At 44.1% G+C, this 143,571-nt stretch overlaps 5 protein-coding genes, 2 non-coding genes and 4 pseudogenes across 10 annotated transcripts; 4 read left to right on the forward strand and 7 right to left on the reverse strand.

The window, feature by feature from the left end:
- Positions 1 to 7,814: 7,814 nt before the first annotated feature.
- LOC116895554 lies at positions 7,815 to 8,523 on the reverse strand (annotated as a pseudogene).
- A 14,026-nt stretch (positions 8,524 to 22,549) lies between these two features.
- Positions 22,550 to 25,687, reverse strand: Actrt3 (actin related protein T3). Its single transcript, XM_032896792.1, has 2 exons — positions 25,425 to 25,687; positions 22,550 to 23,509 (listed from the first exon to the last, which is right to left on the reverse strand). Exons 1-2 carry the CDS (start codon positions 25,622 to 25,624, stop codon positions 22,594 to 22,596), a joined length of 1,116 nt encoding a protein of 371 aa, XP_032752683.1. The 5' UTR covers positions 25,625 to 25,687; the 3' UTR covers positions 22,550 to 22,593.
- Positions 24,207 to 24,313, forward strand: LOC116897387. The gene has a single exon (XR_004387431.1). It is a non-coding gene; the product is annotated as a U6 spliceosomal RNA (small nuclear RNA).
- A 1,085-nt stretch (positions 25,688 to 26,772) lies between the features above and the next one.
- On the forward strand, positions 26,773 to 26,845 carry Trnav-aac. Its single transcript has one exon. It is a non-coding gene; the product is annotated as a tRNA-Val (tRNA).
- Positions 26,846 to 27,496: 651 nt separating this feature from the next.
- Mynn (myoneurin) lies at positions 27,497 to 43,634 on the forward strand. 4 transcript variants are annotated; one of them, XM_032898552.1, is made up of 8 exons: positions 27,497 to 28,356; positions 29,143 to 29,439; positions 32,802 to 33,595; positions 34,620 to 34,779; positions 38,050 to 38,228; positions 39,051 to 39,134; positions 40,114 to 40,200; positions 42,756 to 43,634. In XM_032898552.1, exons 2-8 carry the CDS (start codon positions 29,174 to 29,176, stop codon positions 43,016 to 43,018), a joined length of 1,833 nt encoding a protein of 610 aa, XP_032754443.1. In that variant the 5' UTR covers positions 27,497 to 28,356; positions 29,143 to 29,173; the 3' UTR covers positions 43,019 to 43,634. The 4 variants fall into 4 exon arrangements, with proteins under 4 accessions (XP_032754443.1, XP_032754445.1, XP_032754444.1 ...); XM_032898554.1 differs by having other exon boundaries at positions 29,143 to 29,309; XM_032898553.1 differs by lacking the exon at positions 39,051 to 39,134.
- Positions 43,635 to 49,785: 6,151 nt separating this feature from the next.
- Positions 49,786 to 69,425, reverse strand: Lrrc34 (leucine rich repeat containing 34). The gene is made up of 11 exons (XM_032898556.1): positions 69,276 to 69,425; positions 66,358 to 66,478; positions 64,741 to 64,862; positions 64,577 to 64,641; positions 64,039 to 64,122; positions 57,505 to 57,633; positions 56,992 to 57,087; positions 54,221 to 54,375; positions 53,720 to 53,875; positions 53,005 to 53,131; positions 49,786 to 50,420 (listed from the first exon to the last, which is right to left on the reverse strand). The coding sequence occupies exons 2-11, from the start codon at positions 66,465 to 66,467 to the stop codon at positions 50,217 to 50,219; spliced, it is 1,248 nt and encodes a 415-aa protein (XP_032754447.1). The 5' UTR covers positions 66,468 to 66,478; positions 69,276 to 69,425; the 3' UTR covers positions 49,786 to 50,216.
- Lrriq4 (leucine rich repeats and IQ motif containing 4) lies at positions 69,128 to 91,282 on the forward strand. The gene is given in 8 exon segments (XM_032897000.1): positions 69,128 to 69,547; positions 69,827 to 69,867; positions 71,471 to 71,997; positions 72,000 to 72,517; positions 77,551 to 77,724; positions 80,400 to 80,538; positions 82,283 to 82,479; positions 90,989 to 91,282. Coding segments are annotated over 8 exon segments (2,169 nt in total). The 3' UTR covers positions 91,142 to 91,282.
- A 4,972-nt stretch (positions 91,283 to 96,254) lies between these two features.
- On the reverse strand, positions 96,255 to 120,338 carry Lrrc31 (leucine rich repeat containing 31). Its single transcript, XM_032898557.1, has 9 exons — positions 120,132 to 120,338; positions 112,738 to 112,863; positions 111,639 to 111,806; positions 110,392 to 110,559; positions 109,689 to 109,856; positions 108,403 to 108,570; positions 103,703 to 103,870; positions 98,578 to 98,745; positions 96,255 to 97,202 (listed from the first exon to the last, which is right to left on the reverse strand). Exons 2-9 carry the CDS (start codon positions 112,859 to 112,861, stop codon positions 96,871 to 96,873), a joined length of 1,464 nt encoding a protein of 487 aa, XP_032754448.1. The 5' UTR covers positions 112,862 to 112,863; positions 120,132 to 120,338; the 3' UTR covers positions 96,255 to 96,870.
- Positions 115,358 to 116,626, reverse strand: LOC116895927 (annotated as a pseudogene).
- On the reverse strand, positions 116,625 to 121,328 carry LOC116895928 (annotated as a pseudogene).
- Positions 121,329 to 136,275: 14,947 nt separating this feature from the next.
- LOC116895556 lies at positions 136,276 to 137,060 on the reverse strand (annotated as a pseudogene).
- Between the last annotated feature and the right edge of the window lie 6,511 nt (positions 137,061 to 143,571).

Here is a 143,571-nt window from a genome sequence, read left to right on the forward strand (position 1 = left end):
TTCTATTAGAGGCCTGAGGTATACTAGGTGTCTTCCTTCCTCAATTGCTCTCTATCTTCTTTTTTTTTTTTTTTTTTTTTTTTTTGAGACATTTCTAACTAGAATGAACTGATTTAGCTGTATTGGCTGACCAGAAAGCCCAAGGATCACCTTTGTCTCCCCAACCCTGGGACTACAGTGCACACCACTTTGTTCTTCTCCTACATGGGCACTGGGCATTGAACTCGGGTCCTCAGGCTTGCACAAGCGCCTTGCCCTCTGATCCATCTCCTCCATAATTATGTTTTTTAATACCTCTGCTATAGACTAGTAAGAATAGCTTATATCATCAATATAGTTGATGATAAATAATTGTGTATCATGTAAATATACTAGATATCAATATAGATTGCTGTCATCTATCAATATTTATTAATATATCATATACATACATCCATATGTATATATCAATACAATTAGCCTTCAAGACAAAATAGGCTAGTCGAATATCTAAAGCATCAGTTTTATTGATATTCACCAAGTTCATGATTTATGTTACATAAGAAAGTTCACACACTGGCATGACTTCTACCTCTCTCCACATTCCCATTACCTACACGCCCACCATAAAGGAAGCACACATCCTCGTAACCCAGCACTGCTGAAAATCCTTAACTGTGACGTATAGAATGCAAGACCCCTCCCCCTGCATGATGCCATTGTTCTTATATACCCATGCTTTGCCTGCTCCACCCTTCAAGGGAAGTCAGGGTTATGCATTGGATACCCGTGTGATCTAGAGTTGAGTCACTCACCCCGTGGACCACAGTGGTGCCCTTATGACCACTTCTCCTGTTCCCCATCATCCCAAGGAAGAAACAACACTTGGACACTTTCCCAGAAACAAACAGGTATGGGGAAGTGGCCTTATTTCCTCACAATGATGGGAGCTGTCCCTTCACAGCTCAAGACAGACCTGTCTTTCAGGTAGAACCACTGAACAAATGTCCTAGGTCCCATATGTGGGCAAGGAGTGCTGCTATTTTCAAACATCTGTCCTGAGGCCCCAGAGGCCTATAAAAACTACCAAGAACCATAGCTTCCTCTCAAACACCTTTACACTGGGCTTGGTAGGGTCCCTCCTGTCTGTGGAAAGCATTCATGACTGCATTGCCAAGGCCAGAGGTCATGAGTTTGTAACATCATTCTTTCAAGGGGTTTTCGTTTTTTTCACATGTATTTATTTTATGTGTATGGGCATTTTGACTACATGCATGCCTGTGCACCATTTGTATGTCTAGTGCTGGAAGGTCAGAAGAGGGTGGGCATCCTAAAAATGGAGCTACAGTCAGTTTAAACGCACTGTGTTGGCGCTGAGGCTCAAACCCAGATCTTCTGCAAGAGCAACCTGCCCCTCAGTGGGTTGGGGTTTGTTGTTGTTTTGGGTGCTTTGTTTTGTTTTTGATGGTCCAACTGCAGTAACATTAGACACCAGCAATGGGAGGCTGGTGGGAAAAATCTTTGGCAAGACCCTTGCTTCAGACACCATCCCCAGGGTACGGATTCTCTCAAGCACCCTCACTCTGACCTACACATCCAGAAGTTCCATTACCACCTCCTTGTTACCTATGGCTGGAAGGTAACAAGGTCTGGACTGGAAGTTACCAGGTACTTGTCCTCTCGAAAGAGAAGCACACGAAGCAAAGGGTTTTATCAGAGGCACCCGAAATTAATGTGCTGCAAGGCATTATCAGACCTGAGCAGAATTGCTCAGGAGACGTGTGCTACCCTCGGAGCTTCCTTCTGTGGGTCCAGGAGGAAGAGGGGAGGAAGTTGGCTGCTAGGGGCAGGGTCTGAGTGATTTGTTTTGTTTTGTTTTGATTGATAGTTCTGGGCCATGTAAGCCACTGGAAACTAACTGCCTATGTCCTTTCCCATGTACCTATGATCATCTGTGTGCTTAATCATGTGCAGGCATAGGATGATGATTATGGGAATTTTTTTTAAGCATTCATCTTAAGGACACACCTAGCCTTATTGTGTACATGCACCTAAAACCAAGCCGGGCCGATTCAGCACTGCATCTAGTCAGGACAATATGTTGGATCACAAAAGCAGTGTTAGGAGGGAGTTTCTGAAAAACTATTGTAAGGGTCCATTATTCACTGAAGAATGAAACCCCAGACTCAAACCGTATGTTAATGCAGAGTGTTTTATTCTGCAGAAGTCCAGCATGCTGAAGTCTCCCATTACCAAGATAGGCAACCATGTGAGCTTGCAGGCCTGATTTAAAGCACATTAGGGGATTCTGGGGGTAGGTGACCCCTATCTTAATCTGTTGGGTCCATCTCTACGGACATACCATTATCAGGACATGTTGCTATCAGGAACTGTTGCTGGGGAAGTCTGGAAACTGCTGCTGACCCATTGTCCTTGCCTCAGGCCAGGTGACAGGGCAGCTTCTGACTGGCTTCCTGGAATCTGGGTGTATTGTTGTTGTTGTTGTTGTTGTTGCTGTTGTTGTTCTGACTTGCCTGGGCTTGCCTGGAATTGCCCAGTTCTTGGAAACAGAAATTTCAGGGCCCACCTCCTTAACTGCCAATTTGAAGCCTGTCATGGAATCAGCCTGTCTTACTATTAGAGTTGTTGGGGTCAAGTGACTGGTTGCTTTGTTTGGAGAGGGGCATGCGTAGCTCCATGCAGTGGAAGGGTCCTGAGTGGCTAAGTTCTCTTCACAAACTTCCTTCCTCACCCTTAGGCTTGACAATTCATTGTAACTCACAGAGTTCAGAAAAGTGCTATACTTAGAAGTTTAGAAGTGCAGCATTTGCTTTAATTAGTCTTTATGTATGTGGTTCATGAGTGCTTGGGTGTGTGTGTGTGTGTGTGTGTGTGTGTGTGTGTGTGTGTGTGTGCGCGTGCATGCGAGCATGTGTGGGAGTGTAACCATGGCACACAGATGAAGATGAGAGAACAATTTCCGAAGTGGCATTTTTGTGCCATGTGTACTCTAAGAGACCAGACTCAGGTCATCAGGCTCGGCAGCAGGTCCTCAGTGAGTCGTCTCAGTGGAGCAGTAATCACAGCTTCATTAGAACAGAAAGGGTCATATCAGAAGCAGACACAGGGTTAGGTAAGAAAATATCTCAAAGCAAAGTCGCTGTTCCTCTATTCATACACAACACAGAGTGTGCCAAACAAGGAAGTTCATCCAAGCTTTAGGGTGTCTAGCTTTTACTGACAGCTCATTATGGGCCCAATTAGTCGAATCACTAACAGTGTGACTCCATCTCTGATGTGCCTACCCTCCAGAAAAGCTGAATAGAAAGCACTAGCCACGTGGTTTAAGACCAGTCTTTGTTCTGAGGCATTTCATTAGCATAAGCCATTGGGTGTGTTTCAAAGGTCCAGCATGAGGAAGACATTCCCAACACTCCAAAAAGATGGAAGAGAGACTCTCAGGCACTGACAATAGAAGAAATAAATACAATGGTCAAAGAAAACGTTAAATCTAAGTAACTCCTGACAGAAAACATCCAGGAAATCTGGAACAGTATTAAAAGACCAAACCTAAGAATAATAGGATTATAGGAAGAAGCCCAGCTAAGAGGCCCAGAAAATATTTTCCACAAAACAATAAAAGAAAATTGTCCTAACCTAAAGGAGATACATATAAAGGAACAAGAAGCTTACAGAACACCGAATAGATTGGACCAGAAAAGAAAGTCCCCTCAACACATAATAATCAAAACACGAAACATACAGCACAAAGAAACAATATTAAAAGAAGTAAGAGAAAAAGATCAAATAACATATGAAGGCAGACCTATTACACCTGACTTCTCAGTGGAGACTCTAAAAGTCAGAAGAGCATGGATAGATGTCTTACAGACCTGTAAGAAACCAAAAATGCCAGTTCAGATAACTATACCCAGCAAAGTTTTCAATCACCATAGATAGAGAAATAAGAGATCCCACAATAAAGTCAAACATGTAGTCTTACAGCCCTATAGAAGGTGCTAAAAGAAAAAACGTTTAAAAAAAAGAGGTTAACTACACCAGTGACAAAACAGGAAATATCTCACACTTTGAAGCCAAAAGAAGAGAAACATACAACATCACCACCAACAACAAAATAACATGAATTAACAATCATTGGTCATTGATATCTTTCACTATCAATGCTCTCAATTCCCCAGTAAAAAGGCACAGGCTCACGGGATGGATGCAAAGGCAGGATCCGTCTCCCTGCTACATATAAGAACCACACCTCAATATCAATAATAGGCATTACCACATGGTAAATAGTTGGAAAAAGATTTTCCGAGCAAGCTGGTGCTGCCGGGTTAATAGCTAAACAAAATTCTAAAATAACTAATAAAACTCTAAACCAAAATTAATTAAAAGAGATGGGGAAGGACACTTCACACTCATATCAAAGGGAAAAAACTCACCAAAATGTCATTTCAACTCTTAACATCTATGCCCTGATCAGAGAGACTCACAAGTTTGTGAAAGAAACATTACTATAATTTAACTCAAATATTTGCCCTCACATACTGATCAACAGAATTTAATTGACGACCCAGACAAAAATCCACACATATATGGACACCTGATTTTTTTTTTAAGAGAAGCCAGAAATGCACACTGGAAAAAAGAAAGCATTTTCAACAAATGGTGCTGGTTAAATTAGATGTCTGCATGTAAAAGAATGCAAACAGATCCATATTTATCCCTCTGTACAAAACTCAAATCCAAGTGGATCAAAATTCTCAACATAAAACTGGACACACTGAATCTGATAGAAGCAAACATGGGCAACAGCCTTGAATGTAGTAGCACAGAAGGTAACTTTCTGAACACAACACCCATAGCATAGGCACTAAGGTCAACAATTAATAAATGGGATCTCATGAAACTGAATAACCTCTATAAGACAAAGGATACCATCAACTGAACAAAGTAACAGTCTAAAAAATGGGGAGAGATTTTTTTTACCAACCTCGTATCTGATAGAAGTCTAACATCTAAAAATATATATTTAAAAACTCAAGAAACTAGATATCAAAAAAACCCAAATAATCCAATTAAAATATGAGGTACAGATCTAAACAGAGAAATCTCAATAAAGGAATCGATTAAATGACTGAGAAATACATAAAGAAATGTTCAATATTCTTAGGCATCAGGGAAATGCAAATCAAAACTAGCTTGAAATCCTATCTTACATCTGTCGGAATGGCTAAGATCAATAACACAAGTTGTCACTTGTACTCCTGCTGGGGAGGATGTGGAGCAAAGGGAAGTCCTCTCCCATTGCTGGGGAAAGTGCAAACTTGCACAGTCACTATGGAAATCAATATGGTCAAGACCACTCTTGGTCATACACCTAAAGGATGCTCCATCCTACCACAGGGACACTTGTTCAACTATGTTTGTAGCAGCTTTATTCATAATAGCCAGAAGCCGGAAAAAACCTACATGCACCTCAACAGAAGAATGGATAAAGAACGAAAACGAGGAAATTTACAGTTACTCAGCTGCATTTGTTGTTGTTGTTGTTGTTTTTAAAAGGCATCATAAACTTTGCACCTAAAATCACATTAGGTAACACAGAAAGAAAAATATAGAATATATTCACTTTTAAGTGGATATAAGCTGTTAGGTAAATGGTAAGGAAGCTACAAGGCAGAGACCCTGATAGGCTAAGCAACAAGGAGGGCTCTAGGGGAAACACATGGATCTCCCTGAGAAGGAGAAATATAATACATTCTGAGGATAGACTGGGGTGGGTGGGGATGGGAGTGGTAGGGATCAGGTGAGAAGCAGGGAATGGAGGGAGAGGGTACTGGGGGGACAGCTGGAATTGGAGGTCATTTGGAGAGTCATGTGGAATCTTCCTGGAATTTATGAAGGAGTCCCTAGAGAGGACTCCTAATAATGGAGGATATGGAGTCTGAGCTGCCCATCTTCTGTAGTGAGGCAAGGCTCCCAGGGGTGGGACTCGGTTGCCTTTGTTTGAGTTGTTGGCCTAGGAGGTCTGGAGGGGATTCCTAAACAACCCAGATGGATGCTAGGACAGTTGCTCTCTGAAAACTGACAGCGGGACCCCACTGCCAAGGACAATATCCACACAGCTCAGTGAATGTACAGAGGTCGAGCCGGTGCCTTCATGGAGCCCTCACCCCTATGTTCTAGTCTCTTTGGCGTGGGAAGGTGCTCTGCAGGATATGGAAAGATAAACCTGGACACCAACCCAGCCGCTGAACCTCTGACCAACATCTATCCTGCCAGCAAGATCTGCTGGGTGGTGGACTAACAAATGTCTGGTTTAACTTGAGGTTAACACCACAAGAGGGAACTCATGCCCCACACTACCTGGAATGACCAGGCACCTGAGACTGGATCTCACCAAGAAGTAGAGTAGAATCAAACACAACTGACCAATAAGTAAACAAATTCAATTCAATTAGTCCTAACGATATTCTGCTATAGCTATAGACTAGTGCCTTGCCCAGTCATCAAGAGAGGCTTCCTCCAGCAACAGATGGGAGGGAGTGTGAAGACCCACAATCAGACATATTCCAAGAATGTCTAAATTGGACATCTCCACCAGGGCTCCTGGAGTTTGAAGAACCCCACAAAGAGCAGGAGGAAAGCTGGTAGGAGTCGGAGGGGATGGAGGACACCAGGAGAACAAGGCCCACAGAATCAACTAAGCAGGGCACACAAGAGCTCACAGAGACTGAAGCAGCAAGCATACAGCCTGCATGGGTCTGCCCCAGATTCTCTGCACACATTAGGGTTGCTACCTTGATGTTCTTGTGGGACTCCTAACAGTGGGGGAATCAGTACCTCTGACTCTTTTGCCTGCTCTTGGGACTCGTTTCCTCCTCCTGGTTTGCCTTGCCCAGACTATGTATGAGGGCTTCTGCTTTGTCCCAATGTATCTTGTTCTATTTGGATGTTGTCTCTTGGAGACCTGCTCTTTTCTGAAGGGAAATGGAGAGGAAGTGGATCTGGGGGGAGAAGGGAGCTTGGAGGGAGCTTGGAGAAGTCGAGGAGGGGGAACATATGGTTAGGATGTATTGTATGAGAGAAGAATCTGTTTTCAATGTTTAAAATCAAAATGAAGATGTTACATTTTTAGGGTTCATGGTTTTACTATGGTGGAATCCGGTGGGTTTTGTTTATCGTCATCATCCGTTTGGCTCTATTTGGAATCACCTAGGAGACGCACCGTTAGAGCACCTTCTGAGAAGTCTTCATGAGGTGGAAGGCCCGCTGTGAATTTGTGCAGCACTACCCCAGTGGGTTGAACTGAACGAAAAGGAGGAGGAGCTGGGGATGTCTCTCGGTTGGTCAAATACTTACCTAGGAAATTCAAAGCTCTGGTTTCAATCCTGAAAATTCATAAAGCTAATTCTTAGTATTTGTAGAATAGCAAAAGTACCCACTAAAACTATGTTTAAGACAGGTCCTATCATATAGCTCAGACTGGCTTTGAACTCTTAATTCTTTTGCCTCAGCCTCCCAAATACTGGGGTTCAGGCATGTAACACATCTAAACACTAAACCTTTTTTGTACCCTCATACTTCAATAACCTGTGGTGCTCTCGTGGTCATTTAGACAGGTACAGGATGGTGAAAACTTTGGTTAGTCCAGAGAGACTGCCAACTAAGGATAAACAAAGTAATTTTGCCTTTTTGTGCCCTATGAAGTGGTATTTTCACATTTTTGTTCCCCCCCATCCCTATTCTTGTTAGAGGTCTTTCTGTTTAAAATGAATATAAACATAATAACTTTTCCCTAATGGGTGAACTTGAGAACTTCAGTTGATTCTTTCTGGGCTTGCACTTCTATGTAGACTTCCTGATAGGGAACGACTTCTTTCAGGAGATGGAGATCTGGATTTTGATCAGCTGCTTCTTGGTCATGAAATAGACCTGGGTCTTGATCTCGACCCTGGGCAGGATGGGAAGTACTTCAATCCTATTATAGAACCAGACCTAGATCTTCTGAGTGGAGCTGATATTGATCTACGAAGAGACACAGACCTTGATTGTTGAGGAGATGGTGAACTTGACCTCCTTCCACTGCTCCTGCTGCATAGTATCTCCTTCCCCTGGATCCAAATGTGATCTAGATCATGACCTGCTTCTCCTTCATTGGCTATAGCAATGACGGTCACAAGCATAATGTCCCCTTTCACCACACTCATAGCGTCTATCATTAGGATCAAAGGGACGATGGGCAGGTGGTCTATCAAAACGAGATCTCCAAGGCATGCCTGTTGATAATTCAACTCTCACTTGAGAACCACAAATCACTTTCCCATCTAATCCTCAAACGGCATCCTCTGCATCTCTAGGGTCTTCAAATTCCACAAAGGCAAATCCTGGAGGATTTCTGGCAATCCATACAGTTCTTAAGGGCCCATAGTAACTAAATGCCCTTTCTAACCCTCCTTAACCAGCACCAGTTCCCAGGTTACCAACATATGCCCTGCTTTCTCCTCCATACCACCTGTAACACGACATGATGGCAGCCCGTGTGCTTGGCTCTAGCTTGCAATGCAATGCTCACAGCAGGAGTAGCACAGAAGCCGCTGCACAACCTCTGCCAGCGATCCCGGCGGCACTGACCTAGTCCTTTTATAACCACCTTTACAAACCGATTTTAGATGCTTAAACCTACGAGTTAAGAGACAGAAAATTAGTGACTCTCGAGTTAATTGTTAGGATGTTTTTAAGATATTTTAATTAGAAATAGCTGAGATTAGTTAAAGAGCAACAGTCCAAATTACTTGACATAGATACTTTTGAAAAACATCAGAAATCCTCAGAATGTGCCTTATGTTATGTACACCTATGTACACCTGTTTAATGTTATGTAATCCCTTGCTGTTGAGACATATCTGCTCCTAACAGCTCCCCATTCTTGGATTCAAAGAAGAAACTGAGCATCTTTACCTCCAGGTGAGGTTGTACATTGTGGCATGATAGCCACTGGGCAGAAACTGCCTATTCATCTACAGACAAATTACTACCCAGAAAAAAAGGACACACGATGCAGGATAGTCGACTGATTATCTCTGCCAAGACAGGGTAGTCAATCCTTCATAATTCTGCATTACAAAGGTCCATCACATGATCCTGGGCCAAACAGACACAATTTGATGCTTCAACGTGTTGAAAAACAGGGGACTATATAGGCAGGCAGCTGTCTCTACGATTTGTTTCCATTTGTAAAGCATTGTTAGACTTCCTATATTTTAGGTAAATTTTATGTCCCAGTGGGATTGAAGACTAACTAACCATAGTCTTTTAGCCAACCCAGGCTATTTAGCATTAAAGAATACACACACACACACACACACACACACACACACACACACACACACACACACACACACACACACACACAAGCTCCCTCAGTCAAACAAGTTCTCCAGGACAGGAGTGAGGATTGAAAAAAAGACAATTAGACAACATGTAACATAACTCCAGCCAGTTCTGAAGCTGAAGCAGATGTTTTATTTTCCAATCTGCTTTTATACCATTTTAATTACATGCAGAATAATAAGATCAGTTCTGGGTCAAGGAACAAGCAAAGTTCCTGTCTAGGAATAATAGCTTGATCTCTTTCCTGGCTTACTCTTATTCTCCCTGGTAAATCCATCCCTTCGCTGGCGTTGGAGCCCACTTCTTCAGGGTTCCAGCTGATACTGAAGACCAGATGAGACACCCAGCCTCGTGGACTGAGCAGCTACTGGTAATTGGGTTATTGGACCTTCCCAGTAGACAAATGCCTTTCTAGGGGCTGGTCAGGATGACTGAGACAAAAGGACTGCCACACATGCTTCCACTGAGCCAGCTCTGAGCTTCGCCTTAACTCAAATGTAAATGTTCTTCTTAATCAGGACCCATTTCCTGAACCCAAGCCTGAAGCCAGATTTTTGCCCCAGGCTTATTTCTTTTGTCCTGATAATGTCAGATTCCCACCAAGTGTCTAGAAGCCAAAGGCCCCAAAAGGCTCTCTACAATATATTTGAGAGGATGTTTTCAGAGATTATACAAGCTAAACCAAGACACAGCAGGTGTAGAATTATAAGCCTTTTTAAGTTAGGATAGATGTCAGAGTGCTTTATTTAGTTGACAAAACGATAGACTGGGTGTTGGGTGTATCTCATACTTTATAAATTACATCTGAGAAAAGAGCCTTTTAATTGGACATAAAGGGGGAAATATACATTGCCTTCTATACGCAGATGAGGGCAGGTGAAAGACAAGGCTAGAGCCCGAGGTTGGGCAGTGGGAAAGGAAGGCGGGCTGAGAGCAAAGACGGACAGACAGAGAGGAGGACAGAGATGAAAAGACAAGGTGGAACTTAAAGGAGAGGAAGATGAACCTGACCCACGAGGCTTGAAAAAGTCACGGGTAGCTATGGATATCGTAGAAGGGCAATAGAATAATATAGGGTAATTTGTCCCATCTGTGAGTGCAGCTTGTGTTTATATCAACTGAGTTTTGAGTTCTTTGTGGGGCATTGTGGGGGTTGAGAATTTACTGATATAAACCCGACTGATAAATTACAAGCCTCTGGAGTTTCCTTTATACAGGGCTCGGGACTTAGAGCAAGTTGTGACAGACTAGCCACAAGGATGACCCGGAAGGTGAGAGTGTGCCCCCAGCTAACAGTGGGAAATGGGGGAGACCACCACTTGGGGTTAGTCACTGGGGCTGAGAGACCACTGCAGCCGGAGAGTAGCTCGTGATATAGTGGATTGTTTATTAATAATTACATGCTGCCTAGGAAGAGGAGGGGGAGGAGGAGAAAGCAAGGAGGACAACAATTCATTTAAACCCCCCCAAGCAGCCTTTTACATTGTAGAACAATAGTAACATTTGAGCATAATTATCACCTGCAATAGATCAACAGGTAATGTGATGGCTATTCTTAATTGTCAACCTGATCATATAAGGCGTTAACTAAAACACCTGTAAGGGGGTTCTTTCTTAATTAAGGATGTTGAACTGGAAAGACCCACTTTTAATCTAGATCTTTTGAGGCGGGAAGATCCATTTTAATCTGGGCCACACCTTCTCCTGGCAGCCTCTATAAAGCACGTGGAAGGAAGCTTGATCTCTTTCCTGGCTTACTCTTAGTCTCCCTGATAAGTCCATTCCTACACTGGCATTGGAACCTACTTCTTCAGGGTTCCAGCTGATACTGAAGACCAGCTGAGACACCCAGCCTCAGGGACTGAACAGCTACTGGTTATTGGACCTTGCCAGGAGAGAGGGAGGGAGGGAGAGGGGGGGAGAGACAGAGAGAGAGACAGAGAGACAGAGAGAGACAGAGAGAGAGAGAGAGAGAGAGAGAGAGACAGAGACAGAGAGAGAGAGAGACAGAGAGAGACACAGAGAGAGAGAGACAGAGAGAGAGACACACAGAGAGAGAGAGAGAGAGAGAGAGAGAGAGAGACTCATTCTATCCCTTCTATTCTTCTAGAGAACCCTCGCTAACACAGGTAACACTTTACTATCTATAAACACTATATATATATATTGTTGGATGAATTCAATAGCCCTTTCTTACTCTGATATTATATAGTAATTTTGCCACAAAAAGTTTGTAATTTTTCTTTGCAGTGCTTGTAAGACATTAATTAAAGTGAAGTTTTCAAACCTAGGAACTAGACTTCAGTGGGCTTCTCTTAAAATTTATTTATTTTTGTCTATAGCGGTCCATTCCTATAACCTCGTACTCTAAAGGCTGAAGCAAGATCACCAGGCACAATAAGCCTAGGTATATACTAAAACTATCTCAGACAACAACTTAAAATGTTTAATTTTTTTTTCCTTCAAGGAAAGCCATTCACAGCGTATGATTATCAAGGCCCAAAACAAGTAGGAATTTTCTAAATGTGGAGGCTCTAAATTACCACTAGATGGAGCAAGAACAAAAGACATTTCTAGCTGCAGTCCAGGAACTAGGCCAAGGTTTGGGGCTAATCTTAAAAGGGCTTAATTTTGGGAGACAGGCCGGAAGAGGAGCTCAAGGTTAGCGTCAGGACTGGGGATGTGGTTCGTTTGAAATGTTTGCTGAGCAAACACTAACCCCAGCACATCAGGAACCTGAGCTTGTACCGTGCACCTTTTAATATGAGCACTCAGGAAGAAGAGACAAAAGATCAAAGTTCAATGCATTCCCTACTACTGATCAGCAAGTTCAAGGCCAGACTGGAGTACACAGGAGGTCCCGTCTTCAAAGGGGGAAGAGGGGTTAGGGACCACCTCAAGTACAGCCAATTAATTGTAATCCTGTTTGAGCTATAAGCATAGTGAGTTCCAGGCAAGCCTTGACTACACTCTGAGACCCTGTGTTTAAAAGTTAAAAAAAGAAAACATAAAGAGTTGTTACACCAAGAACACGTACCAGTAACTGGCTAAGCTAATCCTAGAGCTTCATTCCTTCCATATCCAGTGCTCTTCTCCACAAACACTGGCAAATTCTCAATGACCACTCTAAGGAGCCAGAATTTGTGATGTGTGTGTGTGTGTGTGTGTGTGTGTGTGTGTGTGTGTGTGTGTGTGTGTGTGTGATGTGTGTGTGTGTGTATGTGTAGGGGGGTGAGTGCAGGTGTCTGTTCTCACCTACTACCTTAGGGCAGATTTCTCTGGATCCTTGCTGCGTATGTCAGACTAGCTGTCTGCAAGCTTCCATCGCCTCCATCACAGGTTTATACTACCATGTCCAGCCTCATGTGGGTTCTCAGGACTAGAACTCAGGTCCTCAGACTTAAACAGCAAGTGCTTTACCCACTGAACCATCACGCAAGCCTCAAATTTCACACACACACACCATATATGTGCCTATGTTTGTGTGTGTTGATTCCCTGCTCCCTCCCCCTCTTTTTTCTGATTGGGTACTAAACTCAGACCCCTTAGCATTCTAGGCTAGCGTTCTACCTCCTTAAGCTACAACCCAACTCATTTCCCCAAGTCTTTAGAACAGTAGTACTAAGAAACATTAGCTGCAAAGGGCCTGTTTCAGGTGACTGGGTTGATATATGGCATATAGTTCACAAAAGTGCTGGACATACATACGCCTCTTCATCTCTTCAATGTTTTTATGCACAGACCCTGGCTAGCACCTCACAAAAGTATTGAGGAAGTTAGGGCACTGCATTGGCGCAAGACATTCACAAACATATAGCTACTCCTGGGAGATTGGTGGGCTGCAGACTGATCACTATGGGCTCCTCCTCTTCCTCTCCCCCCTCCTCCTCCCTCTCCCCCTTTCTCCTCTTTGCGTTTGTTTGGTTTTGGTTTTTGACTCAGTCTTGGCTGTCCTTCGGATACCCACTTGCCTGCCTCCCAAGCACTGGGATTAAAGTTGTCTGCCACCCACACACAGACCCTTTCTTCTTTGTTTTTGTTTTGTTTTTTGATACATAGTTTCCTGGTGTCCGCCTGACTGTCCTGAAACTGCTCTGTAGAACCAGGATGGCCTTGAACTAGAAGATCCACCTGCCTCTGCCTCCCAAGTGCCTATCTCATTTTCTTTTCTGCAAAGAAACCAGACTCTGGAGAGATGGCTCAGTGGTTAAGAGCACTGACTGCTCTTCCAGAGGTCCTGAGTTAAAATCCCAGCAACTACATTGGTGGTTCACAACCATCCGTGATGGGATCTGATGTCTTCTGGTGTGTCTGAAGAGAGCAACTGTGTACTTACATACATAAAATAAATCTAAAAACAAAACAAAACAAAAAACAAACAAAAAAAGACTCAATGTGTGAAGTGAAGGTAGGCAGGGGAAGAGGGAATAAAGTATCTCTCTAAACTTCTTTCTCAGCTTCCATTTAATGTTTTGCACCAAAAAGACAAAGAAAAATGTTTTCATTAAAAAAAAAAAAAAACTACTAGATTTTCTAACTTTTACAAAATGTTCAACGACTTCATATACAAAGAAAAAAACATCTCCCATTGATAGTTTAGGAAGTTCTAGGTTCAAGTCCTGGCACTACACAAACCCAGTATGAAGGTACATGCCTGTAAGGACCCTATGACTGCAAAGGTAGTTCAGGCGGGGCCAGCGAAACTCCTGCAAAATCTGCAGGGCAGAAACATGAATATAATACAAATGGAGGCGGGCCGTGAAGGCAAAACCCGCCCTTTGGCTGGCGACCCTGACTGAACACCCATCCATTTGTGAGCACCGTGGCCTCGTGCACACACCTTGGCCCCATTCCTCCCGGTCGCAGTTCTAGCGCCCCGCCAGGTAGCAAGGCATTTCCCAGCGGAAGTGGGGGTTGTAGGAACTGAGTTCCAGGTGCACTTCCCACATCTCAGGGAAGCCACCGAACTCAGGGACCAGTTCCGTTACTGTCCTTGCGGCGCTCTCCGGGCCTGACCCCAGCCCCCGGTGCCCCGTAGCTAACAGAGACTAGCTCTTCACGGCGGCAGCGGAGTTCTAAGACCCCAGGCCGTCCGCGGCCTCCAGGCGGGTACCGGGCTGGGCGGCCCAGCGCCGCGGAGCTCCGGCACCAGAGCTCCTACGCTGACATTTTTTGAGGTTCCAGAATGCGCGGTGACCCGCTGCAGGTCTGAACTTTCCAGGCCCGCTGAAAGTCAGCGAGAAAAACAGCGGGCGGAGAACAAAAGAACAGAACCCACAGCTATAACAATAGGGTTAGATGCAGAAGTCGCGCGGCCCTTGTCCCTAAATACCCGACAGCTCGCGCTGATTGGCTGAGCCAGCACTCCCTCACGTGCGCGCACGCACGCGCCCACGCCCACCCCCCAGCCCACCCCCCCACATCTGAGAGCTTATGAAATCGCGAACTAAGGATCTTTCCAATTCCCCCCTTCCATTTAAAAGAAAAAAAATTAAACTTCACCTTCATCTCAGTCCACTCCCACAGGGGAAGTGTCGCAAATCTTTACTCCCAGAATTTGAGAGGCAAAAGGCAGGCAGATCTTTTGTAAATTCATGGCCAACCTGGTGTATGCACCGAGTTCCAGAAAGAAAGACTCAAGGGTAGCTGGCACACGCCTATAATCCCAGCATATAGGAAGGCTGAGGCAGGAGGTAAGCAGTTCAAGGTCACCATTTTTTTTTTTTTTAAATTTCCTTTTTGCTGTTTTGTTTTCTGGCCGAGTTACATACCTCTTCTACCTGCCCATCCTTTCCCCATCTCGGTCCTTTTCCCCTACAGTTCTCTACAGGGTGGGAAGGCTTCTGATCAATGTGGTGTCTACATATCTACTGGCAGAGGACCACCGAAGGCATGGAAGGGGAAAGAGATGGAAAGCAAAACCTCACGGCCCCTTGTAGAGCACCACTACTCACAGAGAAAGACAAACCAGAAGATACTGGTGCATTTACTGTCACAGAGGCTCATAGCTGTAGGAGTCAAAGCCAACTTGGAGTCCAGACAACATTTATGAAAACTGTTCCAGAACACAAAAGCAAGGGCCAGGCGAACCCTGAGGAATCGTGTAGAAGCCACATGGTGGAAGGCAAGAGCTGATTCTTACTAGTAAGTAAACAAACTAACAAATGTTAAAAAATGAGAAAACGAGGAACCCCTGCATACGCCAAGTAGTCAGCCATAGTCCAATATAATGTTCTGGCTAGCACGAAGAGGTCACTTTGATGCTGTAGAGAGTGTCATTTCAACTAGGTGACATAGTTGACATACTACTGCCTTTCTCAAGGCTTGGGTCCTGGAACCCGGTTTAGGGCAGCAAGGGAATGGAGAGAGGACAGACACACAGACAGGGCTACAGAAAGTCAGGGTCAATCAAGATGTGTTCACTCTGATGGAGGGGGCACCTACCAGCGGGCAACTTAGAATCTCAGCCTAACCCCACTGCCTCTGGAAATTATTTATTTTTCAAAAACAAATCCCAATATTTTGTTGTCTTTTCATATGCCTTTAAATACGTTTATCCTGACTGAACTTCACAATGACCTTGAGCGGTCCCACCTTATCAGTGAGGAGCTGTGTGCTCATTAGCTTCGATGGTGTGCTTAAGTGAGATAACTGGTACAGAGTTTAACCTAAATGGGGGCCCAGATGATCTGCAGTTCCTTTCTCAAGCCCAAAGCTTGACCCAAATGTGCCCAAGGACTACAGAAAAATGCACGCGTAGACAGAACCTAGAAAGAATGTCCTCTAGGCCAAACAAGGCCACAGCAAGGTCAGGAAAGTACAGAAGGGAGAACTCACATAAGGAGAGCAGAAGATACTGTTGTTGGGGTCCAGGAATGCGTCACAAACCACACAAGTACCAATCTCAGTCAGTTATGGATAGTTGATTGAGCATACAACCCAGGGCTGGTCAACCAGAGCCACAGTTCAAATTTGGGAACTTAACCACGACCCCAAGGTAAGATCCGACAGGGTTTTAAAGTGCCCCCCCCATCCACAAACATCTGTGCCAAATTATTTCATTAATCAGGATTTAGGGATAGGAGACTTCCTTAGGAACATGTCTGTTTTACATTTATCCTGTTTCTATTGGTTGAGGTTGTCTAACATTCATGTCCTAACTTGTCTACTAGGAATGGACCTGTGTAACATTCATGTCTTAACTTGCCAACCAGAATGTCTGCCAAGTAGGATGTCATTTCCCAGGAAAGTCTTGGGAACTTAAACTTTCCTAGACCACTACTCAAAATGGAAGACTTATTTCAGATAGTTTCCTATATTGGGTACAGCTGTCTCTCTTATGCCTGGGTCTATCCCAGGGGCCGCTTATACCATAAAAGCTAATACGCAGGTGCAGAAAGCGCTGTTGGGTGGTTGGTTCGGGTCCAAGTTTATTGTGGGTAACTATACAAAATAGTTCTACTGGTTTCCAAGGGCATGGAACATAGCAGAATATGTAATCTATCTTGGCATTAGACGTTTTCTAGTATCTGCAGAAACATGTGAGAAAGTTTCCTTACGATAGGCTAACCCAGAAACCTAGGCCTTAACGTTTCACCTAGGCCTTAATATTTTATCGAGGATTTAACACTGTCTGCTCAAGGTCTGCTCAAAGTGCTAACTCTATCAGCTAAAAACAAGGAACATGGGAAAAAAAATAAAAATTGTTCATTCTTAAAGTGAACTCAGTGTCTCATGTGCCTGTCTATATCCCCCTCCTATCCAGATCCCTGTGACACCCATGGCTGTGCTTGCTACATCACCTAAACTCATTGGAAAGGCACACAAACAGCCTGTGTAGCTTTGAGTGACTTAGAACTCACTAAGTAGACCAGCCTGACCTTGAATTTGCTTCAACCCTCCTGCCTCGGCTTCCCTTAAGATTATAAGAAGCTGGGTGGGTAAGCCACCACGCCCAGCTTCTAATAGATCTAAATTCTAACCACCTTTCACACCTAGCCCAAAGCCACACCTCCCAGTGTCTTCCTTAAACTGGATCTGTATTGGACATTTTAGTGTTGCCTGCTGCTTTCTCATGAGACCGGTGCTGTCTGTTGTCTTGACAGTGTCTGCATGTTGTAGGGGGTGGAGGAAGCAGTGTGTGAGTGGCTTGAGTGAAGTTGAGTTTGTATTATTAATGGGGACGCAGCCATGAGAAAGACCAAGACCTTGGACCCCTGACAAATTGACAGAGCTCTTCCCCTGTATGGGTCAGGCTTCTTCTGCGAGACAAAAACAGGAATCATGTGCCTTGCGAATTCATGGGAGACCAAAATAGAAAAAAAATACGCTGCAGGCTAAGGGTTCCGTTTGCAGATAAGGCAGTTAAGAACACCTTCCTGTTTGTCCCGTGTTAAGTCCTTGCATGTTACAGTTTCTATTTATAATTTAGAGTGCCTGTTTCTTAGATCTGATGTAAACTGCTTGCAAGCCCGTTCATAGGATTCATTGTACCCAAACAATGTACAATGGCCAACTCTCTTGCCCTTGTGAACATCTTACCTCTCATAGAAAGGGACTTCAAGAAGCCAGCAGGGGCTGGGGGTTGGTGATTTAGCTCAGTGGTAGAGCGCTTGCCTAGCAAGCGCAAGGCCCTGGGTTCGGTCCCCAGCTCCGAAAAGAAAAAAAAAAAGAAAAGAAAGAAGCCAGCAGGGGCTGCTTTCTCAAATCCTGACTTATGGTGAGGCACTGGCTGGCCAGTCCCAAGTGCAGCCCAAAATATAGCTTGCTTTAATTGGACAATCGTGGACTTAGTCTTTTCTCCTCTTTATTCTCAGTTTTAACATTTCTTCCTCTGGTCCAAGTGGAAGCTTTTATAAAAACTAACAACTGCATCTTCCTTTCCCTCCTGGATTTGTACAGCCAGACGCTGCTCCTCTGCAGAGACTTCCTACTGCCGGGGTTCAGGAATTGCCACACAAACCATATAGACACCGATCTCAGTTAAGCAAGAAGAGTTTATTGAACACATACCCTCATATTGGTTAGTCCAGGGACATAGTTCAGAATTATCTGAACTATGACAACACGTATCTTTTTCTGTCAGTTTGTAAAGAAAAAAAAAAAACCCACAAAAACCACAAAGAGTTCATATGCACGTAGGTGCAGGAAGTGCTGCCCAGTGATCAGCTCTGACTCAAGGTATTTTAGACGAAATAAAGGACCCTAGTTCTTACTGAAGCGTAAGAGCTATTAAGAGGCTTGGTCTGGTAGAAAATAGGTAGGTTATGGAGTTCCTGTGAAGGACCCTAAGGGCCTTCGCCAACGTTATACCCACCACCTCAGGTCAAGATTACCAGCTTCCCACCTCTGGTCAAGGCTAGGCCAAGGAGCAGGGACATTCTTGAAAATCTGCAGAATGTACTGACTGATAGTCACCTGACCCTCTGGTCCCAGATAGAGTTCAAATGTATGTCATATGCTTGCTAGCCAATAGATTCAAAGGTCAATATGCTTAGCCAATCAGTTTAAACTGTAACCTTGCTGATGTAACCTGTACCCCTAAAAAGTATAAACACTGCTTGTTATAGCCATTCGGGGGTCACCTTCCAGTCACTCGCCATAAAGGTCGATTGAAGGTCGACCCCGATGCATCAGAAAATAAACCTCTTGCATTTGCATCGAACTCCGATGTTGTATCTCACTTTGGGGCTCTCCGGGTAGTTAAGATCACTTTGAGCCTTACAATAACAGTTCATATTGACCTTTGATTTGATGGGTCCTATGTAAAGCTTTGTGGAGTTTTTTTTTTTTTTTTTTTTTGTTCTTTTTTGGAGCTGGGGACCGAACCAGGGCCTTTGCTTCCTAGGCAAGCGCCTACCACTGAGCTAAATCCCCAACCCCGCTTTGTGGAATTTCTTAAGATTAGCAAACTTAATATAGAACATACAGAACAAAACAGAGTAGGTGGCCAGCATGTCCTTGCTCTGAGCCAAGTCACTTCTCTGTGTCAATGATGACAGGTATGTTATAGCAACAACATAAAATAGCTGGCAGGCAGGGAACAAAATGGCTACAGCTGTTCTGGGGGTGGGGGGGTGAGACCATAACATCTACCATAGAGACTAAGTTACCCTTCACCCTACGCTGCACCTAATAAACATGCTGGGGTCCTGAATTGCCTGCTAGTAGGTGTTGTTCCATTAAAGTGAGCACATCTCTACTAACCCAGCTTTTCTGTACCCCTTGTCCATGTGTCTGTTCTTTCTCTGTTCCCTAATCAGGGTTCCAGGCAAGTCTTGAGGGAATACATTGTCCAGATCTAATGATACTCCTGAGGACAGGTAACTCCTGGGTTAGCACACATTTCACGGGAAGAGCACATACTAAATATCTTGATTTACACATTTTCATTTCCACCATTGTCTCAGTTACCTAGGTCATCAAAGACACTAATTAGATTTTTTTTTTAAAGATTTATTTTATTTACACCAGAAGAGAACAGTAGATCCCATTTCAGATCCCATTACAGATGGTTGTGAGCCACCGTGTGGTTGCTGAGAATTGAATCAGGACCTCTGGAAGAGCGACCAGTGCTCTTAACCCCTGAGCCATCTCTCCAGCCCTGTAATTTTTTAGATTCCCAATGTTTGTAGTCTTGAGTCCAAGAATATGACTACTTTATGTCGGTATCAATAACTTTCTAAGGATCACCGACGCTCTAGAATCTCCCCAGCCCCGTTTTATTCTGCAAATTAACACTTCAGTTGTCTTAATAAAATCCCTAGTCTCCTGGTGTTGCCCTCCTCTGCCATGAGGGCATTTAACTTGAAAGACCGTGATAGGACAAGACAGTGCAGAGGTTCCTCCATCTTGCATTCCTGCTGAGGCCATTTCAGATTTAACTAGAAACTGATCTCCTTGGTGGAGAATCCCAAGGAAAATTACCCAACTCTGATCTAGGACCTGAGGTTAAGATGCCCCAGCTAATTTATCTTAGCTTCTGCCAAATTTCCTGTTTCTTGCAAACCTCCCCCTCAGCTAACTGCTTATCTTAGCTTCTGATAAATTGTTTGCTTACCCAAAATGCTCCCCTGGAGTTTCCGAGGGATATGCCAGGGCATGTTTTTTTGCTTTCAAAAACTGCATGCTCTGGAGTTGGGGATTTAGCTCAGGGGTAGAGTGGTTGCCTAGCAAGTGCAAGGCCCTGGGTTCGGTCCTTAGCTTCGGGAAAAAAAAAAAACAAAAAAACAAAAAAACAAAAAAACCCTTAATGCTCTTGGCACTTGGTGCTACACTTAGGGACTGAATATCTGAGTGTAGTCATCTGGAATTAAGACTTTATTCCAGCCATCTGAAAGACCGTGATAGGACAAGACATTGCAGAGGCTTAAATTGGCCATCAACCGTGTCTCAGTGGTCATCTTCGATGGGTTCTCTGTACCAGCACTGTCAGTTCTGCCTTAATTTACCTTCACACCCCTCGATCCACTCCATTCTAGGAAACACACTTTATTCACGGACTCTAGTTCAATCCCATGCTGTCAGAATATCTGCTCTCTTCCTGTCATGGACTCATTCCTTCCCACAGCAACCTTCTTCCTTGAACTTCAACAACAACCTTAGATCTGACTCATTTGACACAATGTTTTAAACTAGGCCCAGCAACGGTGTGCTGCGACATCAGCACCCAGGAGGTGGAGGAAGAGAAAAATCACTGCACGTTCAAGAGGAGCTTGAACAACAGGATTGTTAGTACAGCAAGAGCTCCCATACCGAGATACCCTGTCAAAAATAAATGGGGCACTGTCCCTTGCTCTCTTTCCAAGGGAAAAGTGGAGAATACATAGTTTCCCATAAAAGCATTTGACTTATTATTTGGGCAATTAACACTTGTCTCTATGTCTATGAGCTCAAGTTGGACTGTAGAAGGACTTTCTGTGGTTAAATAACAGCTAGCATTCTTCAGGAACTTGGGAAATGGGTTTTCTGTCCCCAGGAGGAGTTGCTCCCCTCAGCTACCAGTCCTCCTCATTATATAAAGTGAGAACATGGCTGCTCCTAGTTATGGTTGAAGGAAAGGTTTTTATTGTACATGTGAGGAAGAGGTATGTCTGGGAAAAGTCCAGAGCAGGGAGAGAGAGAGCAGCAGTGAACTGGGCCATGAGAGGATGGACAGGAAAAGAGCGAAATGTGGGGCAAGAGTGAGGGGATCAAGAGTGGAAGCCCAAGAGAGCACATAGATGAAATTGCGGGGTCATGTAGGAAGGAAGCTGAGACCATGACCGGAGGAGTAGAGGGTAGAGGGCAGAGTGAGAAGAGCTGTAAGGAGCCCCAGGTACTGAGTGAGCCCACAGGCCGGGATATGTTATTAGACACCACAGATGGCCATCTGTCCCGTTTCTTTTGGACCTGACAGAATCTGCAACATCTGCCCAAACCCTGCTCTCTCACACTCTGCCTGTCTTACAGACTGCCCTGCCCACACCCAGCCTACTTCTCTCTCTGCTTCGGACCCCTCCAGATGCCTCTGGACTATTTTTCCCTATATTATTTACAATAAATACTGCTCCCCAGGGTATCTTGGTATGGGAGCTCTTGCTAGACTAACAATCCTGCAGCCCAAGCTGCTCTTGAACATGCAGTGATTTTTCTCTTCCTCCACCTCCTGGGTGCAGATATCACAGTATACCCAACTCTGGCTAGCTTAAAACTGCTGTAGCTAGCTTAAAACTGTTTCAGCAGTTTCTGAGCTGCGCCTCATCTCCTACAACACCCGACCACTTTTATTACATTGTTTCCTGCCCTGTTAGAAGAATTCAAGAAAACCAGGCCCAAAGTTGTTGTAATTCCAGCTATCTGGGAGACTGAAGCACAAGGATTACAAGTTCTCAAGTCCAGCCTAGGCAGGTTAGCAGATCTAATCTCAAAATATCTCAAAAAAGAAGAAGAAGAAGAGGAGGAGGAGGAGGAGGAGGAGGAGGAGGAGGAGGAGGAGGAGGAGGAGGAGGAGGAGGAGGAGACAACTGGGAATATAGTTCCATGGTAGAGCACTTAGCATTCATGAGACTCTAGGGTCAACTCCCAGAACTACCAAAAACATTTTTAAAGAGAAAGTGGCCACTCCAATTACAGAACTTCTTTTCATTCTCCCCAAATAAGAATACCCAAAGCATTTTGTTATGTACATGCAAAGCAATTTTACTCGTCATTCATTCTGCATACATTTCAGAAGCACCTCTGGTGTACAATGTTGGGTCCAACTTCTTCAAATTCTGCAGCCGTGATCCACATGTCTTGGAAGGCAGACAAGGATGCAAGAATAGATCCCCCCATCCACACCGAAATTTTCCTATCAGGAGGAGCTACAACCTGCACGGTGGTATTGGCAGGTGCCAACTTTGCCACATCCTTAATGAGTCGCTTATCTAAACCAGGAAAAGAGGTCGATCCTCCGGAAAGGATGATGTTGGAGAAGAAGGAGTTCCTGAGATCTGCATCACACTTCATTATACTGCTGAAGCATATCCTGTCGATGCCAGGAGCATCCACATTCACAAGATACGGAGAGAAGAGAGCCTCCGGGCAGCGGAATACCTGCTTACGGAGTTTTACAGTCTTCCCGTCAGGGAGGGTATATATTTTCTCTACGTTAGATTCCTTGACCATTTCCTCATCATAGTTCATTGCCACATAGCAAGCATTCTCCTTAATGTCTGTGACAGTTTTTCTGTCCCCAGTTCTAAGCAGCATGACACCATCATCCTTCAGCAACATCATGAGGTAGTTGGTGAGGTCAATTCCTGCCACGTTTAGCTGTTTTACACCATGTGATAGGCAGTAACCCTCAAAGATGGGCACACACTGAGTAATCCCAGCACCTGAGTTCAGCACGAGGCCAGTGGTAAAACCAGCAGCAAACAGAGCCAACACAGCCTGGACAGACATATAGAAGGCAGGGACTCCCAGATTTTCAAAAAACACTTCGGAGATGTGCTGCCGGTCTGCCAATGGGTTGAGAGCCGGTTCTGTAACCAAGACCGGGCCATCGCTGGGGTTCAGGTTCAGGTTGTAGTCATAGATATGTTTCCACATGATCTCCATGTCTCCCCAGGAAGAAATGAGACCCCGTTCCACTGGATAGCTGGAGGGGGAACAAAAAAAATATATAAGTCTTGTGTTTTTATGGTTGTTGTTAGTGGTGGTTTTTAGATTTGGCTTTAAAAGTATTGTGTTGTTGTTGTTGTTATTTTTTTATTGATATTTTTTATTCTTTTATCATCAGGATATTTAAAGGAGATTTTAAAAATTGCAGATGATGTTAGAATATTGATTATGGTAATCATAGTTATAACTTGTCTATCATTCATGAAACTCTTTCGAACTAAATTGCCTTTGATTCAACCTGCATTGAGATATTTATTTGGGGCATCCTCTTTAAAACAAGATGAGGAAAGAAGTGAACATTCAGGTTTGTTTTACTTCTTTTTTTTTTTTATTAACTTGAATATTTCTTATACATTTCGAGTGTTATTCCTTTCCTGGTTTCCGGCAAACATCCCCTCCCCTCCCCTTCCTTATGGGTGTTCCCCTCCCCACCCTCCCCCATTGCCGCCTCCTGTTTACTTTTGATATAGAATAATGCAACATCTTGGTAAGACTTGAACAATGGAGCAAAATTTATCAAGCTTTTTCATGTAGGATGAATCGTATATTTAAGCCTTTGTGATGTACATTGTAGGATATACAGATATATTTATATTAGTTTGTAAGTAGCTGAGATTCTGATTTGGGTCAAGAGTCACACTTTTGAAAGCAAGCTTCTTTAGAATACTTAAGATGTGCTCGCTTCGGCAGCACATATACTAAAATTGGAACGATACAGAGAAGATTAGCATGGCCCCTGCGCAAGGATGACACGCAAATTCGTGAAGCGTTCCATATTTTTTCCTGCTAAGACTGAACCCCTAGTGAACTAGACTGTTGGGGAGAGGGCAATGGGGAGGGTTGGGAGGGGAACACCCATAAGGAAGGGGGGGAGGGGATGTGACCGAAACCGAAAGGAATAACACTAAATGTATATAAGAAATACTCAAGTTAATAAAAAAAAAAAAAAAGAATACTTAAGATGAGCTGTTTATGTCCTAGAAATTTATTTCGTAGTTGTGATGTTTTTAAAGGAGAACTGCAGTTTAGTAGACCAAAATTATTATAGCTCCAGATACTTATGCTAAAAATACGTTTGAGTAATTTTTTTTCCTGGATCTTTTTTTTAATTATTATTAACTTGAGTATTTCTTATTTACATTATTATTATTATTATTATTATTATTATTATTATTATTATTATTATTATTATTATTATAGTTCTTGTTTTGAGACAGAGTCTCTGTACGTTGTCCTCGCTGGCTTAGAACCCATGACACTTGCCTCCAGCACTCAAGAGGCAGAGGCAGGCAGATCTCTGAGTTTGAGACCAGTCTGGTCAACAGAATGAGTTCTAGGGCAGCCAGGGCTACGCAGAGAAATCCTATCAAATAAATAGACAGGCTCAGTATGCAAACCAACTTGGCCTGGAACCCACAGACTCCTCTGTCTTTGCCTTATTAAAGGTGCAGGGTACCATTCCTAGACAGAAGTCGTTAACACGTTCCCTTTCTGCTCTTTTTCATCTAAAGGGAGAGTATTTATCATGGTAACTTCCAGTAAATAGCACAACTACTTTTCTCTGCAGTCATTTTGCTTCGCCATTTTTCTCCTCCTTGGAGAATGTGACTTCAAAAAGTTGGAAACTTCCTACGTTGTTCAAGTATAGTAAATAGTTAAAGGGACCTCACCACAAGACAAATGCCATACATCAAGTCACGTTCTTACGCAGGCACGTCTAGCACGAATGGCCACTGTGTGTTTGAATATATTTGTGCACAGAGAACAGAAGTTTGTGTAACGGGTGGCTGGCTGAGGCCTTGGAGTTCCTTTCCTGGTCCTTTCCCGGAGGCTTTAGCTGTGGGCTCTCCGCCCACTTCCACATAGACCCAGACTTTAGCGTCCTGCAGTACCTGATGGACAGGAAGCTCCTGCGCTCCTGCGCTTGATCACCCACACGCAGCTCCTGCTTGCTGTCCGCCGCAGAGCTGTGGTTCTTGGTCCGGCCCAGAATATTCGGGTAGACGAACTGGGGCTCCCGGGCCCCAGCCAGGCCCGCCTTGATCATTCCCGAGCCGTTGTCGATCACCACTGGTGGCTGGTAGCTGCTCATGCTGCCCGTGCTGCTGCATCTGCGCCTCCTGACCGCTCCTTCGCTGGCTGTGCTGGGGACAGGTGCCCCGCGTCACAGAGGACCGCGCCATCTGCTGGCCCGCGTGACGCGCGGTGCCTCCTGAGACCGCTTCCGTGGGTTGAGATTCTCCCAAGTCCTTGATCTCTGGTTAACAGGAGTGGGAAACAGGAGAAAGGACCCTGAAACCCAGGAAAGGCTTGGGAATATTGTTGTAGGAAGGTTCTGCCTGGCTTCTGTAAGGATCAACTTCAGCAGAGGCTGGGGTGTGAAACGAGTTTATATTCTGCATAGTAAACAATGTTATATCTTTCCTGTGGTTTCTACAAATGAACATAAGATGGTGTTCCGCATCTTAGCACAGGCTAGCTTCGAATTCCCCTCTTCAGGCTCTGAGTTCTGGGATGCTTGGCTCCTCTCCTTCCTCCTTGTCCTTTCTCCTTTCTCTTTCCTTTATTCCTCCCTGCCTCCCTTCTTTTCTTCCTTTATTTTTCCCCTCATTTCCTCCTTCCTTACTTTCCTCCCTTCTTTCCTTCTTTACTTCCCCCCCCCTCATTTCATCGTTTTCGGATTATATCTCTAGATCCTATGACGATAACTTCCATTTCCTGAGGTTGATTGTATTAGGAATAAGAACTGCCACTTGGTAAGAATATAAATGTCTTAGATCATTATGAAGTTTCTTAAAAAAAAAAAAAAAGCTTTTAAAAAAAAAAGCGTCTTGGTGTCTGACATTCATTGCGCTGGGGCAAAAATGGCGTCTTGGTGTCTGATTTCAGCCCGTCCCTTAGGGTTTTTAAAAAGTACACAAATTAGAAGCTTTGGCAGGTATTTCGAAGCAGGATGGGGAAAAGGTAATTTATACGTCCTCCCACCAGAAAACGGCTGAAGCACGGTTCTGCTCCATTTCACAGTCTCTGGCGTGCTGAGGCTTCTCCAGCTGGAGAGAGAGGGAGAGAACAAGTTCAAACTTTTGAAATAGTTTCAGCACTGTTCAGTTAGTTAACTGTGCTCTGTTCAGTTTTTTGTTTTTTCTTTCCTCATTGAAAAATGCATGAATTTTAAAACTTGTGAAGCATGCATAAGAACATCATATAAGAGGAACTATTTCAGCAGGAGGGAGCAGCCAGGTTTCCGTAGTGTAGTGGTTATCACGTTCGCCTAACACGCGAAAGGTCCCCGGTTCGAAACCGGGCGGAAACATCATCTTTTAAACCGATAACAGACAGGAAAACACCAAACAAAAAGAACTGCTGAGGTAGGTTGCTGCTGATCCTAGAAGACTTTCCTTTCATTTTCTCTTACCTCTATGCTCCGGAGCATCTCTGTGTTCAGTTTTTCCCTCTGGAGTTTCCATTTTCCCTTCCATAGCAGGCTAAATTTTTTTTTTTTTTTTTTTTTTTTACTGGATTTTTAAAATTTACATTTCAAATGTTATTCCCTTTCCCGGTTTCCCGTCCATAAGCTCCCTATCCCATCCCTTCCCACTTCTTTTATGAGGGTGGCCCCCCACCCAACCACGCACCCCTTCCTGCCTCACTGCTCAGACATTCCCCTGCACTGGGGCTCCAGCCTTTGCAGGACCAAGGGCTTCCCCTCCCATTGGTGCCCAACAAGGCCATCCTCTGTTACATATGCAGCTGGAGCCATGGGTCTGTCCATGTGTAGTCTTCGGGTAGTGGTAAATTTGATTCTTAATTTATATGTCAAGTTCACTAAATATTTCAGAACTAACACATTATCGAAAATTTGACAAAAAGGTGGAATTAAAAGAAAATTTATACTCAGAAATATAAAAAGTAGCTTCAACATTTTTAAGTCCAGAAATATGACTTTTAACAACAAACGTTTCAGTTGTGCTTTTTAATATTTATGACGTCCGCAGGTTCTAGGGAAGAATCTGCACGAACACATCAAAACTTTTTGACGCTTTTGTATAGCGCAGCGATAACTTTGCTCTTCTCCCTTTACTGCACTAACTCTGATTTCGAGGTAAATAATTGTGCTAAAATTATTCTGGGTCAGAAGCAGGAAAACCTTTTCCGGTAGAAAGCCCACCTTCCTCTCACGTTGCGCATGCCCAGTGTGCCCTGCTGCTTTGCTTTGCTTTCCTGCATCTCAGCCTCTGTCACCAGGTAAGGGCATTCTGGAAGATGAGTTTCGGTGTGCCGGCTCAAACAGAACTCTGGGGGTCCCAAGAGCTTTCGGATATGCAAAAGAGGAAGGACTGATTGGTCTCGACTTAAGCATATCCCTCCCACCCACCACGGTCAAGAACCACGGTGCACAACGCAGTCATCTCCACTGGAGGGGCGCTAATGAAGACAGGATGACAGGCGAGAAAAAGAACTACAACTCCCAGCATGCAGCGCGCAGCGCGGTTCCTGGAGAGGCCGGCTGTGCACTTGAGCCGGGTCTCCGCCCAGATTCTGGGCCGACAGCGGTGGGCTGACAAGGTGAGCGTCTGGCGCAGGATGTAAGTCAGCAGTGAGGTGTGATCCGGAGACCTGGGCATGCCGGGAAGTCAGGGCTCAGAGACCCAGCTCGCCGGCCCTAGTGGACACCTAGAGTCCTATCCCCGGTGTCCCCACTGGACCACACATCCGGACGTGACGCTACCGCGGAGGAGGCAGGGAGAGGAGGAGCGTCGCGGTGACGTCCTCCCAAGATGGCGGTGAGAGAGTGAAGAAACTGTTTCCCTTGGGCGGATACGGGTGAGTGCCGCCCTCCTCCTGGCCTGTCGTCCCTCCGTTCTGGGACCCCGGGGTCTTATGTGGCCTGGTGCCTCGGAGATCGAGCGCGATTCGGGGCGAAGGAGGGTGTCCTGGGAGAGGCAACCTCCGCGGTGGCTGTAGTCATGGCCCGTGCCGTGGGAACTCGCGGGAGTGCGAGCTGGGAGGGCAGGGCAGCGGAGGCTGGGGAAGACTGGCTGGGACTGTCACCCTCCTTTGCTGCCCGACTTGCAGCGGGCAAGGGGTGTGTCCTCCAGATAGATGGAACCTTTGACTTGTCTGGTCCGGGCGTTCCCGCCCCCTTGCAAGTACTTGCCTTGCGCTTGGAACCTCACCATCTCAGCCTACAGGTTTCAGCGATAGGAGAGCAATGAAAACAACTCGTATCATGTTCTTGTCCTCTGTTTCAAGGAGTCATTTCTTAGTTTATTTGTTTAAGCACCTTCAGGTGAAGATGTCTGTTGGAGCTTGAAAGTTTGAGGGGTCAACTCTAAAAGCTTAGAATTTTACCGCCCTCTTTACAACTCGTGACATAGGCTTTGTTCACTGCCGTTTATTGCATTAATGTTCTAGTGCTGTAAAACAAAGAAAAGCATTTAATCGCCACGAGTGTTCTATGGGGCTTATGGACGACGTTGGGGACAAAGTGGGAGCTGTGTTCTTCGCGTTTAGTCTTTTGTCCCTTCTCCACCCTCCCTTACTTCTGCATGGGTGAGTGTTTGATGAGAGCTTATGGTTATCAATTCACTGTTTCTTTTTGTCTTTTAGATCAAGGGTAAAATACCATTCTGATATCAAAATGCAGTATTCACACCACTGTGAGCACCTTTTAGAGAGACTGAATAAACAACGAGAAGCAGGATTTCTTTGTGACTGTACCATAGTGATTGGAGAATTCCAGTTCAAGGCGCATAGGAATGTGCTTGCCTCCTTTAGTGAGTATTTTGGTGCGATCTACAGAAGCACTTCTGAGAACAATGTTTTTCTTGATCAGAGTCAGGTGAAGGCTGACGGATTTCAGAAACTGTTGGAGTTTATATATACAGGAACTTTAAATCTCGACAGGTAAAGTACACGTTTTTATTCAGTTATAAAGTCTAATCAAAATCTTTAGAGCTAAAATAGATTCATATTTTTCCCATTTGCTCTCCATACTAATTCTCAGTGTTGATACACAACACACAAACACACACTATAGCTTGAGTAGCTCTGTTTAGGATGAAAAGATGTTTGGTAAGCACAAAGACAAGAAGACAAAGCAAACAGAAAAACAAATCACATTAAAGCTGTGTGGTGAAAGGCAGAGGCAGGCCCTGTAAATTCGAGGCCAGCCTGAGCAAATGGAACATGTTCCAGGACAGCCAGGGCTACACAGAGAAACCCTGTCTTGAAAACAAACAAGCAAACAAACAAAACACATTAAAGAATTCTGTCTGACAAACTTATTCACTGCCCCCCCCCCAAAAAAACCTCTTTTTTAATTTTACAAATCCTGAACTGTAAGTGGATTTTCCTTTCCCACCACGTTCGGTCTTGGTGTCCCTTAGGCCTTTTCTCACACCTAGGCTCTTCTAAGGTATGCAGAAAGAGCCACCTCTGACCTCATGGCCTAGTGCCTTCTATTGCTCACATGACCTCATGGCCTAGTGCCTTCTATTGCTCAATGAAATGGGGATGTGCAGGACTCTGATACTGAGACGGAACTTCGTGGGACTGTGACTAACAATAAGTCTGTTACTGTTGTTAACCTATCCAAAGTTTAAATGAAGCCAGAAGCATTACTGTGCTTCTCATAAGGCTCTGAATGGCTGGGCTCCAGAGGTGCATTGGTCAAGTGCTTGCCCTGCAAGGATGAGGACCTGATGTCAGATCCTCAGTCACGATATAAAAGCATTTGTGTAAAACCAGTGCTGCCAAGGTGGATACAGGTGGTTCTATGGAGCTCATTAGCCCGCCGGCCAGCCAACCCACCAGCCCGGCCAGCCAGCCCAGCAGAATCTATGAGCTTTAAGCTCAGTGAGAGATCCTGTCTCATATAATGAGGTATGAAGAGCAACATAGGAAGACACGCAGAGCTATCTGTGACTTCCATGCACAAATACACCTGCATCTGCATGCACATGTGCACATGAACATACACATACTACTATGTCAACAGTTGCTTACTGCTGCCCCTTTAATAGTAAGTAGGTTCTTCAGAGTCTTATAATACATCCTATATATAAAAATTAGGCTAATAGTACTATATTCTTAGTTGTAGGAGAAATGGTAGAAAGGACAAAACCAAAAAGAATCCGGTCAAATTATGCTTGCCTTCTTTCCTTTATTTTTAATAGAAGCACAAACACAAGTAGAGTATTGGCTGGTAGAGCAGATTTATAGGCTGGTCGTGGAGGGACATGCCTTTAACCCAGAACTTGGGATTCATCTCTTTGAGTTCCAGGCCAGCAAAACTTATTGAAAGAAAAAAAAATTGACATTGGAATTGTATCCTTCTGACTGACTGATCGTCCTTCTCCTTTGATAAGACCTCTCTGATCCTTAATCTTCTCATAAAAGTGAGATAATAGTAACAATATTTGTACTGTACAGAGTGCATGAAAACTTATTTGAAGCCCCCACTGTGCAACAAACATCTGTTTACTTTATGCTTTATCTTCTTCAGTCTGTTCCCTCTTTAGTTCCACATTTCTTAGAGGAAACTTAGAAAGGAAAAACACCCATGAAATTCTGCCACCTTCTGATTAGGACTATTAATATTTTTCATGCACATCCTTTTCCACACCATCTCTACAGATGTATGCGTGTACACAATTAAGATTCTTTCCTCATGGCTGGCAGCTTATTACGGAAATATACTTCTGATTCATGCTAGAATAAAAACACCCGTTGGTTTTTCTGAGAAGGAACTATTCATGTTTTAGAATTGTCTCATTGGAGTAATGAGCAGAGATAAGTTAATCTCCCACAATTATTAAAATTTGGTAAATAATTGATGAACAGCTTGTCGGGTTGAATGCCTCTGGTTGAAGAATGCAGAGTATTTAATACTAACTGCAGATCAGTCGGTTTGGGGAGAGTTTTTAATTTTTATGTTTCTTTTTTATTTTTGTTTTGAGACAAGATCTCACTGTGTGGGTTTGACCAGAAACTCACTGCGTGGCTGAGGATGGTCTCAATACAGTCCCCAGAGTGCTAGACTGCAAACACAAGCCACCTGCCTTCCACCTGCTCTCTCTTTCTCCATTGACTATTTGTGGAAAAAAAAATCTTAAATTGACTTGAACATACGGGAGCACCTTTCTTAGAAGGGAGTGCATAACTGTTGCAGGCTTCTGGCACTTTCTCATAGATGGCTGAATTTCAGTTTTCATTAACAGGACCCCTCCACAATTCATATTCACAGTAAAGCTTGAGAAACATAGTTAAAGGTACCTCCCAGAGCAGAAGGGAGGATTAGGAAATAGTTCTTATTGAACTCTTTTGTTGCCATCCAGAAAAGTTGATTGGCTTCTGAAAAAGCGTCAGAGAAGATAGGAGGAAGCAGGGTATTGCCAACAAGGTTTAAAAGAAAGAAAAAAATTAGCCAGGCATGGTGTGCCTTTAATCCCAGGGGAGTTTGAGTCCAGCCTGGTCTACATGGGAAGTTTCAGGTTAGTCAAAGCTACATAGTGATACCCTGTCTCAAAAGAAAACAAATGTATGTGTGTGTTCTTGAGTGCAAACATGTGTACTGCACGCATGAAGAAGTCAATGATCAGTTTGGGGGACTCATTTCTCACCTTGTTTCTGCTGCTGTACAGCTCTTTTGGCTAGCTGGCCTGTCTCATCTTGCAGGAGAGTACAGGGATCAGACATGCGCCTTCTGGAGTGGGGTCCTTGGGCCTTAGGCTTTCACACCTAATGCCTTTCCCTGCTGAGCCTGCTTTCTGACCACCCAACACTTGCTTTTAAATTCAACTGTTATTTTTTGTTTGTTATTGTTTCTTTTTTTAAATAAATATTTATTTATTTATTTATTATCTATAAGTACACTGTAGCTGTCTTCAGACACCAGAAGAAGGCATTAGATTCCCTTATAGATGGTTATGAGCCACCATGTAGTTGCTGGAATTTGAACTCAGGACCTCTGAAGAGCCTTCAGTGCTCTTAACTGCTGAGCCATCTCTCCAGCCTTGTTACTGTTTTCTAAGCAGCTAGAAAATACAACATTCTGTTATTCTGCATTCTTTTTATCTTTCCAGTATCATAAAACTGGAGATACCTGCTCAAACATTCTGACTGAGTTACATTTTACACATTTGTTACTTAGTTTAAAACTGTCAGGCATTGTGCTTTATTAGATCTGTAAGAGGCATTTGAGTATGTACAGCTATTTCCAGTTTGTTTTGATCAGAACATTGTCATTTGGTCTTGTGTCCCTCCAGTTGGAATGTTAAGGAAATCCACCAGGCTGCTGACTATCTCAAAGTAGAAGAGGTAGTAACGAAATGTAAAATAAAGATGGAGGATTTCGCCTTCATTGCTAGTCCCTCTTCTACAGAAATATCTAGTATTACGGGGAACATCGAGTTGAATCAACAGACCTGTCTTCTTACTCTTCGAGATTATAACAATCGGGAGAAATCAGAAGTCTCCACAGACTCAGTTCAGGCAAACCCTAAACAACGGGCATTGACAAAGAAATCGTCTCAAAGTAAAAAGAAGAAAAAGGCCTTCAATTCCCAGAACCCAGGGCGAGCTAAAGCACTGCAACACCACAGTAGTGTTTCAGAGAGTGCGTCTGTCGAGTTATTCCTGGATGCGAACAAGTTGTCCCCACCTGCAGTAGAACAAGTCATTCACGGAAATGACACTTCAGAACTTGAGTTGACCTCAGTTGTGGAGAATACTTTTCCTGCACAAGATATTGTGCAAACTGTTACAGTCAAACGGAAACGTCGAAAATCACAGTCACATTGTGCCCTGAAAGAACACTCCATGTCTAACATAGCCAGTGTAAAGAGTCCGTATGAGCTGGAGAACGCCGGGGAAGAGCTGGACCCAAGGTATTCCAAGGCCAAGCCAATGTGTAACACGTGTGGGAAGGTGTTTTCAGAAGCCAGCAGCCTGAGAAGGCACATGAGAATACACAAAGGAGTCAAGCCGTATGTCTGCCACTTGTGTGGAAAGGCGTTTACCCAGTGCAACCAGCTGAAAACTCATGTGAGGACTCACACAGGTAAGGCTGCTCTGCAGGAAGGCGTGCTGTTCTGTTTTCCTGTGGGGGTGGGTTAGTGTTTGTGCTTTCTGTTCTGTTTTGTACTGGGAATTGAAGCCATGGCCTCAAGTGAGCACACATAGTTAGTTCTACTAAGTTGTATCTCTAGCCACATACAGATCACAGTAGCATACAACATGCATTGCTTATGAACAAAGTTTGCCATATTCTTTACCTGTAAAAGGTTTTAACATTGGAATCCTAAAATTGTGTTTGTAATTGTAAGCAAGTATTTAACAGCTTTGTTAAAATTGACATTTTAAGTTCTAGTGCATCAGGTCCTTACATCCTTTTCTCTCCATAATAAGTGTAAACTTGGTCCTAACCCCCACCCCTGCTGGGGATTGAACCTAGGGCCTTGAACATGCTGTGTAAACACTCGACCACTAGGCTAGCCCTTCCCCCTCCCCAATGTGACTTTTTTTATTTTGAGACAGTGTCTTGCTGTGTTGCTGAAAATGACCTTGAATCTGCAATCCCCCTGTCTCAATCTCCAGAGTAGTTAGGCTTACAGAGCTACGCCATTACACCTGCCTTGGTTCTAGTTTTTTAAATGTTTAACAGAGTTAAATACTAAAACTCAGGCCAGTTTTCATATATTACCAACCCTTCCCATTACATGCTCCTAGAGTTCATTGGTTTTTGAACATCATTCTTTCTCAGCTCTTCTGTTTACCTCTGATTTGCATGACTTTCTGCTAGCAAAGTATGAGTGTCCATTGGTGCACTTAGGTTTGTATTTTATACATTTTTCTTGCTGATCACCTTTCCCTGTTTTGATTAATTTCTTTGCTCCTAGTGTTTTCAGTAGTCCTGAAAGACATCCCATTTGCTTTTGATACTTTGAAGTTATATCATTTTCCGAAAATAAAAACCAGTACTGTTGGCACTCTTAAAAGCCTTAAGAGCTTATGACTTTAGGATTGTTTCCTAATATAATATTGTTCCTAATATCTGCCTAATACAAATATTATTGTTCTTTTAGGGGAAAGGCCATATAAATGTGAACTGTGTGATAAAGGATTTGCTCAGAAATGCCAGCTGGTCTTCCATAGTCGCATGCATCATGGTGAGGAAAAACCCTATAAATGTGATGTGTGCAATTTACAGTTTGCAACTTCTAGCAATCTCAAGATTCATGCAAGGTAAAAGGAAATGAGTTCTTTGACCTTTACATTAGTTAATTATACAGTCTAATGAGGAGTGCATTTCTATGAGCACACAGCACGCAGGACAAGCCTCATATGACATGATGATGATCATGGAGTTAGATGCTTGTCCCCCAGGTTTCCACCTGGCTCTCATCCTTGCATTTTCTCACTGCTCACCTTTGGAATGGGAATTGTACTGTGGAATTTGTGTAAATTATGTTCTGATTTTTATAAGAATTGCCCAAATCTCTGAGACTTGAGACTTGGACTTTTTTGTTCTTCTTGTTTCAAGATAGGCTTTCTCTGTGTAGCCCTGGCTGTCCTAGAAGTGACTCTGTATACCAGGCTGGCCTTCACCTCAGAGAGACCCACCTGTCTCTGCCTCTGGAGTTCTGGGGTTAAAGGCCTAGCTTAGACCCAGATTTTGAGAGGTCCTGAAGCTATGCTGGCTGGAGAATCTTAGAAATGGCTGAGTGCATTCATTCACATGTGACGTGTACTTGAACCTCTGCAGCAGTAGACTATAGTTTGGATCTGAGATACATCCCAAATGTCCATTTGTGGAAGGCACACTCCGGTGTAACTGTTCAAAGGTGACTGTGGGGTAGTGGCTCTGACTTAATCAGAGAATTAGAGAAGGTGATATTTTAGGTATTGAGACCTGGTTAAGGAACTGATTCCCGAGACTCTCATTGTTGCGTCTTGGCCCAGCTTTCCTTGCATGGCTCCTCTGTCTTCTCCCTGATTGCTATGATAGGTAGCTCTTCCAGGGGAAGTAGTAGCCCTGCCTCATGAACTGTGGCCACAGTAGACTGAGTGCCTGTGGGACTGACCCTGGACAAAGCACATGGAAGCAGAGTATGTGGGCAAGGAGCTTAGTACGTTTTCTCAAATGAATTTACATCTCACACACTATCACTTGATTAGGATTTGGCTAGTTTTCTACCTTTTTTGTTTGTTTAAGATAGGGTCTTGCTGTGTAGCCCAGGCTGACATACCCCAAAGCCTTCTGCCTCTACTTCCTGAGAGGTTGGATAAAAGGATATACCATTATTTTTTGTTTGGTTTGCTCCATGGAGCCAGGAACTGAACTTAGGGCCTCCGACTGCTGGACAATTGCTCTACCTCTGAGCTGCATTCCCCGCCCTTGGCTCACTTTTCATGTGCTAAATATTCCTCAGCCGTGCCTTCCTTGCTCCCAACTTCACTTGTACTTCTCTTTTAGCCAAACTTCCAGGTCCTTCAGAAATTTCCACTTAGCGTTTGCTCACTGTAAATCTGGCTAAAAGTAGTCAGTAATCTCATAGCATCTGTATACCGTGCAGCCGTGACATTTCTTCCCCTGAGATAGTTAAGTCTTTAAACCCAGCTCAGAGCCTCAGGGCATGGATAAAATATAAACAAGGTATTTGCCAGAATGCAAAAATTGTTCTCAAGTTCAGTTCCCAGTAGCATTGTTTCCTTCTAGAACTCAGGAGCACTGTCTTTACTGACATAGTCTGTTCTCTCTCTCTCTCCTTCTGCGTCTCCCCTTTCTAAACGTTGTAGTCCAGCCGACTTCAAACTTTTAATGCTCTTGCCTTAGTGTCATGAGTGTTGGAATCATTGGTGTTTGCCATCATTCCTATTTCTATCAGAATGATGGTCTTCTGAATGGCCCACCAAGCTCTGCTAGAGTCTTCTAGAACGTCTCTAACCTGCATCTCTAAACTTTATCTAGTTCACACAGTCACAGTGAATCAATCCCTGGCACTCTTCTTTTTTCCATGTCCCCAGCTGTCACTATGAGGCAGTTATCCTAAGAAGGAAGGCCTGTGTTGGCAGGCAGGTCTCAAGGCTTCAGTCCATGCTCTCCTGGCCTCATAGCTCCTGGGCCATTGATAAGGCAAACAAATAAGACAGAGAAGGTATGGTGGAATCCACTGCTCATCTTGTGGCAGTCAAGAAGCAGAGGTTGAAGAGGGGCTGGAGACAAAGGTATAGTCTGTGACCTGCTTCTTTAGGAAGTGAGGTCTAGTTAGAAGCAAGTCAGGCCAAGCCTCCTAAAGTTTCCACCCCTAATACTACCTCTACCTGGGAACCAAGCCATTGGCATTTGGCCTTTAAGCAACATTCTTGATTCAAACCGTTAATACCCGGCGTTAGGGGATTTATTTTTAGTGGAATTGACCCTTCAAGTGACAGAAAAAGAACAAGGCATATAGGTACAGATGCTATAGACAGGGTGCTATGATTTGGAACTTTTCTCTCTTTAAATAATACTTTTGTATACATTTGTATATATCTACACTATGAATGGCGTGCCTGTAGAGGCCTTAGGACAACCCAAGGGAGCTGGTTCTCTCCTTCCACAGTGTGGAACTCAGAGATCAAACTTAGATGGCTGTAGGCACCTTTACGAAGCCAACTTCACTGGCCCAAATTTTTTTACTTTCTCTCAGTGAAATGCAAAGCAACCGTCAGCTGGCCATAAAGGTGGATAAGAAGGTGCTAGTAGTTTGAGGAAGAACTTTTGACAAGGAAGATGGATTAGCAAAATAATTGCTGTATTGGGGGCTCAGTGATAACTACTGTGCTGGTTGTTTTCAGTTTTGACATAAACCTAGACATATCTAGGAAGAGGGAGTCTTGCTTGAGAGAAGACCTCCATTGGGTTGCTGATGGATTAGTGTGAGAGGCCTCGACTCACCGTGGTTGTGCCACCCCGGGCAGGGGGTCCCGGGTGGACACGAAAGCAGACTGAGCAAGCCAGTAGGCAGCAGTTGTCTGTGGCTTCTGCTTCAGTTCCTGTTTCAGGTTCTTGCCCTGACTTCCCTCACGGACGGAAGTGAACGCTGAAATAAGCTCTCCTCCCCAGGTTGCTTTGGTTATGATATTTACCATGGCAACAGAAACCCCAAGACAGCTGTAGAGTGTTGATGGAAAATGTTTTTGAACTCATTTCAGAACTGCTGATATTTTGATACCTTAAAAGTATTTTTTCAGTGGTATTTTACATAGAAACAACTATTGAATTTAAATATGTAGTCTTTGTTTTTGTTTTTCAAGACAGGGTTTCTCTGTGTAGCCCTGGATGTCCTGGATCATAGAGATCCACCCGTCTGGGCATGAGCCACCACTGCCCGGCTAAGTATGTAGTCTTCCCTCGCAGAGATGAAGTAAAATGCTACATGAAGTAGAGCATTTTATGTAAGGAATACTTGCTGTATACATGGCCTCCGGATTGCTTTACTTACTGCTGTGTCACTTTATATTTACTAACAGGAAACACAGTGGAGAAAAGCCATATGTCTGTGATAGGTGTGGGCAGAGATTTGCCCAGGCCAGCACCCTGACCTATCATGTCCGCAGGCACACTGGAGAAAAGCCTTACGTGTGCGACACCTGCGGAAAGGCCTTTGCCGTCTCTAGCTCTCTCATCACTCATTCTCGGAAACACACAGGTGAGAGTTTACTGCTGAGGTTGCCTGTAACAAGGTTGTAGCTAAGAAAGGTAGGAATTGGGCCTTTTCAAAGGGTAGACTGTAGACTTTTTAGATATCTACATTGGTAGTTTTGAAGCTAGTTCAGGATTTTCACATAACCATTAGATTGAGTCTGACATTTTCTAGAATAATACAAGGTAGGTGAAAATTTTATCATTAGCTTATTATTAGCTTATTAAAGTAAGAGAATTCTGAAAGTATATACAAATTGAGCCATATTTTTATGACTGGTTAGCCTTTTTTGAGAATTTGTCTCTTGTGAGTAAGAATGTGAAAGGGGAGTTAAGTGGGAGGTGGCTTAGGCAAGAAACCTGTCTTCTTTTGCATAGACATTCCAAGATCTGGAACTCAGACAGATGTGTCAGATGCAAATTAGAAGTTTTGAAAACAAAGTGTACTGGTTAGAGTCTCTTTTGGAAGTGGGCTGTTGGCTATGGTCTTCTTTTAATGTTTTTATTCTCCTTGAACAATAAAGTAGATAGCAAGATTTGAAATGTCACTTAAATTTGACATTTTTAATCGTAAGAATCAAATTATTTACCCAGGTCATCTCTTTAATGAGAGGAGAGACATTTGCAGAAATAATGTTTTAGTGTGTAAAAAGTACCAATTTAGATAAGTAGAATGAATTAATAGATCATTACTTGGATGCCTCTAAGATACATCGTAGGAAGGCTCTCATATAGATGGTAATTGTAAAAGCTTACTGTAGATCTCTTGTAACTGATAAGTATTACACTGGTATAGTACACCACTCCGCTGTCTTTTATTCCCATCTAGGTGAAAAACCATACATATGTGGTATTTGTGGGAAAAGTTTTATCTCCTCAGGAGAGCTCAACAAACACTTTCGATCCCATACAGGTCTGTGTTTAGGGAGAACGCACCGTTTTTGTTCTCTCTTAATTCCTTTGTACATAAACCTTGACTTTGAAACCATTGTGGAATATCTAGTATCTAGTATAACTTAGTGATAACAAGTTTTTAATGTATAAATATCAGCTTTTTTATTTGTTCATTTCTTTTGTTATTATTTTTTTAGTTGTTTAGAATACAATTTAAATTTGGCTAAGAACTGTGTAGATTTTCTAAGGATTGTGCCAGATATCCATCATTTCCAAATGAAAACATTTGTGTTAGACTGAATAGATATATCAAACAAGGAACCATCAAAATTATAAAATAGGGTTCTTATGTGAAAGTTTTAGGAATGGATTTTGTTATCAACATGTTTGTTATAGCATGTAATATATGTAAATAGTATGAAGAAAATGTTGAATATTAAATTTAAAGAAAACTACATTTTAGAGATACTGTTCACATTTTCTTAATCCATTTCATAATTCTCATCCAAATGTTGTAAATACTAAAAGGGGCCTGGTAAACTCACGGCCAGCTCCGTGTCTTCATGTTTCTTGGTTTTGGGGTAACACATTAAGTGGTTCTTCAGTCATCCCCTGGCCCCATGGTCTGGGGAGTGTGCTCAGCTTTACCTATGCTAGGCATGCAGTCCGCCGCTGAGCTAGGTCCCCGGCCTGAACCATTCTTATTTGAGAATAATTATATTGTGGGCTGTCCTCAGTATTGCTTAGATTTCCTCATCTGTGAGGTAAGAATAGAATATTTTTGAGACTTCCAGATAATGAAAGTCCTTAATTTCACCCCAAATTGGGTTATACTAATTATAAAGTAGTATACCTATATGTATAGGGTTTCTCATCTCACAGTCATAACTAAGTGATTAAAGAATGTTTGCTTTATTTTGATCAACATTTGATAGTTTTGTGTCAGCCAGCAATTCTTTAAACACTTAAGTTTTTAAAGTTCTTACCTTGTTTTTCAGGAGAACGACCATTTATCTGTGAATTATGTGGAAATTCTTACACTGACATTAAAAACTTAAAGAAGCATAAAACAAAGGTCCATTCTGGTAAGAGCACATGTGTGCTAATCATGTCCCTCTCCTTGGTGCTGGTCCTTACAGGCCGAGATACACATTTCAACAGTTTGATTAGATCTATGTTAAAGTAGAGATAGGGAGCTAGAGTGGTACATACTTTGAATCTCAATGCGCAGGGAGCTGTCCCAGAAAGATCCCAAAGGTCAGCGTGGCCCCACAGCTGGTTGCAGGCAAGCCTGAGCCACATGGGGAAGCCCTGTCTCAAAAGACAATCCAAATAATTCCCAGCAAAACAGCGCCAGAAGCTGTGCTCAGGCCTGATGATCTAAATTCTAGTCCCAGATCTCAGGTACCAGAAGAGAACCGTTCCCTGAGAGTTGTCCTCTGACACACTTAAACACACACACAAATAAATAAATAAGCAAGCAAATAAATAACTAAAATGAAGTGGTTTTTAGAAAACAGTAACAAAAACTTAGATATGTACATATAAAAAAGTAGCTTTATAATTTACAGAAGATCCCCTTTTCCACCGATTTTGAAATAATGAACTTCATAAAAATTAAAATAAAATAAATTTAAACTATTCAGGGTCTGGAGAGATGGCTCAGCATTTAAGAGCACTGGCTGCCCTTCCAGAGGACCTGGGTTCGAGTCCCAGCACCCATATGGCAGCTCACAGCTGTCTGTAGCTCTAGCGTCAGGGTTCCAGTGTCCTCCTCTACCAGCTCCCAGGCACCAGGTACACCACACATAAAATAGTAACAAAATACCTTAACTATTTCCTCCTTTAAAAATCTGATTTGCCACAAAGCATGGTGGCACATATCACACACCTGTAATTCTGTAACTTAAGAGACAAGAAAGACAATTGTTATTCAAGGTGAGCTACATAAGTGGTCCGTGTCTCAGCAAACTACAAACAAAAAGCATGACTTCTGAGTAGTTTCAAAAATGAAAGAAGATTTAAGCAGGCAAAAACTAATGTCCATAATGCAGTCTGGGTGAGTGAGGAGGACTACTGTAGTTAGGAAGAAAGAGCGCTCATGAATATCCAAATGTGGAAGGAAATAGAGCCCTGGAAGCTCAGAACCGTTCTGTCAGTGTAAGAAGCCAGACTGCAGACTTATCGGCTGGTGGCTTAACATAGATGCTTGATTTACCGCACTTAGCGTGACGGTCTGCCAGGATGAAAGGAATCACAAGTTACGACGAGACTCCGCGGGTGTGATAGGATGCTCATCCAGCATGCGTGAGGCTCCAGCTACTGTAACCAGCACCAAACTTTATATACATACATACACACGCTTCATTGTGTGTGTGTACGTCTGTCCGTCTGTGTGTGTGTGCGTGTGTGTGTGTGTATGTTTACGTGTGTGTGCGTGTGTCTCTGTGTGTGTGTGTGTGTGTGTGTGAGTTTAGTTGTAAGGGTTAAGGTAGAGACATCTGAAAACTGCAGTGCGTCACTTCAGCAGTTCATTTAATACCTCTGGGATACACATAGCTGCAGGCCATATGAAGTTGAACAGGGTATAGTCCTGATTCTCTTAAGACCTTAAAACCTGGATGTGACGTCAGAGATCTGACTATATTGAAATTGTAGAACATTCATAAATGCAGAGGCACTAAAGAAGGTGTTTCTTCTGAAGCATTAGAGTGGTCTTACGTTAACCTGGACATGGTAGCACATGCCTGTAGTCGCGTACTCAGCACTCTGAGGGGAAGCAGATTGGTAACTTAAACTCCATAATGACAGTCTCTAAAAGGGAGGAGGGCTGTCAGGAGAGAAGATTTATTGTTACAGAAATTGAAGAGAGAAGAGTTCCAGGGGTAGAGATGGACAGGGTGGGGTCATTGCAGCAGAAGACATTTTGATGAGTCACTGAGACAAGACAGCTCAGGTTGTTTCTTGACTGGTTAAACTGCAGACTACAGAGAATTGCAACTTAATGTAAGCAAAGCATGTGCAGTTAGCTGTCTAGTAAGGCTGCTGCAGTCATGTCAGCACCTTGGGGTGGCAGCAACATGTTACAGCCAGTAATGCAGTGAGGGCAAAGTGTATCTCTAGTCTGTGTGCTCATTTCCTTCTCACTTCTGATAAGTTGTGTACTGCAAACTTGAAGGCACTGGCTAGTGTGACCTCCTCGTTAAAGTCAGTGTACTGTGTTGCCCTTCTGCACTTGGAAGGAGTTAGAGAAGTTTGATTTAGCATTCACCGTCAAGGATTTACAGCCCAGTTGAGGAGTGGAGGCCTGTCCGAGTAGAGCCAAACAAGACTGAGAGGACCAAGTGCCACTGGGAGGAGGATGAGGTAGTGAGGGAGCTCTCTAGTGAGGGAGAGGAGAAAAGTTCACCTGTGTTTAGAATGTGTAGACTTTTTGTAGTGGTCTTTGTGATTGACCCTGTTCTTGATACGTGCCATAGTATCAGTACAAAGTTAATCGGGCACATTGGGGAGAGAGAAACAGGTTGCACATGGGTGTGGAGGCTGAGTGTAGTCTCTAGGACCTGTAAGTAGATCAGTACCTCAGACAGTCGTTTGGCTTTACATTGCTAAAGGCAGTGTGCTTTCCTTTCTGTTTCAGGTACAGATAAAAATGCAGATTGCAGTGTAGATGACCATGCTGTAAGTGAACAAGACTCCATACAGAGAAGTCCTTTGTCAGAAACGCTAGATGTGAAGCCTTCTGATATGACTCTACCCTTAGCGCTTCCTCTTGGGACTGAGGACCACCATATGCTTCTACCTGTCACGGATAGTCAGTCTCCTACATCAGACACACTGCTGAGGTCAACTGTGAATGGATATTCGGAACCACAGTTGATTTTTTTACAACAATTATATTGACTTTGAGGACATGGAATTGCTAAGGCATCCTTGGCAGTAAATGTAAACATGTCTGGTAAGGTGCATATTCATATGGACTCCCACTCAGTTGAGCTGTGTGACCACTAGTTTTTATTCACGGAAGTAAAAGCACCGATTCTGATACTGCATCAGTCAGTGCTTGTTCTGGCTTTGACTTCCATTGTAAACAACCAGCCTGTCAAGGAGCGACTTCTACCATGGTGGCCCTGTTTTGGGTGGGTAAGTTTTAGACACTGTTAAAGCTGCCTTAATTCCATCTCTTTTGCATTGTAGACTTACTTGTTCCTTAGGTAGAATCTGCCCTGTGGGTTTTTCGTTGTTCTCTCCTTGCTGTTTAAACAAAGTCTGCAGTAATAACAACTTCAAAGTGTTTGTTTGTGAGGCCTGTGGACCAGTGTGGAAACTTTCGGAGGGATTGGAGTTCATGTTTATGTCTGAACATTTAGATACTAAGGAAGACTTGTGCTATTTATTAATATATTCCTTTAGAGGTAACTTTTCTAATGAGGCCAAACGAAGTATTTCTCTTAAAACCCAGAAAATGTGTGTACATTTTTGTTCATTTAGAGTGAATTCAGTATTCAAGAAAACCAGTACTCAGATCAATTTTTGTTTGAGTTGAAACTATATTTTTTTAAATAGATATTTGGTGTTTTTAAGTGGTCAGAAGACAGTTTTGGAATTTGATTCATTTTATATTTTATTAGATTTGTAGATTATTGGAAGTGAATATATAACAAGTTTTGGAAATTTTTGATAAGCCTATCTTGTATCAGTTATGCACTTTTTAAAATAAATGTTCTAAAAAGAATTTTCTAGCTATAAAGTACATACTAGAAATCACTCGGCTTCTAAATTTGATATATTACTTAGAGAAATCAAGACGCTTGCGCTGCATGCCTAAGGCAGCACACATACACACACATAGAATTAATATCCTAACTTCAATTATAAGCTATACTTTTGGATTATCATTTTGTTTACCATTTTATATTGAGTTTTCTATAAACATGGGATTTCCGATTTTATGAATTAAACTGCAACTTTTGGTTGTTGGCTGTAGCTTTAGAGTGGTCCTTTCCACGCCAGCTGGGTGTAGAGAACTCAGCGTCGCCCCATCCCCCACGCCTGCTTCCTCTCTTCCTGCATATTCATTGATTTCACTTGGCCTTGTAAGTTACAGTTTCCCAGTCAGTTCCTGTGGCCGATGAAGTCATGGTGACTGTTTCTCTTCTCTGCCATCAGTTAGGTCTCACTTGTTTTCAGGATTTACACTGCACTGAAACAGACTCACGGTGTTCACTGATACTGAATTCTTTGATCATAATTCTCCTGTTTGGGTCCAAGTCATAGAACTAGGAAGACATAATCGAACGCTCAGTTCTTACAAACTGCAGGTGTCTTCACATTTCTTAGAGCTATAGCATTTCCACAGTAAATTACAACCAGTGAGCCTGACTGAACTGGCGAGAGAGTATGAAATACCACCTTTGTATAATAAACTTATTTTATTATTCAGCTAAAAAATCTGTGTGTATGTTAAATGAACATACTGAGTTTGAATAAAATTTGTAAGGTATAAAATGTTCAGCTAATCTTTTCTGGTTTAAGATCAATAAAAATTTACTGGAATATAACAAAACTGAAAAAACTAAGACTCAACCCTTTTTAACAAGTTTGCCAAAGTGGAGAGGTTATGTTTAAAATCACAGCTTCATTAATCCAAGCACATAATGAACATTTTTTAAGTGCTGTAGTTAGTTGGGCATGTGCATACCTATAATCACAACATTCTGGAAAGTTAAGGCAAGAAGATTAAAAAAATTCCAAAAGCTGCTATATCATATGTCTGCGATATATGAGGACAAAACTGCCCAGTTCCCTCAAAGGTAATGATAGCCTCTTGTTTGTTTATCCCTTTTCAATTCTGTGGTGCCCTCACCTCATAGCCCTGGCTGGCCTAGGACTTCTGTGTAACCTAAAGTGTCTCCATACTGCATATCCTCCTCCTGCACTCTACAGCGTGCACACCACGCCTAGCCGCACAGCCCGGACCTCGGTACCTAGCGTTGGAAACTCCTGAGTTGTGTGTCTCAGCATTAGTTCATATAGTGGAATATGGAGTGGGTCAGGTTGTCTTAAATTTGTGTTACGTGCATATCTAAAGTTACTTTAGGTTGATACTGGTTTAGTCGTTTGCTCTTCCAGAATTATTTGTGAAGAAAGCTCAAAGGCTGAATGTTGTCATTCTTTAAATAATGGTGCTGTTACTTACTCTAACGTGCATGCCCTTTAGGACTTTCTGGGAATCATTCTAATACAAAGAATCATTGAGGTGAGTTCTTTACCTATTTTGTTACGGTGCAGTGTTTTGGTGAAGATTCTTAATTATTTAAGTGATACAGAAGGTTTTCAAACTCTTTAAAATGCTGAGTACCTTAGAAAGTATTTTTAAATTTTGTTTTGTATTTGTATTTTACTTTAGAGTTAGCTTTTAAAGTTCTTAAAGAGGGAATTATAGATTATATATTAAATAAATTTTACTGTTTGGTAGTGTTCATGTTTAATTCCATAGGATCATTTTAGTGGGCAATTGTAGAAAGCTTTTTCAAGATTGAAGGTCTATCAGTTCATTGCAAAAGTAGTTTACATTTCTCTATATCTTAATCCTGCAGAAACGATACATACCAAAGCAGTTAAATAGCTACTTAGCTATCTACACTGATTATGAAAACACCCTAGGTAGACAGTTTTAACGCCTTATTCCTGTTGGACTGGAGTTTAAGAATTTCTGTACCCACTCAGTTTACTGTGTGAGATGTGCTGGTGCAGGTGGTCGATAGAGAAGCCTTACAGCTGACTTCTGCATGGACAAACATCGAGAGCTGTTTCCCAAGCATTTCTTGGTATTCTATCTTTGAGAAGCACTTAAAATGAAGTTCTAATTTTTTATCACTTACCTGGAGATTTTTAATCTATTATTTGGTTAGAAAAACTACCAAATAAAAGATTAGGTGTGCGTCTTCACTCACTATTTTGAATAACAATGAGATTGAGATATTGGGACATTGATTTCTGTTTCTTTTAGTTTTGAGACTGGTTTTATTACGTATCACTATGTTGATTGAATTTTTTAAATAGCCCAGATTATCGTGGAATTCACAGTAATCCTGCTGCCTCAGACTCCTCTGTCCTGGTGTTATAGCTATGTACCACCACATTCTACATTAATCTCTGGAGACCATCATGTAGTCCTCTTTTGCCTTCTTCAACCTCTGCCCCTGCTTATTGACAAAAGATTTGCCGTGTTTAAAGATTTATCTTGTAAACATAGTGCCTTCCAGGAAATGTACTAAAATAAATGCCCACTTGCAGGGAAGCGAGAAAGCCAAGATCAATAGCTATGAAATAAGCAGAAATGTGGAGTGGTGTTGCCTAGGAAGCTCAGAGAGGAAGTGTGAGCAGTCAGGAGTAGTGGGGAGACAGAATGGGCCATTGTTCACCTGGCAGACAAGTGACTGAGGGGATGTCCCCTGTGGCTGAGTGAGGAGACGCTAGACAGTGCAGACAGTATCTAAGGAGAATGGTAACAGTCAGATGTCTAGCTAGACAGAGTGCAGACAGTATCTAAGGAGAATGGTAACAGTCAGATGTCTAGCCCAGCTGACGCACGGAAACAGTTCTTGCGCAGCATGACTTAGCTAGGTCACATTTCTAGCCTGTGTGGTCACGCCCTACCATAGTTGACTGCTGAGGGCAGAAATTAGACACCCAGGTTTGTAACATGACTCCACACCGTGGCCTCGGCTGACCTAGCGAGAGGCGCGGTTCTTGGGCAGACAGCTAGTCATCTTCAGAACTGGAGCCTGGGATGCTGCAGTGCTAAGTAAGATGTAGATGAGAAGATCCTTTGGAATTGGCCAGGAAGTCGTTGAGGAGTCAAGTACTGGAGAAAGCTGGTGTTTTAAGCAAAGGATCACAACTCAGACCGATAAACACGAAAACACAGTGACACAGTTTCATACGACAGTGTGAAAATGAGTGTGGAGGTCAGCATTGTCAGGGGTTTTATATTTTTCTCCATACATTGTATTCTGGTTGTGCTCTTCCCCTCCCCCACCTCCTCCCAGATCCTCTATGCCTCCCCACCTATCCCAGCTCCAGCCCCCCCCCCCTCTCTTTAAAAAACAAATAAGCAAACAAAATAAAAAACTCACACACAAAGTGAAACCAAAATATACAACAAAAGACCAGTAAGACAGAAAATACTCAAAAAAGCAATTTAAGACAAGTTGTCTACAAAAATGCCATCGAGTTCTTTGTATGTTGGCCATAGGGCCTGAGACCTATCCTGAAGTATGTCTAATATATCCGGCTATACTCCATTGGAGAAACCAGTGTTTCCTTCACAGGCAGATGTCGGTAGCAGATAGCTTCTTGGTTTGGGGTGGGAGCCCGTGCCTACTTCCCACTCTCAGCACTGTGGCCCAGTCTGACCTTAACTATGCAGGCTCTGTGTGTGCTGCCATAGCCTCTAAACTCTTACTATGTACCTCAGTCCTGTTGTATCTGGAAGACGCCTTTCCCATGGAGTCCTCTTCTGTGTGCCTCCCCCCACCTCCCGCCCCCAACTTTAACAGGAAGGTTTGATGACAACATCCATTTCTGACTGTGCTCCAGGATCTCATTGTCCTCAGATTGTCCAGTTGTGGGTCCCTGTGTTAGTTTCCAAGTTCTTGAAGAAGCAGCTTCTCTGACGATGGCTGAATGATATATGATACACTGATATATGGGTGGCAGTAGAATGTTATTAGGAATCACTTTATTGCAGTTTCTTTAACAGAAGCATAATAAATATTTGAGTTTATCTTAGGCCCATGGCCTGTCTAGTCTCAAGTTCTTGGCCACTGAGTAGTGTCAGGCATAAATTCTATCTTATGAAGTGGGTCTTAAATCAGTGCTTCACAACTCTCCTAATGTTGTGATCCTTTAATACAGCTCCTTATGTTGTGGTGACCCTCAACCATACAATTATTTTGCTACTTCAGTTTGGCCACTGTGTGTGTGTGTGTGTGTGTGTGTGTGTGTGTGTGTGTGTGTGTGTGTGTGTGTGTGTGGAGAGAGAGAGAGAGAGAGAGAGAGAGAGAGAGAGAGAGAGAGAGCTTTATAAGCTTTGATCAATAATGACTGTCTTGGAATCCCAGAAAAGTAAGGACCAATACCAATACAGGAATGAAGCTGCCAGCAAGAGTGAGGGCAAGCAGGCAAAAAGCAAAAGCAGTTTCTTGCTCGTCCTTTATATGAGCTGCCACTTGGAAGTATGGCCCAGATTTAAGGTGGGTCTCTGACTTCAGTGATCTAGTCAAGAAAAACCCCTCAGGGTGTGCCCACCTGCGTGAGCCTTAGCTAATTCCAGATGTAGTCAAGTTGACAAGAGCAGTCAACATGTAAGATAAAACATGCCATGTTGGTCTTCTGGAAGCCTGAGTTCACTCACTCGGGATCTTTTTCTAGCTCATGAGAATTTCATGCATTTGTTTTAACAGCTGTACAGTATTTTCACTGTCCGTCCACCGATGGACAGCTGGGTTCTTTCCAATTTCTGCCTATTCTGGATAGAGCAGCAGTGAGCATGGTTGAGCAAGTGTCTCTGGTAGGATAGAGGGTCCAAAAGGTGGTTTATCGCAGCTTCCTGAGGACCCATCACACAGATTGCATAAGAACTGAAAAGGTTGTACTTCCGAGTACTGTTCCCCTTCCCCACATCCTCATCAGGATGAGTTGCCATTTGTTTTATTGACCTCCCCATTGTGACTGCTCTAAGATGCAATCCGCAAAGTCCCTCCAGCTTCCATCTGCCCGCGGCTGAGGCTGTTCAGAACTTCACTAGGCCTTCTCAGCCATTGCCACTTCATCTTTGCTTTCAGAGTTGAACAGTCTTAGTATCATATGACCCGTGGCTATAATCAGCTATATTTAAGCAGGATCTTAGGAGACACTTTGCTGCAAGGGATAGACAAGTCATTGTGGTGACTTTATACAGGGTAAGATGTACAGAGGAGGAGTAGTTCTACAGAACTTACACATCTCCCCTCCAGTCCTTACCTAAGGGTAAGTCTGGGGGACAATCGCGTCTCCGCCTACGCTCAGGCTCATCCTTTGGAAGAATGCTTCTACCTTTTATTCTCAAATGGAATCCAGATGTGTGAAGGGGCCTAGATGACATAATGGCATCAGAATAAATGGGTCTGAGCATTCTGCTGGCCTGAGGCAGTAAATAATGTGTCCTACTGTGTCATCAAAGTTTCCCTACCATTGTCAGAAACAGTTGTTGTCCTCTAGGCTGGGTTCACCTCAACTAAGGGTGGACATGTGTCTCCATGGAGACACGGGTGTAGGAGCCCAGGATGGGTACCCATGCGGGTTGCTCACATACCTCCCACTGCAGTCTCGGGCAGGCTTACTGCTGGCCCTTCAGCCATCTTCTACACTTCCTCTTGGGAGAAAATGGGAGCATTCGGGGCCCCCTGCGGCACACAGGGAGACTGAGACCTGAGAAAGCAAACTGCATTGCTCAGGGACTTGAATGAGTAATCCCAAAAGGCCATCTCCTTCCAGAATCCTGTAGATTCTTACCCAGCACGGGGTGGAATGCTGTCCCAAGGCCATGAAAGCAGCTACAGCTGCACAGAGCAGCACGAGGAACGTTCCTCAGTACCGGATGAGGAAGAGCCAGGACACTGATCGTCTGTGCGAGGAAGCTTTATTTTCTTGTTTTTGTGAAGACCGTTAACACCCGTGTGTAATGCCTGCACGTCTGTGCGGAATACTTTTTGACTTGTGAGCTGCTCTCAAAAGCCACTGGAAATCTGCCAGCGGCAGAGCCAAATCTGCCCCAACATTTGGTTAAGACTTCTGTCGTGACTTTACTGTCTTTCATTTCTGTGTTCGTTTTTCATTACAAAAAGAATTACTATAGTTCTGTGGTTTGTTAAGGTATGATATTTTAGTCTCTATGTTAAGAATCACATTTTTTTTCTCTACAAGAGGCAAGTACACAAAATTTTATAATTTGATAAAAATGTGTTCTAATTTACAAAAGGAAAAATAGTCCACAAAATATTAGTCTCTAAAAGTGTTGAGGCAAATGTGTGAAAACTGTTTTCAAGCTTGTTTCTTATAGACGCTCGCCCACAGGAACCAGAGCAAAGCCTGCAGACGATGACGGCACGTAGCATTCTCCGTAAGTCGGTGTCCAGTAATAATGCCTTTTAAGGCCGTTGGAGACTTCGGCAAGGTAGATGTGTTCATCCACCACGTACGGTTCCACATCTGTATTCTCTGGCTTTAATCGGCCACTCTCTATCAAATTTGAATATGCCTAGGATTTTTAGAAAAAAAAAGTCATTAAGAATAATTTATTCAGTTTACAGTGGTTGTTCAAACATTTAATTGAGCTGTTATTTTGTAGGTTAAAGTACTCTTAATAACATGCTGAGTTTTAGTATTATTCCAGATATTATAGGTAAAATGTTATATATACATAATGTAAGTATAATATTATAAAACCAATTTTTAAGTTCTAACATACAAGGCATGTTTTTCATATGTAAATCCTTTTGTGAGTCTGAGTTAATCCTCAGTAATACCCTGGTTTGGACCATGGTCAAAGTTTTCAAATAGTCTTAGGTACTCTTGAGAGGCAGCAGAGGGCAGAGTGGAGACCCCGTGTGCTGCGCAGGCCTGTAGTCTCAACATGCAGAACTCCTTAGGCGAGAGGATGGCGGAGCTCAAGGCCAGCGAGCAGCATTCCTCCTCTGTCACATTGATGATCAGTCGGGATACGCATCTCAAAACCAACCAGCAGCTCCGTGTTGATGAGTCCCTTGAACTCGATAGGGAATTTTAGTTTTAAAAAAGAATTCCACAGCCCTGGGTTTGGCCCCCAGCCCCGAAAAAAAAAAAAAAAAAAAAAAAAAAAAAAAAAGAATTCCTCAGAGACCTATCAATTTTTTTTTTTTTAATTTGTAGAAATTTTTTTGTGTATGGCTTCTTGGTGTGTATGTAAGGGCATCTTACACATTGTGAACTGCTACGTTAGTAAAGCAGGCAGGAATTTCAACATGGAGAGACTTCCAAGTTCTCCTTATTTCTGTTGTAACTTTCCAATCCCTGACTGCAGAGCCTGCGAGCAGCTCGTGCTGTGAGGGAAGATCTCTGGGAGCCGTGGGTACTTTTGTAGGGAAGCACATACTTTATTTTTAGTCACTCCTTTTTTTCTTCTCTCTTTGTCACTATGCTTTCTGTTTCTAAAGTAGTATGATTCTCGGCAGCTCGTGGAATTTTCTCCAAAATTGACCACATACTTAGACACAAAGCAGGTTAATGGATACAAAAATGTTTGAAGTAACATCCTGCATCCTATCTGAGCACCGAAGATTAAAACTAGATATTACAACAGACAGTTTGCAAACTCTTGGACATTGAACAATCTGCTACAAGTAGGTCAAGGCAGAAATCAAAAAGGAAATTAAAAACTTTGGAATTGAATGAAATTGAAAACACAGTATGTCCTGTGATACAATGAAGACTGTTCTAAGAGGTGAGTTCATAGCACTAAATGCCTTCATCAAAAATTGGAGAGACCTCCGTTTGAAGCTTAATCGAACACCTGAAAGCTCTAGACAAAAAAACAAACAAACAAACAAAACAAAACAACCTCACATTCAGAAGGACTAGATAGCAGGAAATAATCAAACTCAGGGTTGAAACCAATAAAATACAGACAACAACCAGTACAAAGGCTCAACAAAACAGAGTTGGTTCTTTAAGAACAGAGATGGACAAACCTTATCCAAATTAACTAAAAGGTAGACAGAGAAAATCCAAATTGATAAAATTAGAGACGCAAAGCGGACCAATGGACACTGAGTAAATCAAGAGAATCATAAGAACATACTTTAAAAATCTGTGCTGCACCAAATTGGAACATTTAAAAGAGGTGTAGATTTTATTTATTTATTTATTTATTTATTACACACACACACACACACACACACACACACACACACACACACACACACACACACCACCTACCACTTACCAAAGTTAAATCAATATCAGAAAGGTCTCAATCAGACCCTAGTAAGATAGAAGCAGTAATTAAAGTCTCCCAAGCAGAACCTGGAGAGATGGCCCATCAGTTAAGAGCACTAGCTACTCTTCTGGAAGTCCTGAGTTCAATTCCCAGCATTGACATAGCAGCTTATAACCAGCCATAACTGTAGTCCCACAGTATCCAATGCCCTCTTCTGGTGTATACATGCAGACAAAATAACCATATACAGCAAATACATAAATAAATCAATTAGAAAATGTTTTCCAATCCAAAAAAGCCCAGGGCCAGATGGATTTAGCACTTTTACCAGACTTCAAAGAACTAATGCCAATATTTCAACCATTCCACCATGCCTAATTCTTTTTATGAGGACACAGTTACTCTAAAACCTAATAAATAACAAAGAGAATTACAAATCAATTTCCTTTATCAGCATGCAAAAATTCTCAATAAAATCCTTGCAAACCAAATTCAAGAACAAATCTAAAGGATCATCTACCACAATGAAGTAGGCTTCAGTCCACAGACACAAGGATGTTTCAACATGTATAAAATAGAATGGACGACTCAGAATTGTCATACACAAACACGTGTTACACAGCTAGTACAGTGTCTCTGAGTCCTCAGCTTGACACATTAGGAACTTGACATTAACTCAATTGGACATTTGTGTGGCTCAGTGATCCTTAATACTTGTGTGTGGCATCTGATCTTTCCTAGCTATTTGTGGGTCTAAATTAAAAACTTCCCAGAGTATAGTGTGACTCCATTCTTTGAAGCATTTATCAAATTAACTCTACAGCTATCTGAGAAGAGCCCAGCAAAGGCCAAAACTGAAGTCACTTACCACACAGGTATCCTCATCAAATTTGTTTCCCCAAATGTAGATATTGGACAATACAAGGTTTGTATTCATTGATTGGGAAAGTGCAACAAGCCCTTCTCCCTCTATCTTGTTGCTGACTACAGACAATCTGTAGGAAAACAATAATGGAGTTCTGAAGTCCCACAAAGAATGATGAAGTCAGCATCAACACTTTTTTCAATATTTATGTATGAATTTTATGTGTCTGAGCATTCTGTTTTAATATAAGCTGGAAGAGGGAATCCCATTACAGATGCTCGGAACCACTGAGCCATCTCTCTAACCTCTATTAGGTAAATGTTTGAGTAGATTGCAAATATAAGTATTATGTTAAGTGCTTATGAATTTCTTGTTAAGAATTTGGGATAAATAAGTTTTGGGTGTTGGAGAGATGGCTCAGCAGTTAAGAATAGTTGCTACTCTTGTAGAGGACCCACGTTCTGTTCACAGCTCCCACAGAGGCCGCTAACAACCATCTTTAGCTCTAGTTCAGGGAGATCTGATTCCCTCTCTGGATTCTGTGGGCACACATTCAGTGCGTGTACAAACAAGCCAGTAAATACACTTATGCATAAATAAAAAAGGTTTTCTATGAACCTGAATACACAAATACCCTATTAGATTCACCCCAATTTTTAAAAGATACAATTGAGAATTTTGTAGTTATTTTGATTGAGTATAAAAAGACCATACTAACGCTTTAAGACTCCTGTTGTGGGAAGTTAGAGTTTCACTGAGGTACTTTGCGCCTGCATTTTCTATTCTGTTAAAAGAGAGATCTAGTACTTCCAGAGTAGTATTGATTTTTAGAACATCAGCCAAAAACACCATTCCATCACGAGTTATTTTATTGCTGGGGAGGAAGCATATTTAGCAATATTTTAAAAACAAAATATTATTCTTACATTCCTAAGATATTTGAAAACATTTAGTAAGCTTTCTATTTTAGTTTGCTCAACTTCCAAAGATGAAGGTTCACCATGAAATGGCACTCCCATCTGGTTGGCAATCAAGTTAATATAGATAGATTACAGTCTAAGTTAACCTAATAAATCCTACAGCTTACGATAAAAGTTTGTCAACAGTTATAATTTCCAGCTTCTGAAAATAATGTCTAACAAACATGTCTTACATACTGTAAATATTTGTGTGGACTGTCCTCAAGACGGTCTGCATGATCGTGTAAGTTACCACTTACCAGCTGACATCAAGGTAGCGTAGAGTGCTATTCGAATGCAGTGCATTGCACAATTGTTGTATACCATAATTTTTCATACCATGTTTGCACATATGCAGTTCAACAAGGACGTGATTTTGTTTCAACATGTGGCCGATGTGGACTGTAGACTCTTCCTAAAAATAGATAAAACTCTTGTTTCTAATCTTGAAGTATTACATGTCATTGATTGCCATTACATTTTAAAACACATTTTCTTAAAGTTGGTACAGGGCCTCAATATGCAGCTCAGGCTGGCCTCAGTCTTAACTCAGTTGCTCCAGGCTCCTGAGGGCAGGTGTGTCAGGCACATCTGCCTTAAATTAACTTGTTAGAAATATTATATTAAGACTCTTAGTCTAGGGCTGGAGATAGGGCTCACTGAGTAGTAAGGACTGAGTTCAAATTCCCAGTGTCCATTTGGAAGCCAGGCACAGCCAGCTTCCTGGAGCTTCATTGTTGGCTGTTCAGGCAGATCTTGGGAGCTCGTGTCCTAATACAAACAGTGAACTTTGTTCAGTGAGAGGCCCTGTGTGAAGGCAGTGATGCAGAGAGTTCCTAAGACTTCTATGCCCTCTCATCTCTGCATGCACCCTCATAGGCACACACATATACCACATGCATACACCGCAGACACACATGGACCCTGAAAACAACAACAGTCTACCATTTTGCATTTTGCATACTTTTAAAATTACAAAACCATTGTTACTGCCCCAAATTATATCATCATATCACGCTCGCGCACACACACACATACGTGTGTGGTGTGTGTGTGTGGTGTGTGTGTGTGTGTGTGTGTGTGTGCACGTGTATGCGTGCACGTGTGTGTGTATATGTAACAAGGAAGTGAACTGGGAACTCACCATCCGATCTCTGCCACTATACTACTCTGTGTAGGATATGTACAAGTGAAATGTGGACCTTCTTAGAGACAGCAGGAGCTTGTAAAACTCAGTAACTAAGTGACTTTTAAAAAGAAGATACATAATTTGGTTTACAATGACAACAGTTATTTTAAAAGGAGAACTAGCAAAGTTATTTGTTACATCTTATTTCTCTAAACCTTCTCTGTCCTCTCAGTGTGCCTTTGTCACTGATCATCCTGCTGGCTTAAGACACAAGGACATTTCTCACTCTTGAGTCTGTTTTGAAACCATGACTCTCTCCCTCTTAAAGTGATCTCAGGTTCCTGAGAATGTTTTGCTTCCTGATTTTAAATTTGACAGTCCTGCTGCTCTTAGGCAAAAAGTATACATGGACACATATATTTTCCCCTCAATAATTTGCAGTCCAAATAGACCTACATTTTTATCAAAATGAAAGCATAAGTGGGCCAAAGCAGTTTTGTTAAGAAGTCCCCATAACATTCTTAGTGATGAACAAACCACTGTATTTGCTTTAAAAAGAAATTAGACTTAATATATGCATGTTGTCCCCTGGGATGGGAATTACAGATGGCTGTGAACTGCATGTGGGTTTGGGAAACAAAGCCTGGGTCCTCTGGACAAGTGGCCAGTGCTCATAGCCACAGAGCCATCTCTCCAGCCCCATTAAATGTTGTTGTTTTTAAAATGTGTTTATTTAAGGATCTTAGGTAATTTGTTGAATGTATCTGATTAATGGATATAAAACAATATGACCAAAAAATGCTAAATGTAGACAAAAGAGTTGTACTTCCAAATATGAAAAATAGCACTTTAAAATACAGTTATTTATCAGTTACATGAAGGAAGAACACTGAGGCAGATAATTTCAAATTATGGACAGTACTTCGAACTTTGAGAGAGCTCAAAATTTATTTGAAAGTGAACCTATAAAGTCGTTGTACAAACGATACCCTGGACCTTTCTTTTTTCCTTGCTTAGGCCTGTAATAGAATCAGTTCATATGTATATGTGTATGTGTGTGTATGTATATGTATGTATGTGTGTATGTATGTGTATGTATATGTATGTATGTGTAAATGTATATATGTGTGTGTATATATACATACATATATATATATATGTATGTATAACTGGGAATCAGGTATGTGTGAGTATGCACATGCCACAATGCACTATGGTAATTAGAGGACAACATACAGAAATTTAACTCCAGTCATCAGGAGCTTAGCAGCGGGAGTTTTTTTGTTTTGTTTTTAACACTGAGCCGTTTTTCCGGCCTAAGTGCTTATCTTGTAAGGAGAAGAATCCCCCGCAAAAGAATGTGAAAAAAGCAGCCACATTTTCATCTGCCTCTACCAAGAACCTTAGTCTACAGAAGGGATCAAATTCAAACTTGCCAAACTGCTACACATGCAAAGATAAAATAATTCGGTCATCTCTATATAAACAGATGATTGAAACAGCTGATATTGGGCTGATACCATGGATTTTGAAACTTTAAGCATAACGTACTTTCGGGTTGGGGATTTAGCTCAGTGGTAGAGCGCTTGCCTCAGCAAGCACAAGGCCCTGGGTTCAGTCCTCATCTTTGGAAAAAAAAAAAAAAAAAAAAGCATACGTACTTTCTTTTGTCTGTCTTCACACAGGTTTACACAGAACCCGAGTTTCATAAACTTGCTGCTTAAGTCATACCAGCTAAACATGGACGTCACCAGAAGTAACATAGTTATACTTTCCTTTAAACTTTTTACTTAACAAGCTGCAGTTTTATACAATCAGTATAATTCTAAGAACGCAGTGTATCCCTGTACCACAAACACCAATAGGACCTTAGTCTTAGTGCCATGGACACTGAATACAGACCTGTTCTCCGTACAGTATGGGCCGGTTCAGGTTTATTCCCTTGATTGCTTTGTTTTGAGTTAGTACTGTAGAAAATGCTATCACACTTTGCAGTCCCTACAAACAGGTAAATCCATTAAGGAAGTTGACATTGTATTAATCTTACATTACAATTACAAGACAATTAACTGAGTTCTGATAAACTTGTTTGTACAAAGGTTAAAGCATCTCTTCCCAGAAGTGAGCTGTTACTGTGAGTCTGCATAGGGGTTTCCGAACATTTCAAAGGGTGTTTCCTAGCTGTGACTCTGGACTTTCTCCTGAGTCATTTAGGTTTTCCCAAATGAAGAGACAGACCCATGGATTCCAGCGGAGTCTAGCACTGGGAGATGAAGGTAGAATTATGGGTTCAAACTAGCATGGGCTACATGCCAGGACCTTTGTGCAAAAACAAACAATGAACCTTCACCAGGTCTGTGAGGCACTCTGGGACGACGCCTGCCGCTTGGTTTCCCTCCTCTCCGGCTTACTCACCAGGTCGCAGTCGCCCAGATCCAGTTTCTCCAGGGATGAGTTCATCTGTAGCATCGCAGCGAAAAGCATGCCGCCTGTGTTCTCAATTTTATTTCCAGTCATTCGCAAATACTTAAGAGTCTTGTTTTTCTAGAAAAGAAAAAGGAATCAAGACAAGCAAAGTTCTGTGGCTTAAACTTGAATCCATGAGTCAGAAGGTTGTATTACTATTTGCAAATTCATTTTTTCATTTTTTTATTGGTTATTTACATTTCAAATGTTATCCCCTTCCCATTTTCCCCTCTGTAAACCCCCTCTCCCATCCTCGCTCCCCCTTGCCTCTGTGAGGATGCCCCCCAACCTGTCTGCCCACTCCCACCTGACTGCCCTAGCATCCCCTGGGTAATTGAGCCTCCACAGGACCAAGAAGATATGATTGCAAGTATATTGTATTGAACATTGGAGCACCCAATTTCGTAAAACAAACACAACTGGACATACAGTGGAAGGCCTTGATACAATAATAATGTGTGATTTTAATATCTACTCTCATCAAATATAGGTCACAGAAAAGATCAACAAAGAGACCTCAGAGTTAAACTGCCATAGATCAGTGTGGATTCAACAAGCCAAGGGCACTGGTGCTTACACTCTGGAGGGGGAGGAAGAGGGAGAGGAGAGGGAGGGGGAGGAGGAGGAGGAACAGCAGGAGGAGCAGCAAGAGGAGGAGGAGGAGGGTCAGGGTCAGGGTCAGGGTCAGGCTTTCAGGGTCATACTTGGCTACACAGTGAGTTTGAGGCCAGTCTGGGTTACAGACTGTAACTGTCACGTTTTCACAGAGGTCTGCAAGCTGCTACTACTCTCAGGACTGCATGAAGGAAAGAAGTCAGAGTTTAGCCACAAAGTCACTCTTTTTTTAAATTGAAATAGTTACTTGTATCTTATTAGACCTTAGTGGAGGAGGTGAGGTTCAGAGAGGTCCAGAGGCAGGAAGATGAAGGATGTAGTGATGACTGGTGGTGGGTCACTGGAGAACTAGATGTTTAGACTTCCTAGTGCCCAATAAAAAAACGGACTTCTCGGAACCTTTAAGACACAGCTGAAGCGATCCTTAAATCTGTGGCTCGTTAAAAACAGCATTGCCAACAAGCTGGCTCAGTGTGAAGGATCCGCCAAGCCCAGCTACCTACGTTGGTTCTGTGCTTTCTAGGCTTATGCCAGTTTAACACATGCTTGGGTCATTTGGGAAGAGGGACCCTCAACTGAGGAAACGCTCCCAATCAGATTGGCCTCTGGGCAGGTGTGTAGTGCATTTTCCTGATCAGTGATTGATGAGGGAGGGCCCTGACCTTGGTGGGTGGTGCCACGCTGGGCTGGGGCTTTTCTGCTGTACATGTAATAAGGAAGCAAACAGAGCAAGCCGGTAAGCTGTACTCGTGGCCTCTGCATCCGCTCCTGCCTGAGTTCCTTTCCTGACTTCCTTGGATGGTGGACCACAAGCTGTAAGAAGAGTTAATGCCTTTCCTCCTCCAGTTGCTGTTAGCCATGTGTTTTGTTCCAGCAGAGCACTAGGATTCCCCAGGATCCATGTGGCATAAGAAGACGCCCAAGTTGTCTTCTGACCTCCACACGCATCACGGCACATACATGTACACAGACACATACCCAAATCCAAGTTTTGATGTTTTATTAATCAGAGGACTCAACTAGATAACTATGTACCAGAAGGTCTTAGAACACAGGGCTGGGAGATGCCTTAGAGGGTAAAGTGCTTGCTGTGCAGGCAGGAGGAAGTTCCAGTCCTAATCACACAGGCACAGTGGTGTATCTGGAATCCCCACTCTGGGGGAGGCAGGGGCCAGAGAACGTTCCCAAGGACTCACTGGCTGGCTACTCTAGCTTATGGGCTCCAGGCTGGGAGACCCTGCCTCAAAAAATAGGTGGCAAGTGATAACATCTACCTCTGACTTCATACCCATGTCCATATATACATATACGACACACACACACTTTCCAAAATGATGAAATGGACACTAAAAAAGATAAGTCATAGACTCAAAAAAAATTGGTTCTTTGAAAAGATAAACACGAGTAACAAACCCTTAGCCAAACCAGCCAAAAGAAAGAACACTCAACAAGGGTAGAGATGGAAAGGTATAGTACAATGTGACATATCCATTGAATAGAATATTTTTTTTTCTTTTTTTCGGAGCTGGGGACCGAACCCAGGGCCTTGCGCTTGCTAGGCAAGCGCTCTACCACTGAGCTAAATCCCCAACCCCCATTGAATAGAATATTATTGAACGATAAAATGTGTTACAGGGCTGGAGTGATGGCCCAGCAGTGAACACTGGCTGCTGCTCCGGAGGACCTACGTTTGATTACCCAAGTAGTAGCTCACAACTGGCCATAACTAATACCAGCGAATCTGATACCCTCGGACCTCCCGGTGTGCCAGGCAAGCATATGGTACGCAGACATGTATGCAGATAAAACACTTCTACACATAAAATTTCAAAGTGTCTTACATCAATGAACCTTGAAATCTTAAGCCAAACATTGTATGATTCTTTTTGTATTATCAGTGGCTCAGTGTGGCTGGTAGAAAGGAGACTTCAACAACCAGTACAAGGATTTTCTTTGGAGGCTATAAGAATGTTCTATAAGATGGGAAGTAGCTCGGTAGATAAAAGCACTGCTCTGCAGACAGAGCACTTGAGTTCAACTCCCTAGCACCCGGGTAAAAAGTCAAACATGGCTGCCCACACCTGTAACTTGTCCAGGGTGCAGAAACAGATAGATCCTGAACATTCACTGGCTAACCAGTTTAATCTAAATTATGGCAGGGCTACAGCTTGCTAAGAGACAGCAATGATATTGAGGGTGCATGTAACATCCCTAACACATACATACCTAAACATACAAGAACATTCTAAAGATAATGGTGGTAGTGATGATTACACAATTCTGTAAATAAAACACATTCATTGACAGACAGAGTCTCACTGTGGAACCTGGCTGGTCTGGAACTCTGTTTATAAACCATACCAGCCGTAGACTCACAGAAATCTGCCTGCCTCTGCCTCCCAAGTACTGGCATTAAAGATGGACACCACCACTGCCAGCCTCTTTAAATACACTTTAAAATTTTCCTTTGAACTGAAAACTTTGGGAGAATGTGTTTTGCATGGGCAAATTATATTGCAATCAGTTTTGCTACTGTTTTTAAGGAAGAAAATGTTCAAGCTCACAGTTGAGATACAGTTTAGCACAGCAAGACAGTGACATGTTTGGTCACAGTCCTCTTTCTGCAGTCAGGAAGCAGAGTGATGGATACTGCTGCTGCTCACGAGGTTTCCTCCTATTCCCATGGTTTTTAGTCAATCCCATTCCATGGAACGGTACCACCCACATTTACATTAGGTTTCCTTGGTTAAACCTCTGAAAATGCCCTCACAAATACACTCAGAGTTTCTCCCTTGTGGTCCCAAGTGCAGTCAAGTAGACAGTGAACACCGAACATTAAACATACAGATGGACTCTGTCAACTCGACACCTAAGTGCATCACTTAGGAACTGCATCCACCACTGGTCCTCTCACGAGCAGCATGCCCTGAGCTCATTTCCGTGATCCCCCTAAGTCTTAGTGGTCCCAGCTTTACAGTATCCTGCTCTGAAACTCAAGGTACTCTGTGAGCCCCTGTAGTGTGAGAGGGAAAGTTACACACTTACTGTATACAGCGGTACCAAGTACATCCCAACAGAGAGAAATGTGAGCTTAACACAGAAGGAGCAGACTGCAGCGAGATCCTGGAGCTCCACGAGGGCTGGATCACTGCTCTTCCAACTTTGCTCCCTGTGACAGTTATGGCCATTTTCATGGACTGGCTCCTCTTCCTACCCACCTCTTTCCCTGAAAATCATCCCATGTTTCTGGTATCCCCAATACCTTGGCTTTCCACGACCACTTAGGCTTCACCCCTCGTACATTCATGCACAGCTCAGAAGCCCCATGCGAGGATCTGACCCTGCTGTATCTTGTATGGTCTCACATTATCTGGAACCTTCGGAGCAAGTCTCTACAAACCTCTCACACTTGCACCTCGCATGCCTGCCAAACCTGCGCTTCCTGGAAGATGCCCCTGAGGTCTGCTGCCAGCTCATGAGATAGCCTGGGCTCCTTGATCCACAGCAGCCTCTGCATGCCTTCACTGTAGACAGCTGTCAAGAAAGCATCCTCAGCTACCCCTTTTCCAACAGGGTATCTTGAAGGCTTTTGTTTTTTCCCAGGAAATTTACTTTGAGGTGAATTTGCATTGCTACACCCTGGAGTTCTCTACCTGACAGTCTGGCGTCTGAGGCAATGTTTGGTTCAAAGTGCGAGGCTTCACTTCCCATGGTAATGGTTTCAGATGCTCTGCCGGCACACGTCCGCTCTGAACTCTAGCCATGCCTACCTCCACCCCCCAGCTGTGCAGCCTCCATAGCTTCCTGTCCCCCTTCCCTGTGGCTAAAGGCACCAACCGAGCAGCAACTGCTGCAGCCCGATGCTGTGTTGTCTTGAGATCGCCTCCACCAAGCAACTTTGAATTCAGCCTCACTCAAAACATTAGGGCACAGAAAATAAGCAGATTCTTCACCAGACTATAACACAAACGCACTCTGTCTGTCCCCTCCGAAACCGCACCAGCCCTGTCTCCTCTGCCCTCATTTCTTTTCTTTTTTTAAAATGTTATTTATTTTTATTTTATGGTTTTGCCCGCATGTATGTCTGTGTAGCAGTTGCGTGCCGGGTGTCCACAGAGACCAAAAGAGGATGTCAGATCGTTTGGGACTGGAATTAAGAAATGGTTGTGAGCTGATGTGTGGGTGCTGGGAACCAAATCTGGACCCTCTGCAAGAACAACTATTCTTTCCAGCCTCTCTCTCTTTTTAAAAGATGTATGTATGTATGTATGTATGTATGTATGTATGTATGTATGTATGTATTTTATGTTTGAGTAGAATGTAGCTGTCTTCAGATGCACCAGGAGAGGGCATCAGATCCCATTACAGATGGTTGTGAGCCACCATGAGGTTGCTGGGAATTGAACTCAGGACCTCTGGAAAGAGCAGTCAGTGCTCTTAACCACTGAGCCATCTCTCTAGCCAAGTCTTTTTTCTATTGTCATTATCATCAGTGTGTGTGTGTGTGTGTGTGTGTGTGTGTGTGTGTACCTGCCATGGCACACATGTTAAAGGCAGAGGACAGCTTTGGGGAGTTGGTTCTTGCCTTCTGAAGTGCAGACAATCAGCTCAGCTCACCAGGCTTGCACGGCTGGTATTTTTACTCACAGATCCGTCTCAATGTCCACATTTCTAGTAGCACTGCAGATTTCCAAACTCCTAACGCAATGGCTCATCAAACCCCACTTCTAGGAATGTCCTAGCTCATGGCTCCAAATGCTCTTACATTCCTTACAGGAAGGCCTGCAGACTCTATAGGTTTGGGTTTTTACAGTGACAGTCTCAGTAGCATTTTCTGTATTGTTTACATCTCTTCTTGCTGTGACCAAATATCCTGCCAAGAAACAGCTTAGAGGAGGAGATGGTGGTCTTTGGTTCACAGAGCAGGAAGCACTGTCGTGGTGGGAAAGGCGTGGCAGGTGGCAGGAGGGGTGAAAGGCGACTTGGTCAGTTTGTACCACAGCCAGTATCACAGAGAGAGAGATGGTGGCGTCCCTTCAGAGACAAGGTCTCTCATGTATGTTGCTTGGACTTGACTTGAACTCAGTTCCCCTCCTGCCTCTTCCTTCTATGTTCCGAGGTTACAAGTGTGCACCACCATAACCCAACGAAGCTGTTAGTGATTCTTTCCAATGAGTCCAAAGTCCTCAAGTAGCAGCCGTGCTTTTATAAACGGAAACACATCAAAACGACATATTGAAGGGGCTGGGGAGATGGCTCAGTGGGTAAGAGCAATTGCTGCTCTTGCAAAAGACCTTGTTTGTTTCCCAATATGTCCATGGTGGTTAATAGTCATCCAGTTCCAGGAGACACAATGGCCTCTTCTCACCTCTGCAGGCACATACAAACATGATAATGCAGGCTAAGGGAACTGCTCTTCCAGGGTACCCAGGTTCGCTTCCCAGCACCCACAAGGCAGCTCACAACCACGCGTACCTTTAGTAACTCCAGAGTATCTGACGCCATTGTCTGGCTTCTGCAGGTGCCAGACGTACACGCAGGCAAAACACCCACATACATTATATAGTCTCTGTATGTGTGTGTGTCTCTCTCTGTCTGTCTGCCTCTCTCTCTCTCTCTCTCTCACACACAGTACGCACACTGTCTCTCTCACACACACAGTCACACTCACACACAAGTGCACGGAGGCAGACTAAACAATTGAAATAATGGGAGAGGGGCTGCGATCAGGATGTCAAGCGAATAAATAGTTAAATTAATGGGGAAAAAAGTAACATAACCTCACATTAACTTTGGCTATGTTGTTCCCAAACTCCTAGAAGTCAGGGTCGCCAGTGGCATACTGCTTTGAGATATGCAAATGCCTACCTGCAGTGCTTTAGCAATCAATTCTCCGCCTTCAGGTCCAATGTCGTTAAACATAAGGTTTAAGTACGTGATACTTGGTTGTTTCTATAGTAAGGAGAGAAAGAAGCTATTACATCTGTATTTACCAGAATCAGTCAACCTATGCACACTATTTAATTAAATGTGCTAACAGAATTCTAACAAAGGCAATCTCCGTTTAAGGACAATCAGAGTCACCTTTCTCTTTCAATGATATTACAATCATGGTGTCACTGAAAGGAAAAGACTCAATTCAGTTTTACCAGCGATTGGGTGCGTGAACATCCCTGCATATTTAACGATGGCATACAGGTTCTCAAAAGACAACTCAGGGAGCAGGTACCAGCTCTCCTAAGACCAAATACAAGTGGGTCCCGTGTATTTCAGGCATTGGACATATAACACAGATTCAGGACCTTTGGTGTTTTCTAGGCTTAGTGCTTGGCCGTGAGCCATTTGTCTAGGTGTCCTCATCTCTCAGCAGCATGGTGGATGAGAACGTGTGGCAGCAGCGAGGTACCTGAAGTAGTTTTGCAGCGTAGTAGGCACCAACGTCGCCTATGAGGTTATACCTCACATCCACACCTGAAACACACAGGCGAGAAGAAACTGGTATCCCGCTCACAGACGACCTAAAATCGGGAGAGCGAAAAGCAGGCAGTGGTTACCCGCAAGCAAACGTACCACCGATGCACGGCTGGTTCCTTAAAGCTTTGGAAAGAAGCCAGAAGTCCTCGCTTGTTATCCTTTGTCCTGAATCTAAGCGATTGTTACCAGCCACGTTTACTGTGATTTTTTCTTTGGGTCTGTCAAAACAAGAGAGACAAAGAAATTGAGGTGGAGGACAATGTTGACACAAAGCTTGAAACCCTCCCAAATGTCAGAAGCAATATCAGAGACTACCATCCGGGTTAACATAGCTAATTTCCCCATCGTTTCATGTCTCCCTCACAACCCCGCTATCGTGCTTTTTTTTTTTTTTTTTTTTTTTTTTTCTGTTTTACCAGAACATCTGGACAAAAGAAATTTAAGGTTAGGCTCTGTTGACACACACCTTACATCCCAACACTCAGAAGGCAGAGGTCAGTGGAGCTCTGTGAGTTTGGGGCTAGCCTGGTCTACAAAGTGAGTTCCAGGACAGCCAGGGTTATACACAGAAACCCTGTCTCAAACAAAAATGAAAGAAAGAGAGGAGGGGGGGAAGGGAAGGGAAGGGAAAAGAAAGGAAGGAAAAGGAAATTTAAGGCAGAACATGTGAGTTTTAGGTTTGATTCCAAGTCATCCTCCCTTGAGGGGAGGTCACAGGAGAAGCAGCCTGAAGCGGCTGTCATACTCACAGCTAAGAGCAGACAGCAATAAATGAATGCGCGTATGTGGTCAGCTTGACTTCTCTCATTCACGACCCCTGTCTAAGAAATAATGCTGCCCTACAGTGGGCAGAGCCTGCCCAGCCAACTGGCTTAATTAAGTGAATCCTCCACAGATCCTGGCACAGCTTAATCCAACATAGAGAGCTCCTCATTGTTCCCAAATGGCACCAGGCTGTGTCACGTTGACAAAGCTAATCATCACACACACACACACACACATTTGACATAAGAACACCGAACACTTTGAGGACACCTCAGGTGTCATTGTTGTAGTAAAACAGCATGACCAAATCAACTCACGATTTAGGGAGGGAAGGGTTTATTTCATTTTGCAATTCTTAGGGCCATACCTGCTCTTGAGGGAAGTCAAGCACGAACTCAAGGCAGAGACTTGGAGGTAGGACTGAAGGAGAAGCCATGGAGGAGCACTGCGTCCTGACTTGCTGCCCTTAGATTCCTCCGTCTGTTTTCTTATACTACCCAGGACCATATGCCCTGGGTTGGCACCAACCCACAGTGATTTGGGCTCTTCTATATTCACTGTTAACCAATATCATGTCCCCACTGACTTGCCTTTGGGCAACCTGATGGGAACGTTTTCTCAATAGTGGTGCCTTCGGCCATGTAAATCTAGTGTGTCAGGTTGACGAAACAAAACAGACGGAAATGCAAGAGCAACAACCAGGACAAAGGACTTGCCTGAATTCACCCAGCTCACGGGAACCTAGGAACTACAAGGGCCCTGACTTGAGGGCTCCTGCTCTAGTGCTATTCCCTGTCAGCTACCTTAGTGTCACACATCTACCTATTAACTATGTCCACTTTACCAAGCCATCTTCAAGTGGGGATAAAATGGCTGAATGGTCCAGGGCTTCACAGACGTGAGAATCGGCGAGAATTTTTGGTACAGTTGACTAGTGAACCTCCTTACCCCTTCTCGATTTCTTCATCCAGTTTTTGGAGTATGTTCAGTATTAAAGGATTCGTTTTCCGTATGTTTTCTGAACAAAGGAAAGAATACCGGTCCTGGAGCTTCTCCATAGACTCCGGAGCTTTGGAAACATGAATGTAACAGTCATCGTCACGTATACATTCTCTCCGAAGCTCCCACAGCAACTACGCCTCTCTCAGAGCAATGAGTGTGTGCGTGCAAGCGTGTGTAGTGGGTGTGTGTGTGTGGCAAGGGAGAGGAGGAGAGGAGAGAGAACTAGGGGCGGGGGTGGGCGGCTGTAAATAGATTGGCAGACAGAGGGGATTCTGTGACTCCAGTCAGCACCCATCTGAAGGAGGACGACCTCGACGGTGTGTTGGGCTTGCCGGCGGAGGAAGAGATGTCCAGAGGAATTACTCTGTGTGAAATCAAACTGACTCTAAAGCCTGCATGTGCCCCTTTGGGTCCCAAGGACAGGGTTTCTAAGTGAGGACAATTTTATTCAACAGTCCTCCAGAAGGACCCAGAAAATTAACCCGCTTCGACTGGATACTTTGACCCCAAACCAATTTGGTAGCCTCTTCACAGCAGATTGAGGCCTGGCTCACAAAAGCACTTCCCTACCCAGGCCCTCTTCCATTTCCTCGTGCTAGGGTCGATTTCCTTCTTTACTTCCTTTGTGTGTGGTGGGGAATTGTGCATGTGGAAGCCAGAGGTTGACATCAGGTGTCGTCTTCCTCTATTCTCCACCTGACTGTTTGAAATGGGTCTACAGGTCACCGAGCCACTGTAACTGACACTATTTAGGCTAGATCGGCTGGCCAGAAAGCTCTTGAGATCCGCCCATCTCCAACCCCAAACGCGGGGGCTTCAGGCACACTCCATGCCTGGCTGTTACTTAAGAGTTAGGGGTTAAAACCTCATAGGCAGCAATGAACAGCCTAGTAAGGGCACCAGTGGAAGGGGAAGCCCTGGGTCCTCCTAAGACTGACCCCCCAGTGAACGTGATTGTTGGGGGAAGGGCGGCAATGGGGGAGGATGGGGAGGGGAACACCCATATAGAAGGGGACGGGGAGGGGTTGGGGGGATGTTGGCCGGAAACCAGGAGAGGGAATAACATTTGAAATGTAAATAAGAAATACTCATGTTAATAAAAAAAAAAGTTAAAAAAAAAGAGTTAGGGGTTAAAACTCAGACCCCCATACTTGTGCTGTGAGCACTGCACCCGCTCAGCCAACACCCCACCCCACCTAAGTTTTACTTTTAATAAAAACAAACAGGTCTCTGTTACATAGCAGCTTTCCTAATCGTCTTACTACTTTTAACCTTAACCTTTCCTTTCTTTTCTTTCTTTTTTAAGCTTTATTTATTTAGTTATTATAGATGAGTACACTGTAGCTGTTTTCAGACACACCAGAAGAGGGCATCAGATCTCATTACAGATGGTTGTGAGCCACATTTGGTTGCTGGGATTTGAACTCAGGACCTCTGGAAGAGCAGTCAGTGCTCTTAACCACTGAGCCATCTCTCCTTTCTTTCCTTCTTCTAAACACAGGGTCTCGATGTGGGCAGAAAGGCCTTGAACTCACACTCGTCCTTCCTCGGCTCCCTGAGTGCAGGAATCACAGGCGTGTGCTAGCATACCAGGCTTTAATATTACTTTAAAGGCATTTCTTGTGAACCCTGGGTCTTTCAGAACGGAAGTTTCTTTTGTAAGAAGCACACGCTTCTGACTTGATTATTCTACTTTCCATGTACGTGTGTTTCACAGCGCACTCCGAGAGCTCACACTTTTAGTAGTGACTTTTAGATGCCAGCTTCCTCTCTGCGTTTCTATATCTTAGAAGCATCCACTGCTCGGTGGCCATCTACACCCTAAGAGTTTACCAATCAAAGCTGCAGAACAAGACTTAAGATCTGGTAAGTTAAAAGGAAATGAACTTTTCTTATAATTTTAAAATTATTTATTGCAATTTCAACGTGTGTGTGTGTGTGTGTGTGTGTGCACACACACACTTAGGATATTTAAAGGACTTAGGTACACAAAGATTCTTTGTGCTGCCGAGCTTCACAGGGGAGATGGGATCTGAATGCCCCATTTCTGAGATGTCTGTGGCACTTAGGGAACATCATCTACCAAGTGCAGTAGCATCCTGGAAACAGGCACTACTATGGTTTCTAAACAAAAGCCAGATCTGGGCTCCCTTCCACTGGCTCCCTTCCTACCTCAGGCTACTAACTTCTTGGGGTTGGTGGAAAACCAGCGCTTCTGGTGTCTGCCCTCCAGGGGCCAAGGCAAAACACCCCCCCCGAGTCTTGACTCTGTTTTTCTTCAGAGGCCCAGTGATTTGAGAAGGCAGCAGTCACAGCCATGGGCGCAGGACAAAAGCACTCAGTCTTTCCACAACCCCATCCTCCTCCTCCACCAGGCTCCATGTCAGAGTCTCGGCGTCAGAGTTCCCTCCTTTTTCACCTTATTTCTCTTATTACTGTCTCTCTGGGCAGTCTCTCCCCCCTCCCCCAACACACACTTTTCAAACAGACGTCCCAAAGTAGTGGCAGGAACTCTGGTTTCTCTGGATGCTAGGCAACCGCTCAGCCCCTGAGTATATCCCCAGCCTTATGTTTAATTTTTTAAATTCACGGATGCAGCCATACTCATGTGGATGTAATATATGTCACGATGAAATCCTTTCTTCTATATGCTAAGTAAAAAATAGATGAAGGGGTTAAAAGAAACTGTAGGTGGTCTAGAAGTGGGAACTCAGAAATGTCTGAGGAGCCTCTTGCTTATCTGGGGTGTTTTCCTGAGACTTCCACAAATTCAGGGGCGCAGAAGGGGCCCCAGCAGACCCCAGAGCAAAGCCACTCTCCTCACAAAGACAGGGGACCAGTGGTGGTCAAGGGCGACGCCATACCTGAGGCTTTTGCGGTAGGATCCACCGTCCTTCTCTTGGCCTGGAGCCGCAGGGCCCTGTATCCCTTACCCAGCTCGCTTTGCCGACCTCGACCTCTGACGAGGAAGGCCGCCGCAGATGGGCTTTCTCAACAGTCTGCCCCTGTTCTGTCCTCACCGTGCTCGGCCCACTATCAGTCCAGCAACCCGAGTCGCTCCCATGGCAACCACAGAAGCTTCCTTTTGGAGGAAGAGGAAAGAGGCGGGGCCACCGTTAAGAGGGCGGGGTACCCTGTAACCTCGAGGCCTGTAGTGGGAGGCTGTGATCATCACTTTACGCCCACCCACTCTTGGTTACAGAATCTGAAGGAGGAGCGTCGAGGGTTTAGGAGCCTCGTCTGCTGAACTAGGGGGACCAGGGCTACAAATCCTGGTGACCCAGCCTGTCTCACCTTTTGTGGAGGGCTAAGCTCGGAATCCGATAGTAGAACCTCCAAGTGTATAGTAGTTTAAAGGATTTTTGTGAAGTAGAGCCCACTGGAAGCGTTTCCTTGAGGGCGACTTCCTGACTAGTCTGAGATAGCCTACCCCAGTGCCAAGCTGCAGAGGGACAGGTACAGTCAGTACCTAGAGTATGGAGTCAGGCAAGGTCATATCCGTGTGGAGCCCTAGCATCTTTGTAGTAAGGCTATGAAGGGGAGTGGCAGGGTGCTCGAGACCCTCAGATGCTCGCTCGCAGACCTACAGATGAAGGACCTAGTCAGGAAGTAGGGTCTGAAACAGTCACAGAAATCTAGGAGAGGCGATAAGTTAATAACTAAATATGTGAGTCCTCTTATACCACCACGTGCTAAAGTGCAGAAACATGTGCATTTACTTCTTGGCTTTCCAGGAAAGTCGAGGGGCAGCCTAGCTTAGCCTCTGTCCTTTTCTCTCTCAGATCCTTTTGAATTTAGAAGGTGGAAGGAAGGAAGGAAAGTTGGAGATGCTGCAGGGTGCGATGGAAGGTGGGAGGTAGGAAGGGAGGGGGGAAGGGGAAGGGGAAGGGGAAGGGGAAGGGGAAAGGGTGGGGGTGTGCTCTGCCTCTGGAGCAAGCAGCACAGAAGCCAACCGAGACCAGGACTCTTCTTGGTCCTACCTGCGCCATCCTCAAAGGGCTCTTGTCGAATGGAGCACTGGCTAGTGGGAGAGCTCACCCTGCACTTGCGATTACTCCGGACTAGAGGCCTTGCCCCTCTTGACTATTAAAATGGTTCCTCTTGGAACTATTAAAAGTTGTTTTCTTTGGTTGGGTTCTCCTGTCCCAGCCATGGTTTGTTTGTTTAGCTAGCTTTTTGTTTGATTATGGAAGGCTGGTTTCTGTGCCTACCAGCCTCACCAGACATGGCCTCTCACTGGTCTCTACTTACAGAGAAAATAAGTGGTTGCTGATCATTAATTCTCATCCCTTAGCCCGCTTTGCAGATAACAACTCTGATAATTTTATATATTATATATAATATACTTTTTCTCAGTGTCTTTTGGGGGTGATGGCAAGAGCTAGGATCTTTTGCAACCTTCTAGGACTCATTTGAAACTAAATCAAGATAAGCGTTTTTCTTCAAGTTATTTGTTTTTGTTTTTCTGTTGTTTTTGAGACAGGATCTCACTATGTATCTCTGGCTGTCCTGGAACTCACTGTGCAGAACAGTGTGGTCTCGAACTCACAAAGATCCACTTGTCTCTGCCTCCCCAGTTTTGGGATTCAAGGTGTGCGACACTATGCTCAGCTTTGAAAAAACCAATTTTTAAAAAATCATGCATTTTCTGGGGTGAGCAGTTGGGAGGACAGGAGGTCACAGAGGACAGGAGAAGGCATGGGATCCTTCTGGAGCCAGATTTACAGGGAGTTGTGAACCTCCAGATTTGGGTGTTGGGATCCCCAACTGGGTTCCTATGCCAGAGCAGTAAGTGTGTTTAAAGTGTTTTTAAAGGCATTTAGCCCCTAAACAAGCAAGTTTTAAAAACTAGAATGAGACCATCTGTGTGTTAGCACATGTGTACAAACTTACTGGAAAGAGTTGGTTACACTTTAACTCTCACTCTGACATACAATTTTAAAAAAATCTAAAGTTTATGTTGCAGAATATTTCAGTCATTTAACCTTTCTGTCCCCCACCACCATTCAGTTTGGTTGTCAGGGAAATCTGATTTCCCCTCCTTTTCATGGTATTTCAGATTTGAAATCATTGACACCTTCAAAAGCTTGACCCAGGAACTACTGAGACAAGAACATTTAACCCAGGCTCCTCAGAGAAATGACCCCCACCGGGTCACTGATAGAACATTTTTCATTGACGGTTCCAACCAGAATTTGAAGACCATCCCGCCAGAGATTTTGGCATTAAAAGAATTAGAAGAAGTGCATCTGGAGAATAACCAGATCTCGGAAATTCCCCAGGGCATTCAGCACTTAGAGAAAATCAAGGTCCTCTACCTGCATAACAACAGCCTGCAAAATCTGTGCCAGGAGCTGGGGTCGCTGAGCAACCTGGAGTCGCTGGACCTGAGCGGCAACCTGCTGGTCCTCTCCTCGCTGCAGGTCATCTGCCACCTCCGCACCCTTCGCGAGCTGAGGCTCTACAACACCGGCCTGACCGAGGTTCCCTCGGGCATCTGCAAATCCCTGCACCACCTAGAGCTGTTAGGCCTGTCAGAGAACTACCTGGAATCGCTGCCCAAGGAAATCGTGAACCAGACCAAGCTCAGGAGATCTACCTGAAGCAGAATCACTTCGAGAATTTCCCTTGCGACCTATGTGTCCTCTGCAACCTGGAGGTGATCGATCTGGACGACAACAAGCTGAAGACCATCCCGGAAGACATCGGGCACCTAGTGAGGTTGCAGAAGTTCTACGTGGCGTCTAACCACCTGATGGGTCTACCGGACTCTCTGAGCCACTGCCGCAAGCTGTCGGTGCTGGATTTGACCCACAACTCTATCCATTCCCTGCCCCACAGCCTGGAGCAACTCACGGAGCTCACGGAGGTGGGGCTGAGTGGGAACCGGCTGGAGAAGGTGCCGCGCCTGATCTGCAACTGGGTATCGCTGCATCTGCTGTATCTGCGCAACACCAGCCTGCACGGGCTGCGGCGCTCCTTCAAGCACCTGGTCAACCTGCGCTTCCTGGACCTCAGCCAGAACCACATAGATCGCTTTCCCGTGCAGATCTGCACACTCAAGGACCTGGAGATCCTGGCGCTGGATGATAACAAAGTGAAGCAGGTACTGCTTCCCTTTCCGGCTGTCATTCTGATCTGCCCTTCCTTGTTGTGCCAGGAAGTCTATTGAACCGGCTACCGAAAACAAAACAAAACAAAAAACAGGGTTATCGAAGATATCCCACATGGTGCCACTTCATATGCTTCCGTTCCAAATAATAGTAATTCTGATATCTATTTAATCTTCACTTAGGACATGGGCAGCGGTCACTGGGGTGGGCTGGGGGTGGGGGAGTTCGTTCTTAAGGACACATTTAGACAGAACTGAATTGAGTTGTCTTTAAGTGTTAGAGCGTGATGATTACAACCTAGGCTTTGGGTGCCAGGATCTCTACTCCTAACACAGTCCACCTGACAGCTTCCACAGGAAGTAGGCTCCTCCCGGCCACATCATCTCCCCGGGAATACCTATGTCTTAAAGGTTCCTCCACTCATAGGACACTGAAGATAAGGTCTGTTGGGTTTCGTTTCGTTTTGTTTTGTTTTGTTTTGTATTGTTTTGTTTTGTTTTCTGGAGAAGCTGTCCCCATGGCTGCAGGGGCCATGGGAGGACGGTGCACTTTGGGACTGCTCATCACAGCATCGTTGAGCATCTGAGCTATAGCAGACCATTAGAATGTCAATGGGGGCATACTCAGATAAGCTGCAGGGGCCTCACAGAATGACATTATGATACAGAAATATAAGCTAACTAAAACTGTGTGCCAGTCTAGCGACATCTCAAACCAGAACAAGAAGAAACAAAAATAAACAAACAAAAGAACCCCAGGCCAAAAGAACATATTTCTTGTTGAAGCACATACAATAGAGGCCCATGGCATGGCCCGCTGGGTAAAAGTGCTTGCTTGCCACTGGAAATGTGAATTTGATCCCAGGAAGGCAGGGGGCACATTGCAGGAGGACAGAACTGACTTCTGCAAGTTGTCCTCTCTGACCTCCAAACTCACTCTATTGCATAGGGCCTCACAGGTACACACACACACACACACACACACACACACACACACAAATAAATGTAATAAATGCTTAATATTACACATATAAACACATGCATGTACATATACTGCCCATTTAATGAATACTTACAATAATAAAAATATAAAAAGCAATAAAGACTACGAATTGGCAGGAAAGCCACCACGTTCCCAAGAGTGGCTGGCTGCCTTTGGGAAGAGGGATCAAGAAAGGCAATAACACGTCCGTACGGAAGTGTTCTAGCTCAGTCACCAGAGCCATAAACAAACAAGCACAATCAAGTAGGGAATGTAGAGACAGGAACATTGCCTAGAAACTAGTGGACCAGCCAGCTGGGAAGACACAAGAGAGAGTGCCTCGCAAACAAGGCACAAAGTGAAAATACATGGCCTCCACATACATCTTCTGCTTGTGTCCCCCTACAAGGGTGTGTGTGTGTGTGTGTGTGTGTGTGTGTGTGTGTGTGTGTGTGTGTGTGCAGACAGACAGGCACAGAGAGAGGAGATGGGGAGACATTTCTTTCAGTGGAGAAAGTATTTCATTCATGTAGGAAGGTTTTCTAGTTTGCTTTCTGTTGCTGGGATGAACATCAGAACCTAAAACAACTCAAGGAGGAAAGGAGTTAATTTCATCCTAACGTCCTGGTCACTGACCTGTGACTGAGGGAAATCAGAGCAGAAACTCAAACAAGCTTAGCAAGCAACCACAGATACTGGTTCTTACAGGCTATTCACCGGCTGTCACATGGCTACCTTTCTTATACAGTTCAGGCCCACCTGCATAGTGACTCACTGCACCATGGGCTGGGCCTTCCACATCAATTGGAAATCGGGAAAAATGCCCCCTTATGGCCACGCCCACAGGCCAATCTGATGGAAGCGGCCCCTCAAACGGGTCTCCGCCTTCCAGGCTTGTTCAGTTGAAACCAAAATTAGCCACCACAGAAGGATGACACACTGTCCTAATCATGGCTGTGTCATGGACAAGAGCTAACCTTTTGTTGAGAGAAACTTTACATTTTCAGAGGAGGTGCTGGCATGAATTCTGGTTGCTAACAGTTTACCCCACAAACCAAACCGCCAGAGTGTAGACCTGTAGGACAAATGTTGTGCTGACGGCAACGTTCTTATGAACTAGTCCTCAGTTTTCAGTTATTCTGATGATATTTTTCCCCCTTTGAGCCTTCACTCTCAATTTTGACTGAGGCTATAACTTAAAATCAGAGTTTCTCTCTTCTTTGTGGTATTACCGCTTTTAAGCTAGCTCCTCCCCTCTCCAACCCAAAGGACTCATCTGATTGGTTTCTGGCTCTTGAAGCCTGGCCAATAATTCCTTCTTTCCTACTTAAGTGTGAAAACAGCTTTCAATAGGTACCTAAATAAATTTTACCTATAAAGTACTACTAAAATGAGAAAGCAAGAGCAGGATATTCAACCCCTAAATCGGCAATTTTAGTGTCATAAATAATTGCTCCAACTTGATGATGCTCTGCAGATTCTCTGGTGTCTAGATTTTTCAATTTTTATAAATTTGAGAGAGAGAGAGAGAGAGAGAGAGAGAGAGAGAGAGAGAGAGTGTGTGTAGGTAAGTGTGCCACAGCATACACATGGTGCTCAGATGACAATTTCATGGAGACGGTTTATGCCTCCAGTCTTTACGTGGGTTCTGGAAATGGGACTCAGGCTACTGCACCAGGTCCTGTCTGTGCGCCTACATTTACTTCCGCTGTGTGTTAGCACGAATTGATGAAGCAAACTGTGAGGTCTTGGAAATGCTGGTGAGAGGTGAAGACTTGTGAACATCCAGAGTGCTTTGGAAATGAAAAGCTGAGTCAGCGTCTTTTCCTGATGCTTTTGACCTTAATGAATGCAGGCGCTTGGTCTTGAAGGGGAGCCAGAGCTTCATGAAGAATTTTTAGATTCTTAAGACTTAAACTCATTTTCCCTGGAGACCAACTCGATCTGATTTCCTAAGTCAATAAATAAAACTGGGTTTGCAGACCTATTCCTCTAACCCCAGCTCTTGGGAAATAGAGGCAGGAAGATCAGAAACTTGAGGTCATCCTCAAATTCCAAGTTCTAGGCCAGCCTGGGCTACACAAGCTCCTGTCTCAAAAGAGCAAAATCAACCAACCAAACAAAAAATCCCATGCAAATAAAAAAATGAACATAATCTGTAGCAATGTTTTAAAAAGCCATATTACATAAAAAATGTTCTGAGATTCCAGTTCTGCAGAACTTTTTTTTTTAATTTTTATTTTATCTTATTTATATAAGTACACTGTAGCTGTCTTCAGACACACCAGAAGAGGGCATCAGCTCTCATTACAGATGGTTGTGGGCCACCATGTGGTTGCTGGGATTTGAACTCAGGACCTCTGGAAGAGCAGTCAGTGCTCTTAACCGCTGAGCCGTCTCTCCAGCCCTCTGCAGAGCTTTTACAGAAATTTAGCTTATATTTATGGTGAGCTTCCTTCTCTTTCCAACTGTGAGTGGCCCCTGTTCCCCAGTGCTGAGCTGTGGAAGGCCGTGGAGAGCCTGAGCAGCACCTTGGTCTAAGCTAAGCAGAAAGGAGAGCAGGAGAGAAGCACAGACGAGGGAGAAGGTGAGGGAGCCGTGGGAAAATGAGGATGACTTTCCCAGCTAGGAGCGAAGTCAGATGAAGGAGTGTGCCAGCTAAGAAACTGTTCAGTATGCATCTGGGATTTCCTTTCTAACAACAAAGGACGTCACCTTTGTCGCACAGTGAGCAGGAGAGTTGTGTAAGTCAGAGTGAGGTTTTTTTTTTCCCCCCATGAAATTCTAGAGGACCAGAATGAAAAAGGTAGTAAACCTGACTGTTTTAACAGGGATTTCCACTGAAGGTGATGCTCCTTTCTATCTGGGAGGTGGTAAGGAAAGGGGAGGCATAGCCAGCTAGCAGCATATTCAACCACTGTATTAGAGGGCTAGAATACACACTCTTCTTACCGCTATTTATGTCTGTTTGTTTATTTCATGTGTATGGGTACACTGTCGCTGTCTTCAGACACACCAGAAGAGGGCATCGGATCCCATTACAGATGGGAGCCACCATGTGGTTGCTGGGATTTGAACTCAGGACCTCTGGAAGAGCAGTCAGTGCTCTTAACCACTGAGCCATCATCTCTCCAGCCCAGTGATTCTTATTTTAATGATACCCACATTTAAATGTGCATAGACACAGATGGTTAAGCAGGGGACCACCCCTAAAGGTTACCAAGAGAATGCAATTCCACCGTATTGCACGCACACCCCTGTTCAGGCCACATTGGCCCTTCTATTGATCATGCATGGATATGCTGAGAATGGGCTTGAAAAGATACTGTCTACATTTGACCATTACCAGAACAGGACAATCTATGCTACCAATCAGAGATGGCTGTGCATGTAGCCTGGTGCGGGTGGGAGTTGCCCGGGGCTCTGAGCTTGCTAGGTGCATGGTTTGGAGAGGAATGTATATGTGCCTAGTGTCTGCAGGAGGAAGAGCCTGACAGGTCCAGTATTACACAAGGGTGTGTGTGTGTGTGTGTGTGTGTGTGTGTGTGTGTGTGTGTGTGTGTAACCAAAACCAAACAGTTGTCTCCCTTGGCAAGAAACAAATGGAACCCCAAACTGCCAATGTGCAAACATCTATGGTAAATCAACTAGCACATACATAAACATAAACATATAGAAGCTGCCCATCATTCGCAGACACTAAGCAACTCAGCCTTTTAGGTAGCAGCTTCTCTCAAAGTCACAAGGCTCAACTTTTGTTTTTTGTTTTTTGTTTTTTTTTTTTTTTTTTTGGAGCTGGGGACCGAACCCAGGGCCTTGCGCTTGCTAGGCAAGCGCTCTACCACTAGCTAAATCCCAACCCCTTACTTTTGTTTTTTAATTCTTGTCCATAAAAGCCAGTTGAATTTAGCACCAGGGCCTAGCACACGACTTCTGTGGTGCTGATGTCAGCGTTGATAACCTACTGCCACCAGGGCACCCAGAAGCTTAGTTTTGAGTGTTTAAAAATAACCTTGACCTTAACTTTAACTTTTTGGACTTCTAGTTACCACCAGCCATAAGCTCGCTTTCTAAACTGAAGATCCTCGGGCTCACAGGAAATGACTTTGTGTCCTTCCCAGAGGAAATCTTTTCCTTAGTGTCCCTGGAGAAATTATATATCGGACAAGACCAGGGGTCCAAGCTTTCCTCTTTGCCAGAAAACATCAAGAAACTGACGGTAAGCCTTCCCAATCAACAGCCGAGAAGTGCATATACCACACCCGCGCACTAATACTGAGGAAACGTGAGACGGTGTTTCCTCACGGTGTAAGGGATGTCGTCGCAAACAGTGGGTTTCAAATGTGCAGGCTCACTGTTATCGCGCAATACTCTACTGTGCTTGTTCAATATGTCGTCCTAAAAAAAGATGCCTTCTATTTATTCTCCAACAATCTCATACACATACACAGTACATCACGGTCCTACCCACCCCAACTTTCCTGCATACCTCCCCAAGGTAACTCCCAACTCGGCTTCCTTCTTAGTCAGGGTTCCTATTGCTGTGATAAGAATCTATGGCCAAAAGCGACTCGGGAAGGAAAGGGTTTATTTCACTCACAGTTCCATATGGCAATTCATCACCAAAAGCAGTGAGGGCAGAAAATGAAGAGGGGTGCTGTTTAGTGGATTACTCCCATGGCTTGCTCTGCCTGCTTTCTTATAGCCCAGGGGTGGCTCCACCTACAATAGGCTGGGCCCTCCCCATGATCACTATTTAAGAAAATGTCCTACAGCCAGAACTTATGGGGCCATTTTCTTAATTGAGGTTCCCTCCTCTCACGTAACTCTAGCTTCTGTTAAGTTGACGTAAACCTGGCCAGCACGCCCTCAGACCTCCATGTCCATTCCTTTTCTTTAAAAGTCCCACCGTGTCCATCCATTACTGCTACCCACTAGAACGCTGACTGACCTCTGCGTGGCTTGACCTTGTCTTGTGAGGTAACCATAGCTTCTGTGAGTTCACAAGCTATGTCATGTCCAGAAGACTGCATTGCACAACATGCCCCCCATCTTCTGCCTCCTCTTCTACTATGTTCCCCCATGTTTGATGGGATCAAAATTGATGACCTATTTTGGATACTTAAATCCACCTATTTTCAGGCATCTGACCAGTTATGAGTCTCTACATTAACTGCTCTACTACAGACAGAAACCTCTCTAGCCGAAATGGAGGGCAGAACTGATCTAGGAGTATAAATGTGAGTATATTATAAAGGCAGTTAACAAGAGCATTTAACAAGACAACAGGAGTACTTTCTCCGCTGGTGCCTATGACGTCCTCAGCCTTGGGCTTTTGACATGTGATATCAGGTTCACACTCCTGTGAAAAAGACTGAAAATCCTAGCAGAAAGTGATTGGTGATCTCCCTAACTTCCAGACCACTACTCCACCCATGGTTCTTCAATACGTCTTTCTCCTATTGTAGTTTAGTATGTTTTCTTTGTAGAAATTGACCCACACCATTTTCTAGTTGGTTTCTATTTTTCATAAGTATCTCCTTGAGAGTGACATTAATTTAGAAGTTAGAGTGTCCTGTGGGTGACGTGATTGGGAGTCTGATTTTTGTTCCCTGGACTTCTCTATAAGGAGAAATATGACCTGACTTTCTTGCTTAGCTCTGGGCAACCCGAGGATGGGTCCTTAGTTCTCCATGGGATGTTAGCAAGATGAGCTCATTCACACAGTGTCTTCGTGTGTGTATTCTTTAAGAACCATTTGTCCATATTCCTCTTACATCACTCTTAATGATACAGCAGCCCTGGGCCGCTCATAACCTTCAGTCATAGAACTGAGCCATGTCAGGATATAATACTGACAATTCTCATGTGACACGGAGATCCTTTTCCTAATTCTCTATTACTCTATCTAATCTAATTGTCTTACTCCTTGTACATGACATATCATTTCCAATGCCAGAAATGCAAAAAATTAGTTTTTGTCTAATAAAGTTGAACATAGATAAATTGAGTATATTCAAACCAATGGTCTATGCATTTGGGCTACTTTAACCTAGATGGTTTGGGGTACTTAGTTGAAGAACTGTAGGCGTTTCCAAAGATAACTAGTGATTAAAAGGGAGTAAATGGCATGTGCTGTAATAATCCAATACTTTTTCATGAGGTTCTGATAAAGCTAAGCCCCAGTATTTTCACTTTACCACATAAATGGACACTAATTTACTACTTTACTCAAAAGCAGCTGTATTTTTTTTTTTCTTTTTTTCGGAGCTGGGGACCGAACCCAGGGCCTTGCGCTTCCTAGGTAAGCGCTCTACCACTGAGCTAAATCCCCAGCCCTTTTTTTTTTTTTTTTCTTGCAGCTGTATTTCTTGATATTAATTCTGTAAATATTATATCAGTTATTCCTTTTGTCACTGTGACCAATATACCTCACTAGGAGTGAACCCAAGGAAGGGTGGGTTTAATATGGCTTCAGTTGGAGGATTTCAGCCTATCACAGTGGGCAAGCATCACAGCAGGAGTGACTTTGTCAATGGCAGCAGGGACATGTGGCAGATATTCCTCGAACTTGGCAGACCAGGAAGCCGAGAAAGGCAGTCAAAAGCTTGTGGGCAAGCATGGCCTCCAAAGGCCGCATCTAAGGGGCTTGCCTTTGCCGGTCAGGCTCACTTCTTAGGCTCAACAGCATCAAGAAGCAGCACAAATTAGGGAATAATCCCTGAAAAATGAACCCGAGGGACAGTTCAGAGTCGCCCACAACAAGCAGGTCTCTCCATTGTCCCAAGGCACGATTTCCCTAATGCTCGGGAATGGGCACACACAGGAAAGTCTGCTTATGGTAATCACTAGTCAAGGCAAGTTTTCTCACCACACACTCTCCGTTTGCTGCAGAATCTTAAGGAACTGTACATAGAGAACAACCAACTGGAAGAGCTGCCAGCATCCTTGGGGTTAATGCCAAATCTGGAAGTCCTTGACTGCCGGCATAATCTTCTTAGGCAACTCCCGGATGCCATTTGCCAAACTCGAGGTAAGGGACTTCTTAGATGCACAGACCAGTACAATGAGGCCCGTATTTCCTATCGATGGCTTTCTTGAACGCCTGGTCTCACATTTGGCAGATCTGAGTCCTGTATCATCACCCACTTACAGGCTCACTAACAACTCCGTGGGAAGCTAGTTTATAACACATATTTGATGTGTTTATAAAAGATAAAGAGGAGTATGTTCTGGTGGATGTGTGGTGAGGTGTGGGGAAGGGGCTGCCCCGGCAGATCCATGCTGAGACATCCCTTCCTCCTGAGGGACCAGCCACATGTCGGCGGACGGGCGGTATAGTATAGAATAGAGTTTACTGAAGGCATGAGAAGGAGTTAAGAGGGTGATAAAGGCAGAGAGAGAGGGAGGGAGGGAGGGAGGGAGGGAGGGAGAGAGAGAGAGAGAGAGAGAGAGAGAGAGAGAGAGAGAGAGAAAGAGAAGGGACGGAAAGGGGAGGGGGGAAAAGGGGGAGAAAAGGGGGGGAAAAGGGGAAAAGGAGGGGAGAGGGAAAAGGAGGGGAGAGGGGAAAAGGAGGGGAGAGGGAAAAAAGAGGGGGGAGGGCAAAAAGAGGGGAGAGGGAAAAAAGAGGGGAGAGGGAAAAGAGGGAGAGGGAAAAAGGGGAGGGGAAAAGAGGGAGGGAGAAAAGAGGGGAGGGAGGGAAAAAGAGGGGGAGGGAAAAGGAGGGGGAAGAAAAAAGGGGAGGGAAAAGAGGGGAGGGAAAAAGAGGGGGGGTAAAAGAGGGGAGGGGAAAGGGGGAGGGGAAAAGAGGGGGGAGGGAAAAAGAGGGGGAGGGGAAAAGAGGGGAGGGGAAAAGAGGGGAGGGGGGAAAAGAGGGGGCGGAGAAGAGGGAGGTGGGGGAAAAGAGGGGAGAAAAGAGGGGAGAAAAGGGGAGGAGAAAAGGGGAAAGGGGGGAGAAAGGGGGAGAGAAGGAAAAGGGAGGAAAAGGAAAAGGAAAAGGAAAAGGAAGGGAAGGAAAGGGAAGGGAAGAAGGGAAGAGAAGGGAAGTAGAGGTCAGCTATGAGCACATGGAGAGGGGGGGAAGGGAATGGGAAGAGATCGGAAGCAAGAAGACAAGAACAAGAGAGAACAAGAGAGAGAGCAAGAGGGAGAGGAGGGGCAAGCCATCCTTTATAGTGTCAGGCATACCTGGCAACACTGTGGGGTATAGCATACCTGGCTGTTGCCAGGTAACTGTGGGCTGTGGGCGGAGCTTAGACGGCTCTATACAATATTCCTGTAGCTAAGAGTCTTAGAAAGGTAGTTTATAATTTGAATGAACAAGAGAAGCAAATAATAGTTACTAAGAAAATAAGTATACACTCATACTTTCACTACACCTACCGAGAGCAGATATTGATTTGACACACATGATTTGACAGTATTGGGAGTTGGGGTCCTGATGTGAAAGTTTATTAAGGTCATTAAACCTTCTGAATAAAAGAAAAATTATTGACCCAGAATAATGAACCCAGCAAAGGGGATTTCTAGGATTGTATGATTGCCTTGGAAAACATAATCACACTTGATTCCTTAACATTCACCCTCATTTAGCAAGAATCAACAGGCTTCTCCTAGGCTGTCGAAGAGCAGACACAGACATTCGATCAGTGATATTAGAAGCCTGGATTGTGGTTCCTCCCTCCCTCTCCATCGCCTCACCAACCGATCTTATCTGAGTGAGTTTAGGTGCTGCCGTCCTAAGCTAAACTAATCAATTAAAATGGAAACCTTTCCAGATTTGAGAGAGCTCCTGCTGGAAGACAATTTACTCAGTCGCCTCCCGGAGAACCTTGATCACCTGGTGAACCTCAAGGTCCTAACGCTGACCGACAACCCCATGGAGGACCCTCCCATGGAAGTGTGTGAGCAGGGCAACGAAGCCATATGGAAACACCTGAAGGAGAACAGAATCAGAAAAGTGATGGCCACCAAGGTAGACTCAGCCCAGACTCCTTTTTAAAAAAATGTATTCTTAGGTGATTTTATACACATATACAATGCATCTTGATAATAAACACCCCTTATTCTTTCCCCTCCCCCTCCCGTTCATGTCCCTCCCTCTTCAGGCCTCCTTTTTTCCTTCATTCTTCTCGCACATATGAGTTTCCCCTCCCTCCACTCCTCCAAGTCCCTCCCCACCCCCTCCCCTCACTCTATCTCCCCTCCCAAAATCTCTTCTATGTCCCACTCCCAGAAAAATGCATGCATTCTCTCCTTGAGCCCTCCTGGTGACTTAGCCTCTCGGGTCTGTGCACTGTAGCGTGATTGTCCTTTACTTAGCAGCTAATGTCCACTTACGAGTGAATGCACTCCATGTTTGTCTTTCTGGGTCTGGGTTCCCTCACTCAGGATGATTCGTTTTCTAGTTCCACTGATTTGCAAATGTCAGGGTGTCATTGTTTTTTTTAACAGCTGAGTACTACTCCATTGTGTAAATGTATCCCATTTTTAAAAAAAAAATCCATTCTCCTCTCGAGGGACACCCAGGTTATTTCCAGCTTCTGACTGTTATGAACAAAGCTGCTATGAGCATGGTTCAGGAAATGTCCTTGTGGTTCTTTGAATACTTCCAAGACTGGTATAGCTGGGGCTTGAGGTAGACTGATTGCTAATTTGATTTGAGCTGCCATATTGATTTCCACAGTGGCTGTACACTCCCGCTAGCAACGTGTAGGTATCCCCTCCCCTCCACATCCTCAACGGCACAGGCTGTCACCTGAGTTTTTGATCTTAGCCATCCTGACAGGTGTAAGTTGGAATCTCAAAGTGGTTTTGATTTGCATTTCTCTGATGGCTAAGGATGTTAAACATTTCTTTAAGTGCTTCTCAGCCATTTGAGATTTCTCTGTTGAGAATTCTTTGTTTAGATCTGTACCCCATATTTTAATTGTATTATTTGGGCTGGTGTTACCTAGTTTCTTGAATTCTTTATATATATTGGATATTAGTCCTCTGTTGGATGTGGAGTTGGCAATCTTGTCCCACTCTGTAGGCTGCCATGTTGTCCTATTGCCAGTGTCCTTTGTCTTACAGAAGCTTTTCGGTTTCATGACATCCCATTTATTAATTCATTTTCTTTCCATCTAATTTGTTGTTTTTCACGGGCTTGCTGTAAATGGCTATATTTAAGTATGTCTTTTGCATCCCTAACCTCTCCAAGACTTGAAGGGGTCTTGAATTTTGTCAAAGGCTTTTTCAGCACTTATTCTTTTATTTTTTTAATTTTAATTTTTAATTTATTTTTTAAAGATTTATTTATTTATTTATTTATTTATTTATTTATTTATTTATTTACTATATATGAGTACACTGTTGCTGTCTTCAGACACTCCAGGAGAAGGCATCTGATCTCATTACAGGTGATTGTGAGCCACCATATGGTTGCTGGGAATTGAACTCAGGACCTCTGGAAGAGCAGCCAGTGCTCTTAACCACTGAGCCATCTCTCCAGCCCATTTTCAGCATCTAATGAGATGGTCATGTGGGTTTTTCCTTTCAGTTTGCTTATATCATGGACTGCCTTTACCAATTTATATGTGGCAACATCTTCATATCTCTGGGGTAAGCCTTCTTGATCATGGTGCATGATCCTCTAGATGGTCCATGGATTTGGTTTCCAAGTATGTATTGAGTATCGTTACAGCTGTTTTTCAGTTGGGAGACTTTTAGTGACTATTTATATTTCCTTAAGGGTTATAGGACTGCTTAAATTGCTTATCTGACCTTGATTTAACATTGTTAAGGGGTAGCTATCAAGAAAATTATCCATTCTTTTATATTCTCCAATTTTCTGGAGTACAGGTTTGTAAACTATGACCTAATGATTCTTTGGGTTCCCTTGGAGTCTGTTATATCCTCCTTTTGTCTCTGATTTTGTTAATTTAAATATTCTTTTTTTAGTTTGCATAAATGTTTGTCTATCTTGTTGATTTTCTCAAAGAATCAACTCTTTATTTTTTTTTCCAACCCTGAACTCTTGAGATAATGTCTATCTTTGATGTTGAGTTCTATTTGACGTTAGATCCTGTTTTCACATCCATTCTGTTATTCTATATCTTTTTATTGGGGAATTGAGTCCATTGATATTGACATTGACATTGATAATTCCTGTAGTGGTGGTAGAGTGTGTGTGTGTGTGTGTGTGTGTGTGTGTGTGTGTGTGTGTGTGTGTGTGTGTCTGTGTGTCTGTGTGTGTGTCTGTGTGTGTACATGTGTGCATGTGCATGCACATTATCTTCACTTCCCTTATTTTTAGTGATATACAATTATTTTCTGTGTTTTCATGAGTTATGTTGAAGTTTTCCTTCTACTACCTTCTGTAGATCTGGAATTGTGGATAGATATTGTTTAAATTTGACTTTATCATAAAATATCTTGTTTTCTCCATCTATGGTGATTGAAAGTTTAACTGCATATAGAAATCTGGGATGGCATCTGTGGTCTCTTAGAGCCTACAGGACAATCTGTCCAGTTCCTTCTGGCTTTTAGAGTCTCTTAGAAGTTGAATGTAATTCTAACATGTTACTTGGCCATTTCCCCTTTACAGCTTTTAATATTCTTTCTTCATTCTGTATGTTTAGTATTTTGATTATTGCACGGCGAGGGAACTTTCTGGTTTTGATACAATCTATTTGGTGTTCTGTAAGCATCTTGTATCTTTATAGGCATGCCCTTCTTTAGATTAAAATTTTTTTCTTCTGTTGAAGGTCAGCTTCAACTCCACAGGGTAAACTGAGGAAGGCATCGAGTGTGGAGTAGGCAATTGGGAGTTGATGCTTATAACAACCAACAGGGCCCTGGCTAAAAGTGGCAGGCAATTTACAGGGTCAGCACTGGTAGTGCTGGTTAGAGCAAAACTTAATTATCTGGGCCTGGAACTATCTCTGACCAGCGAGGAAAAAAAGGAGAGAGAAAAGTGTGCATGCATGCATATACACACCTGATGAGGAAAAGTGGGCTGCAACCATTTCACAATATACTATATACATATATACATGTCTACATATTTGGTGGATAGAGCAAAACTGTAGTGCACAAGTTCTAACCATTTTACACACACACACACACACACACACACACATAAATACAGTTGATGGATAAAGAGAAGCTCTAATGAGCAGGCTCTAACAACATTATTTTTTGCTTTAGTCCTTTTATATCCCTGAAGACAAAATTCTCTATTTAATAAAAAGAATTACCTCCTTCAAAAACAAATAAAATACACAAGAGAGAGTTATAACAGCATTGTTGATTATAAGTTCAAAGCAGAAGTTTCAACTCTCTTTCATTTCATAAACTTAGTAAAAGTTCAAAACAATAGGTCATCATCATCATCATCATCATCATCATCATCATCATCATCATCATCATCATCATCACTTTATGTAATGTTTCCCATTCCTTGTTCATGACCTTACTTTATTGTGGTGCACACCTGTGGCCTCATCCCTGGCCTGACTTAGAATGAATGCTTTTCTTGATCATTAATTTGTTCTAAGCCTATTTTTCTTCCCAGTGCAACTGATGTGCTCGTAGAACATGAAAGCTCACTGAACTCCTTTTCTAACTGTACATCCAACTATGCCACAGGAGGTGGCATGTTCTATTTTTTATTTTAACTTTCCGTCAACTATCTTGACTTCTTAAAATTCTTTTAATCAAATCAGGAATTCTGTAAAAATTATCAGGAATTATAAAATAATCAATTCAACTAAACAGCATTATTTCATGAAAGTTCATTTTCATGTTGATTTGCAGGAAATGTGTTCCATAGCATGGGCTAATATGTAGGGATCAATCATAACAGACTGTAGACAGAAAGGGTCAGAAGATTGAGGAAAACAGCAATGGCAAACATGAGAAAACACATGAGCAGCAGGAGGCAACCTTTCCTTGGACAAGGCTCTTGGGGTTGTACCTTTCTAGGGTTCACTCATCACAACCGTGTAAGACAGTGGGCCATCTCCAGTGGTGGTCCCCTGCAGCTCTTCCTGCATGGTGTCTGCCATTCTTCTATGAATTTGTTAAAAATATTTTCTGGGACTTTGAGCTGGGAGTCTTCTCCTTCTTCTGTTCCTATTATTCTTAGGTTTGTTTTTTCACAGTGTCCCTAATTTTCTAGATTTGTTGTTGTTGTTGTTGTTGTTGTTGTAGTTGTTGTTATTTTAAAAGAGTGTTGTAGTTTTCCTCTTATCCCAGCTAGCTCCCAAATAATTGACACTGGAATATTATATTTATTTAACAAGTTTAAGAATACAACAACTGAGCAGGATTAATCTATTTTAATCCCCTAAAATAGTCTGGTTATTTCCCAGCCAAAATCCCCATTTTAGTACTGACCTGGTTCTCTGGACTCCATGTGTTTTCTTATGGTATTTTCTGGATGCTATCCCTGTGGCTAATCCTACTTCCCCCCCCCTCTCTCTCTCCCCCCCTCCCCTGGCTGGGAGGAAGGAAGTCCAATCCTATTTGCTGCCCTGATCAATCAGTGGATGACCAGCTAGCTTTATTGACCAATCAGGAAATAATTGGGAAACAGTGATTACACCACACTGAGACTGGAGACTCTTAGAATAAGGATTGCAACCAGATATGTGCGCACAGAAGTCAACACTTCAACAATATAAGAACAATCTTTTTTTTTTTAATTCTTTTTTTCAGAGCTGGGGACCGAACCCAGGGCCTTGCGCTTGCTAGGCAAGTGCTCTACCACTGAGCTAAATCCCCAACCCCACAAGGACAATCTTTAAACAGGACATAAGAGCATTATGCCTACATTTTCTGCTGGGAGTTTTTAGATTTAACATTTTCTTTGATCATTGTTTTGATTTCTTCTATTGTATCCTCTATGCCAGAGTCTCTCTTCCATCTCTTGTATTCTGTTGGTGATGCCTATGAAGTTCCTGTTCTCTTTCCTAGGTTTTCCATTTCCAGGATTCCCTGTTTCTTTATTGCTTCTATTTTTGTTTCTGAACAATTTTATTCATTTCCTTCAACTCTTTGATGTTTCTTCCCTTGGCTTTAAGAGGTTTATTCATTTCCTCCATTTTTTTTGTCTTTTCTTTGAAATTTTTTTAGAGGATTTATTCATTTCCTCAAGGACCTTTCATCTTGGTAAAGTTGGCTCCTTTCACTTCAGTGTCTCGGAACAGTAAGAGCTTGTTGTAAGCAGGATAGCACAGCGCTGGTAGTGACATGTCGCTTTGGCTATTGTTGATGACATTTCTAAGCTGGCATCTAGGCATCTGAGTTTAGGGTAGTTATAGGTCTAGGTCTGATTTCTGTGTTTGTCTTTGCTGGATGGATGGTTTTTCCCTTTGTTTCTGTTTCTCTCTCATTCTCTGGCCATCACTGCAGTCCCGGCAGATGGCTTATTCTCTGGTCTATCCAGGTACCTCTGCTGATTTTCTAGAACCCAGCTTGACCTCTGATGGGCAGGGAGCTTCAGCCACAGTTGTGGGCCAGGAGCAGGAACTCTTGAGGGTAGGCTGGGTATGCCCTGAGAGAGAGTTGGCAGTCTCTAGGCAGGGCTTACGTGGGGTTCTAGGTGCTGGCATAACCTGTGGTAAATCAGGAGTCTTTTGCCAGAGTTGTAGACCAGACATTGCCCTTCTCATACATACCCTTACATAACTCACCAAGGCTAGTTAATGCTGCCTGTGTTCTCACGGAGGTAGGGCAGACACTGAAGCATGGGTAACATACCCACAGTCACACCCTTGCAGAAAATTGACTCTCCTCTAGGGGATACTCCTCATCTAGGGGTGGGGCTTATGAGCCTCTCCCTCCCCATGCTGGATCACTGACTGGACACTCAATGACCAAAACCCATCCATCCACCTTCTGGGAATGGGGGTGTCAACTCTCTTAAAACTGCTTTCTACTGATTTGTTTTCCTTTTGCCCTTGTCCCCCAATTTGCGATATTGGTCAGTCTTTAAAAAGCCAGCTGTAACATTTGTGGTCTAGTCTCTGCATGCTGAGAAAGTTCAGTGCTTAACTGAAGTTCTGACTGGAACAGTCTGTGGTGCTGGACGATTTAGCTAGCCATTTAGAAATTGTCCTGGGTGCAGATGTTTTAGGAAACAACACTGAGGCAGGATGCTCAGTGAATCAAGATGGATGCTGAAGTAAATATGTCTCAGGGTCTCAGCATCCCTGAGGACAAATCTTGTCAGGGATGTTTGACTTCACTGGTGTCTATAAACATATAACTCTCACAGGTAATAAACATTTCTGCAATAACACATGCATGGATGTGTAATGTGCATGATCAGTTAAAGATGACTCTGCTCTCTGTCGAGCAGGTAAGGCAGCTGTCTCTTTTATAAGTTAGTTTGGACTGTACAACAAACTATTAACTATGCATAACTAAAGTTCTGGAAGTTCTGGCTGGAGACATTTCCACGTCTCAGCCATCTCAGAGCTGTTCCCATGTAGGGAGATCAGCAATTTCTGTTAACTGTTTTGCTCTTCTTGGCTTCTTCCTTCATGGGTGCAGCCTAGATCTTCAGGGGAGCTCCAACTGTTGAATCTTATTTTTATCAATTTGTAAGGAATGCATATCTTTTCTTCTCCTGTTGAAATAAGAGAATATTCTTTTCCCCCCGTGCAATATATTTCTTGCCTTCCACTCTAAGATTACACACACACACACACACACACACACACGCACGCACATACACACACACGCACATACAATACATACACATACACACATACAATACACACACATACACACACATACACATAACACACACTCACACATACACACACAATCAGTTTTTTCTAAAAATTCAGTGTATTTCAGCAGTTCTGTTATCTGTCTCATTGATGTTTTAAATATTAAAGTCAACAAGGCACTATTTAATATGTTTCTGGGAGATCTTTTATCCCCTTTCTGTTCTATGTGCATTTCATTTAAAGTGCAATTATATCTCTGTAGTGGTAAATATTTAAAAGCTGCTCCACGCTCCTGGCAGGTGTGCATGGCTCTGCACCCATCCAAGAGCTCTGGGTTCACAAGTGAAAGGCACACATGTGCAGTGTTATTTTTAATATGCCTTTTAGCTCAATGGCTGGGCACTTCCAAACCTCCCCAGTTGCTAGCACACACCCGCCTTTGTGATTCTTTCTAAATCTATACTTTATCTTTGCTGCCCTGTTTCCTTCTGGGCAGCCCTCGCACAGGGCTGTTTTCCCTTTGCACCTACATTTCAGCTGTCTCACCCTCCTACTCCTTCACAGCGTGGCCTATCCTACTCCCCTCTTCCTCTCCCCTGAGCTTCTTGCCTGGAATCCTAAAAGTCCTGCCTCTTTCACCCTGCCCAGCCATTGGCCGATGGCTCTTTATTGACCCATCAAAAAACCAACTGTTGTAGTTGAAGTTCATTCTGAATGATCCTGAATAGTTTCAGTAGCTTTTGTACGCAAAACATCCTTTTCTGCCTATTGAGTGTCAGTACTACATTAAGAAATTCTAGAAAATTTAATAATACCATAAGAATAGCATACAGTTCTAATTTTAACTGCATTATAAGGGCTCTGAGCCACCTTATATTTTTTTCTGACATTTTTGCAACCTGCGTTTCCTGACTTCTTTGCATCAGTGTAGAATGTGGGTGCTGTAGAAATTGGCGTCCCTTTTACTATATGAAGGAGAATACAATTAGTTCTTTTTATAAACTGAAGTTGCTGGCTATTGGGGTATTTTTGTTAATTCCTCCCCCTTATGAGAGGGCAGCGGGTTGCACACGATTTCCTGACTCTCCATGCAATATGCTGCTGAATCCCTTGTTAATGTCATCCATTGCGAACTCATACACTTACAGAAGAATGTCACAATGGAGACTTGTGAAGAGCAGCCCATGTCTTGACTGCAGTGGGGTTTGTACAAAGCAATGTGTGACATGATTGCATTGAACTACATGATGCACACACACATGGCTGGCCTGGAACTCACAACATAGCCAAGAATATTCTTGAACTTCTGGTCCTCTCGCCTCTATCTCCCAAATGCTGTGATTTTAGACATAGGTCACAAAATCAATTTATGTGGTATTGGGATCAGACCTAGAGCTAGCCCTCTCTCAGCTGAGTTCCACTTCAAGCTCAGTCATACACTGACTGTCCCTCCCACTACTAAACATGGCCTTCAGAATCTCTGGCCCTCCACCCAATTGTCTTGAGACAAGGGCTCTCACCCAACTGGAAGGACACCATTTCAGCTAGGTTGGCTGTCCAGTGAGCCTGCTTCTACCACACCGTGTTTGGGGTTATAGGCCTGTTACATGTAGGATGTTTGGTATTTGAACTCAGGTTCTCATGTAGCACAGAAAATACTCCTATCTACAACATCCCCCAATCCCTCAATATGTTTTTAGAGGAGTAAGCCACAGCCAGACCATAGCTAACACCAGGATGGGGGCTCTATCTTGTTTTCAGATTCAGGCGTGGTGGCGTGGAATCATGGTCCGGAAAGGATATGGATCCTACGAAGAGCTACTAAAAGCCCGGAAGAAAGGAAAATCCCCTCCAAAGGATAAGAAAGGAAAAGCTGCCCCAAAAGGAAAACCCGCAAAAGGGCATAAAAAATAATTATGTAAATGGGTGAATGAAAATAAAGATTGCTAACAGAGCAGGAAGGCACCGTGTCTAGGGGCTACACATCAGCCACATGAAAATTACCCACGAAATTAAAGCTGTTTGTAATAATGAAATAGTCTTATTTTACTGGAATGTTTGTGGGAAGAATGATATGACACCGGGAACTGCTTCAGAAAGAGCGCGTGCTGAAGGGGCTAGGAGACATGGGTTCAAATGAAGCAAGGCGGGATAGATGTAAGCTGACAAGCACAGCAGTGGGTGATGAGCATGTGGGGGTGCACACATTCCTTTGTCTATTTAAAAACACTTGGGGGCAGCCACGGATATACAAGCAGGCCCGTGGGAATATACTGGCGTGTCCACTCACCCTGCACCTGTGCTGACGTCTTATACAGTATGAAACCAAAACCAGAAAGCTGACATTGCTTCAATAAGCATCACTAACCATCAGGTGTGTGTGCACGTGTGTGTACATGTGTGCACCATGTAGGCCAATGAGATTGTGTCACGCTCGGCTTTCTACAAACCCCACTGCAGTCAAGACGTGGGCTGTTCTTTGTAAGTCCCCTTGTGACAGTCTTTTGCAGTCTTTCATAGGTACGCACTGTGTACCGATCCCTTTTACCCATCATTTCCTGCTAGGCGGTAGCCCTGGAGATAGACAGGGTGGCCTGAGAAGAGGTACGGAGTCGGCAAAGGAGAAGCCAGTCAGGCATGGTGGTCAGGGGCATTCTGCAGGTCCGACTGACTAGCAACTGGGTTCCATTTTTATTTCTAGAGGTTTCACAGGACAAAACAAACTAATGCTTATCCAAGAAGTACAGATGATGTCATTTTGTCTCTGGACATGGGTTTAATTCTTCATTACATGTCCAGGGTTTCAAGTTCAGTCATAATTAGAAAGTGCAAATAGAACACATTTTGTTTTTATTAGCCCTGTAACTCCAAAGAGTGTCTCCACCAGAGTAAACACATTTATTATAAGACAGCCTGATTTTAGAAGTGTTTGCAGCTTTAAGTAAAGCACTCCAAACAAATAGAAAATATCTGAACTAGCTTTTTATCAATAGCGAATACTAATATATAACTCCCTTGACTATACTGTTTCATCGTCTACACTATAACATAGGAAAAGCTTACTTCAGTCAATCTATTTTATTTACATAGTTCTAGTCCTCCAGGGGTGTACCCCGTCCAAACGCCTATCTTTAAATTACATTTTCGTAGAAGTCTACTCATCTTGTAAAAAGAGGTCTTGAATCTTGAAAATGTTACTAATTATCCTGGCCAGTCAGAGTTTGTCAATTATCTCTGTTTATATTTTCAGAGAGCTCTAAGAACACTGTGAAAAGAGGCCTTGAACCTGTTACCAATTCTCCTGGCCAGTTGGAGTTTGCCAACTATTTCTAAATGTACCCTGTTCCAGTTTGCCTAGGGTGGATAACCCAAGAAGATTCCTGGAGCCATGGCCTCATTTAGAGATGCCCGGCTTAGTATTCTGTGTGCGTATCACAATCTCCAGGGCATGAGGAAGACTTTAAAATAGGGCCAGATAAAGTCATTTCCCTAAAAGTGGAAGGGATCGTAAGTTTAGGACTTTTCAAAAAAGATTCAGACATCATTCTCTTGGGGAAAGACACAAAGCGAATCACAGTGCATTAAGTTCCCAAGCATTGCAACACATTATATTATATACACTGTAGCTGTTTTCAGACACTTCAGAAGAAGGCATCAGACATTCATTCACTCATTATTAAAAGGTAATTTATTATGAATAAAGCTACAGAGAATATTCACGCATGGGTCTTTGCATGGTGGTTGTGAGCCACCATGTGGGTGTTGGATTTGAACTCGAGACCTCGGGAAGAGCAGTCCGTTCTCTTAACCACTGAGCCATCTCTCCAACCCTATGCAATTTCTTTTAAACTTTATGTTTATTTACTGTGTGTGCCTGTGCATGTGTCTGCCACAGCGAACATATGGAGGTCACTTTTGGGAGAGCTTTTGGGACAATCAGTTTTCTTTCTTCACCGTGTGGTTCTTGGGACTCACATTCAGATGTACAGGCTTCATGGCTAGCGTCTGTATTCACCAGGCCTGGAACTGACTGCCAGCATAGCTTACTTCTAGTCCATCCAACTTGCTGCATGCATCTAATTTAATCCTCTTTGTGTGCACACAAGTGTGCAGATGCATGGGCTCATGATCACACAGAACAGGACATGCTGCGTCCTCCTCCATGGCTCTCTGACTGACAGTCTCTCACTTAACTGGCATCACTGTTGCAGTGGGTCTGGCCAGCTTACACACTTTGTGGCTGGGCACGGGACCTGGTCTTTCAATCTGTTTCTGTGTTCATTCATTATTGAAAGGTAACTTATTATGAATAAAGCTACAGAAAATATTCACACACAGGTCTTTGCATAGACATTACATTTGTAAGGGAATTCTCAAGAGAACCCAATCTGCAAAGCACCCCTTCTACTGCTCTCAAAACTCCCTCAGCTTGATGACTTTGCTTTGGAACAGTGTTGATTTTAAATGTAACATATCACACTTATTTATTTATTTCTTGGGAGGGCATGTGTATGCCAGGGTGTATGTGTGGAGTCCAGAGACAACTTGCCACAGTCATATCTCCTCTTTATCGTGTGGGACCTGGAGATTGAATTAAAATGGCTGGGCTTGGCACCAAGCATGTTTACCTCTGAGCCAGCACACAGGTTTTACATTTACACATCTTTAAGCCATGGTTGAAATTCTAATGATTCATATTGTCATGTAGGAAAATAAACCCAAGTTTACTTGCATGTATGTACCAGAACATAAATTTATAGCAATCATTCTTGCCATTCATTGACTTACCCTCCAAGAAATGAAAATGTTTAAAACTTGGATAACATAAAACGAAAGCTTTCACAAACAAACAAAAAGCAAGAAATGCCAGAAGAAGTGTTTATTGGAATTTGCTTGTTCTAGTCAAAGAAGGTTTTATTTTTATTTTAGGAAGATACGATTTTGGCTTTTAAATTGTTGGCTACTTAAAAAAAGAAAACAAACTCACATGTGCTGGTAGCCATTGCTACTGTGGATAGTTTATAGCTAAGGAAGAAATATAATAGGAGAAATTTTATATGTTACAATAATAGTGTCTTAGTTAGGGTTTTACTGCTGTGAACAGAGACCAAGACAATTCTTACCAGGACAACATTTAATTGGGGCTGGCTTACAGGTTCAGAGGTTCAGTCCATTATTATCAAGGCGGGAGCATAGCAGCATCCAGGTAGACATGGTGTGGGAGGAGCTGAGAATTCTACATCTTCATCTAAAGACCACTAGCAGGATACTGACTCCCACATGGTTAGGAGGAGGGTCTCACTGCCTAGCCCCACAGTGATGCACTTCCTCTAACAAAGCCACACCTAGTCCGACAAGGCCACACCTCCTAATAGTGCCACTCCCTGGGCCAAGCATATTCAAACCACCACAAATAGTTAACATAGCCTGAGTGCTGGGGAGATGGCTCAGTGCATACAGCACTTACTATGCAAGCATGAAGATTGGAGTTGGGATCCTCAGAACCTACACAAGTCCATGCAGGTATAGTAGCACTAAGAAACAAAAACAAGGAATCCCTGGGCAGAGTGACTGACTAGACAAACTGGAATCATCAAGCTCTGGGTTCAGTGAGAGACACAGCCTCAGTAAGTGAAATGGAGAGCAATGGAAGACACCTGGTATCATCTTTGGATCTCCATGTGCAAGCACGCATGCACACACACACACACACACACACACACACACACACACACACTAATATGAAAAGGTTAGTGCCTTTCTCAGAATTATACACAGACATCTGTGCATGCACACATATACACCTTTGTAGAATACATAGAACATATAGGTGAAGTGGAAATTTCTGGTTTCCTTGGAGACTCAGTTGTGTCATGTGATGTTTTCTTGAAAACTGTCTTATGAGTTTTGCTGAAACAGAAACATGGGTTGGAGGTATGTTTTGCTGAGAACAGACGTGTGTTTTGCTGGAAGCAGCCTGGGGAAAGACCATGTGATATTTTGCTAGAGTGGATGCTTGAGAAGACACGTGATGTTTGGAAAGGGTCTAAGTAAAACAGACAGTGACTGACTCTATGACACTGGTTCGCCTTGCCACCCTTTGCTGGTCTTTGTTGGTCTACACTGATGACGCTGTGGTATTGGTTCACCTGGTCTTCTTTGCTGATCTTCATTTGTCCCGACTTCATAGAGAAAATAATAGATCAAAAAACTCCTGATATTCCAGTGGCTTCTTGCTACTTCCACGGACTCAGGTCTCATGATTTCTTCTGATGGAACTGCTGTCGCTGATTTGTGAATGGTGTTTGCGAGTGGATCGAGCTACCACTGCTGGTTCATGTGAACCGAACAGCTGATATCCTGACAACACAGACTGGAATCACCCCCAAAGGACTATTTATAAACAGGTCCATACCCCCACCCTTGCCCCATTAACCTTTTCTTTCCTCTGTTGGGTGGTAGGCTACAAGGGAGATCAAGGCATTTAAGAACCCTTACTAAAGTAGATTTTGAAAAATCTTTGCTTACATATAGGGAAACCAGGCAGAAAAAAATCTCAGAACAATAAATAAATCAGAAGCATTACCACAATATCAACATTCTGGTGGGCTTCCTAAACAGTAGTAGACTCATTATTCACCTAAAACAAATGAAAATCCTGCTCTAAGATAGAAACTAAAGATATACTCACATTTTATTATCATTATTGTGTGTGTGTGTGTGTGTGTGTGTGTGTGTATAAGTGTATATGTGTACAGGTATATGTATGTTCAAATGGGTATGCTTATACAGGTGTGTTTGTATATGTATATGTGTGTATGAACAGATGTATGTGGTGTGTGTGTGTGTGTGTGTGTGTATACAAGTGTATATGTGTACAGGTATATGTATGTTCAAATGGGTATGCTTATACAGGTGTGTTTGTATATGTATATGTGTGTATGAACAGATGTATGTGGGGTGTGTGTGTGTGTGTGTGTGTGTGTGTGTGTGTGTGTGTGTGTAAAGCAGACACTAACCCCTGGTATTCTTTCTCTAGCGCACTACCCAGCTGGTTTCTGAGGCGTGGTCTTTCATTAGCCTGGAACTCACTGACAGTCGAGCTAGCTGGGGCACCTCAGGGATCTGCCTGTCTGTGCCTCCACTGCATTGTGATTCAAAGCACACCATCACTCTTTGTGTTTTATGTGTGCTACTTAGATCAGATTCCGGTTCTCACGCTGATGTGGCAAGCACTTCTAACCTGAGCTATCTTTCCAGCTCCATATTTGGTTATCATATGCCAGTGGTTCTCAAATTCCTCAGTGCTTTGACCCTTTAACCCGGGTTCCTCATGTTGCGGTGAACCCCTCAACCATAAAATTATTTTGCTGCTACTTTGTAACTATAATTCCTCTACTGTTGTGAATCATAGTGTGTATATCCGATATGCAGGAATGTGTGATATGTGACCCCTGTGAGAGGGTCATTTGACCCTCCCAAGGGGTCGTGACCCTAGGTTGACAAGCATTGTCGTATAGATATAGTTACAAACATCTTACCCTATACAAGCTACTAAACAGCCACACGCTGAGCACAGCTCATGGTAGGATCTGTTCGCATTCTTCTCCTCCTCTGGGGTTGTTCATTGCTTATGAAGCAGCTCACTGAAACCCACCGTGGTCAAACCGGATGTCCCTTCTGCAGTCCTGGATAAAGCAGTCTAGTTCTTTTTCCTGGAGGGCTGGGATGACCCATCTTCTCATCTCTATCCCGGTGATCACAGGAAGTTGGGTTACAGCACATAGCAAGTGCCTAAACCACTGCCCACACTCTTGGGAGCTTGAGGGCCGAAGGCTAAGGTCTAGTTCAGTGAGCTCTGTAAGACGGCAGAGGTTTTGGCAGAAGAGGGCCCATCCTGCATCACAGATACCGTCATTGTAGCTCAGGTCAAGCTTCTGCAGCGTGGCCAAATGCCCTGTCTGCATGACTGAGGCTGGAAAACAAAATCAGTCTAAGATATAAGGGTCCTCCTCTCTCCCTTGACTGGCCACCTTTCCCGTAACACCACTTCTGAGGTTAGTGACAGTTGGTGATAACGTCCTTTTAACCAGATGTTTTATTTGGGGCATCAGAAATTATTTCAGTGAGAAAATTTACCTCTGTGCATCCCACACACAGCTCGAAAATAGATCCCCCAGACTCTCTTTTGTAAACCTCAGCTGGAAGGATTTCACTTTTGTATTATTATCTCACATTCTTTGCACCACTGGAGTCCCTGTTTCTCCTGCAGATGTTTCCTGATTAATGCACAGAAGGATGGCTTGCTGGCTTTGATTAAGGACCATTGGTACTCAGAATTAAACCTGCAAGTTTAAGGCTGTCGATGGATCCAACAGTGGACTTTCATTTTGGAGGTGCTGGAAATTGAGTCTGGTGTCTCATACATGCTCGGTAAGCACTCTACCACCGAGCTGTATCACCATCCCTAACAGTAAAGTCAGTGTATAGAACACACTGGCTAATTCCACTTCACTCTAGAGACTTCTACTACATGAGATAATTTCCTCTTTGAAGAGCCCTTATCACATTGTCATGGTTTGGATATGCTTGGCCCAGGGAGTAGCACTGTTAGGAGATGTGGCCTTGGCGGAGTAGGCATGGTCTTGTGGGCATGGGCTTTATAATTCCCTCGTCCTAGCTGCCCAGAAGCCAATATTCTGCTAGCAGCCTTCAGATGAAGATGTAGAACTCTCAGCTCCTCCTGCACCATGTCTGCCTGGATGCTGCCATGCTCCTGCCTTGATGATAATGGTCTGAAGAGTGAAATGGACCTTGAGGACATGACGATGGAACAGAAATAAACCAGAAAGACACAGACAGGTATTTAGGGGGAAGCACAGGTGGCGAAGTACTCAGTCTAACACTAGAAAAGTAGACTAGGAGTCAACCCCCGGTATTTCTGCTAAAGCTAAATAAATAAATAACAGTCTGGGTCTCGATCATTTGGAAGCTAACGAGAATAGAAATCATCCAATGACTTTTCGCTCGCACTCCTTTCTCATTTAAGTAAAGCATTTGGGGTCAGTTTGTAGGAAAAAGGAACAGTGAGAGCACCCTGTAGCTAGTGTGCAAATGTCAGTGTGAGTACACCGCAGATGACGGCTTCCGTGTGGATGGCTGAAGCAGAAACTGCCTGGCAGGAACCTCCCTCCCTCCTCCTCCTCCTCTCCTGCCACTCGGCTTCAAGATTACACCATCTGGCTTAACCAGACCCCTCCTAAGCTGACACCGAGGGAAAGGAAGCTGCCTCAGCCCCAGGTCCACCACTTTCCCCATGTTTGTGCCAAGACGGAGGGGTTAATACAAACCCAGGAGAGCCACGTCCTCCGTCACCAGGGAGCAGCTGCTCAGTCGCAGCTCTCGAAGGGACCTTGATAAATGTAGTGTTTGTTGAAGCAGCTCCAGGTTCCCACCAACACACTTATTCCAGGAAAGGTCGAGTATCTCCAGGGCAGGGAGGTACACAGAGGCTTCCGCTACAATCGTAAAGATGGAGAGCATCAGTAACTTGGATCCCGTGAGAGACCATACACTTCATATCTGTGCAAAGAGAGATGGGACAATATATTACGGGACCCAGGGCTGGAAGGTCGTACTCGGGGCACTACTGTAACCTTAGCAATCAAGCCAGACTTGATTAAATGGTATTCACTATTCGCTAGGATTTCTTTGATTTCCTTTGTGCTTGCGGACAGGTACTTGGACAGCTGGTCAGGATTTCCAGGGTACGACTTGACTGGCACCTATGCAATGTGTGGTCCCAGTTGAAATTCAGGGATGGAGCCAAGCTTCTCTGCAACTCAAGAACACCAAGCTGTATTTGTGTTGATTTCATGCAAGTAACCAGGCACGGTATTGTGGCTTGAATGAGAATCGGCCCATACATTCAAAAGTTTGCTTCCCAGTTGATGGAACTGGTGGAAGGGTTAGGAGGTGTGGCCTTTTGGCAGACCTGTGTCACTTTGGATGGGCTTTGAGATTTCAAAAGTCTCAAGTCTTGCTCTCTCTGCCTGGGGCCTGTAGCTCAGATGTAAGGTGTCAGCTACTGCCCGGGTACCATGCCAGCCTGCCGCCGCCGCCAGGATCCTCCCCCATGATGGGCACCGACTCATCCTCTAACCTTAAGCAAGTCCCAAATTAAATGGTTTCTTTCACAAGTTACCTGGGTCAGGGGCTCTCTTCACAGCAATATAAAAGTAACTAAGGCACAAGGAAAGAGCGGACGTCTTCCACAGAAGAGTTTTCCAATGCTAATTAATTCTCAGTTGGCGCCTAAGTTAAAATCATAAGAATTTATTCCCAAGCACATAAGCATTTTTAATGCTTTTTTTTTTAAATAACAATACTGTTCAAGGAGAAATCTCGCCCACTTGTCACAGAGGTCTATAATAAAGAGGAGTCAGATTTTCTATTTTTCCTATAGAAGTGGTGTAGAGTGCACGTCAGGTTGACTGGGGCAAGCACGTCAATGACGTGGTTTGTGTAGTGTCCTTATTCTTTGCTGATTATCCCGCCAGTGTAGAGGGAGCTGTCTCCCAAGAGCGATTTTCCCAACTAGGAGCTCCATTCATGAAACAGCACAATGCTCCCGAACACAGAGTATTCTGCAATTTTCCCAAATGAACACTGAGTGCAAAATGTCTCATTTTGCGTGTTTATCTGATGAATTACGGACTCCTCTGAGAAGCCAGCTCATCTACTTACTTACAAATGAATGCATGAAGTAGATCTTATTCCTGACACGGGTACTTGCTCTACCGCCCAGGCTGGCCCCAGTGGTCTGGTCCTCCTGCCTCTGCCTCCTGGGTGTTGGGATTCCAGGCAGGCAGCGCACACTCTGCCTTAATTATGAAGGTGGACAGAGGCTATGAAGAGGCTCCCAGTTTAGGTAGCGACCGTGTTAAAAAGCAAAAGTCACACAGACCTGAAAGTTGTGGGAACTACCAGGGAAGCAGAGAGACCAAGTCAGACATACCAGAGTTGAGAATCAGACGGAAGGATCAGAAAGAATCTGTCTGCAGCAGAGGAAGATGCTGGAGAGGAGAGCTGGCCCCTTCAGGTCACGTCCAGCAACATGGGTTCTACCTGAGACACTACAGGAAGTACACTGCCCATTTGTAAACCGATAAAACACAATTTGTTTTAAGTGACATTTACAGACTCTGTAATAGTATTAACAGGTAACCTCTTGGGCACCGAGAGCCAGGCAGCTTCCTCAGAACTGTCTCTGTAGTAAAGCCACTCGATTCTTGCAACCTTGTGATGCACAGGGCGTTGCTGCACTTTCTCTGTTTTACAGATGAGGAAGTAAAAAGCTGTCGTCTTTGGGACCTGCGGCCACATGGGCCACAAGAACCAGAGCCATGCCTGATTGAGGAGATCTGAGCACAGGACTGCTACAGTCAGGAGATGAACAAGCAGCCCTGCACTGAGGGATTGCAAAGGACGTCAAGGCACCCATAGACCCTGTCTAGCACGTCTTTAGACACGATAGGCCCCATGCTAAGAATATCAAGTCTGAAAGGTTTGTAGCCTGGGAGGGACTTCTCCAGATGGGATGCTGGGTCAGGGAGGGAAGCAGTGCACAGCAAAGACCGAGTGCATGGGCACGAAGGAGGGCAAGGGCTCTCTAAATATAGACTTCCTAGAATTTGGAGAATTTGCTTATTAATAAGTACCCAAAAATAACTACTTATTTCTATTAATAGGGTACATTTGTTTCATTAAGTACAGCCCTGTCTGGCCCACAGTACAATTTGTTTTTTAAAGATGTATTTATTTATTATATCTAAGTACACTGTCGCTGTCTTCAGACACACCAGAAGAAGGCATCAGATCCCATTACAGGTGGTTGTGAGCCACCATGTGGTTGCTGGGATTTGAACTCAGGTAGAGCAGTCAGTGCCCTTAATCACTGAGCCACCTCTCCAGCCTCCACAGTGCAATTTTAAAGGGACTTTTAACACATAATAAATATATGAGGCTCAAAAGCAGGGCTGTTTTCATCATTATCCGAGAGTCACCGTGGAAACCCATCTCTGGCGTGCCTATGAGAGTGTTTCCAGCGAGGGTTAACTGAAGAAGGAAGTGGGCAGCCTTATGCCACTGATGGGGTGCTGGAGCAAACTGAGCGCCAACAAACATCTCCCTGTTAGCGTGGCTGCCATGTGGCCACACCCCTGGCACTCTATCTCACACTGTGCACAAAATAAACAGTTCTTTCCTTAAACCGCGTTTGTTAGGCATTTTGACACAACTCTGAGGAAGGAGCTAACTCACAACAAAATCCAACAGTTCCGGTCACCTGTAGGATTATAAAAGGAGTGTATTAGGTCTCTTTGGGGTTTTGTCATTTAAATTTTTTATTTGGGGAACAACTTGTAACTTCTCCAGGAGTTGATGCCAGAGGGGGTTGGGGATTTAGCTCAGTGGTAGAGCACAAGGCCTTGGGTTCGGTCCCCAGCTCCGGAAAAAAAAAAAAAGGAGTTGATGCCAGAGACTACAACTTATGTTGGTTTTTCTTTTTGCTTGCTTGTTTTGTTTTACATTCCTATTTTTAATCTTGAATCAGAATAATACCTTAAAGACAGTAATAATTCCTCAATTTTTGAGACTGGTAGTATGTCACCAAGAGCCAAGATTAGTCAGATTTCTATTGCTATGACAAAATGCCTCGGAAGGTGGTGCCTGCCTGCAATGCCTACGTGGATAGTCTCAGTCCTGTCTGAGTTACAGAGTGTGACCTTGTGTCAAAGACAAAACAAATAACCAAAGGAAAGCAACGGAGCAAAGACTGGGCTCTGTAACTCCAGGCCTTGGTGACACAGACCGTGTCACTGAGTGAGTGGTGGAGCAGAGCAGCTCACCTTCTAACAGCCGAGAGGAGAGGAAAAGCACAAAGAACCTCGGATAGGATACAGCTGTCAGGGGCTTGATCTGGGATACCTTCCTCTGGCTGGGCCACGCCTCCTACAGATCCCACCACTACCAATGAAGAGCCCACTCAGTGCTGAGTCTATCATGGCTGATGCATTGATAAAGTAAGAGTCCTCAGAACCTAGCCACCTCGGGATAGCACCCCAGTGGGAATCAAGCCTTCAATATGTGAACTGTGGGGAGACATCGCCTAGGGAAATCATGACAGAGTTAGCACAACAAGACCGAGACTACTGCCCTAGAAAGGCCCATGGCTGACCAAAAAGTCAGGCCTGGCCCTTGGATGCTACCCAGAGAACCTGGGGTTAGGAAGCGCTTTCATGGATCCCAAACTAACAAGGGCGGCTTACTGTGCCTAATCTGTTTGTATTAATAATATAGATTATGACATCCTCTAGTTTTCCTTCTGTGATTCTGGAATTCTCAAATGTTCTAAGGAGGGTATATTTGTACAGTGGAATCTCAATGAAACCCTGGGCTTGTAGGTTCGGGTGAGTTTCACTAGGAAAATATTTCACACATGAGTCATGACTCATTGCTGGAGTAGTTAAATGTACCTGCACAACTCCATTGTGAGAGAACTTTCGGGAGATTGCTTTTGGTTTCCTTGGGGCTTTGCCTCAAAACGTTTTCCTTTCCTGGTCTTATTTTTCCTTATTCCTGATCATATCTTCTTGTAATAAATCTTTGCTATGAGTGTCACTGTATGCTGAGACTTGAGTCTTCCTCTGAATCAATAAAACTGGAATGGTGCTGTGGACCCCACTACTGAATGCACAAAGTGCTGGTGGTTTACCTGTGTGGTTTATTTGGGGAAATTCTACAGTGTCCCAGCACTGCTAAGCACCTCTCTCCATTTGCCAGCCATGGTGGGAAGAAAGTCTAGATCTGGTAGACCGTGATATAGGCTAGGATAGATACATGGCTCTAAGGTCCTAAGAGAGCATTAAGTCCTGTGGGGAACGATTGCTGGGTGTCCACTAAATGCAGACATGAACAACTCATTTTCCCACCAGACTCACAGAAACATCAATTCACGTTCCCTCTCGGCAAAATTACAAGTTATCAAACACAGACTTCTAGAGTTGGCTTCATATAAAGGAAAATGCTACTCAAAGCTTAGGGTGCAGCTAGGTTAGGGTACAGCAGAGGCAGTAGGACAAGTTCAAAGTCACTGTCAGTTAAATAGCAAGTTCAAGGCCAGCCTGGGCTGTATATGAGATCCTGTCTCAAATAAATAATAAAAGTAAAATAAATGCCAGTGTTGTTCATATGACTTTGAGGTCACTTTTGAGAGGACATATTTTCCCTCAAAAGACAAAATCTCAAGTTAGTCCTTAGTAACTTTTCTGTACCATAAGACCATAAGTCCTGGAATGATTGGCAGGGGGCAGGTCTCTCTCTCTCTCTCTCTCTCTCTCTCTCTCTCTCTCTCTCTCTCTCTCTCCCCCCCCCTCTCTCTGTCACTGGGCAGTGTCTGCTGGGGAGCTCTCTTACCAAGGGCTGTGAAGCTCTCACGCTGTAAAACACAACTGTTAATCAGCAAGGACTTGAGTGATGGTAAAAACCGGAGTCTGCTCAGTAGGCTCTCCGAGGAGCCGCCCAAGGCTCTGTTGGACGACAAATCCAGTTCTTCCAGGTTGGAGAGTAAAGGGACAATCTGAGCTGTTGAAATACCAACCGTGACATGTATGAGGCACTGTTTCACAGTCATGGGATGCTCTGGCCCCCACAGGCTTCCTGACCTGGTGGCTACCAAACTCCTTGTATGACATTACTCTCCCTGAAATCTGCACGCAGACCATACCACTACCATATCAACCTTTCCCCAGGGTCTTCCTCAGGCTTCTCTATTCTCTGTAGACTAGAAGGCAAAAGCACAGGAACTGTGTAATTAGCTGGGCCTGACTAAGGAAGAAGGGTGATCATTCAAGGCCCACCTAATCAGCGGAGTGAGACCTTGTCTCAAAATAAAAAGCAAACAAGAGGACTAGGTACAGAGCCTGACTCTTTGGCTATTTTAGAGTTCTTATTTCCCTCACCCTGCTCTTTACCCCTTCAACTCCAACAGTAGGTAGGAGAGAAAGAAGGCTAGAGGGGAAAGGGGGCTTCAATATTGTTAGACTACTTCCTGATGATTAGGGGTGTCGAGGTTCTTGGGACAGTTTTGATCTTTGTCATCAGAATATCTCCAACCAGCAACAGCTGCAGGAGAAGCAGCAGCTGCGGCCCCTCTCAGGCCATTTTTATACACTCTCGAGAGTCCCCAGAATTCTAAACATCATATACTTGTGAAAACTATCTGCAGCTGGCAAAATCACACCCCTGCCAGAGCATGGGGCAAATCATAGTCAGCTGCTGTGGACAGTCTGAAGCAGCCCCATACCCAATACCTGGGATTAAAACAAAAACACATTCCTATAACACTTCTATGTTTTTAAAGAAACCAAAATGTTCACTACGAAGCCCGGTGGTGGAATGTTTGTGAGCTATGAGTAGGCCCTAGGTCTAAACCCCAGGATCACAAAAGCCTTGACAATAACAAATCTTGTAGAGTTTTGCAGTAGCTGGCTACTCAGAACCTTAGTTTTCTGAATCACAAGATCACTGAGACATAAGGTGGCTTGTTCCTTGGAGTTTCCTTCACGGCTGGCACATACTAACATCTGATATTATCATTCTCTTCTCAGGAGGTAAGTACCAGTAAGGCAAGTGAGACAATGATGGAGTCGGCCTGCTCTAGTTGCCGTGAGAGGCATGCATCATAGGGTTTCCAGGTGAGAGGTCGTAGCTCCTGGCGTGCTGCGTGCCTTTCAGTTCCTCACAAATGGAGCAGTCAGTCTGCCTCAAGATTCTCTATGTCCTAGAAGTCAACAAAGCATACAGGAATTTGACAGGACGGCTGGTCTTATACATGAATCTTGTACAGCCTGCGAACGCTGCTGGATCCGGGCAGCTCCTATTGTATGAACCCTGGCAATTGCCGTTCTATTCTGCTTCTAATAAAGGTGTCAGAAGTCTGACGGCTTGGAATAAACGCGTCACAGTCTCAGTCTTGCTATGAGCCGTCCAACCTGGGCCTAGTCAAAGATTCATTTCTCACTGGCCATATCTGGTAGCCTTGCCCAGTAAGCAAGCACTGGCACTTACAGGTAGCCCTAGTCTGCTAATTCCCTGCTTATAGGCCTTTCCCTAACACCTACCACCATAGGAACCATTATCCTAGGAGCCCATGGAGCTGGCTTATCTCTTGGAACCCTCCAGCGCGGTCCAAGCCAAAGTAACCTCTCAGCCGCCATCTTAGTGGTTTGAATGAGACTGTCCCTCAACGTCAAAGTTTGGACACTTGGTTCCCAGTAGGCACCGTGGTCTGGGGAGGCTTAGGAGGTGTGGCCTTATAAGAAGTCGAGGCAGGACTTGAGAGTTTAAGGACTCTATACCATTTCAATTTGCTCTCTTGCTTTGTGCTTGAGAGGTTCAAGGCGTGTGCTCTCAGCCTCCGTTCCTCCAGCCGTGCCTGTCACTGGTTGCCACGGCTCTGCTGTACCGTCGTGGATGCTTACACCCCTGAAGCCGTGAGCCCAAACGAGCTCTGCCTTCTGTACATTGCCTCGGCCATGGTGTTTTATCATAGCAACAGGAGAGTGACCAATAGCCACCACTCATCTCTCTCAGAGCACCCACGACTGCACAGAGATTTCCTGCTTACCTATGCTTTCCTTCCTCACTGAGAGGAAGCACTGAGTCGGGGAGACTCTCGCATCCCAAGGGTGGAGTCAGCGACCAGAGTGTCAAGACACAGAGGTGTATAGGGGTGGGGTCCGGGGAAGGAAAGAAGAGGAAGAGTGGGAACCTGGGGTAACCATTCCCTAGCTCCCACCAAAGCACCTCACACTTCACCTCACATCGTGGGCACACACTGCCTCATTCCCGCCCTACAAGACTGACGCTCTGGCTGAATTTTCTGCAGGCTGTGCCACAGTGCCTCCCAACTGGAAGATTCATCAGCAGTTATAAGCTAAATGATCAGTAATTCTGTTCTTTATAATTACTTGAGGTGGTAAATGAATAAATAAATAAGCAAACAAACAAACAAATAAAACTATTATTGGCATAAGGCAGAAAACAAGATGCACATTGTGGTGAGCCCATGAAGTCTTGAATGAATGTGTACTTGTTGGAGGAGAACAGCCATGTCAAGGACCCCAAAGCTTCAGTCCCACTGTAATGTCAAGGCCTTCCCCAGGCTTGGGAATTGCAAGGCCTTCCTCTGGTCTAAGGATAGATGTTGACAGTGTGGGAAAAAAGTATCAGCCACAGCTTCCTCCTTCTGATGACTGCAGCCTAAGACTGCTTCACCACACAGCGTCCAAAAGACTACGTAGCCCTTTCCTCAGTCAACTGTACATAATAACCTCTTCTCACTCAGCTTTATATAATAACCACCCTCCTCATTCAGCGTGTATATTAAGCCTACCGCCTCAGTTAGCTGTATATAATAAAACTCCCTCCTCGTTCAGTGGTAGATAATAAACACACTGAGTTTCCAGGCTGCAAGTGTTTCTCCATCAAAGCACACGGCCCACCTGATCTCAGCCTTTCTGTAGCTGTGTCTGCCATTTCATCATCCCCCATCACCCAGTCAGGTCAAGTCCAAAGCCATGAACATCACAGCAGCATCTCACTTTCACCTCGTTAAATCAAGCAGCAGAACAATGCCACTTACTACAGTTCTTACATACGTACGTACGTACATACATACATACATGCATGCATGCATACACACATACACACACATACATACATGTATGCATGCATGCATACATACATACATGCATGCATACATGCATGCATACACACATACATGCATACATACATAAACTCTCCCATGTCCTAGACAAGACAAGGAGGGTTTATCCCTATGTGATGCAAGCAGCTAACAATGAAGCAGTTCTAGCACACTGTAGTCCCAGGAGAGCAACAATGTAATATGTGACATTCAGTGCTGCGGGTGTGCCGTGGAGATGTGGTGACCAGGTAACTCAGCAGTATCCCGTCCGCCTATGAGCAAAGGTTGGGGATATCGCACAGTGGTCTGTGGAGAGTGAAGGGGGGCTCCTTTCCATTTTAAAGTCTCATGAAATTCTTGAATTCTTTGCATTTTTCCAGATTAAGGGCAAAGAGCAGATCTAAAAGGTGATGATTAGGCCTGAATTTTTTTTTTTTTTTGGTTCTTTTTTTCGGAGCTGGGGATCGAACCCAGGGCCTTGGGCTTCCTAGGCAAGCGCTCTACCACTGAGCTAAATCCCCAACCCCGCTTTTTTTTTTTTTTTGGTAGGCCTGAATTTTTATATTACTACTTTCCCTCCCTGAGTTGTTTTTGAAATCTGTGCTATCCTTATTTTGTATTCCTTCTGGACTTTCAGCATGTCCTTACCTAGGGACTGTGCAGCTACTGACACCTGAGCAAGAGGGCCATTTAGGATCAGACCCTGTCCTACCTGGGAGTGGCCCTCTCTCTGAACAGAGAAGAGGCAAAGGCCCAGAGACTGCAGTGCGCCTGGCATGTCTGAGGACCATGAGGTCTGAGCGGAGTTCCTCGAGGTGAGGGGTGGGGAGCAAAGGCACAGACAGAGTGACGGGAAGGTGTTTGGGCTCTTGTAACAGCTGAGGCACGGGATGTCAGGTCCCCAAACTAAGGTAGCAGAGGTTTGAGTGATAAGTCATGTTGAATATGTTGAAAGTTCAGTATGGCCACATATGGGCAAGAAGAGTAATTTCTGGTCTTCTTGCTGTGGGAAATTGCATTTATATATTACAGGTAGTGACCGCAGACCCATGTCAACGGTAGGAAAATCACTGTCATTATTTAAAGTTGCAATGTCCATTTGTACTATCTCTGTCTCCTTTTCAGTAACTGCCCTTGTCTCTGAGTGTCTTGACTGTGCTTTGTCATTTAAAAGCCTCGTTTTTGTCTCCTCTTTACATATCTGCATGTAATCGTGGCTGTGACACTAAGCTACTTGTTTCTAAAAAGCAAGAGAAGTTTTAATGTTTCTCCTTCAAGTACTAAATCCTGGACTCCTTAACATTTACTGGGTGCTCGGTGCACACAAAACTCGGATGACTTGCCCAATGAACATCCGCCGTCTGCTTCCCAGGCGGGGCCACAGAGCCTGCCCCACAGGGTCACTTACTCAGTGACGTCACGTCTTCGGCTGTCAGCGAGCACTGGTGAAGGTCTAGGACTTCCAGCTGCTTCAGTAAAGCCAGCCGAGCAGGCACCTCCTCAAAGCCTCTACCCAGTTCCTTGTTGCAGGAGAGGTCCAGTATCCTCAGCACATCCAAGGATGCAAAGGCGCCATCTACAAAGCAGGTCCCAACCCAGGTCCTGAAATCCACATTGTGAGTTGGTGGGGAAGAGTGCGGGAAGGGAGGGGAGCAGGGCAGGAGAGGAGACGACTGAACGTGCTGTCCTGGCAAAGGGATAAAGGCAGGGTCTACCTACTAGGCCTCCACAGACCCAGCGGTGACCACCCAAGCTCTCTCTAAGATACCATGTGGCTGCCACTAACTCTTGTCTATGCCGACACTTGGCTATGCCGCCAACTGCCATTGATCACTGACCTTAGATTTACTCAGGCTGCCAGTAAGAAGTCACAGGGAAAGCTGTCGTTCCCTATAAGAAGCTACTCTACACGGAGACAGTCCTTACCACAGATGTCTCCAGAGCCGCCATTATTGGTTTTATCGATCACCACCTTCCTAGCACGGAGCACAAAATAACGCTGACATCTTCGGCAGTGATAGTAAACCCGCCCAGCGTCCGGCCCATACCCTAGATCTCCCAGCTATTGTGGAGCTGGTCCATTTAGAAGCTTGTCTGCTGTGTGGGATTGAGAGAGCCTCACACAGGCTAAGCAAGGGAGAGTCCTCCCACTGAGCTACCCCATCCTCTTTCTCTTGTTACTTCTTAAATTGCTATTTATTATTTACTTATTTTATTTCATTAAGTTGCCTGTGTCGGCTTTGATTTTGTGACCTTCCTTCCTCAGCCTTTAGGATTTGGGGTCTATACTGTCTAGCCTGACTTAAGAGGGTTCTCTTCTTTTGTGTTCTTGTTTCTTTTTTGTAATAATGAAAGTGTACAGTTACTGTGAAAGTTTATATGCATATATATAATGAATCGCCCTAGCATGCACTAAAGCCCTGGGTTCAATTCCCAGATCCGAAGCAAATTAATAGATAAAACATTCACATTTATATGTTCTAATAGGTTTAAAGTAACATATAAGCTATATATTTATGCTATATGATATATTTGAAAACATTTCACTTATTGCTATCGTGTGTGGGTGTGTAAGCGGGTGTGTGTGAGTGATGCCCACTGGGAGACAGCCAGTGAGCCATCTCCCCAACCCTGATATATGATACATGCTATATCTTACATGCATGATGTTAAACCTAACCACTGTTAACTCACCCAATATTCTGACACTCTTCGGGGATAATCCACAGGAATGCAACTTCAATATCTTCAGGCCTGAAGTACTTTTTAATCCTTCTGCTATGATGTCTAGACTGCTGCCAATATTTCTGTTGTTGGAAAGGTCAAATACTTCGAGGCTCTGAAGCTTAGGTAGCAAGTGACCTGGAAGGGAATAAATCCAAACAGGAAGAGCATCCATGCAGAAGTCAGGGGCAAGCAGGAAGTGTACTGCAGCTCTCTGTGCCTTGGGGACAGAGAGCATCTTCGGGCAGTTCCTAGCTGCCATTCACAGGCAGCTGTAGAGAGAGTCTCTTGTGTACTGTATGGTTGCATCACTTGTCAATTAAAAAAACAAACAAACCTATGGCCTGTAGGAAAGTATAGACTAGAAGGTGGGACATCCGGTAGGCAGAAAGGATTCTGGGATAGAGCCAAGGTCGGAGGATTAGGGTCCCAGACATGAAGATGGTCTGAGGACAGGTAATCAGCCACAAATAGAATAGTGGGATTATTAAATTATAAGCCAGTTGGGGGACATGCCTAGCTATATGACCTAGGTATTTATAGATATATTTGAGTCTCAGAGTCATTGTTGCAGGGAGCTTGGGACTGGGAGAAAAAACATGAGCTACAGAAAACTCTCTACAGGCATCTTTCCTATGTTTTTCTGGGACAAATTCTTCCGAATTCCACTTACCCACAAACTCTCCATCCTGTGGCGTGAGGGCACAGTCCACAAGTTCAAGTGTTCGGATCTTGCTCCCTTGTTGGAATGTGTGGAGAACCTGAGGCAACTTTCCTCCCACTTGGCTGTTCCAGGACAAACTCAGTTCTTCCAGGTCAGGAATCATCTCAAGAGCGCCTCCTAGCACAAAATTCCCCGTGATTCAGTGGGTGCTGGCCCAGAAAGGCAGCGGCATCATCCACAATCAGAGCAGCCAGCATTGGGGCAGATGGAAGCTGGGGCAGATGCTGTGTTAGTTGATGGGGAGCACGGAGAAGAAAGGGACCCAGTTCCTGCCCTGCCCCTGGCAATAGTTCGGTAAGCGTTTGAGAAAACAGTACGAGTTTTCACAAATCTTATCTTTTTTTTTTTCCAGTGTGTAATTTAACTTAATTGAGGTTTTGGTTGCAGTTAAGGCAATTTTCAGTTTTAAAAAAGCCCCTCATTTTCATGAATTTTTAAAGGTGGGTTAGAAAAATGAAGGAGGTATTATTCTGGAGTTTAAAAACAGATTAACTGCTGTCTACTGCAGTTCTTCTGATTTATGGATGAGGTCATAAGACCCAACGTGAGCTGGCTTTACAACAGCCACACTGAAGAGCCGGACAGGCAGGGGCCTGGTCAGCTCTGTCCCTGTCCTCATCCTTATCCACAGAGCTCGGCACAAGCTCGAGTCCAAGGCACAGAGCTTTTCGGCAGTCACTCGATACCTCAGGGGAACACCATTCCCAGAATGCACTGGGTCATCCACACTCGAAGAGACAGCACTGAAGGTTTGCCCCTGGGGGATCAGCTTAGAGTGGTGCTTCAAGGGAAGACACGTGTCCTGTTTTCATTTCTAAGTTTTTAATCTGTGTGTGGATATGCAAGTATGTGTGGTTTGCACAGTTGTGCACATACACAGGAAGCTATAAAACAACCTCTGGTGTGGTGCCTCAAGGGCCTCTGTCTCCTCTGTTTGTTCCCTGACCCAGAGCTTGTTGAGTGGACTGGCTGGCTAGCAGGCCCCAGGGGTCTGCCTGTCTCTGCCTCCACGGCCCTGGGATCTCAACCTATGCTGCCATATTTGGCTTACATACATTCTGGAGTTCAAAATCGTGTCCTCGCGTTTATAAGACAAGCTTCTTATGAGCTGAGACATCTCCCCAGTCCCTGTCTTTGCTTATTTTTCAAGCTGGCCTACAGAAAGCAGTCATGTTTGAGGGTAGAAGTCACCATACCTAGTGTTTGAAGGTCCTCAGTGGTAAGTCTGCAGCTACTTAGCCTCAGGACTTTTAACTTCCTGACAGGATGCGTTTGCTGAGTGAACGAGTGGAGGGTTCCGCTGACAAAGTCGTTCCAGGAAACGTCCAATTCTTCCAAGTCTGAGAGGAGAGGCAGAAGCGAAGCTAAAGGGGGCAGAAGATGCAGACCTGTGCGTGTGAGACCTGTATTTGTGATTTGTAATAAATAGAGCTCAGTGCCTATGTGCACAGGATGGAGCTTGGGATTACATGAAAACACGGTGGGCAGGCACATTGACTTTTACCAAAGCAGGGGTCTCTTGCTTGCAAGTGAGGAAATTATCCATTTGAATTTCCTATTTTCTTAGGATATTTTCTATTTCTGCACCAAAAAAAAAAAATGTACTCTGTAAACATGGAACAGATTTTATCTCAAAGAGCAAGACGCAGACGCTCAGTAGCTAAAATTGCTCAGGAAGAAAACAAGTGAATTGAGGCCCTAAGCTCAAGTCAAATCTGCGAAGCTTCGGGAAAACCAATTAACTTCTTTTTAGTGGGAAGCAACCATGAAAAGCTTTTATTTGTTTAAAGAAATAGTACCTTTTGCTGTAAATCAAGAATCAATCCAGCAACTGACAATACTTTCAAAACCAACGGTCAAACCGGGTTCTTATTAGAACCTACGGTGCTGCTTTGTTTTGTTTTGTTTTGTTTTGTTTTGTTTTGTTTTGTTTTGTTTTGTTTTGTTTCACAGTCGTGAGCTCATGGGTCCTACCCAGGCTGGCTTGAAACTTCCTACTTAGCCAAGGATGACTTTGAACTTGTAATCCCGTAGTTCTCGCCTCCTAAGTGTGGCAATGCAGGTTTGTACAGGGCAAGGGTGGGAACCAGGACTTGGAGAAAGCTAGGCTCTCTTGAATAAGACACCTTAATTAATAATGTTTGTTTGCTTTGAAAGTAAATAGTGGCACTGCCACTTTCTGAGAGTGTCCAGGACCTCAAGAGAGACCTCAGCATAGGTCACTGTGTAGGTTTTGACTGTACCCTTCCATATAAAGGCCTTACACTCTCTATACAACGGTAACGTCATACAGACCAGCTTCCTTCGCATCCACTGCTGTTAATCCGTAGCTGTTCAGGTCTAGACACGCGTCAGCAGCCCTTCTGCTCCGCCTCATCTGGAACCAGTCGCTTTCTTGCATATTGGATTTCAGGTCCATTTCTAAGTCAAGAGGTATAGATACATAAAATCAAAGCAGTTGCTCTAACAACAGTTAAAAATATAAATACCCATGATACAGTGGGGAAAGAGACAGGTAACAGCCCCGAGTTCCCTTAGGAAACTCCCAAGGTGGGAGATGGGAGCCTGGGATAACCACTGGCCCCTGGTCCTGAACCACGTGTCCAGACTCCGCACCCTACAGTCTGAGGCAGTCAGTGGGTTTCCTCTCCCGGCCAGCCCTGGGCTCCTCGGCTTCAGCACTGAGTTGTGCACTGAGCGGCTTAGTCTAGCATTTCAAAGATGTGCTGTTTGAAGAGCGTTCATCCCTCTGGCCAGTGCAATGTAGGTAACTCCCAGAACCAACCGAGTGAAGAATGTCAGAAGCGGATCTCACTATCAAGGAGTTCCAGATGGCCGTTGGAAACGAGGAAAGACATGAGGGTCAATTCCAAGACACAGACACACAGAAGAGGTGCAGAGAGAGAGAGAGAGCAGTTCTTGAGAGAAAGAGAGCTGTAGCATTTGCTGTACTTCGGAAGGGGTTGCCTTCAGAAAGCCTCTGGGTCCTCCTCACTATTTGGGATGATTTCTGCATCACCCCTCCAAGTTCCTCTGTAGCAACATCATGCTAATATATCTAGGACATAGACATACACACATGCACACATATGCACACACAAACACACACATGCACATACATACATGCTCACACAGACATGCACATGCATACATATATACTTGCATATATACACGTACACACACACATATATACATATATGCACATGCACACACATAATAGCAAAAGTCAGTGATTTTCTAAGCACCAATTACATGTCAATTCTTCATGTATTTTAACACTTAAGGCACACAACATAATTCTGTCATAACAAAAGAACATGCATGTACTGATGGCAGCCATAACATGGTTTTGTTAAGTGAAAATGTACAATTTTGAAGAAATATGTATAGCATATTGAAATCCAATGCAAATTTTAAGCCATAAATGTACAGATATTTTCACTCACCCTAACAAAAAGTTTATGAGCAGCCAGGTATGGTGACATATATCTGTAATCCCATCACTTGGAAGGATGAGCCTGGAGGATTACCAAGAGTTTGAGACAACCTTGGTCTCTAGTGAGGTCTGTGGCAGCCAGGACTGCATAGCAAGACTGTGTCTTAAAACACAAAAGTTGTAAAACCACAAGTTAAGGAATGTATTTGGTGCTAGTGAGAACTAATGTGATGTAGGTTTGTATTAAAGGACTCAAGGTAACCAAACTCCACTTAGCTATGTGTCCATGCTCAGAGGTTCTGTTAAACAAAACAAAACAAAACAAAAACAAACAAAAAAACCAAAAACAAACAAACAGCAGCAACAGACCACCATCAATGACGCACTTCTTTTAAGGCAGATGGTGTTGCTGTAGCCTACCAGTAGGGGGCAGCACCACACATCATTTCACATTTTCCCTATGGAATGTTAAGTTTTATCATGGCTCATTAGAGCCAAGGTATTTTGGGGAGGGCTGGTAGAGCAGAGAGATGTAGGAAAAACACATACCCAGCCAACTCAGATTCTAGATAAACAAGAAATTGTTTTTAGTATGCTTCATGATTGCATGTAATCTACCAGACAATTTCAGTGTTGAGTGGGGCAGGGAACAAGGAGGGACCTCTGTATCCCCTGTGCCAGCAAATACAGACCACCTTCTCCAAACCTAATCCCAGAAATCACAATTAAGTTGTTTCAGAGCCTTGGAGACCTAGAGGACTAACATTAGCAGCAAGAAGCATAGCCAGCATTGAACCCAGAACAGTTTCCCCCAATGTCCTCTGTGTGTTATGTATTTGTGTGTGCAACTCCTGTGCCTTAAAGTATTTCTCCACATCACATTTCCTTGATTTCTCTAGTTTTTAAAAGATTTATTTATTTGTATTATCTTATTTGTATGAGTTTGTTTTGTTTCATTTTGGGTCCAACTTATAATCACGCTTATAAATTCCAGCCGTATCAAAGTTGTCTGTCTTTCTTCTATCTTTCTTGCCTTTCTGTTTTTCTTTCTTGTCTGTCTGCCTATCTGTCTGTCTCTCTTTCCCCTCGAGGTACTGCTCCGCCAATCTCTCCCTTTACTGTCAAATATCTGGAAGGATTACTTTGTGCATAACCAGCCCAACCTCTAAACCACAAACACCAGTTTGCCCTTTACCTCCAGCTGACACACTCACTTATCCAAATAGTTTAGAAAAGTCACCAGCAATGACCTCTGAACTAACAGTTTATCAATTTCTTCTCAGTCCAGTGAACACGTGAGTACCCTGAGGCAGCACTGTTGGAAGATCTGGTTCAAATCCCACGTCAGTTGGACAGATACAGCTCACCTCACTTCCCTTGTGCCTTGGCTTACTCACCTGCAGAACAGACACAGTCCGTGTCTGATGTGTTTCCCTGGAACAAATTAAGGGGACAGGCGAGAGACACTTGGTAAATATGCATTTGGTGAAAAATAATAATTTACATTGTCTTTACAGTTTCTTAATTGCCAAATAACTCAGTGTGAGAAATGTTTATCAAAACATCAAAATGAGTGCATCTTTATGAATGGCCTTTGGCATCTCGGCAGTGTGTGTTTCTACTTTGTTTACTCTATTTAGTCTCTTACATCACACTAGTGTGTAAAAGAGAGGGGCCTGTGTTCAGTGGAGGCCATTGGGGACCCTTTGCTCGTGGCCTGTGCTCTGAATAAAGCCGGAAGTCTCAGGGTGAGTTTGGGAAGCAAGAGAACAAGCTCCTGAGCTCTAAGACTCTCTCTCCTTTCCATGAGCTCACACTCAAAGGTCAAGTGTCGAGAATGTCCTGTAAGCTACTGCAGCAGCCTAACTTAAAGCTGCCACAGAACCTGTTAATTCTGGGTCTTCAAATGTTTGCCCGTGGAACCGTGCTACATCTCTATTAGGATGTGACTTAACCAACTTCTTCGAGGGTGAGTCCAGAAGAAGCAGGACCAGAAGAAGCAGCTCCCCACCGGGGAATGCCCCAAGCACTCCTCCTGGCAGGCCATCAGCACTCTGGTGCATGCTGGGGTTGCAGACTTTCTGTAGTTCTTTCTGCTGGTGCCTGGTTCCTTCCTTATCTGCAGGCTGGTTCTTATCCAGCCGCCTGACGATTTCATCACATTTGTTAGAATCTTCTGTCTGACGTCATCAATGACCTTGCCTTGAGGTTTCTCATCCTCGGTTGTTGCTTTCATGTTGAATGCTCAAGACTCCATTAAATTCCAGGAGGATACCTTATCTCTCTGCTTCCTGTCCTCCTCAGCTTCCTGGACCATGGGATCAATATTCTCGATGTCCAAACAGCCCCCGTCATTGGTGATAATGACCTTGTCGTCCTTTTGTGTACCTTTATCTACAGCAGAAACATGGAGGAAGCCATTGGCACCAACGTCAACAATGTCCTCGTTCTGAGGACACCATGGGTTGCACAAGGTGTGTCAGTGACTTCGAACTTTCCAAGCAGGTTGTTGTCTTGGGTCATGCCTCTCCCGCTGTCAGGAGCACGCCTGGCTGATTGTCAGAGTATGTGGGGAAGGTCTGTGCCTGCTTGGGAAGAATGGCAGGAATGCTCTGGATAGGGAGTAGTGTCAGCACCAAGGGGAAGGGGCGTGGCCTCCAAGAGCAGCAAATCCTGAACATTCTCAGACTCGTGGCCAAATACAATGGCCTCCTGCACAGCTGCAATGTAAGCAACTGCTTCATCAAGTTAATACTCGTATTCGGTTCTGTCCCACTGAAGCAGTGCAGAACACCCACAAGGGCAGTAGTATCATGGATGCCTGACTTGTCTAGTTTGGCATCTTTGAGGCCTTTCTTCTGGGTCCTTGGTGCCATGCAGCAGGCCAGCATTCTACTCCTCAAATCCAGCATGGGTAATGGAGGTATAGAAGTCAGTTTCCTCACAGAGAAAATCCACATTAATCGTGGCCTGGGTGTTAGAGGAGAGGGTATGCTTAGCCCATGAGTGAGCCGTGTGCAGAGGTGGGCCACTCTCTGATCTCACTCATGTGCTTCTTGTGCTTCTGTTTAAACTCAGCAATAAAAATGGCTAACCAAATGACATTTTGGTTGTCCAAGTTTTCTTCACTCAAGTATGTATCTCTGTCTGTAGATTTGACTTCAAAAGTTCCATAGTGAGGGCCGATACATCAAAAGCGCCACCTCCAAATAAAACATCAGCACATTTCTTTCAGCCCCAGCCTTTCTAAGCCATAAGCAATAGCAGCAGCATTTGGGTCGCTGATAATTCTAAGTGCATTGAGGCCAACAATGGTTCCAACATATTTTGTCATCTCTCACTGAGAGTCATGGAAGTAAGCTGGCACAGTGACCATAGCATTTGTAACAGGCTTCCCAAGACAGATTTCTGCCATTTCCTTCATCTTCGTGGTCTTTGTCAGAACCAGGGAGGATGCCTCCTCTGTGTAGAAACATTTTCTTTCCTTTGTATTCTACTTGGACCTTGGGGCCTGCCTACATCACTCACCACCATGAAGAGACCCTGCTTCATATCAGACTGAACAATGTCATCATTGAACCTCAGGGTCATCAGACCTGCCCTGGATCAGACATTTGGCGTCAAGAACTGGTTTGTTGGGGTTCATCGAATCCTTATTTTCCACAGCATCCTCAGTGAATCAGTCTGTGTCAGTAAAAGCAATCGCACCTGGTTTGATTCACTTACCCTTGGTTATTGGCAATTATTCCCATCCCGCTAGGCAGGAAGACACACACACACACACACACACACACACACACACACACACACACAGAGGAGTAGGTGGCCCCATGATCAATGACAACAGCAGGTCCCTCAGACATGGTTGCTTGCATATAGGCCCAGCTGGGCTGGTGACAAATCCTGGGAGCTGCCCCACATTCACTGAGGTCTGACGACGTTTGGGAAGCTGAGTACAATATGACTTTGGAGAGGGGACAGCAACAACATTTATGCTATTACAATCCCTGTTCTAGGAATTTATATTTTTATTGACTGAAAAGCAATGAGAGAGGGAATGGGAAGGGAAACAAGGCTTTATGGGAGCACATTTCAAATGGTGGACGGAGACCCCTGCAAACAAAGGACAGATTTGTGGAGCGTCACAACTGTGTGAGATGCCTCTCTGACCAGTGTCCTAGTTACATCTCTCGCCCATCCTTAGCCCCCGTTATTCTTAGCATGTCTGTCCCGGTTCCTCAAACAATGTGGGGTTTAGCTTCTCCAGCTGATGAGTTTGCCTCAGTCATTTCACTCATGGCCAAGTTGGGTGTGGCCTTTCTAAACAGGACAACTTCCTGGTGCTTTCTGTCTTCAAGGATGTCTGAGAAGGAACACACCGCCAAGCCTGTAAGACCTATTTTCCTACTCTCACCTTTCTGTTTTCATTGTTGTTAATAATTAATGTAAAAATGGGAATGGTGACCCAGCATCCTGGAACCACTAGATGGCTATCAGATACAAACCCAAGGCAGATTTGAGTGTGCCAGTCCGCCCCACTTTACTGCATGGCACAGAGATCATTAAACACTTTGGCTAGGAAGTCTAGTGTGTCAATACATTTTCAATGTCCTCTCTGATTACAGTTCCCTTGTAAAGGCTGTCAACGCAGAAGGATTTCCCCATGCCTCTAAATAGGGTTGGCTGTTTACAAAGCTGTCCCCAGAGATGACCTGGCCTCTTCTCTCTGTCCCCTCTGTCATTTCCACGTTTTCTCTGTTCTTGTCCCACACCACCCCCTCTTTAAAAACATGTTGGTAGTAAGTTGATTCATTTCTTAAACATAAGAGAAAAAGACCATTAGGCAATTACTGTTCCAGTCAGAAGAGGTTCATCTATGAGCAAGTCGCAGCTCTTCTCTTCAGTGACATTGAAACCTTCACCTCAGTGATTGCATGGGACCAGGATACCAAGGAGAGGAGACAAAGGAACCCCCATGAGAATTAAGCCTTCCTTAGAGACAGGTACTGCACAGTGAGCACCAGTGGCTGGGAGTTAACCTCAGAGATCAATGAAGCCGGGGAAAGGAGAGAGAACCATATTGGTGGTTATGAAGTTGAGACATGAACCTGAAAAGGAAAAAAAGGGCATTCCAAAATATATTAAATACAATTGTATTTGTTTCTGTTTCTTCAAAAATATGTTTAGGTGTCTGTATCAAAGGAGAGAAAGCATGGAAGAATATCTGTGTGGTTGTAGATACCTTTCTTTTTTTTTCTTTTTTTCTTTTTTTCGGAGCTGGGGACCGAACCCAGGGCCTTGCGCTTGCTAGGCAAGCGCTCTACCACTGAGCTAAATCCCCAACCCCCTGTAGATACCTTTCTTTATGCCTCTTCCTCCCAGGTCTGGGATTAAAGGTGTGCACCTCACCCCACCAATGCCTGTTAGGTGTCCTTAGAAAGCACACTGTCTTTCTTCCCTTGTAAAGTAGCTTCTCTGTGATACTATGTTGTAGAATGGCCCAAGAAACACTTTACACAGGGAACTCTCTAAACCAATGGTTCTCAGCCTTCATAATGCCCCTTAATACAGCTCCTCATGTTGTGGTCACCCACAACCATACATTTATTTTTACTGCTCCTTCATAACTGACCTTTGCTACTGTTGTGGATGGTAATGTAAAAATCAATGTTTTCCAGGGGTCTAAGGTGACCCCTGAGGAAAGACCCCTTGACCCCCCAAAAGAGGCTTGATCCCCCAGAAGTTGAGAAACACCACTTCTCTCAACTGCTCTTACAGCGCCTATCTGAAGGAAGGAAGGCCACCTCCTGGTCTCCCTCCCTCCCTCCGTCCATCCATCTGTCCGTCCTCCCTCCCTCCCTTCCTCCCTCTTTCTATTTCTTTTTCTCCACAGACTCACTGTGCAGCCCTGGCTGGCCTCAAACTCGGAAAGCTCCACCTGCCTGTCTCCCGAGTGCAGTCATTAAAGGTGAGCACCACCACCCCTGGCTCAGCTTGCTTTTCATTATTTAGGGTAGAGCAGCCCTTAGCCCTGACACACCCCAAAACAGCAATGGAACCAGACAATTGCCCCCAACCACAGCCCTACAACCCCGGAGCTCACCAGAGCCTCGTGGGTTGGGTAAGAAAGAGGCAGGAAGGGCTTTTGCAGAGACTGACTCCTAAATCCACCCACAACCGGCACCCTCAGTCCCACCACCTCCCTGTCCACAATCTTCCTTTGGGGGTTTTCCAGTCCCAATCCAAGACCTACCTCCAGTTTGTCTTTCCAGTTTCACCTTTAGAAGTTCTATGCAGGGCCGTTTTCTAGAGAGCTGACTCAGAAAATGATTTCAGGGTTTTTTGGTTTTTTTTTCCCCCTCTTCCTAAACACACTGACTCCACTCCCCAGGTCTTCAGGAGAAATTGTCAGGTGGTGTACCAAAGCGTAGGCCTTTGATCAAGTGGAACCCCACCCATTAACAAGCCTTGTCCACGATGTCCTGGGCACTGGATTGGATCAGCCCCACCCAGTTAACGAGCCTCGCCAGGCTGCCTGCTGGGTGGAAGCGGCCCTGAGAGCAGAGAGCCGGAGAAAAAGAAGCTAAGCAGGTCAACAGCTGGGAAGACGGCAAGGGACAGTGGAAGGAGACGCATGAGGAGTTAAGGGCAAGCATCTTCTCACAGCAAGCATCTTCTTAGCAGTCTTTGGAGCAGAAGGTTACTACACGCACACAGAGAAAACGTTTTATTCATTATTCTTCAAAAATGTGTCTGCGACAACTAAATTAGGCTGTGTTCTCCCTTTCAGGTTGACAGCACTGACTCAGCGCTAACTTTTAATGTTTAAGATGTTATTGGTAGGTTGAGGTTATTTTCCATGAAATCTGAAGAAGAATTAATATTTCATCTATTTCTCTTATATAAGCTGTTTTTTATTTTATTCCTTTCGGATAGGTGAAGAGTAATTGATTTTCTGCTGTCATTACATTTTGACTGAACATGTTTTAGATTTCTTTTTTTTTTTAAAGAACGCTTCTAAGGGTTTTATTAAAGAGAGGTGCATCCCCCCCACCCCAACCCCTGTCCTCCCGCAAAACACGGTCCATTAAGAAGAAAGGAAATCTTGCTGCCTGTAAGCACAGGGTGAGAGCCTTGAGAACATTCTGCCGAGAGGTGAGCCAGTTACAGTAGAGCGGGTGCTTTATGAGACGACTTACACCAAGTTTCTGAAATAGTCAAATTCATGCAAACAGGAGGATCGGCTTGCCAGGAACCAAGTACCAATCGTGGTGAAGAAACGGAAGTGGATGTGGAGGCTCAGGTTGCAAAGTGGGACGAGAAGGAAAGCTCTGGCCATCTGTGGTACAGCGGGATGGGTACATCCCGCGCCACTGAGCCATACACTGAAAATGGTCACTACAACACATGACGTGTTTTCATTATCCATGCAGAGTTGACAGACGGACATGTTGGCTGTTTCTGGCTATCACGAATAGTGCAGCGGCGAACATGGATGAGGACATATGTATTTGGTAGGATATGGGAGTGGTATAGCTGGGTCACATGGTAGTTCCATTTCTAGCTTCCTGAGGACCCTCCACAACGATTTCCACAGTGGCTGCACCCATCTGCACTCCCACCAACAGCAAATGGTATGTCCCTTTTCCACGCACCCACACATCCACCCACGCATCACGCAGCCATGCAGCCATGCATCCACCCACGCACCAAGTACTCATGCACCCATGCATCCATTCACCAAGCACCACGCACTCACGCATCCACCCATGCACCCACGCATCCACACCAGCATTTGTGTCATTTGTTTTCTGACTCTGGTAAAATGAAATCTCAAAATAGTTTTAATCTGCATTTTTCCAATAGCAAATGACACCGAACATTTTTAAGAAATACCAGCCGTTTGTAATCATTCTTTTGAGATCTTGCTAATGAGCTTCTTAGCTCACTTTTTAAGATGGTCGCTTGTTCTCCTGATGTTTCATTTTATACAATGGGGGTTTTGTTCAGCTGGGAGGAAAAGTGCAGGCAAATGAATGGAGCTGGAAGCCGTTCTGAATGAGATAATACAGACCCACCAGGACTAACACCACATCCTATCTTACATGTGCATCCTGGGTTTGAATCTTTTAAATTTGTATGTTTTCATCAGAATTCCTGTATTAAGGAAATAAACAAAAAGAAAAAGAAAATGTTCATAGATGAAGATACAGAGCTAATCGAGGTGCTGTTTCGTTGATACCTGAGTCTCCCTGTACTGTATAGTTAGCCGCCTTCCTCCTGTGTTCTTATATCCACACAGAAACCTCTGCCTCTCCTCTCCTCCTATAAATCCTATGAGATTAGAATCCTCAAGACCTCAATTGATTACCTCGAAATACTATACCTCTAATACAGTAGTAACATTGGAGTCAGGATGTCAGTATGTATGAATTCGAGGGGTGCAAAGAGCCCTGTGTCTATACTATGTCTACAATATGTCTATGCTATGTCTATACTATGTCTATAATATGTCTACACTATGTCTATAATATGACACAGGGTCAATTCACATTGGGAAGCTCACAATCACCTATAATTCCAGCTCTAAGAAGAGACTTGCACGCAAACGCACACACACATAGTACAAATTTTTTTTTAAGTAAGTATTTTTAAAAAGTGAGTCCACAGGTCCAGTATACCACCATGGTGAGGGGAATCTACCTGTTGGAAAAGGAGTATCAACAAATTTTTGGACATTTAAATACTGCCCTAAAAGTATAAAAAGGGCTGGTGAGGAAGTGAAATGTACAAGTGGAAGGCAGAGAGAAACTAGCCTCCTCCATAACAGGATTCCTTACAATAGGACCCGGAAGTGAACACTGACACCTGTAGCTCAGGAAAAGATTAAAAGAGAGAAAGAGCCTCATAACTAACTCACACACCGAGCTAACATGACCAAGGAAATACACCCCAAACTGGCAACACTAAGACATGTTTAGCAAAAACTGTTGATTCTCATGTGGGCGGGGGTAGGGGTGGGGGTGGGGTGGGGTTGGTAAAACCATTGGTAAGGGAAGGAATACAGCTGTCATAGGTTTTCCAGCAGCAGCTAATGTTTATTTTAGAGAGTAGTAGACTACAGCAGGAGTTTTCAGCTACTCGGCTTTATGGTCCTGGTGGGTCTCACCCTTCCAGCCATCTGCCATGGAGCTCTTGGATTGCAAACACACACACACACACACACACACACACACACACACACACACACACACACACACACTTGCACACTCGCACACATGCAAACACACACACCAGTTAATTTTAAAATTCCCCGGCTACCTCAAAGGCTGGATACTCTTTAACCTTCCCCTGCTACCCCAGGCCCAATCGGGGAAGTGGCAACCCACCTGAATTCTTACATGGCTGGTTGGCTCTCTCTCCTGCAGCTCTAAATCTCTTCAGTCTCCCACAGCACCATGGCAATCCTCCAGCTCCTCCCCATTGTATCCTAACCCGCACAACTCCAAGGGTCCCGCCTCATCTTCCTTTGCCCAACCATTGGCTGCAGGCATCTTTATTGATCAGTCAAAAACCAATTGTCCGCATTGAACATGCAGATTCCCAATGGGATCAAAGAATTAAAACCAATCTCCAACAGTAGAGGTTCCCAGGACTAAGGACTGTTACCAGGAATGGAATTGAGTATGCACGTAATCCTTCACGTTCATCTGCTGAGGGTGGACACCTACCTCACACCAGCAGCAACCTAACTTAAAATGTACTGAAGTCTTACGCACAAGGGTGAAAACTCCCAGAGGAGACACTAGGGCAAGTCTCTGCAGCTCTGAATCTTTCACTTCTTAGATAGGAGGCCAAAACGTAAGCAGTGGTGGCTGGGGAGGGGAAAAAAATAAGACCAACAACAAAAGTTCTGTTCTTCATGCTTCAGGCAACTAATGGCTTCAGAGAGAGGGAGAACCAGCCCATCAATCAGTGAATATTCACACACATGGCCATTTCTCCTCCAAACAAAATGTACGACCATGTGTGCTGCCCAGAGTTCTGCCCACGGTGAAGATCTCCCTCCCTTTCCCAGGGTTGTCTCAGAAAGGGGTTGTAACACACAGCTGTCTTACTTCTGGATGGTGCCTGCATATCATGCAGAACCATGGTAAACCAGGTCCTAGTGGTTGGCATTTAGTCTAGGCTCTGCCCCACAGTTACCTGGCAACAGCCAGATGTGCCTGACTCACTAAAAAAGGGGCTGCTTGCCCCCTCCTCACTCTCTTGTTCTCTTCTTTTTTTCCTCTTGCATCTGCTCCCTTACTCTCCCCATTCCCCTCCTCCCTCTTTCTTCACGTGCTCATGGCCAGCCTCTACACCTCTTCTCTCCCTTTATTCTCTCTGTCTCTACTTCCCATGTACTAAATAAACTGGCTGGTACCTTAGGGGAAAGGGATGCCTCAGCATGGGGCTGCACAGGCACCCCCTCCCCCCACACCATACTGCACCTCCACCAAACATATTCCTCCTTCTTTATCTCTTTATAAAACACAACACTTCTCTTCCTCAGTAAACCAATCATAGGGAACACCCCATGAGGGTATGGTGCATGCTTGGCAGTGGACAGCATTGTAACAGGAGTAGAAAACAAGCATTTTACAACTTCATTCAGTTTGCTGCACCTCCAGGACCTGCCTCGACCCAGTCGCATGTATTCCACTTCCATTTGATATTAGACTGTTGTTGTACACATCCTACTTTATGACTCGATGGGTCTGATAGCACCCAGCACATGATGGGCAGTTCAGATCACATGGGAACTTGGTGACCCACTGTCAAACACTCAGTTTCCACTAAGACCCAATGCTGACCAAGCACTGTCTCTCAAACAGAAAATGGTTGTCTACAAATGGTAGTAGTACAGCCTTGCTCCAAAATCCCAAAGGTCTCTTCTGTGATTCATCTATAGGAACCTGCCAGAGGCTCCACACATCTCTCTCTGCCATTGCTATCTCAAGTACTATAAGGTCTGCTTGACCACATGGTCCATGTGGTAGAACAGCCCACATAGCATCCTGAACCTTTTAAAGAGCCTTCTCCTGTTTCAGGTCCCAAACAAAGCTAGCATCTTTCTGAGTCACTTGGTATAGGGCTGAAATAACGCACCAAGTTGAGGAATGTTCTGTCTTCAGAATCCAAATAGACCCACTAAACGTTGTGCTTCTTTCTTGGTGGTTGGGAGGGGCCAGGTGCAATAGCTGATCCTTTACTTTAGAAGGAATAGCTCTGCACGCCCCACCCCAGTGGAATTCCAAGACTCTTACTGAGAGAGACAGCCCTTGAATTTTGGTTGGATTTATTTCCCATCCTCCGCTGCACATATGTGTTACCAACAAGCCCAAAATGCACCAATGTGATATTTTGTGGAAGGCAGATGATTGAGATCCTTCTAAGTTATGAAGCAAAGCTGGAGACGATATATTTTCGAGATAAAACTGCAAATGTGTGCCACTGGCCTTGCCAGCGGAAAGCAAACTGCTTCTAGTGGTGATTACGGACGGGAACCGAGATCAATAGCTATATACCGAGTACCAGATGTGTTAATCTGCTCAAATAAGGAAGGAAGGGCATCACGTCTGCTACAGTAGTTGCAGTTTGAGTTAATAGCAGACTGAGTTTTTGATAGTCAACTGTCATTCTCCATGATCCATATGGCTTCTGCTCTGGCCAGATAAGAGAGCTAAAGGGAAATGTGGTAGGAACCACCGCCCCTGTGTCTTTCAAACCTGGATGGTGGTGCTAATTTCTACAATTACTCTAGGGACGTGATACTGGTTTTGATTCACTGTTTTTCCTGACAGAGGCAACTCTAAAGGTTTTTATTCAGCCTTTCCATAATAGCCCTCACTCCATGGGTCAGGAAATCAATGTGAGAATTCTGCCAACTTCTAAGTATATCTTCACCAATTATAAGATCTGGGATTGAGGCAGTAGCCATAAGATGAGTTCAGGGACTCACTGGATGTCTATTGTGAGTCAGATGTCAGCCAAAACCCATTAATCAACTGAACTCCATAAGTCACTGCTTTAACTGAAGGCCATAATGCTTCTTAGTGTCAATTCAAAACCAATATCTAATAGACCCCGGAAAGCTGATTGTTTCCTTTTCCCAAGTGCACAGTTACCCTTGTAAAAGGCTGTAGGTCGCTCTGGGGAAGAACTGGAGAAAGGCTAACAGCAAAGCTTTTAGGTATTTTATCAAGATCCTTCCTCAGGGATAACTGGTTGTCTCTTTAATCAAGAGTTTCTGGATCTGCAAACTGGCTCAAGTCGGGAAATTGGTTGATGGACCTAGATTTCCTTTCGCCACAGTCTAGTGCAGCCTTTCTTTTGTTTGTGTAAGAACTTCTCCACTTACACAGCTCAAACAAAACTGCAGCAGGCTTCATATCTATTTTATGTCTGTAAACATCATGATTGATTAATGAGTACCAATGGTCCATAGAAGTCATGCAACCATAAAACCACTTTGCCTGTGCTGACCACTATGCACAGGTTAGACCATTGTGGACATTGCTTTGTCTATGGTGCCCATCGTGATAACTACAGTCACCTTGCCTTTGGCTGCTACCTGGCCCCTGCTACTTTGGGGCCCAGTTAAACCCACTGCATTTAATTCATCCAGTTGAGCAGCATCTCTAACCCTAAGGTCTGGCTCAAAGAAAGGGGCAACAACAAAACTCTTCAAATACACTGGTGCCCCTCTCACCATTTTGTGTCTTATAGGATCAGTGAGAGGCTTGTCTCCTGGGCCTTCCCATTATGGGGAATTAGGTTGTACACGATGAGCCCACTTCAGCATTGTAATTTCCCAGAGCCTTAAAATCCCTCCATCAACACTACGCCAAAGGATATCAGGCGTCTCCAACTCCTTTTCAGTAGGGCATCTTATGACAAATGCTTCAGGCAACCATTCTTGCAAACTTTTGATATCTTTTTTAACCATATTACTGGAATCTTTGCCCAATGACCCCACATCAGTACACTCAACCTGGTTCAGTTTTAGGTTCCCTCCATTATTATCCCTCACCCTTAAAATCCCTTCCCACATGCATTCCCCCAGACTTCTGCTTGAATGAATTAGAAAATTCTTTAAGCTTCTTAGTTGTATAGCGCACCTCCTCATGGACCACACTCTCTGCCTCCCTTCCAGGAGCCTGCTTCTCCTTAAGTCTGACTATGGAGTCTAGAGGCCTGGTGGGCCCTGAGGGACATCAATACTGTATGTCCTTCCACGAAAGTTACTGCTGGTTTAGGAAGCAGTGATTAATTTGTGAGGATTAATTTCCTCAGTCAAAGATATAAAAGGCAATAATATATCAGGGGATGGGGGCAGTACATCTTCTACTGGGGTGGGAGAGACTTCCTCAGATGAGATAAACCCTTGAGAATCAGAGGGTTCAAAGTTCACAGCTTCCACAGGTCCCTCCCACACACCCCTATCTCAAGTTATGGGATCTCATTCTCTAAAGTTAATGTTATTATTTTAACCTCTGACAGCCTCCGAGGCTGGGACTCAGATTTTTGCTAGAGTTCAGCCAACCTTATAATGAGGGCTTCAGTCTGATTTTCTTCAACTTGAGCTCTGTAGCTACTGGAAAGAAGATTCTCTTCCAGGGCACACTTAGAAAGCTTTAGACTGCTTCTGTGCATCCAGGGCTGGTGAATTCTATCACCAAGTTCACTGCTGTCTTTCACTTTATCCCGAAATGCTAGAAGTTGGTTAACTTTATCACAGAACCCACTCTATTCTTCTGTCAATTTATCCAGAGATGCTAGGAGCAATCTGTCAGCGTCCCCATTTTCCCTACCTTCCCACAAATTATCAAAGCTTTATAATGTACAGAATCATTAAATAATTTAATCATTTAACTCATTGAATCTGATTAATTCATTAAATCTCTCACAGTTGGTGAATCAAATTCATTTGTTTCCTTACGTTGGTAAGATAGTTCACACCATGGGCTCTCAGCGCTCTCTGAGCTTCTAGGACAGGCTTCAGTAACTGTAGGTGTTGGCAAATTGGAAAGTCTATTGAGGATACTTCTAAAAAAATTCATCCTTATAGTTCTGTTGCTCTGGAATCACTTCTGGTGCTAGAGTCTGTATTAGCTGGGGTTCTCTAGAGATTCAGAACTTATGGAACAAAGTTCTGAATACTGACCAAACTCTTTAGGAATTTAATTAGCATGTTAGTGACTTAACTGGATAACTGGTGGTTAGCCCCAAAGCCTAATGATGCTTAACTAGGAAAGCCCCATAGGTACACTTCAGCTTTCAAGACAAAGCACGTCTTTGCAGGTATCCTATGCACGCTATAGCCCAGGCCCCACGTCCAAAGTTTCTTTAAGATGATGAGTGCTCAGTTTGCAAGCTTAATTCCTGAAAACCAAGGACGGCTGCTGCAGGGTCTTGGTAATGCCCATCAACGAAGAGTATTGAATGAAATCAGTGGCAGATCTCCTTCCCCAAAGAGCCAGACTGTAGGTGGGATTCATAGCATCTGTAGCTCCCAAAAGCAAATAACCTGGGCTCTAGACCTGGCACCAATAAGTAGCTATGTGCACAAGTTACAAAATTTCTCAAAGTCTTAGATTCACCATGCCTCAAACGTGGGTTGAGCAGGGCAGAAAAATACCATGAGGATAAAGTGGCCAAGATAGGCTGTGGGTATTACTTTTTTAAAAAGATTTATTTATTATATATAAGTACACTGTCTCTGTCTTCAGACACACCAGAAGAGGACATCGTATTTCATTACAGATGGTTGTAAGCCACCACATGTTTGCTGGGATTTAAACTCAGGACCTGAGGAAGAGGTCCTTAACTACCGAGCCATCTCTCCAGCCCCAGCTATGGGTATTACTAACAATAACTAACAGGGTTCCAACTCAAGCCAGTATTCAGTGGCCTCGTTTTCCTTCTCTGGTTACAGAAGCATCAAATATCAGAGAAACCCAGGTCTACAGAAATCCTGCTGAGGAGGTTAAGGAGCGCTCCCAGCTGTAGGGAACAACTTCATTAAACTCCCAAAGATGGTCCAGGGGTGGCTACTGAGCAAAACATGTCCTGGTCCCTTGGCTGCCCCTTCAGTTCAGGCATACTGCCTGGCCAGAGACTCTCTAGTCAATGAGTTTCTGTTACAGGATAAGCAGAAGAAATAAGTTAGGCCCTTGGTTTGGTGGCCATGACAGTATGACAAGAGACATCACCATCTTGGAATGTTTAATTCATTTCTTTTCAACTAAGTAATGAGGAGGCAATTTTGGCTCTACAAGAGAAAGATGCTCAAACTGACCTCGTGCAAACATGTTCTTTGTACCCCTCAAATTCATCCACATTAAAGTCCTGTCTCCAATGTCTGTATTAGGGCAGCAGAGTTAGTCATGGATAGTTGAGGTCTTGAGGCTGTAAGGCTGGGATCATAACCCAATAGGACTTTTGCTAAGATGGTGAGACACAGATTTCTCTTGTGTTTGGGTATCAAGACATAGGAGGAAGGCAGCTCTCTACACAGCAAGAAGAGAGACTCAGAAACCAACATGACAGTACCATCTCCCTCATGTGGGAAATCTCTTTCTTCACTCTTTTAACGCAAGGTCTCCCTACAGAGCTCTGGTTGGCCTGAAGCCTGGTATTTAGACCAGTCTGGTATTGAACATGCATCAATCCCCCTGCCTTCCCAGTGCTGGGATAATTGGTGTAGACCGTAACACCTGCCTTGCATTTCTGTTCTGTAAATGCCCCAGACTGTGGTATTTTGTTTTGACACAGCCAGCCTGAGTAAACATTAACTAAGAAGCTCTCAGGCATGTTTATCCTGTGCTGGTTCCACTGCCCAAGCTTTGGAGGCAGTAGGACAAAGTACAGCCAGTCAAGTGTGGCATCACACACCCACCATTCCAGAACTTGGGATGTGGAGAAGAACTCAAAGTTGGGGGCTATCCTCATCCATACCCTGTAAGCTTCAGCCCAGCCTAGGATACATGAGACCTTGTTTCAGAGCATAAACAGCAACATCACAATCTAACGACGGAGGGGACTCAGCGCTTGCTGCTCTTCTGAGGGACACTGACTCCCAGTAACACGCTGTCACCTGTTCTAGGAGCAACCCAAAGACCCACGGCTCTTCCTGGGACTCTGCTACTCATGTCATGGAGAAAGTTACTCAGAACATTTCTCACAGGACCTTCCCAGTCATCTGCTCAACTAGTGTATCAAATGTGTCTTTCTGGGAAAGATGCCCATGGTTCCCAGTGTCGTCTGCAGGAACAACGGGCAAGCATCGTAATGTTCTAATCCCAACTGTTACCCATGAGAAAAGGAAAATAATTCAGTGTGCGGTGACTGCCCTGGGAACAAATAGGGCCACAAGTTTCCTCTGGTGATGTCTCACTATGATCCAGGACAACTGTAAGCTAGAGTGCCAACACGTTATAATGTAAAGTAAGTCATAGCCATACTATGTAACATAGGCAGTCAGCCTTTGTTCCAACATTCATAACCGTTTCCAGTCGTTAGAGGGATTGGAAGATCTAGAAGCCTGCGAGTGTTGGGGGTGTGGTTCTTCTCAGTGAAACACTTTCCTTTGTGCTTGCAACTCTCTGGAGTACCAAGGTGACAAGAGGTGAGAGAGGTGCAGGACCTCAGGCTCAGCCACCACCATGTTCCCTGGACTTCTCCATAAGCCTTGGATTCCTGGCATTATCACATAATCATGCATCCTTCATCCATGTAAGAATCACAAGAGCCTGTCAAGCAGGAGTCTCACTCAGTTCGCATCTGTGGAATGCAACACCACAAACACTTATAGCAGAGATTCTCAGCACCCTCTCCAGTCTCCCTGTTAGCAAGTTATAACAGAACACATCCATTTGTGCTCAAAATCCTGAGACTAAGGGGCAAGGTGTCACAGAATGCTGTCTTCGGGGCATGATACGGATTCTCCACTCTTGAACTCAAAGCAGCTGTGATTATGTGAATAAGATTTGGCCTGTCAACATCCTGTCGTGGAAGAGATCATGAGGCCTCACTCTTCCATGAGAACTTAGGCAGCTAATGGTTGATGGGAGAGATATGCTCTGAACTAGCCCAGCCATGGGTAAGGTGCACAGACTCCTGTAAATTCCTCTCACCCATGCTCCCATGAGCAATGCTAACCAGATTCATTGGATCATGAAGAAAAGGGATGAATGCAGAAGGGGGACTGTACAGAAAGCAAAAGAGGATCAGCAGGAATGGGAGTCAGACAAGAGAGAGTAATGGGGGTGAATATGATAAAAAAAAAAGGCATTATATTTAGGGATGAGAAAAATCTCCAGATGAGCTCAGACAAGACATTGCTTCCCTTTTGCCAGTACCCAAAGGACATTAAGGTTTATACAAAATCCCGAGAACTAAGGTCTACCTTATACCTTAATCTCAAAAATCACTGCAGAGGAAATAAAAAGGGTTGCAAAAATATTGTCCAAGTGATCCAGAGTAGTTCACGATATCTCCCTGTCTACCTCTTATGCTGGTTGTTCAATGCAGCTCATTCCTGCTGCATTAATCATTCTCCCATTAAGCATTACCTAAACAGTCCAACTGACCCCATTATAGAGGAATGCGGTGAGACTAATGATATTAGTAAGCACGGGTGTAGTAAGCACGTGCATGAATCTACACAGTGCTGGCTTCTAAGGTAATCCAGACACAGAAAGACAAATGGCAGAGGTCCTTTCTTCTGTGGATCTTAGCATCTGTCTTTGGGTTTCATTGCTGTGAAGATACATGACCAAGGCCGTTTTCATAAAGGCAAACTTTTTAAATAGATTTTTAAAAGATTTATTTATTTGACTTACATAAGTACACTGTGGCTGTCTTCAGATACACCAGAAAAGGGTATCAGATCTCATTACAGATAGTTTTGTGAGCCACCATGTGGTTACTGGGAATTGAACCAGGACCTTAGGAAGAGCAGTCAGTGCTCTTAACCACTGAGCCATCTCTGCAGCCCCAAAGGCAAACATTTAATTGGGGCTGGCTTACCGTTTCAGAGGTTCAGTCCCTTATCATCATGGCAGAAAGCATGGCAGTGTCCAGGCAGACCTGGTGCTGGCGGCACCAAGAATTCTATATCATGATCTGCAGGCTACAAAAGGGACCTGACTCTGCAGGCAGCCAGGAGGAGGTTCTGATTCCACACTGGGAGGAACTTGAGCATAACAAACCCCAAAGCTCACCCACTCAGTGACACTTCCTCAAACAAGGCCACATCTATTCCAACAAGGCCACACCTCCTAATATTGCCACTCCCTGCGGGCCAAGAATTCAAACACATGAATCTATGGGGCCCACACCTATCCAAACCACCACAGTATCCTAGCTCGATTTGTGTGTTTAACTGAGGGTACATGTAGACTCTAGGGAACTAGAAAGGGACCCGTGCTGGCTGGTTTTCTGTCAGCTTGATATAGGATAGAGTCACCTGGAAAGAGGGAACCATAACTGAAAAACGCCTCTACCAGATTGACCTGTGGGTAAGTCAGCGAGACATTTTCTTGAATGATGACTGATATGGGCAAGGCCAGCTCACGGTGGATGATGCTTGCCATGAGCTGGTGGTCCAGAAAGCATGTAAGAGAGCAGTCTGAGCAAGCAATGAGGAGCAAACCAGTAAGCAGCGTCCCTTCATGCTCAACTGCATCAGTTCCTGCCTCCAGGCTCCTGCCAGGATTGAGTTCCTGCCCTGGATTCGCTGGATGATGGGCTATAAACTACAAGATAAAATAAACTCTTTCCCCACGAGTTGCCTTTGGTAATGGTGTTTTATCACAGGACTAGAAACACTTACTAATTACAAGGCCATGGGTAAGAAGGGAAAGAAAGATCTTAATGGAGGGAGGGTAGGAAAAAGATGTGATTTGGAGGGGAAAGGGAGAATGGGGGGGAGGTTTATTTAAGTGGAGAGAAGAATGGGAAGACAGGGAGGAGGAGAGGAAAAGGAGATAACCTTGTGGTGCTGGCTCACACCTCTAATCCCAGGACCTGGGAGGCAGAGGCAGGCAGAGCTCTGAGTTCACGAACAGCCTGGTCGGGAGAAGGAGCTCCAAGACAGCCAGGGATATCCAGAGAAACTTCGGGTCGAAAAACAAAAATAAACAAACAAAAAGAGGGAAGAGATAGCTAACACTAAGGATGTTTGTAAAGAGTCATAGAAACTTACTATATTTTCATTTTATATTAAAAATAATTTTTAATATAATTCTGATTGTGGTTTCCCCTCCCCATCTCCTCCCAGATCCCTTTCACCTCTTCACCTTCCCATACACTCAACTCTATGCCTTAATTTTTCTCCTTGTAAACAAAATAAACCAGAATTTAAAGAAAAGGGAAAAAAAGAAAGCACAGGAATCGAACACTTATGGACACACAGAAACAGAAAGAAACCCCATAAAACACAAAATCAAAAACCATAGTATACAATTAAAAGTCTGGTAAGACAAACAAATGAAAAGCAACAACAACAAATAACTTCCCAAACAAAACAATATGAGACAAAAGGTTTACAAAAATACCGTTGAGTCCTTCTTGTGTTGGCCATCTACGGATGGACATGGGGCCCGCCCCCAAGTGTAGTTAGAACAATCAGTGAGACTCCACTGGAGAAAACTAATTTTTCCTTTGCAAGTAGATGTCAATTAGAGATGACCGCTTGGCTAGGGATGGGGGCTTGTGTCTCTTCACCTCTCCACCCTGGGACCCTGTCTGGCTTGACCTTGTGCTGGGCCTATATTGCCACAGACTTTGTGAGTTTGTGTGTCCATCATTCCTGTTGTGCTAGGAAGATGCTTCTTCTTTGGAGTCATCCATCCCTTCTTGCTCTTACAAGTTTTCAGCCTCTTCATCCTCATAGCCCGCTGATCCCTGTGGGGAGCAATTTAATGAAGACATCCCATTGAGGATTGAGTGTTCCAAAGCCTCTCATTCTCTGTACACTCTCCCGTTGTGAGTATCTCTCTTAGTTCCATCCACTGCAGGAGGAAACTTCTCTGATGAGAGCTGAGCAAGGCACTGACCTGTGAGGATAGCAAGATGTGGTTAGGAGTCATTTTACTATTGTGTCCCTCTAGCAGGATAGTGTTTGATTTTCTGCCAGGCCAGGACGTATCCAGTCTCAGGCCATTGGCCACCTGAGCAATGTCAGGCATGAGTTCCATCATGGAGTGGGCCTTAGAATCGAAGCAGGAAGTGTTTGGTCACTCCCACAACCTTTGTCACATGATCGCACCAGACAGTCTGTTACAGACAGGTCACCGATGTAGATTGAGACGTTTGCTGTAGAGCTGTGGCTACCTTTGTCCTTCGGTAGCACGTGGAATACCTTCCAGCACCATGAGCAATAATCGAAATGGGTGAAGTCTGTCATTAGGCATCAGCTCTCCTTCGATGAGATACATAAGTATCGTTATTACCAATAGAGCCTTACCTTCAGCTTATGGAAAGCAATCAATACTTGACTATAGCCTAAGTTGTTTAGGGATTTCCACGGGGCCCCTTTCACCAATAATGCAACTAGATGTGACCCATTCTTGGCACTAGATATTTTCCTTAGTGATAAAAGAGGGCTTACCATTCTATAAGCTTCGAAACAGAGTCTTCTGGACATGACAGGCTGTGGCACAGATGACCTCACTGCAGTTGTAGCTGAGCGCACAAGACAGACCCAAGAATGACCCAATCGACATTGTATCATGGAGGATAAAGGGACACTTGACACCCTTGGCTGAGGAGTTACTGATTATTGATGGCTTCTGGGAGATGGGAAATCTGTTTTCTTTAAGAGTATATATGGCTTCTGGTAGGTTGACAACACTCCCGTGGCTGACTTCATGCCTGTAAGTATATGGAATAGCACAAATTGGATTATTTGAGCTATTACGGAAAAAAAACTGAAAGAACATGAAGTAGGGGGAGGTAGAGTAGATCTGAGAGAAGTTAAGAGGAGGAATAAGGAGTAACTATACAGTATGCATGCATGAATTTCTCAAATAATTCATAAAATATGATTTTTAAAGAATTTTAAAGATTAGTCAAAGAATCATACCTGATTTAGAACTATGTTTTTTAATGTGCTTTAATTTTTTTTAAGATTTATTTATTTATTTTATGTATATTAGTACACTGCAGCTGTCTTCAGACACCAGGAGAGGGCATCAGATCTCATTATACATGGTGTGGTTGCTGGGAATTGAACTCAGGACCTCTGGAAGAGCAGTCAGTGCTTTTAACTGCTGAGCCATCTGTCCAGCCCCAGAACTATGACTTAGTTTGTTTGTTTGTTTGTTTGTTTTAAGGTTTATTTTACCTCTGTCAATAGCACATTCATAACGACAACAACAAACTCACATTGTTTACAGCTTCTAAAGTTTTTTTTTTTTGACCATTCACTGTACACATGTTATTTACAGCTTCGTACCCTGTCTTAATATGGATGGCACCAATTTTCGACTCGAACCATTGTAACCAAAGCAAAATAACCGAAGTAATACAAAGTGTTAAAACACAGCATAAAGATACAAAAGCAGACAGCTAATTCTAGTTAGGAATGTAATTATGGTGTCGCTTTCTTATAGGCCACAATTATGCTTAGGGATCACACAGACATAGATCAGTGATTTGAATGAAATGCATACATTTGTAGCAAAGCTTTGTAGTTACAAAAAAATTACCAAAGAATGCAAAAATTTAATGTCTATTCCACCTTTCTGTCATATTCCTGGATCCTTCACCAATGTTATATGAGGAGAAAAAAAAAAAGCAAAACAAATGAAAAACTGAAATCAGAGTCACTAATGTTATCAAGGAGGGAAGCAAATAAATTGACATCTAGCAACAAGAGACAGCAAGGACAGTGCTGTGACAGGAAACAGAAGGTTGCTAGAAAGCTGTACTCAGACTCTCACACCAGCAAATCCGCTCCTGCGTGGAGTGAAACAAACCAGATCTTTTCCTGCTAAGGTGATAGAAATGCACGTTCTTTTCCGAATACTGTGGAAAGGCAAGTGTGTCTGTTGTGGTAATTCTAACCACTGTTACAGAGCAGGCCAGGAGCACATCTGTGGGTTCTGGGGTGACATATACTGTAATTCTTTGACTGGAATAGTGGACACACTAGAAAAATTGGGGGTGGGGCGGAGAATGAACATAGAAGTACAAGACAAAGGTGAATGAGACTTCTCTCACATCTTAGCATCATGTGATGGAATCAGCTTCGGTACGGTCCACTCTGCTTTGATGAAGCTTTGGTTTAGCTCCCAATCTCGATCGCGTGGCGCAGTCTCCTGTGAGAATTCTCAGAAGGCGTCTTCTTAAACAACAAACCTATGCTTAGTGGTGGAGCTGCTCTTTGTAGCTGTGTCTGCGTGGGACTGGTAACCAATCACTGTCTTCGGAGGAAAGCCTAACCTTTCCTTGTGTACCCTCCCTATGTGTGGGACTACATCTTCGCTTTCACATTCAGCCGTCCATATCGCTATCTTATCACCTTTAGCTCTAACACTGACAACAGCGCCACACACGTCATCACTGCAGTCATCAAAAGATTATCCAATAAGGCACAGCAGTGTCTCTAGCCAAACGGGATCAGGGTCACTTCCTCTCTGCTGCTCGTTGAATGTAATTAGCCATCATCCTCCCCATTTGTTTTTCTCATCTTCCCACATAAGTTCGATAGCATCCTTAAAAAGTGAGTAGTCACAGCCAGGCGTTAGATTACTAGACAACTGGACATGGTTGTACAGAGCCCCAAAGTCTTCAACAATAATATCAAACTTAGCGATCAATCAACAGTTTGCTTGCGAGTTTCCCTTTTATCATTTTTTAAAACCCAGAGTGCCCACACACACTCAATTATTTGTAACGAGTTCCAGAGGATCTAATGCTCTCCTCTGGCCTCCACAACCACTGCACACATACGGTGCACAATCACAGATGCAGGCCAAACACCACTCATACACATAAAAACAAATCTGTTCTGTAGAGGGTGTTTAATATAGTGCTCTGGGTTAGCAAGCTCTTGATTAGACTTTGTTTTACCCTCTTCTGCAGGTGGGGGATTAGTGGTAGGGATGGTTTCTGGTTCCACTGTCACCATCTTAGATCAATCGCATCTAACATTCCTAATACGGGAATACGAATGCAGAAATGCACATGGTTTAATTAAATGGAAATGAAGAGGAATATGCATTCACTGAAAGGGAATTTAAAGCCAAGGAGACTCCAAAGAGAGGGTCCCACCTGCCAGCCTCGGTTCCATCTTGCTCCATGTGATATACGCTTGATCCTGACTCTGCTCTCAGGCTTTCCCAACTGCAGCAGTTACAGAGCAAAAAGATGTTTCCCTGTTGGGGGTCGGTCTGGTGCTGTGTATTAAAATGCTGACCTCTGAACCCCAAGACCTGGTTGACCCCAATGAGCAGATTCTCATGCATCCCAGCTCTGTTATGTACACCTTGCTCCCCAATTCAATACTATTGGTTAAATTGAAGTGACCACAGCCAATTACTGGCGAGAATGGAGATAGGCAGGTTTTCAGTTACCAGGCTGAGGGTCACAGGTGGTAGGGACCACAAGGAGAGGCAGGAGGAGGAAGTAGAGGGAAGGAGGAAGGAGGAGAAAGAAGACAAGAGAACGGGAGGACTCCATTAAATGGGATGGACCAGAAGCCCGTGCCCGAGTGAAATGCCTCCTGAGGACAGACTGCTGGCAGAAATAACACGGGCAAGGCTAAGACAGCAAGTACTTGGGAGCACAGCTGAAGAACTAACAGCCTAGTATGCAGAAAAGTAGATTGGGTCTAATTCATAAAAATTGTGCTAAAGCTGATTTAAAAATCTGTAGGACTCTGCCTTGATTATTGGGCAGCTGTCTGGGTCATATTAATAATGGAGTTATTAAGTAACTCCATTAAGTTATTAAGTAACTAATGGAGTTACTAAGTAACATGTGAAAATAGTATTTGCATTCACCAAGTTCAGATGTGGCTTACTTTGGGCTGATTCCTTGCATTTGTTCAAGTCTTGAGTTAGCAATTGAGGAGAAGAGTCTTCTGGCTTATTTGGTCTTCACTCCACACGTATGGCAGCTGATTCTGGTTTAAACTGGTAATGTCTTTGTCCCCAGGTTTGTACGGGGGTGGCTTTGGGAGTACTTCCTGGAATTAAAACTTAGAAGCCGTTTCTCTAAAAGTTATTAGTTACAGTGTCTATAGTTAACCATGATACTCCTGACATCTTTTTTCTATTTAATCTAGCTGGAGTGCATTCTGGTCTTTGAGGAAGAACTTCACCTACTGTCCTAGAACGGCAGGTGTTCACAGTTGCTGGGAGAAGAGCCATGAACACTCGTTCCCTGTTTCTGATGGACAATTCTCTCACTTCCTCTTGTCCCACCCCTTTCTGCCTCACATTTACCTCAAGCCTCCACTCCTCAGAAATAACTTAGCCTGGGAACCTCTTTAATTATAACATCTCTGTGTTCTGTCATGCCAGACAGGAAAGTCTATACAGCAGAGCCTTTGCTAGAGAGATGTACCCCAGTCTCTAACAGAGCCCTGCCCAGGGTCAGCACCTTACTGAGCACAATTAGAATAAACATATCCTGCCTGTTTATTCTAATCCCATTGGCTCTAACTGAGCGCCCATTGCCACAAGTATTGCAATGAACAAAGATGGCTTGGAGAATTGGGCACTGATTTCCTGGGTGCTTCTGTCTGGGGATGACATATGCCACCTCTATGAACATTTAACTCATCAAAGCAGGCTACAAGGTCAATTAAAATTATAAGAACAATGTGGGGAACAGGTAACTACAGTCACTAATGTGATGGTTTGTATATGCTTGGCCCGGGGAATGGTATTAGGAGGTGTGGCCTTGTTGGAGTAGGTGTGTCTCTGTGAGCATGGGTTTAAGACCCTCATCCTAACTGCCTGGCAGTCAGTATTCTGCTAGCAGTCTTCAGATGAAGATCTAGAACTCTCAGCTCTGCCTGCACCATGCCTGCCTGGATGCTGCTATGTTCCCACCTTGATGATAATGGACTGAACCTCTGAACCTGTAAGCCAGCCCCAATTAAATGTTGTCCTTTATAAGACTTGCCTTGGTCATGGTGTCTGTTCACAGCAGTAAAACCCTAACTAAGACAACCAGTGTTTAGTAAAAGTGGGGTGTTTTAGCCTCCTGCCCAGGAAGCTGACCTAAGCAGTAAGGTGGGGACAGGGAGAAGTCTTGGTAATTCTACAACCGCTGACTTGAGTTTCCACTTCCTGAGCCAAACACATGGCTTCTTTGCTCTGTTGCTGTCATCCAGCATTTGTTGTCATGCTCTCGACTGATTTTTTTCTTGGCAGTTCTAAGCACAGGGATTTACTGGATATATCCCACAAGCAGGAGCTTTGGGGCTAAAACAGAATTCGCTTACCCAAGCAGCTGTGTCATCTATTCATTGTTTCACAAGAATGGATTTAGTTCCTTTGTCATGAACCATGTTGGTGCCAATGCTCCTGTTCATTAACCTTGGAATACAGCTGTTCTCAGAGCCAGAACACAGCTTGTATCAAAAACCATTCATGGTTTAGTCAATGTGTGTGTGATGCCTATTCCTGGTTGTCAACTCAACTGAATCTGGAATTAACTGAAACTCAATTGGGATCTTTTCAGGTGGGAAGATACAACTATTATCTGGGCCACGCCTGCTGCATAGGTGGCATAGGTTAAGGTCATGAAAGAGGGACCCCTGCTTTCCCTTTGCCTGCTTGCATTTGCTCTTGTTAGCAAGGCCATTTCTTCACTGACATTGAAGCCTACTCCTTCAGGATTCTGGGGTATACTGAAGACCAGCTGAGACTTCCAAACTCATGGACTGAACAAGTGCTGAAAAGCCATTTTTGGAGTAGCTAGACCACAGCCTGTAAAATATTCTAATAAGTCTTCCTTCTGTCTAGATATACACATACATACATACATACATACATACATACATACATACATACATACATACAGTGATACATACATAGAAGCATAGACAGATGATAGATAGGTTCGTACATACATATCTACACACATACATACAATAATACATAGAAACATAGATACGTAGATGATAGACACATCGATACATAGAAGCATAGATAGATGCATAGATGATAGATAGATTGGTAGACAGACAGACAGACAGACAGACAACCGTGCTCTTGCTTTCAAGGAAATACCTTGAGAGCTGAGGAAATAAGTTGTAAATTTCTCATAGACTGCCTATATTCATGGCTCCATGCATTTGGATATAGTATCAGTAGTCAGAAAAACAAGAGTCTCAGGGGCAGTATCAGCGTGGTATATAAGAAATATATACTATGGTATATATGAAATGCAATTTTATCTAGCCACAAAGAAAAATGAAATCATGGTCTCTGGTAAAAAAAAATACATGGAGCTGTAAGTCAAGCATAATAAACCAAACCAGGAAGATAAATACAGTGTGCTGTCACATGCAGGTGGAAGTCGAAGAGTGAGCTCAAAGGAGTGACAGGATCAGCACAAACTTCAGGTGATGGGCTAGTTAAAACTGTCTGCTGCCTCCTTTATAGAAACCTGTTTATTGGTTCACTGTGAGTTTCACATCATGCCCTTCAGTGCCATTCCTCTCCCCATCCTCACACCTTCCCTTTGCCTGTGCATCCTGCCAATAAAACACACAAGCAATCAAAACACCAAAGCATAGAGCATCCCATCATGGGAGCTGTAGAGTGTCCCAGTGTGTCCCTCAGTATATCTCTCTGTCCACACATCTTCTCTTGCAAATGTTCATTGCAGTGAGTCATTGGTCTGGTTCAAGATCTCTGGCTTTTGTGACACCATCAATAATGGATCCTCACTGGCTGTCCTCCTGGTTATCCTGTTATTGCCTGGGGATCCTGCAGCATTGGAACAGCAGGACAGGCCCTTTCACCTGTCTCAACTGTTCACAGATGATATACATTTTGGGGTGGGCTGTAGGTTGATGTCTTTATGCAGGTGAAGGCAGACACAAGATAAAACAAGGCCTGTCATTGGATGGGAAGGAAGAGAGGTAGGAACAGAGGTTTTAGAAGAAGAGGGAGAAGGAGAAATGAGGAGAGGCAACATGGAGGCAGACGTAAATGATCCTTGCCATGCATCTCTAAATAGGTTGTTATGGATGTTTCTTAAGGGATGGATTTCTATAGGTCAATTTATCTTATCTAGGTGGACAGTTTATATCTTTATCATTTGGTTGTAAGTTTATTGTGTGGATGTATTGTGGATTGAGAATTCAATATATAAATCTGATTGTTAAGTTACAGTTTATTGCGTTCTGATTTCATTATGCGATTGGGAGTTTATACTTTAACTACCAGGAGCAGTTGCTGGGAGTGTGGGCAGAGTCCATAGAAGGGAGCCGTGATAGGCCAGCCCCATGCTGGACTTCTAGAGCTACCGGGTAGCTGGAACCAGAGAGTTCTAGGCTAGTAGAGAGCCGCCAGGAGAGATACTAACCAGAGTTAAATTATGATTAGTTCCATTTGGCCCTCCAGTGCCAGAACAAACTCTAGGGGCCAGCAGACCACCTGGGTCTGAGAATACTTGGGGGCAGCATGGAGCCATTGAGATCAAAGTACCTGGCAATGCCATGTGGCCCTACAGGTGCCAGGACTAGCATGAGATAAAAGATTCTGCCTTAACAATGGACCAACTCAGAGCCCAGGATCTGGGCCTGGGTGGTACCTGGACTGGACAGCCAGCTGTCTCTGTCTTATCTGCATAGCAAGGTGAGCTCTCCAGCACTGCTGTGCGTAGGCCACCCAGTGCTGCCACCAGCAGGAGGCTGGGCCAGCTCTTCTGCTCTTATGGTTTTAGTGCCAGCTCATCCACATCCACACTTCCAGAGCCAGCTCCATTGTGCTGCTCAGTCAGGGTTCAGGGGCCACTCCTCCAAGTGCTACAGCCTGTGAGGGGCTGGGCCAGCTCTCCTGCTCTCACACCCTCGGGGCTGGTTCACTCATGCCTTTGTCATCAGGGCCAACTCCACTGAGTTGCTCAGGCAAGGTGCAGGACCCTTTCTCCTAAGGGCTAAAGCCAGTGATGGTGCGGGGCCAGCTTTCCCACTCTGATGACCCTAGGGTCGCCTCTCCTGGCTACTGCAGGTGGTGAGGAGAGGAAGGTAGAGGACATCACCACCATTCCCACATCACCTTCTGGGCCAGGTATCTCATGCTCTCACTCTCAGGGGTCAGCTTACCTGTATCTTCTTGACCAAGGTCAGCATTTCTGTGCCTTCACCATCAGGGCCAACTCCACTGTATTGCCCAGGCAAAGTATAAGGCCTGCTCTCCCAAGTGCCATAGCCAATGAGGGATAGGGACAGCTCTCCAGCTCTCATGACTCCCAGCTCAGCCCTCCTGACTGCTGCAGGTGACGAGGGACTGGAACATGAGTGGGAGTAAGACATCACCCCACACACACACACACACCACATCAGAGACCATCTCTGGCTAGACCATCTCTCCCAAGTTCTCACCCTCAGGGCTGACTCACCTGTACCCCACCACTACCATGAGGGTCAGCTCTGCTGTGCTATCCAGGCAAGGTGCAAGGTCTACTCTCCTGAGTGTCACAGCTGGTGAGGGGAAGGGCTAGCTCTCCTGAGCTCATGACCCTGTGGGTAGCTTTCTCGACTGCCATAGGTGGCAAGGGGTAGGGTCCTCTCCCTGAGTACTACCGTCAGTGAAAGCTGGGGCCACATCCAGTGAGGGGCAGGGCTAGTTATGCACAGTCCCTGGATGACCATGTGGTTACCAGCAGTTGCCCCAAGCAGGAACATCCCCATGTTCTCTGTGGTACCATGAGCCACGGACATTGACACCAGCCCTGATGTTGCATAGCCATGGACTTAGACATGACTCTCAACGGCAGCTCAGGCTGGGACCTCACCATGTCCCCAGGTGACAGGGATGGCCATTCACAACAGGTTCCTCCTCGGCATCCTCCAGTCTCCGGTCCCATCTCTCTTCATCCTGCTCAAGCTGCTCTTCTCCTTTTCTCACATCTGTCCATCACATACCAGCACATTGTGATGGCTCCTGCTACAGGCTGACCATGGCTGCAGGGTCCCTGGGAGACATCTGCCATCCACACCATATGGCATGGTGACAAGCAGGTGTCTTTGATCTGCCTGTGCTGTAGACTGGTGGGTCTATGGGAGGCATGGCGGATCAAAGGTCTCTGTCTTCCTCCTCCTGCCCTGTGCTGCCTGGATTTGATTTGATTTGATTTGATTTGATTTGATTTGATTTGATTTTTATGAGTCCTAGGTATAAGACGGCTTTGTCTACCATGCCAGGATGAACCTGCTCTGCCTCTGACTGAGAACAGCACCATCGACAAAGGTGTCTCTTTGCCCATCGCCAGGGGCTTGTCAGCTACCTCTTAAAGGTTATCCTACACCAGAAGACTTCCCTGCTCTTTCTTGCCCGCCAGTTAAATTAAGTAAAATGCCTATGCTTACGTAGAGATGGAAATGGTCAGGGGAGAATTTTTTCTTTTGTTCAAACTTACTTTTGTAACCTTACAAAAAGGACAAGAATGTGGTC

This window comes from Rattus rattus, chromosome 3, assembly GCF_011064425.1.
Source record: "Rattus rattus isolate New Zealand chromosome 3, Rrattus_CSIRO_v1, whole genome shotgun sequence".
Taxonomy (NCBI): Eukaryota; Metazoa; Chordata; class Mammalia; order Rodentia; family Muridae; genus Rattus; species Rattus rattus.

Coding starts and splice junctions, on each gene's coding strand:
- Actrt3 (XM_032896792.1), bottom strand. CDS start 25,624: ATGAGCAGCTACCAGCCACCAGTGGTGATCGACAACGGCTCGGGAATG. Junction 23,510..25,424: donor AGGAGCTTCCTGTCCATCAG/GTACTGCAGGAC, acceptor TTCCCCCTCCAG/CTATCCAGTGGAACGGGGTC.
- Mynn (XM_032898552.1), top strand. CDS start 29,174: ATGCAGTATTCACACCACTGTGAGCACCTTTTAGAGAGACTGAATAAA. Junction 38,229..39,050: donor TCATTCTCGGAAACACACAG/GTGAGAGTTTAC, acceptor ATTCCCATCTAG/GTGAAAAACCATACATATGT. Junction 39,135..40,113: donor ACACTTTCGATCCCATACAG/GTCTGTGTTTAG, acceptor CTTGTTTTTCAG/GAGAACGACCATTTATCTGT.
- Lrrc34 (XM_032898556.1), bottom strand. CDS start 66,467: ATGGAGAAGCTCCAGGACCGGTATTCTTTCCTTTGTTCAGAAAACATA. Junction 54,376..56,991: donor CCATACTGTACGGAGAACAG/GTCTGTATTCAG, acceptor ATCTATTTTTAG/GAAGAGTCTACAGTCCACAT. Junction 53,132..53,719: donor CACAACAGGAGTCTTAAAGC/GTTAGTATGGTC, acceptor GTTTTCCTACAG/ATTGTCTGTAGTCAGCAACA.
- Lrrc31 (XM_032898557.1), bottom strand. CDS start 112,861: ATGGACCTGAAATCCAATATGCAAGAAAGCGACTGGTTCCAGATGAGG. Junction 111,807..112,737: donor AGTGGATGCGAAGGAAGCTG/GTCTGTATGACG, acceptor TGCCCCCTTTAG/CTTCGCTTCTGCCTCTCCTC. Junction 103,871..108,402: donor CGAAGACGTGACGTCACTGA/GTAAGTGACCCT, acceptor GTATTTCAACAG/CTCAGATTGTCCCTTTACTC.